Here is a 103876-nt window from a genome sequence, read left to right as displayed (position 1 = left end):
TCAAGATCAAGGGTTTAAATACATCAGCACCTCTCAGACCCCTGCAGTACCACCCGACCTGTATCATCTCTCTCTCTCAGCATAGGGAATTCCGTAGACATCCTGTAGAGCCCCACAACAGGGAGCTGTGCATTTTATACTACTCGAGGTATGGGGTCTGTTATCTGGAAACCTGTTATCCGAAAAGCTCAGAATTATGGGAAGGCCACCTCCCATAGACTCTACTTTAATAAAATTATTCAAATGTCCTTTTTCACTGTAGTTACAAAACAATACAATGTACTTGATCCCAACTAAGATATAATGAATCCTTATTGGTGAAAAAAACAATCCTAATGGGTTTCATTGATGTTTAAATTATTTTTTTAGTAGACTTAAGGTTCAGAGATCCAAATTACGGATCTAAGGATTCTGGATAACAGGTTCCATACCAGTAGTTGTTCTAATCCTTCAATTATGAAGCCATTGAGAAACTAAGGCTCAATGAATTGGTAATCCACCATGATGTGTAGTTTTACTATTGGGTGAAAATATAAAAACAGCACAAAAATTAGTACAAGAACAATATATTACAAATGGCTGCCACACAGTATTCAAAACATTCCTGATCATTTAGGGGCACATTTAATATTGGTCAAATATCAAGGGTTAATTAATCCTTGATATTTGACCATCGAAGTAAAATCCTTCTAAGGATTTAGCGCATTTCGTTTGATCGAAGGAAAAATCGTTCGATCGAACAATTAAATCCTTTGAATAGAACGATTCGAAGGATTTTAATCCATCGATCGAACGATTTTCCTTCAATCAGAAATTAGTCAATGGCTAACATTGGTGCTCGGTAGGTTTTAGGTGGCGAAGTAGGTGGTCAAAGTTTTTTTAAAGAGACAGTACTTCAACTATCGAATGGTTGAATATTCAAACGATTTTTAGTTCGAATCATTCGTCTCGAAGTCGTAGTCGAAGGTCGAAGTAGCCAATTCGATGGTTGAAGTAGCCAAAAAAAAACTTTGAAATCCAAAGTATTTTTCAATCTAATCCTTCACTCGAGCTAAGTAAATGTGCCCCTACATGTTAAAATGATTTGTTAGTAGACTTAAGGTTCAGAGACAGCAAACGTAAAGACCAAAATTATAATTAAAAATTCAAATAATTTATTAGGACATACAGATGACCGCCTAATGCTTTTCAGTCCTACTGGGGCACTTACTTAATGTTTGACTTAAGGTTCAGAGATCCAAATTACGGAAAGACCCCTTATACACAACACCCCAGGTCCCGAGCATTCTGTATAACAGGTTCCATACCTGTACAACAGTACAAAAATTAGTAGAATAAAATATTACAAATGGTTGCCACATAATATTCAAAGCATTCCATATCATTTAAAATGTATTTGGATTAGTTAATGTCAAAACAGAACATACATAAACAAACAAATGCTGGGCCAACATCTACCCCTGCTGGTCACTACCAGAAATAGAAATGTATTTTATTTAGCTTTTTCCAGCCATACCTGATTCCACAGATTGAAGAGAAACCGTAATAGTGTGTCTGTGTTCTTAGGGTTCGCCAAGTGTAATGCAAACATTCTCTTTTACCTTGTCCCACTGGGATGTGATGGATTAGGGAACATGAAAATATCTGCTTTTCAGAGAATCTGTGCACCACCCACTAGGGTTTTTGGAAGGGGTTTGTTACAGTGAGAGCTGTGAAGATGTGGAATTGTCTCCCTGAATCAGTGGTACAGGCTGATACATTAGATAGGTACAAGGAAGGGTCGGATGCTTTATTCACCAGTAGCTCCTCCCAGCAGACAGGAGGGAGCCAATGAGTTTAGAGGAGGGAAAGGGGTGTTACAGGGAGAGCTGGGAAGTGAATCAGTGGTACAGGCTGATACATTAGATAGGTACAAGGAAGGGTTGGATGCTTTATTCACCAGTAGCTCCTCCCAGCAGACAGGAGGGAGCCAATGAGATTAGAGGAGGGAAAGGGGTGTTACAGGGAGAGCTGGGAAGTGAATCAGTTGTACAGGCTGATACATTAGATAGGTATAAGAAGGGGTTGGATGGTGTTTAGCAAGTGAGGGAATACAGGGATATGGAAGATAGCAAAATACAATAGTTCAAAAGACAGCAGCTACTGTATCATGGCGCTGCTTAACTTGGTTCCAGTATTCCATATAGCATAAAAAGTCAGATGGCACTGACGAAAGCAGATTTGTTACAACCCAAAACAAGACAACCTCTCATATTCCTATTCCAGTCTCCTGTTCAAAACAATGCATGGTTGCTAGGGTCATTTGGTAGCAACCAGATGGCTTTAATTGTGAAGTGACAAACTGCTGAATAAAAAGCTAAATAACTCAAAAACAAGTAATAAAAAATGAAAACAGATTGCAAATTGTCTCAGAATATCACTTTCTATATAATACAAAAGGTGAACAACCCCTCTAATGAACATTCTCTTACAAGGCCCAACTGAACAAGCGTGTGAAAAAGGGGCTATTTTTTGACCTATCATTTGTTTAAAAAATCATTTTACATACTGTAAGTATGTCAACTTATGGGATGTTCAGTAGTCAAATACCCACGCCTGCTGGCACCCGCTTCCAGGGGTCCTTTTATAGACCCGCACCACCCCGCCGATGACATCACAATGACGTCATATAAGGGGCGGGGCGAGCAGACACGACACTATAAAACCAGAACCCGGAAGCTGACATTTGAAGGTGGCGGGCAGGGAGAGCAGAAGAAGAGCTCAACCTGCACCCGCCACCCACGAGGAGCACTGTGAGGTCGACCCGAACCTGCTCGACCCGCGGGTATCGGGTTGGCCCGCACATCACTAGTGTTCAGCTTTAAATGAACTGTTGTATGATGTAGAGAGGGATATTCTGAGAGAATTTGTAATTGGTTTTCATTTTTTTTTACTTGTTGTTTAATTACTAAAAGTTAATTTAAAGGTGAACCACCTATTTACCTGAGGAGTGTAACAGAAAAGTCAGCCCAAAAAGGCAGGATATATTAAAGAACAGATATGTTGTGTATATATGTAATGACTAATGCCATAGCGCAAGGGCACAATACAATAAAATATATATATTTCAACTATGGCATATGTACTGTATTAAAATTAATACCTCAGGCAGTATAAAGCCGCCACTATCAGCCACTCCCTTCAACCTAAGTAAAGAAAACGACCCTGCCTCCTTAATCTGGCGCCAAATTTACCCAATCGCAAGACACCTCGCGAAACACGTGATCAGACAGCTAATAAATACGCGAGGTCGCGCCCGTGCGGAGTTCTTTTGATTAGTCGGAGAGCACTGGCAGGTGAAAGAGACGCCACAAAATGCCGAATAAAAAGACCGGCCGCAACGCTTACTTCTTCTTTGCTCTGGATATGATCCCGGAGCTCCGCCGCCGCGGCCTGCAAGTGTCCGGGGTGAGGGAAGCCATCTCGCTGTGCTCCGAGGATTGGGCGGTATGTGGCGCAATGATCTGCCCTATGACTGCGCTTAGTCTCTGCTGTATAGAAGGGCCTATTTCTTTGGTTAAACTACAACTCCCAGGGCATCCCTCGGTTTAAAGTAATACTTCACCGTTAAGTTAACTTTTACTGTTACAATAGCTATAGTAACTTTTTACTTAATATTAAAGCGTTTTAATTATTTGCCTTCTGATTCTTTCCATCTTTCAGATAGGGGTCACTGACCCCATCTAAAAAGGCTACAAATGTATTACTACTACTTTTTATTATTTATCTTTCAATTCAGGCCTCTCCTGTTCATATCATATCCTCTTATTTAAAGAAATGCATGGTTGCTAGGGGAATTTGGACCCTAACAACCAGACTGCTGAAATTGCAAACTGGAGAGCTGCTGAATAAAAAAGCTAAATAACTCAAACTACAAATAAAAAAAAAAAAATAGAACCCGATTGCAAATTGTCTTGGAATAGAACTCTGTACATAATTCTAAGTTAACGTAAAGTTGAACCCCTTTAAGGCAGTAGGTTCTGGGAGTTGTAGGCCAATAACAGGAGCATAAAAGGAAATACTATACATGTTTACGCTCCATTAATTGCTTTTTAATTCAAGAAAATGGTTTTTTTTAGTATATTTCCTGTCAAATATCCGTGAAAAAGCTTAAACTGATTAAGTTCTGCCCCTTTCCGTTTTTTCCAGGCTACAGATTCCACTATTTCTCAGAGGAGCCGCTGGCAGATTGAGTGAGGACTGGGCAGGCAGGTGTGGGAGGCTCCTGATTTGATATTTATGGCGCACTCACACTCCCTGCTGAGTCCATCTCAAAAAATCTGTGCTCCATTTGCCTTGTTTAGTCATTTCTATGCAGAGGAATCAGCTATCACCTTTCCTCCCCACCACTACTGCCTGCTCCTCCTCCTGTCTCATTACCAACATTGCCCTCCCCCACCCTTCTCAGCCTCCTAGCCTTGCCTGTCCCCTCCGCCTCCCTCCTTGCCTGTCCCCTCCGCCTCCCTCCTTGCCTGCCCCTCCGCCTCCCTCCTTGCCTCTCCCCTCCGCCTCCCTCCTTGCCTCTCCCCTCCGCCTCCCTCCTTGCCTCTCCCCTCCCTCTCGCCTGTCCCCTCCCTCTCGCCTGTCCCCTCCCTCTCGCCTGTCCCCTCCCTCTCGCCTGTCCCCTCCCTCTCGCCTGTCCCCTCCCTCTCGCCTCTCCCTCCGCCTCCCTCTCGCCTCTCCCCTCCGCCTCCCTCTCGCCTCTCCCCTCCCTCTTCTCTCATTGGCACCTGCTTTCTGCAAACAATTATTACACTGTGTACATTGAGTCTAATGTTTTTAAATACAACTCCCTGCATCTGTTATTATAATAAATGATATACACATTCTGCGCATTAGAATGTATTGGAGATACTGACACCAGAAATTAAACCATTTTTACATCTCTCATAGTATTGGCTTTGTCTGCTACTTAATATAATTTTGCCATAAAGTATTTACTCAAACTTTTACATTACCCATCTGACTCCCTGTGTTTGTCTATGAGGGGGCTGCCATATTTGTGCAGCAGGAGTCCGTTAGTATTAGAAACTCTAACTGACAGGCTGAGATGGGACAGTCAGGTTGTAAACACAGTCAGGTTTAGGAACTTCAACTAACAATTACTTACATAAACTAACCTCTCGGCAAAAAACGATCAACATGACCTATAGGTAACTTTTAATGTACATTCATATTTTAAAAAGTAGTTTTTAGCGTCAGTATCACTTTAATATCTAATTACACAACTGTTATATATGCAGCATCTACTATAACAATTTAAGTACAGAAGTTGTTTATCATTTAGAATGTTAAAGTGAATGTGTCACCTACACATAAAAAACTGCATAATGAAAGTCCTTTCCAAATTAAATATGGAACCCCAAAAATTTTTTAAACATTAAAACATCCATACCTGTTATAAAGGTGTTTAAATATCTAAACTGTCAATCAAATATTACCTGCCCCGCCTCTATGCCCGTGGCATAGAGGAGGGGCAGTCAATTACTTTCACTTTCCATTCAGCACTTCCTACATGTCACTGCTCTTCCTCACATTCCCCCTTCCCTCCTCAGGCTCTATAATTGTGTAGGGCACGGCACATGGACATTAGGTCCCTCATTCTGGTTCATACACAAGATTTTGGGGTGATACACAATTTCCCTTAATAACCGTGTCCACAAAATGGCAGCTGCCTGCTTGCTGTGATTGTATAATTCCAAAACAGAAGGAAACAAAATTGAAATAATAAATACAGTGTAAGTAAAGTTTATTTTGCTCAACTAACATGATAGAAAAGAATTTGAAATTATTTCTTAGGGTGACAGGTCCCCTTTAATAGGTGCCGGGAGTTGCAGAAAAAACAAACCTGGGTAATGTTCTGTAACTGCATAATATATACAAATATGAGAAATTGTATTTAATTTATAATATTTGGTGCAGGGTCAGTGATGTGGAAGGCTCAGGCAATCGGGTGGATGAATGGGAGGCAATCGGTGTGTGTGAAATAAGAGAAAGGTTGACCAAAATGAGAGTGGTGGGCAACACTCCCACTCCTGATTTCAGTCTAGCCTTTGAAGAGAGAGGTTCTCTTTGCACCTCCTGAAATATGACAGTTTAGGAGGTAAAATGCTTTCAAAACTTTTTTTTTTTCCCTGCATCGTTAAATTTTTTAATGAAGGATGAATAATATATCTAAAGGAGACATTTTATATAATATTTATCTTCAAACATCTCCACACGTCTTCCAGATTTCAGCTTTCACTGGATTCAGGGAGTTGTACTTTATTGGTGGGGTGTCTTCTGATACTCCCAGTAGAAGGAAAGTATATGAGGTGTTGTTATGGGGCTTACATCATTTTAAAGGAGTTGTTCACCTTTAATTTTTAGTATCTTGTAGAATCACTAATGCTAAGCAACTTTTCAATTGGCCTTAATTTTTCTTATAGTTGAATGTAGTATTGTGCTTCCGACTTTCCTGATTTCTAAGTGGTCACTGACCCCACCAAAATCAACCCAAATGCTCTGTAAGGCTACACATTTTATTTTTTTCTAATTTCCTCTTATCTTTCTATGCAGCCCCTCTACTATTCATATTCCAGTCTCTTATTCAAATCAGTGCATGGTTGCTAGGGTAATGTGCACTCTAGTTACTGATTACTGAAATGGCAAACTGGAGAGCTGTTGAATACTAAACTCAAAGCACAAATAACACAAAATGAAATGCAATTGTAAACGGTCTCATGATATTGCTCTCCATGTCCGAATTACGTTAAATACCTTTAATTTAGCTCTGACTGGATCTTGTCATCACCAAATCTACTTGCAAAGGGACCATACACCAGCTGACCAATCTGTGGATTGGATTTTTTTTAAAGGGCATGCTAAACTTTTAAATGTGAATGTTGCTCCCAGGTAAAAAAGGTTGGAGACCCCCTGTGTTAAAGGAACAGTAACACCAAAAAAAAGTATTTTAAGGTAATGAAAATATAATTTACTGTTGTGCTGCACAGGGAAAACTGGCGTTTGCGTCAGAAACTCTAAAATAGTTTATATAAACAAGCTGCTGTGTGGCTTCCCCCATAGCTACCCAGCAGCTTGTTTATTTGAACTGTTAGGTCTGGACCTCGTGGGTGTCTTTTCCAATGATAGTCCAATGCCCTTTCAAAGTTTCAACAAAGAAGGAAGTTTATTCAAGCACAGAATACAAAAGCATTCAGTAGCTCGGGACAATTCTCAACCCCAACTGACTTGTAATATCTCATAAACGTAGAAAATATTAGTCATACATGATTGGTTAAATTACATCTGCATAAAGGCTTGATTATCTTTTTTCTAAATAATTTAAGTTCTTATTGGAAGTAACCTCGAAGCCCAAGGCTGTACTGTAACATAACCTATTGTTTATAATAAACATCTTCCATCTTATCTAACAGCTAGCCATGAGAATCCTTATGTGCCTGTGCAATCATTTTTCTTTCTGCATACATAAGCACATAATATGTTTTTGAAATAGAAAATGGAATAGAAATGAACCAGAGATCAGAGGTTATATAGGCCTCAGACTGATTAGGATTCAACAGAACTATAGTAGTATTGTCATTCTTTTAAAAGTTTTTTGATGTTACTGTTCCTTTAAACAAATGGCTAAGCATATTGTATGGGTGAAAGTGTGTACAAAACACCATGGTTTGACCTTCATTTTATTCTATATATCACATGCGAGTTTTATGTCAATTTTCAGATACATTTGCTGCTTTTGAGCTTAATGGGATACTGTCATGGGAAAAAAAATTTTCAAAATGAATCAGTTAATAGTGCTGCTCCAGCAGAATTCTGCATTGAAATCCATTTCTCAAAAGAGCAAACAGATTTTTTTTTATATTCAGTTTTGAAATCTGACATGGGGCTAGACATAGTCAATATCCCAGCTGCCCCAAGTCATGTGACTTGTGCTCTGATAAACTTCAATCACTCTTTACTGTTGTACTGCAAGTTGGAATATCACTCCCCCCCCCCAGCAGCCAAACAAAAGAACAATGGGAAGGTAACCAGATAACAGATCCCTAACACAAGATAACAGCTGCCTGGTAGATCTATGAACAACACTCAATAGTAAAAACCCATGTCTCACTGAGACACATTCAGTTACATTGAGAAGGAAAAACAGCAGCCTGCCAGAAAGCATTTCTCCCCTAAAGTGCAGGCACAAGTCACATGACCAGGGGCAGCTGGGAAATTGACAATGTCTAGACCCGTGTCAGAATATATGAATATAAAAACATCTGTTTGCTCTTTTGAGAAACGGATTTCAGTGCAGAATTCTGCTGGAGTAGCACTAATAACTGATGCGTTTTGAAAAAAACATGTTTTCCGATGACAGGATCCCTTTAACAGAACCCATTCAAGGTGGTACATTAATAGATCCTTCATTTGAACAGTCGGGCCTTGAGACTCTACCTAAAATGATGCCGTAACGTTTTGCATACGACAGCTGCAAACTTTATGCCAGAACAACGCACCAATTAAAACGTAATTATTTTTATCCATTGTCTTGGTTTATTAAGACGTGCAGTGCAAGGGCTGACTAATGGCAGACTGTATCACAACGTTGGATTCATTCCAGGCAATGCCAAAAAGTTACCCCACTTTCTTGTGGGCTGATTTTACTGATAATGGATCATCAGAATAACAGACGCTTGAATGAGACTGAATGTTACACCTCTCCCACCATGGCATATACAAATTCTGGGGAGTAATTGTAATTTGAATACGGAGTATGAAGGAAAACTTTACAGTACAGCAAATTATTGCTACTGTATTTTAAAAAGGGATAAAAAAGAATGTTAAAATATTATATTTGCTGAAGATTGCCCTTTTTTTTGTCCACAAAGCAACCAGTGCAACTGGCATCAGAATTTAATAATCAGCAAACCTGTAGCATCAGCTTATATTACAGGGAAAGCTCATTTTCTGCTGGATAATTAGTGACGAGCCCTAAGCTTAGCTTCTCAACAGCCAATCAGAGCCCACTGAGCATGTGAGTGTCACAGACACTTTCCAAGATGGTGACCCCCTGTGACAAGTTTGAAGTCCTGGATCATAAGAAGCTGAAACTTTTAGGCTGGTGCAATAAGTTAACTATATAAAATAAAGCATTTTTAGCCATATTTGATTTTAGGGTTTAGTTCTCCTTTAAAGAAGCGGGGGAAGATTTCAATATGGTGCTAAAAAATGGTGCTGAGCATTTGCGGTGGCTACAGTACAGTATGGCAAGTCTAACTTTCTCATCTTTGATAATGTGCTGTTTTGAATTGCAAATAGGGAAAAGTTATATGTGCAAACTTAATTCAGGATTATTTCTTCCACAGTTATTGACCGCTGAACAAAAGGAAGCATATGCTGAAAAGGCTCGGCTATTGAAAAATGACCCTGACTCAACTGGCCATGTTATTGAAGGGGTTTTGGGACCAAGGAAGATAAGAGAAGTAGGCTTTTTTTTTTTTTTTTTTTAGGCTCAGAATAACAACCCTTATACATCTTTAAAGCATAATACATATACATTGTATGTTTAGGGCCTGTTTTCTCCAGCAATATTACATTTTATTACAGTAGCATATGTGAATGTCTTTACCAATCTGTTACTTTGCACAGTTGCCTGCTCCCTTTCTGTACTGACTTGGCCATCAAATGCTTCTCTCCAACACTCCACTTTCATAAATAGATATTTTCTCTGTTATTGATGTGGATGTTTCCCCTAGCAATCGCTGGCTACATTAAACATTAAATAACACTAACTTTTTCTTTACACTTATTTGGTTCATGCTACAATTTGAGGCTGAATATTTGACTGATACACAAGGGGGGTTGTGGGAGCACCCGCATTGCTAAGTAAAAATATTTGACTGACCAGTATACTGTATGTAGTAGCATTAGTTCAGCAGTAAAATGCCATGCTATTAAATCCTACTCTTCATTGATTCATTGTAGTCACCGAAAATTGAAAATGGACTAAAAGGAGTAGAATACAGTAGAACCTTAATGTTACATTTTCCAGAGGACAGTGTCAAAGCATCACAAATTCCTGGAAACCATTAAATCCGGGAAAGGAAAAATACACTGCTTGCCTTGAAGTGTACCTGCACCCAGACACACAAAGCTGTATAGTAAAAGTCCTTTTCAAATTAAACATGAAATCCAAATTCTTTTTTTTATTAAAGTGTTCATAGCTGTTGTAAACTCAACTGTCAATCAAGTATTGCATGCCCCTCCTCTATGCCTTAGGGATAGAGGCGGGGCAAGAAAGTACTTCCTAGATGTCACTGCTCTCCCCACATTCCACTATTCTCTTAACCATTTCATTGTGTAGCCAGTACTTGGGGATGGACATCAGGTCCCACATTCTGGTGCACAAACAAGATTTTGAGATGATACAAGACTTGCCTTAATAAGTGTCCACAAAATGGCTCGTGCCTGCTTGTTATAATTATGAATTCCCAGACTGAAGGAAAAAAGATTCAAATTTATACAGTGTAATTAAAGTTAATTTTGCTTGACTTACATGATAAACTAGGATTTGGAATAATTTATTTGGGTGACGGGTCCCCTTTAATGGGATTGCAGCAAAACGGCATCCATTCTGGGAAACTATAAAATCCAGTGATGTAAATATTGCCTGGGTGGCGGATATATATATATATATATATATATATATATATATATATATATATATGTCTGTGTATCTGTGTAATATTGTATGTTAAGCTCAGACTAGAACCTGACTGCATTTTATGATTTCCAGAGAGATGCTTCAAAGTCCTCAGATTCTTCATCCATAGGCTTCTTTCAGTTACACGTGAGTAGTATTCTGGATATTTACGTTTTAAGTTAGTGAATAGGCATACACTAAATAAATAATTCTTGGATGTAGATGGGATTACTATATTCTTCTCAAAGGATTCCGTCAAATGTCAAAACAAACTCAAAACACTAGCTGCATATTCAGATATAAACAGAGTTGTCATTTGATTACTTTCATGATAGATCGGCGATTGGTGGGGGGTTTACTGGTCCTTTACTACAGCTCCCCCTGCCCTCTCAAGGGGCCAGCAGGGTTTGCTCCTTTTAATTATGCCACTGGTTTGTGCTGGGGTATGCAGGCGATCCCAAAGAAATTGCAGAATATCTGCTATATAAAAAGGCTGTTTGTATCAATGTTTGGAGAAATCCTGATCTATGCTAGTATGCAGTCTGGTTTTGCTGTCTTATCAGCAGCAATTTAACAGCTGAGCTTATTACCCATAATAATACTTCCTTTTGTTTGACTTGCTTGTTACAGGATCAGTACAATTCTGCTACACAGTGGACATTGCCTACCATGAACATAGACACTACAATCAACAAGAATAAAGGTGCTGTTCTTGAAAAATATAACAAAATTAACTTTTTTTTGTTGCTGCATAAATTACACTAATTTAATTTGGGATGTAAATTTTGTTCCCCTGACTGCAGATCCTGCAACCAGAATGAATGGTAAACTGGTTGGCTTGGGGTACTTTTCTCTTAGGGTGGTGGCACACGTGGCTACTGCCTCACATGGAAACGTCAGGCGACTTCTAAAAGCCGAATCGATCAGAGTGCCATCCCGCCGGCGACTTACATTCTAGCCAGTGGGAAGGCATTTAGGGGAGATTAGTTGCCTGAAGAAGGGTCGATGGGCGACTAATCTCCCCCAGTAGCCACGTCTGCCACCACCCTTAATGTTCACTGCTACTGGACAGTTTCCTAGAACTACTTTATAAACTCTTAACAAATTCAAAAACCTTTTGGTTGGCGCTTCCCTTCAATAAGGCCAAAATACTTGTCTGCTTCAGTGTGTGTAGTGGGGGAAGGAGATATATATGGCATTTTTTAAGCACTTGAATGGTACATTCCATCCTGATGTGTAATACAATAGGTTGTGTATATGCTGAGATGTTGAACAATTCGTTCATAAAATTGTTATTCTCCAATTAAAGATGGGTGTGTTTCTCCTTTATTATGAAGTCACTTGTAACAACCTTTACTCCATTTTGATATCTAAAAATTCTAATGAGTGTAGTACTATTATTCCTGTTTCATTTCAACACCAATATTGAATCCTAGGAGATGTAATTTTCTACCTCTGATCAAATGGCCTGTTTTTGTTTTTTTTGTTTCAGCTCTGGATCAACATGTCTTTTACTTTATAAACATTTTTAGTCATGGTGACATGCCAACCTTATGTGACCAACGCTATGTTCCTTGTGAGATTGCCTGCGTGAGATATTCTCTGCGTGAGGGCATATTGGGGAGTTTTCATGACTTTATAGATCCTGGTAAGTTACCATTGCAGTCAAAGCTCAGAAGATGCGTTTAGAATCAAGTGCAAAATGGATTATGCATTGATGGTGTTCCACAAAGGCACTTGGCATCCATATGTGCAAGTTGCAGCAGGGCCAGGGTGCCTACCCAGATTTTTTTTTTATTATTATTGTTATTCATTATATCATAATACATTTGGAGCTTGTCTTTGGTGGTTTGTAATAATGTTGCTTCCCTTCTAGGTGAACTTCCACATGGATTTCGATATCATTGCCAGTCAGGAAGTATGTATGATTCTTGTTTTGCCTTCTCTCCCCCCCCCCCCCATAGCACTTTTGCATGAATTTAACACTTAAAAGACCAATAACTTCTATTTTTTTTTTAAATTCGTTCGTATATAAAACGAAAAAAAAAAGACAAATTAAACTTTTTTAAATTGCTAAGTCTTTATCAAGAAATAACTTTCCGAAACTCTGCTTGCGCGCTTATTCAGAAAAGGTGATCCATTGTGCGGCGCTCTCTCCTTCCTGCCTTCTTTATAGGAGATAGCCAGGGAGGAGAAATCGAGCAGTGCATGGTGGATTGTCGCCCTGTCTTGAAGAGGAACGCAAGCAGAGTTTTGGTAAGTTATTTCTTAATAAAGACTTAGCGATTTAAAAGTTAAATTTGTCTGGGTTTCTTTTTTCCCGTTCTATACTAACGAATTTGAAAGAAAAAATCTACTGGTCCTTTAAAGGAGAACAGCCGAACTAAAGCCTAAACAAATGTTTATGGCTAGAAATGCTTTCTGCTGAACTTACTGTACAGCCGTTTAACAATACATGCATTCAAAGCTGTACACAAACTTACCACTGTGCTTATAAGTGCTATTAAAAAGTTAAGCTTAAAGGGATATAGTTCACCTGTCACTGGCTAGGGTTCTATTTGACCCTAGCAACCATTAAGTTTCTTCAATGACAGACTGGAATATGAATAGTGTAAATTCCTGAATAGAATAAAATTGTTGCCTCGTGTAACAATGGCTGTTTAGGTCAATAATCTAAAACCTCAAGGCAGAAGAGGGCAAATAATTCAGAAAACTAAAAATGACCATTTGAAAGTTTGCAAAAGAAAGGCCATTGTATAACATATTTCACAAAGGTAACTTAACGAACTATCACTTTTAAGGGTTGATTGAAATTAACATGAGCATAAAATGAAGTTACATCTTTAATGAAGCTGATAATACAGGGCCGATTTTCTAGGTAGAATGCACTCGTTTCTATGCTGTAATTCTTTGTTGTGCTTTTGTTTTCCTTTCTTTGCACAATACATGGGTTCCCAAACTTTGGGACTGACCACACTCCTTAGGATGCAGTGCATCTTGAACAGTGTTTATTTGGAATTACAAAAAGAGAAACTCCCTACCAACCCTTCCTTTAAATGGTCTCCCATCTCTACTTATCCCTATAGAAATTGTGCATTACACAATTCAAATAACATTTAGTGTGTCTGGTGTTTGTGTTTATCTCATTACACGTTCTGCAGGTGCATCGACCCATCACATCCCCATTTCTGGCTTTGAACTTGCCAACAGCGATTATCATAATATGTTTCGCAAATTTTGCTCCTTTGTTTGTCCAACTCCTTCAATTCGGGTACCAGTGTACACTAAGGTTTGTAAGGATTTTTTTACTGTAGATTTTTCAAATAGAAAAATATTGTGTCAAATAATTAGTATATGCCTGCTCTCTTGACATTGGTTTCATTCTGTTCCGACCATGTCCCCAGCAGACTTCCCCCACATATACTAGAAGCTAGACCATGACATTTCTACATGTATTTCTTAAGACAATGTACAATTGCCATACAGATGGGAACATTAATGGGTTTACTGACTTCAGAGGTCTGCTCATGCTTGTTCATAGATGAACTTCCAAGAGGGTATGGTCATGAGCTGTTATAAGCATACAATATCACTGCAGTGCAAGCTTTAGTTCTTTTTAACTTACATTTATGGTATTTGGGTTTTGTGCTGCTTCCTATGGCCAACAAAACGCTAAACCAAATGGAAAGGATACAAATTGCCTTGAATGGTGCTGCTATGGCATACAGTGCCAGTCTAAATTAGAGTACAATTTTATAATAAGAACTTGTCTTATGGCCTAGGGATGGTGGCTGTTAGCAGAGGTACTGCACCGCAATGTAACTTTTATAGGCTATTATGGGAGTCTAGTTTCACCTTTATTTCTAAAAGACAAAAAGGAATGCCATATAATGTACTTTTTAAAGGCAAAATCCTTGTCTTCAGTTTAACAGACTTTAGTACCATGTTCATAAAAGGAGATGCTCGCTTTAAAATTAACTTGGTATGATGAGTGATATTCTGAGCCAACTGCAATTGGCTTTTGGCTTTTTAGCAATCAACTTTTCAGTTCAACAATCTGGTTGCTTTGCTAGCTACCATTGACTTGAATAAGTGACTGGAATAAGAGAGAGCATGAAAAGAAAAACTAGTAATTGAGTATTTTTTTACTTACTGGAAAATACTTTTCTAGACCACCAGAATTGTCAGTGCAAACGCTATGGGTTAAGTATCTACCTTCGGAGGCAGGACAGAAAAAAGAAGAAACTTTGACTCCACCCTCCTCATAAGCACATGCTCCTCCTGCTCTCTTAAATTTGCATTTGTCAGCTTAGTAGGAAAGAGTAAGAGCAGATATGCCAAAATACAGGTTCAACTTTTCTAAATCTAGAACTATAACATTCTTAAACTATTGAAGGGTGGAGCTTACTGCACTGACAGTTCAGGCCGTATAGAAAAGGATTGCTAGGGTGTTTTGTACCCTTAGCAACCAGATTGTTATTGCTAACTGGAAAACCGATGAAAAAAAGCTGAGTAACTGTACTTTCCGGTAAGTAAAAACAAAAAAATCCTCATTCCTCTAGACTGGCCCTCCCTGTCAGCGCAGACACTATGGGGACATCCTAAAGAAGTCCCCCAATTTGGCCGGTGTAAATCTGTTACTTCTGACATACTGCAGCCTGTAGAACCTTCCTACTAAATGCAGGGGCAGAGTGGAACACATGTAGCCTATAAAATTTGGAGAAAGTGGAAAGTGAGGTCCAAGTGGCCGCTTTACATATTGGTTATGGGGTAGCTGAATTATGCAGAGCCCAAGATGTACTCGGTGGTGTGCTCTGACCTTGAATGCTCTAGGTTTGTTACTCCAGTCATATGCACAATTCACCGTGTCCACAAGCCACCGGGCTATTGTGTGTTTTGATGCAGGTGACACCTTATTTATGCCGTAAGTGACTAAGAAGGCATTTGAGAATGGTTAATGTTCCCTTCCTGTCTGATTGTGTGTATTATTCTCTGCAGAAGAGTGAGTGGGGGGGGAAGGCATAGACCGTTGAAAGTCCAAGGGCTGACTAAGTAGTCTACATACTCTGCCCACCGGTCCTGAGACCTGGCGCAGTATGTAGGTACCTTGAAATTGTGTCTAGACGCCAGTATGTCTGTCTGGTGTTCACCCGTCTGGACTCGTATCTCTCTGAAGACTTTGGTGTGAAGATGGTATTTCTTATTGCTCTGATTTCTAGGACGTTGATGGGCAACTTTGATTCCTCTGGTGACCAAATCCCTTGACGTGTGTGTTGGAAATGTCACCCCAAACTGTTAGACTGGATTCTATGGCCACTGGTATGAGACCCATGTCTTGCCCCAGGCCAGGTTGTGAAGTGTCCACCATCTCAGTGACCGTCGACTAACCTTGTTACCAGAATCAGTTGTGAGGTTAAAGAGATTCTTGTTCCAGTGGCCTAAGAAATGGTTTTGAAGCTCTCATGTGAAACCTTCCGAATGGCAGGTCCTCTATGGCTGTTACCATGTAGCCCAACAGTTGGAGACATAGTTCCGCTAATATCAAGGCCTGAAGATAAACCTGTTGTGCGGTCTGTAATGTTCTGCATTTTTTTCCGTTGTTAGTGCTATCGTTTGCAGGACAGAATCGAACCACATTCCTAAGAACTGGATGCGCTTTGGTGAATACTCTCGGCGCTGTACAGAGGCCAAAGGGTATAGCCTTGAATTGGTAATGTTGGTCTACTATTGTAAGTATTAAGTACTGTTGGGATTCCTCCATGATAGGTACTGTATGTACTTGAGTATAAGCTGAGGTACCTAATTTTACCTGCAAAAACTGGGAAAACTTACTGACTCGAGTATAAGCCTAGGGTGAGAAATGCAGCAGCTACTGTCCATTTTATAATAAAAGTTAACTTAAAGGCATAATATCACCTTGCAACTTTGTCTGTTCATCCCCACCATATTAACAGTGACACAGAACATTTTAAGGCATTTTTGATTTTTTTTAGTTACACAGTCTACCAGTGCGTGCCACTTTCTGTGATGCTGCAACAAAGGCTTCAGTAAAGTCCTCGGTTATGATCATGTGCCAGTGGACAGTTAGGACAGGGAGTGCCACTGCCAAGCTGATGCTGCCTGGCACCTGCTGAAATGATGCGAAGAAGAGAAGGTACCCACGATCCAGATCCAGAATGTGCTAGAAAGGAAGCCGCACCTAATAGAATGCGCATGTCAGGTCTACCTACGTTGGCTGCCTCCTGCCTGAAACATACAATTAACGTGCAGCCTGCAGGTAAAGTGAGTGCAGCCAATAGCACATGATGTCTGCGTCCTCAGCACACAGCCACAGGCAGCATCCTCAGGCAGTACACACCCTCTGAGCATCTGATTGGAGAAGGATTAGGGGATGCGCCTCCAAATTTTCATTGGCTACTCGAAATCAGGAAATCACTCAAATTAAGAAGTGCGCAAGCTGACGAGTGCCCTGCGGCACGCAGTATCCCACAGCTCACAAGCCCCATAGTTTTCACACGCCGAGCTATAGCCCCTGTGCATCCTTACTCTGGTCGGGTACTGTGTCTGGCATCCCGAACAGCAAGGAGTTCTAGCCACAGATGCAGGTCAAGCTATCTTCAGGGGCACGTTGCGTTGATCAGCTAGGTAATTTTTTTTTACTGACTCGAGTATAAGCCGATGTAGAATTTTTCATCTTATTTTGGGTGCTGAAAAACGCTGCTTATACTTGAGTATATATGGTATATGTAAGTATGCATCCTGGAGGTCTACCTGCCATGTAGCACTGTTGTAATTGACATTAATACTGGTCGACTCGATTACATATGAAATCATTGCTTGGATACAAATAGGTTTAGTTTCAAATTTAGAACTGGTCTGAGGGTGCCCTCTTTGATACCAGAAATAAATTTGAGTAGAACCCTTTGTAGTGCTCTTGTGGTGGAACTGCTGTTATGACTTTGTTGTCGTATAAGTCTATGGTCATAAGGGCTCGAAATTTTGTTAGACCCTTTTGGGGTAGATGACGTCTGAATGTCCGAGGGGGTAGTATTTTGAATGGAATTCTGAACCCGTAATTGATAATGGAGAGTACCCAACTGTCTTGAATGTGAGTTTGCCAGATTGGAAAATTCTTGAAGACATCCTCCTACCCTCCCGGATCTGGCCTGTGTGAGTCGGACAGAGGTGGACTTTGGAGGACCAGGCTTTCTGGTTTGTCTTGGCAGATTGGACCAGGAAGGTCTGCCTTTCTTGGAGTCAGAAGGGGCGAAACAAATGACCCAAGCAAATGACCCGGTGAGCTCCATTGCCGATTATATGGTCTATTTTGGGGTTCTGACCTAGGTTTTTTTGCCTGTTGGTAAAAAGGTGCTTTTGCCTCCTGTAACCTCTGTTATAATCTGCTTTAATTCGTGTCTGAAAATCGTGTCACCTGTAGAAGAGTAATTTGTTCTTGGATGCTGTCTCCTGACCAATGTTGTAACCACAGTGCCCTTTTGGCTACTATTGTATCAATACTGGTTTTGGCTGCCAGCCTTACTGTATCCATAGCCGAGTCCGACAAAAAGGCAAATGCTGAACTAATGTGCTGTAGTTCCTCCTGTAATTTTTCTGGTGATGTAGGTTTTTTTCAGTAACTTTTCACACCAGAATCCTGTGCGTGCCAACCCTGGCCGGTGATTGTTGTTGTGCCTTGTGTACCCCCTTCTTAACACTTAACATTTTTTTTATCCATCGACTCCTCTGAAGAAATTGACGCTAAACTTAAACGTGCGTTACATTGCTTAACCTGAGCCAGTGGTTAAGTGATCAATGATAAAATTGTGGATTTAATTGTCAAAGAATTCCTCCAACTGATGTGGTTTTGCTGATGTTGAAGGATTTTGGATTATTAATCTGGGGGTTACCCTCTATCTTGTGATGGGATAGGGTTGGTGCGGAATCTGGTGGTTCTGAACAGTCCGTGCATATCCCTTGTTCCCCTTTGCATAAGGTGTGTGTGCAATTTTTGCACTTTTTGATGTGGCTGACATCTCTGTTGCCTTTCTAGTTTTTGGTGTTGCATTGGCCATGTGCTTTCTAAGGCTGTCAGGTTCCATGGTGTGCTTCTGAAGTTAATTTATCTGTAAGGATAAATAACCGTGAAGATTAAGTGCCCAGTATGAAAGCCTACAGACTGTGATATCACTAATGCAGCTGCTAAATAACTGCTAATTCTGTATTTATACACTGTTTTCAGGTTATTTTAAATACCTTGATGTGGTTCGGGCTCTTATTAGAGCCTCTGACTGCTTTTGTGGGGCTTTTTTGTATTCTCCACTCCAGAACTGGAGCAAATGTGCACCTGATGAATCCAAAAATCGTCCACATACAGTGTACATGTTGCGCGACGTTTGGCGCCAAACTTCCCCGAAGCGTAACTGCTGTGTAAGCGCCTTTGCCCTTCACTGGGAAACACTGCAATATAGCCGTAAACTTTTGCGGTCCAATTTAAAGAGTTTCCTCTGAGTTGCGAATCAACCCACGGGCACTGGCTGTAAGTGTCCCAATCGGACCTACTGCTTGTGCACTGTTCCATAGTTAATAATGAAAAATAAAAATCAGAGAATCTGCTTGAAGAGAAAAAAAAAATGTACTGTCCTAACCTTCCAGCAGGACAGATGAAAAAACTGAAGAAAGCATGAGCTTATAGGAGGATGGAGTCAGTTTCTTTTGTCTTCTGTCCTGCCTCCGGAGGTGAATACTTAACCCATAGCGTCTGCACTGATAGGCAGGGCTGGTCTATAGAAAAAGTAGCAATACAGATATATTTGGAGCCTTTACAAAGCATTTATTTTTGTAATGGGGTCAACTTAAAGATGAACCGCTATTTTTCTTATACATGCTTTCAGTAATCTTTATTTTTATTTTTTTCTGTCTCAAGTTGCATTTAATCTCTTTATTTGTAGGCTAATGATATATACAGAGTTGACTGGTGTCTTCAGTGGCTCGCAAACAAAGCAGGTTAGCCTATTTCTCTTAGTCTTGCCTATGGTTTGTTTTTCTTTTCCCATTTGCTGGGCTTTGAAGTACCGTTGGCCACACCTATAAAGTGGCTGTTCATGGTTTATCGGCTTTGACCAGGAATTGATCTGTGAGGAAAAAATGGTTTGGTTACCCAATATGGCAGAGGTGTAAAGGTTTCATCAACTAGTCTAAGCACAGTTCCAACATGGTATGAACAATTATCCTGCATTTTGCTTTGCTACTGAATCCTATACCTTTTTTTTTTTTTTTTTAAAGGGGATCTCCGATGTCCAAACCAAAATTTTTGAGGCCCCACATAACCCAGAAACCCCTAATATATCCATCACAGTTACCGGTTTCTTCAAAAAGTATGAGTACATGGTATTTTCTATGCTGAAATCCAGCTGTTTAACAGTTCTCTTTCTGAATCATTTGGAATTTGAATTGTGGGGTTTGGAGGATGCAGGCTGAGGACAGATGGCTGTTAATACAAAGTAACAGTAGTCAGACAGATCAGCAGGAGAGCAGGGTGCTAGGCTTGGGTAACTGTCTCAAACTATTAAAAATCATAGTCTGCATATTTTTTAATTGATATAAAATGCAAAGTTGCTTGAAATTGTTTACTTTTCAAAAAGCTAAAGTTATGTTTTTGTGGAGTTCCCCTTTAAACTCTGTTCCCAAGGGTGTAATGTTATGACACAGCCTAATGGCAGTATTGGCACTTTTGCCATGCCTTGGGGAAACTAGTGTTTGTCCTTCAGAGTCTGACTGAGGTATATATTAGGGAGGTATATATGAGGGATGCACCTAATTCGGTATTTGACCGAATCCAAATTAGCATATGCAAATTAGGGGCGGGTGGGCAAATGCGTGACTTTTTGTAACAAAACAAGGATATAAAAAATGTTTTCCTTCCCACCCCTAATTTGCATATGCAATTTGAGTTCGGTATTCTTCTGAATCTTTCGCAAAGAATTTGGGTGTTTGGCCGAATCCAAAATTTCGGTGCATCCCTAGTATATATCATGTCTAGGAGCTGGTTTACTGAAGTGGTCTGTGGCCCCTGCTACATTTCGCCTCTTGATGCTTCTGCCCAGTGCTGTGAACTCGGGCTTCGGCACTATTACCACTAGAGCCCCATCCTACCAGAACTTCAAAGAACTTTATCCACTATACAGGCCTCGGTCCTCCTGTCGGTGCAAACGTGTGGGTTAAGCTGGCCATAGATGTAAAGATTTTTAAAAGATCCGATAGTCATCGTGAAACCACTATTATTTCGAAACGATCGTACGAATTGTCCAAAAAGACCATTTGCCAGGAAGACAAAGGGGAGCTGCCTGCTTGGCCCTGCAAATGTAGATAGATTGCACTGGGACCTATAAAATGTTTTTAACCTGGCCATACAATTGTAAGATGTACGATCGTTTGAATCCCACTAACTTCACGATAATTACGAAGGATTGGTGGGATTTAGCTAAAATCTGTCGTTCAGGCAAGAAAAATCTTTGCGTCTATGGAGAGCTTTAATGTCAATCTCTGGAGGCAGGACAGAAGAATAAGAATCTTGACCCCTCCCCTGGTATAAGTTGTAGCTCCACTTCCCATTGCCAGTTCTTTGTCCTGCCTCGGAGGTGAAGGACAGGTTTTATTAGTGTATTACATTCTTATTTTATTATCTGGATCACTTTAACTTTACAGAACAAAGGCAACACCTAGAGGACTCGCAGAGCTGTCCATCAGGTGTGCACAGCAGGCAAACAGCAGAATCTGCCCAGGAAGGGCACAGGTTAGGGTACGCAGAGCTACCCGCTGCATTCCAGAACCGCTGTTGCAGAGGCAATACTTAGCATGCAGAACGGTCATATGGCACAACCTGTAGGGTATGCAGAACTACCCGCTGCATTAAAGGGTTGATGCTGAGCCTCAGGACAATGAGTCCATCCCCTTTGCAGTGTGTTGTGCAGCAAGTGGGTTCACCTAAAGATATCAGCCCTGGATGGAACAGAGGGCATTCAGAGGTCCGTAATTCCGTCCCTGCTCATATTACATTAAGTGATATCGGTGCACACCATGCTGCTGGTAGGCACAATACCATTCAGCAGCACTTGTATTAGAGTAAGGGTAAGGCCACACTGGGCGTTTTGGGGAGATTTGGTCGCCTGCGAATAATCACCTCGTCTTTGCGGCGACCTATCTCCCCAAACTCCTTCCCTCTGCGCTGGCTAAAATGGAAAAAACTATGCGCTAATCACACGCAGTGGTTCGTTTTCCGAAATCGCCCGAACATCGGGGCGACCAAAACGCCCAGTGTGGCCTTATCCTAAATGGTATGCTGACCTACTTATTACTCCTTATGGCCAACACTGTCTGTGTATTAGAGTAAATGGTATGCTGCGCTACCTATTATTACTCCTTATGGCCAACGCTAATAAGGTGAGAGTAAAACGAACTACAGTTTCTTATAATTACTCCCGTAACCCTTAAGGCGACCAGGTTGATACCTGTGTTTTGGCGCCTTTTCTCATTAAGCTTTTGGCGCCATTGGCATCAATTCCGGACACGGGCGTCAAACCTTGGCGTGAGCAAAAGAACGTCGCAACGAAATGACACCACAAACTGCACGGACTTCTCAACACTGTCACACACACCACAGAGAAGTGCAGCAAAGGCGCATAGAGTATATTACACTCTGCACCACAAGACTCTACATCCAATGTGAGTTACTAGTGGCTATAGCACAGAAGCCTTATAACACGGCTCTACAGTGCTAAGTGAGTTACCATTGTGCCGTAGCAGCTCTGTAATGACCGCACTATGGAAAGCCAGATTTTATAATGGAACTTATGGTGGATGTTTAGCCAAATCCACAGAAAGGCAGAAAAAAGGGGTAAACTGCAAAAAGTTGCATACACACCCACTTTGGGAAAATCCGAACACAATTATTGTTCTGACAGTATTCCATCCAAGGCACCGATCTTATCACAGATCACTACTACAGAGAATAACTGTTTAATACCTGCGATGTACTACCAGCTCCCCTACAGGGTTAACTTAACGCTGCAGTCTAAATCTGAGGGAACAACTGTCCACCTCCCAAATGCTCCTGCATGAAGGGGACTTTCTGGAAGGGATAAAAAAAACACCTTCCAACCTCCACCTCAGCATACACACGTGCTAGGAAGAGGAGGGCCAAAGACACCATGTCAGATTCCTTTGAACCATAACCTTTTTCCCATGAGAGGATGTGGGAGTAGGCAATATTTCTGACTTGCTATTTACAATAGCGGTGTCTAAAGCAGATTGAATACTAAGAGTGCAACAGAAAGACGCTGTATTTTCTAGTATTTAGGGTAACTACTCTTAACTATAGACACTGAATGGTCACAGCCAGAGCGCAGCTCAGCCTTGACCAAGCGATTTTACAACACTTACCCTATTCCAGACGAACAGGGCAAAACAGGAGACAGATGCTCAGGTTGATCCTGCAGTTGCACCCATATCAAAACAAACTGCTCCCCCAGCAGCTTTTACAGACCCCGTGGTCATAAAGGTGGGATCAGCTCTCAAAACAGCCTATTCACAATCGGTAGCAATCCTCCGCCCAGTAACCGCAGCCGCGGGACAGGCAAGTACGGCCAAACTCTTGGCCCAGGAACTAATGTATCAACCACCTCAATCAGCACAACTTTTAGCTGCAGAGGTGAGGAATCTCCATGCTACACTCACTATTAGCAGATTCAGCTTTACACATAGCTACACTAATGGCAAAATCCACAGCCAGGACAATGGTTGCCAAAAGGGCTCTATGCCTACTGCACTGGTCAGGCAACACAGCTTTTCACCATACCAAACATAAATTCCAGTTTTCAAACTAGAACAAACTTAAAATTTTAAGAAACCCCCTGTTTGAACCAGATTTCAAATATAGCCTTACAAAAATGACAGGAGGTTATAGCACATGCCTTCCAATGGGAAAGAAGGGACGACTAGAGCAACATCAAGCGCTACTATAGTGTAGGGACTTTAAGCAATGCTTTGCAACACAAAGTTTTAAAAAAAACAAAACCATGGTCGTATCCACAGGGATCGCGGAGAATTAGACCACTATGGCAGAAACCAGAAGGCAAGCCAGGAAACTGGTAATCTCAGAATCCATATTCTGAGGAAGGTTGCCTAATAGTTACACCCTCTACTGGTAAACACATGTCATAGCAAGGGGTGCTGCACATCATCCAACTTGGATATAAAAAATCCCTTCCCAACCCCCCTCCAGAACAATTTGTTTTGGTTTTGCTCTCTCCACTAAGAGCCATTACATCAACAGTCTTTTCTCTGCTACGAGCAGAAGACATTGCTCCACTTCCAGAACTTAAAAAGTTTTGCGGGCTCTATTCTACCCTCCTTCTTGTGAGATAGAAGGTAGGCTCTTTCACACCAGTCCTCAACGTCCACAGATTAAACGGAATGTTTCCAATTACAAGTTCAGCATGGAGTCCGTATGCTCCACCGTAGCCTTCAGCTTCACAGAAGATGACACTCATGACTTCATACGACTGGGGATGCGTACCTGCACATCCCTATTCATACAAGATCACAGCCATGCATGCGATTCGATGTCCAAGACCAGCACGTCCAGTTTACAGCACTATCCTCTGCACGGCTCCAACGGTATTACAAAGGTCTTGGCACTGGTTAGTGCACATCTACGATGCTCAGAAATTCATTCTACCATAACTGGACAATTTACTCCTTGAGAGCTTAGTCTGTAACACAGGTGTCAGTCCACACAGAGACCTGTATACAGGTCCTACAATGGCAGTATTAATTTCCAGAGTCTTAAATTGGAAAGTGGATTTAGGCAGCAGACAAGACGGAGAATCAGCAGCAGATTACTACAACTACAAAGTTATACAGTGATAGCACTAGAAGTGAGACCTTATACAAGGTCCCACATGCGACTATACAACGCAACTACCCTCAATGCGGGCACAAAGATCAGCAGGTCATTTCCATACTTCCTACAACCATAGCGAAATTATCCTGGTGGACAGTGTGTACTCGTTTGTCCCAAGGCAGAAGCTGGGATCAACCACAGTGACAGATAGCTACAACGCCGGCAAGTTCGGATGGGAATAGGTTCCACACCTTCACAATACAAGGGTGTCGGGAAACCGAAAATCGCAGCTCCCTATAAACATCCTGAACTACGAGCAATAACCCTAGCTCTCCAGGGCTCGTCCGACAAACTCCAGAGCTGCCCACTACAAGTACAATGCCACAACGGTGGCTTATGTCAACAAACGGAGGCACGCGGAGCAGTCTAGCTATACAGATGCACTGGTTATTCCATAGACTTTCAATAGAATGGTTGCATTCCCTCTACTGGCGATTCTACCGAGGATAATTGCCAAGATCACAGGGGGTCGACCAGACTGCGTTACACTGACTTGGTCTACATGTCATAGTCCAAAACATGGCGACTACCTCTACCAAGAGAACTTCTCACAATCTGGGCATGCTCAAATTGATGGTCTGGTTCGGGAGGCCCAATTGTATCACAAAAAATGATGCTGTAGCTCAAGGGTTTCGTGCCCTTGCAGTGCAAAGGTTGTTTTCACCACAAAAGCATACCACAAGGTATGGTATACAATTCTTGCCTGGTGTTCAGTCAAACACTTACTGTGCACGGACAGTACACCACAGGTACTCACAGAATTCCATACAGATGGCCTAAGCTCTCAGTTTTCGGCCTTATCGGCACTCTCAACTATTCAGTGGGCACAAGACACCACTATATACCCAGTCCAGTCTGCCACGCTGCAAAGACCACCTTTCAAGACCATAGTTCATCTCTTGTGAGCTTAGATGGTTGTCACTCAAGGTTGCATTCCTCATAGCCATAACATCAGCTAAGAGGGTATTGGAAATGACAGTTCTCTCTGGTAAAGAACCATGATTGGTTACGCATCAGGATAAAGTCGTCCTCTGAACAGTAGCAGGTTTTCTACCAAAGGTAGTAACCAGTTTTCCCATTAATCAGGAGTTGCTATTACCATTCTTGTGCCCAAATCCAGCGAATGATAAAGAAAGCAGTTACACAAACTAGATGTAGTAGAAACAATTTGTGTCTATTTAAAACGGGCTGCAGTCTTAAGGAAATCAGACTCTGTTGCTATCTTATTCCGCAAATCACAAAGAGCAAGGATTTTCAAAAAGAACCATTGCTAGGTGGTTAGTAGAGACAATGAATTTTGCTTATGAAAGTAAAGGAAAAAAAAGCCCTTTCAAGTCAAGGTTCACTCTACTAGAGCACCAAGTACTTCATGGGCCTTACAAAACTTGGCTACACCTGAACAGATATGCAGGGCAGCCACTTTTTTCCCCAATACTTTTATAAAGTTTTATAAACCACGTTTTTGCTTAATCTTCGGCCGTGGTTGGCTACAAACTGTTGCAGACTGTGGTGGCACAGTTAAAAGACTACACATAACCGTATTCTTCAGTTTTATTGTTGCCATGATAATACTTGTTTTATTGCAATCCGTATTCTTCAATGTGTTATTGTTGGCTTCGTACTGTTGCATGTTTATTGCATTATACAGTAAACTACGAAAAGTTTCTATATTACCCACCCTAAATTACGGGACAGCTTTTGGACGTCCCCTTACGTTTGCACTGACAGGAGGGCCGACTTACTTACTGGAAAATCCTTTTCTAGTAGGCCCGAACTGTCCGTGCAATAAGTCCCATCCAGGCTGATTTTAGGAATGGGACACAATTTTCTGTTACTGTCTCTTGACCTTACTTCTTACTTTCCTAATACACTCCACCTCATCAAGCTTTACAAACGAACTGGCAATGGGAGATGGAGCCGCAACTTGTATACCAGGGGAGGGGTTCAGTCTTATTCTTCTGTCCTGCCTCCAGAGAGGAGATTGACATTAACCCACACGTTTGCATTGTAAGTATAAAATCCCTTTATTTGTCCTTGGCAGGTCAGAACTGAGATTCAAAATATGCATTTTAATAAAATAAGGCCCAAAAAGCCCACTGCCCACAAGCCCAATAAATAGTGACCATGGCATTTTTACAGAAGTACCTCTGGTATTTGCAAGATTGTAGCATGCCAGTCCAGATCTACAGGGCCTGTCATGTTTTGTGAAGCTTATGTGGAATTATTTGCATTTGGTTTCAAATTCCCAGGAATGGAAAACCATTTTCAAGTGCACGAGGTGGAAGGTTTGATTATAAAATTCTACCAAGACAAGCTGAAGGAAGAGCCCTCACGGCCTTCTGTGTCTCGTCTGCTTGATACTGTTCAGTGGGATTATTCAAGTAACACCAGGTAAGTGTGCTCCCTCCCACAAGTTGTTTTAAAACGATTGACAATCAAAGAATGTTAATGTATTCTAATGCATATCACTCAACAGGTGTAAATGGCATGAAGATAATGATATGTGGTGCTGTGTCCTTGCAAGCTGCAAAAAAATTGCGTAAGTAGATACATTTTTTTATTTATTTTTGTGCCAGCCAACTTTAAAATATACAGCATTGTTTTAAGTGTTTTTAAATCCTTATGTGGATTTGTGGGGGAAACCATTATGGGGCTAATTTTCAATGTATGTGTGTGCAGTCATTGGCAAAGGCACACTAGATGAGTGTATCTTTGGCCATATTGATTGTGACTTTGTTGCAAGGCGAATATTTTGGCAGCTGGTTTTTAAACAGTTATGAGTCACTACTTATTTTTACAACTGATGGCTTTTGCACGATTCAGCACAGGAGCTTAAATTGTCATAAAAATATTTATATAAAATTGCAGACTAAAATCAGGGCACCTGTTAAATGAAAATATTTTCCCCAACCAAAGGTGAAGGCTAATAGGTAGGGATGCACCGAATCCAGGATTCGGTTCGGCCAAAATTAGGCCTTTTTCAGCAGGATTCGGCCGAATCCTTGTGCCTGGCCGAATCGAATCCTAATTTGCATATGCAAATTGTGGGGAGGGTGGGATTTCACGTGACTGTTACAAAACAATGAAGTAAACAAATTTTTTCCATTTTTTCCTTTCCCGTCCCTAATTTGCATATGCAAATTAGGATTCTTCCAAGATGGATTCGGCCGATCAGAAATAGTGGATTCGTTGCATCCCTACTAATAGGAGAGAGGGAGCTTTTCAAAACAATTACCCCCAACCAGAGTGCAGGCTCTATTAGCCCGCACCTTTGGGGAAAATATTTGTGACAAACAGGTGCCCTTTAATTTAACCTGTTTTGTTTACCTAGATACTGCATTAGTAAGGCTTTGGCATCTGTGTATGGTGTTACTCTCACACCAGCTCATTTACCCAACCTGGAACTTTCAAGAAACCAAAACTCTGGGAATCCTAAAGTAGTGGTTCTTGATGCTAAACGGTTTCAGGTAAGCTTTGCTTCTTCTTCTGTCTGATTGAATGAGAGTGGACCTTTACAGAATACTTTGAGTAACTTACAGCTTATATATGTGTTTAAGGGCATGTAAAGGCAAAAACATGAAATCCCATTTTTACTTTTCTTTAATGAAAAAGAAACCTATCTCCAATATACTTAAATTAAAAAATGTGTACTGTTTTTATAAGAAACCTGACTGTATGCAGTGACATTCTCCCTTCATTTACTGCTGTGGATAGGAATTGTCAGATGGTCCCTAACTGCTGAGCAGGGAAACAATCATGTTTATGACCAGCAGAGGGAGCCCCCGCCTTACTTCCCAGCCATGCAGAACTCAAGCAGCTTTGTTTATGACGATCCCTAAGCAGCCCAGACCACACTGAGCATGTGCACAGTCTTAGTCTTGCAAAGATGTATAACAAGTTACAAGATGGTGACCCCCTGTAGCCAACTTTGAAAGCATAAATTATTTGTTTGATTAGGCTTGTGGTGCAGGGAAACAATCATGTTTATGACCAGCAGAGGGAGCCCCCACCTTACTTCCCAGCCATGCAGAACTCAAGCAGCTTTGTTTATGACGATCCCTAAGCAGCCCAGACCACACTGAGCATGTGCACAGTCTTAGTCTTGCAAAGATGTATAACAAAGTTACAAGATGGTGACCCCCTGTAGCCAACTTTGAAAGCATAAATTATTTGTTTGATTAGGCTTGTGGTGCAGTAAGTTCATGTTTATATTTAGTATATAAAATACAGCATTTCTAGCCTTATTCTATTTTAGACTTTACATGCCCTTTAAAGCATTGGTTTATTGTTCAATAAAGTGTAATGTTTTACTAGTTCTTGCAAAATAGTTTATGATCTAGCAGACCCAAAGACTTGAGACTGGTTATTGCCATGTAACAATAACAGTTGTGTTTTGTATCCAATATTTCTTTCCTTTGTGTTTTTTTTTTTTTAGAAAGTCTGCAGTTCAGATCCCAAATATTCCAGTGATAAATCTGGTAAGTAAGGAATAAGTATAAATATTCATAGGTCAGTGCTTCGGTTCTCAATGTTTCTAGCTGAATAGTGCTTGCATTATGTTGGTATGTTATCTGTCTGAACAAGGGCACATGGAATGTTGGCTCTGCTGCCCTGTCTGCGTTTGGTTTGCAGGTAAGAGAAACTGATCTTATCCATGCCCCAGCTCTGATGATTTCCACTGAAAATGCAGCTTGCATGCAGGTACATAGAGCTGAGGTCAACCCAAAACTGCTCCATGTGCCTAGCCCTTGGGCTAATGCAACACCAGGGCAGCAGTCATGCCCCAAACAGCCTCACTGGGTTTAATTTAAAAATGACTGTACCAGAATTGATGGGTAGTGGAGAAATGACCAAAACAATTAGTCTGTAATGGTCAACTCTTGATATCCAGAAGGCTATAAGGTGGTATCCTTGTCTGCTGAGACTAGATCATAGCTATAAGATGCACTGCTGAAATCTTATATGGAGACTGACACTGCAAAATATCAGTAAAAAGCATAAGGAAGTGTATTTATTTAAGTAGGCGTAGGATCCATGTCAATTGTGAACAGCTGTCAGTTTTTTGTAAAATTGGCCCTTTTAAGGTGACCTTTCACCCACACATAAATTGTAAAATAAAAGTCCTTTACAGTTGAACTATTTTATTTAAACATCCATACCGTTTACAAATAGTGTTAAAAATCTGAGCTCTCAATCCTATATTGCCTGTTCTGTCTCATGCATAGACGGGAAAGTCATTTACTTTCACTTTAAATTCAGCACTTTCTATATGTCACTGCACCCCTCCCTCATTCACAGTCTTCAGGGTAAGGGCAGATTAGTAGCCCGGCGACAAATTGCCTCCTCTTTGGGTCGACAATTTCCCCTTACTGCCTTCCGGCACGAGGAAACTTGGCTACTTCAAGTGCCATCCCGCTGGCGATTTTTCATTATAGTAGGGGAAGGCAGTTCAGTGAGATTGCCGCCCCGAAGAAGACTTTTCTCCAGGGCGACTAATCTCCCTGAATCTGCCTGTGTGCCCTGACCCTTGTAAAAGTGCATGTGAGCACTATCTCCATTCTGGTAAGATTTTGGGTTGTCCAAAAAATGCTGTCTGCCTTCTTGCTGTGATTGCAGGCTAAAGGAAACACTGTTTAAATGATCTATATCGTTTGTTTTGCTCAATTAACGTGATCCTGAATTGCCTCAACATTCCGTGACCTGTATAAAAGCACTATTGCTTTCAACTTCATATGTCTTGTGCAGTGGAAGCCAATGGTTAACCTTTACAGGTATAGGACCTGTTATCCATAATGCTTGGGACCTGGGGTTTTCCAGTTAATGGATCTTATATCATAAGTCTACTAGAAAAGCATATAAACATGAAATAAACCCAATAGGCTGATTTTTCCTCCAATAAGGATTAATTATATCTTATAAAATTAATAAGTACAAACCACTATTTTATTATTACAGAGAAAAAGGAAATAATTTTTAACAATTTGGATTATTAGGATAAAATGAAGTCTATGGTAAATGGACTTTCTGTAATTCAGCGGATCTTACACCTGTGCTAAATGTGTAATCTGGACAATTCATGAAAGCTGCCTGTTTGTAAACTGGGAAAGAACTTAAATGTCAGCCTTTTACTATAAAATGTTTATATAATTGCTTCTAATGGGTTATTTACCTCCCAAAATCAAGAGAGAAGCTCAGTGGAACCCAGAGGAGTGAAACGGTACCAGGGCCCATCTGGGGGTGGAAGAGGAATACTGAGATTGCTGGAAACCTTGGCTGCTTCCCAGAACAGCGGTGAATAAATGCACAAATACTGCACAAGATACAGTAAATAGTCCAGCCTTGCATGTTTGCAGTTTACATATTAAAATGAAAATCCTTCATTTTTGCATTTGGCGAAAGACTGAATGCTTCATTAAATGTTTGCCCAGAGATGTAGATCTTCTTTTGTGTGTACAGTTTTGTGCACAGTTGTATTGCTCTGTCCTTTCATCATCTTGCACAATGTTCTTATGTTGTCCAGGGCAGCCAACTCGCATGATTGCAAGTGTTTCAGTTTGATTTGGGGCAAACAAGTCTCTTTGGTGCACTTATTCAAAATTTTGTTAAAGTACCATAATCCATACATTTTCTTAATTCTGCTCAAATTTTTAGTGTCTTTTTTTTTTTTTTTTTTTGCTGTCCGCTTCAAAATGTATGCACGTGTTACACATATTGAGGTGCCACAGGGTACTGATCGCTCCAGGATTCCCATCAGTTATCCAAACAGATTAGGCAGGTGTTGCCAGTAGATATAATAGCAGGGAGCTTGTTTAGGTACGAGTGCCATTAAGGTGGCCATACACTGGCACATAAAAGCTGCCGACAGACCATGTCGGCAGCTTATTGGCCTGTGTATGGGCCCCCCCCGACGGGCTTCCCCGATCGAGAGCTGTCCGAAAGTCGGCCAGATCTCGATCGGATGGGACGAAAAATCCCGTCTGATCGCGGCCGCATCTGTTTGTTGATGCGGTCCCGCGATCCAACCCCCATTTCCCATGCGTTGGGATCCGATCGTTGGGCCCTAGGGCCCACGATCGGATCAGCCCGATATTGCCCATATATCTGAGAGCCGCTCATTTTGCGACAATGCCAAACGAGCGGATCTCTCCGTGCATGGCCACCTTTATTGTGTGACAGTCGTACATATGAGCCCTTATGTATAATTTAGGGATGCACCAAAACCACGATTTTGGATTCGGCCGAACCCCCGACTTCTTTGTGAAAGATTCGGCAGAATCCGGATGCAAATTAGGGGTGGGAAGGTGAAAATGTTTACTTGCTTGTTTTGTGACAAAACATGTGATATCCCTCCCCTAATGTGCATATGCAAATTAGGTTTTGGCCAGGCAGAAGGATTTGGCCGAATCCTGCTGAAAAAGGCAGAATCGTGGCCATCCTGAACCGAAAACTGGATTCAGTGCATCCCTAGTGTGTTTATATCAAAACCTTTTGGCTCCTTTTATTTTTATTTTTTTTAATCTGTGGAACAAAAGCTGCTGATTGAAAAAGTTTACTAAAGCTGAAATTTTCTGTGCCCTGTTATGAAAATATGAAAGGACAAGTAAACCTATTAAATAAGTGTAAAATTGAGTTATTCTAAGCACTTTTGTAATTTCCATTCATTTATTTTTATTTCAAGATATTAAGGAATACATGTACTGTTAATATGAATGAATTTTGTTACAACAGCGCCACCTGCTGGTCATTTTCCCACCAGTCTGACCAGCAAGTAGTCAAGGAAGTTGTCAGGAGAAAGAAAGAGGCTGATGTTCTTCTGCTTAGGAAAGATGTGAGAAAGGTTTCTAATTTTATTCCTAAGCAGAAGAACATCAGCCTCTTTCTTTCTCCTGACATTCGATAGTCTAAGTACTGTCTCTTTAAAAAAAAAAACTTCGACCACCTACTTCGCCACCTAAAAGCTACCGAGCACCAATGTTAGCCTATGGGGAAGGTCCCCATAGTCTTTCCTAGCAATTTGGGATCGAAGGAAAATCGTACCTTTCCTACGATCGTTTGAACGAATTGCAGTAAATCCTTCGACTTCGAATATCCGAGTTAATTAACACTCGATATTTGACCAATAGTAAATGTGCCCCTACAAGTATCCCTTAATATCTTGGGAATAAAAAGAAAATAAATAATCAATGTAAATTACAAAAGTGCTTAGAATAGCCCCCCCCCCGCCAATTTTTACTTTCAATTATTTTAAAGGTTTACTTATCCTAATGTTCTGTAGGTTAAGGAAACCTACCTTATGTGTTGCTTCTAATGATGGCTTGTGTTTAATGTTTTTTACATGTCATGCTTGGCGTGTTCTTCTTTTCATGTTACCTGGTTGGCAATAAATTATTTAGCTTAAGTCAATTAAGTATTTAAGTTTTTTGCTTCGCTGTAAATGTTTTGCAATACTAAAAAATATTTAAAAAAGAACTAAGGGGCAGATTTTATAAACATGATATAAATGTGGAGAAAAGCTGCAAGAAAACCAGTAAAAGCTGGCAAGCTTTTTTTTCTTTTTTTTTTTTTTTTAAATAAAAGGCAATGGAATGTCAAACTAGTTAAAATATTCAAGCTTTTCAGCCTGACCTGTTTATTTTCAGTGTGAATTTTGCTGGTCTGCCACTTTCTGCAATAAAACTATTTAAAAAAAGAGAGAAAAAAAAAGTGCAACAATGCGCTCAGCTTTCTGTCCTCTGCTTCCCTGTGTTTTGATATTGACGGAATTAAGCATTTAAAAGCCAGCAGAATTGCACATTTCATTTGCAATTGATTTTTTTTTTTTTTTTAACATTGCTCTCAATTTATGGACATTTCCTGGGCAGATTTTTAGTTTACATAGGAAAAATTATTTATTTCCCCCCCAGGAGAACCTACCTTTCTTAAAGGACCAGTAACATCAAAAAAAAAATATTTAAAAATTCGTTTGTGCATAATGAAAAATAAACACCAAGACAAATGAAACTTTTAAAAAGCAAAGCCTTTATTAAGAAATAACTTACAGAAAATCCACTTCCTGTCCTCTTCAGAAAAGCCGACCATCCACACTGCATCGATCGATTTCTCCTCCTTGGCTCCTCACTGACAGGCATCCTCCTCCCGGCGTCCAGCAGCAGCTGTGCATCAGGCTCTTCACTCCTTTCCCGTGGATCGGCTTCCCTGTTCCGCTCACCTCCCTCTCTGTCTTCCCTCCGCCCCTGCTCCACTACTCAGAGAGACATGCGACGCCTCCGCCCCTGCTCCACTACTCTAAGAGAGACATGCGACGCCGGGAGGAGGATGCCAGCCAGGGAGGAGAAATCGATCGATGCAGTGTGGATGGTCGCCTTTTCGCCGTTTCTGAAGAGGACAGGAAGTGGATTTTCTGTAAGTTATTTCTTAATAAAGGCTTTGCTTTTTAAGTTTCATTTGTCTTGGTATTTATTTTTCATTGTGCACAAACGAATTTTTAAATATTTTTTTTTTGATGTTACTGGTCCTTTAATCTGCCTGAGTTTGTGTATTTACACTTCCGGAACAAGATTTAGGATTCTTAAGGGTAAGGGCACACCTGGAGATTCAAGGAGATTTAGTCGCCTGGTGACTAATCACCTCTTCTTTGGGGCGACTAATCTCCCCGAACTGCTTCCCGCCTGCTTCAATGAAAAACCGCCTGCACCAATGCACTTGCGGCGCTTCGATTTCCGAAGTTTCCTCACGAGTAAACTTCGGGCGACTTAAGAAATCAAAGCACCGGGAGTGCATCGGCGCATGCGTTTTTTCATTGAAGCAGGCGAAAGACATGGGGAAGCAGTTCGGGGAGATTAGTTGCTGGGCGACAATCTCCCTGAATCTCAAGGTATTGCCCTTACCCTAAATTCGAAAAAAAGAAAAATTGCTATTTTTAATGATAGGTACTTGTACCAGAAGAATATTTTTGCACAAAAAAATCAGATGTGAAAAGCCCTTGTCTCTGGAACACGCCAGATCTGTATAGTTTCAAGGATATTTTTGACTTCTGTAGATCAAAAACTTCAGTAGTGCATTAACAATTTTTCAAAGCACTAAACCTGCATATGGTACTTAAGATTCCAAACAAAAATCTGGAACAGCAGCTTTACCCCAGGAAACCATATTTTTGAAGTTACACTTTATATGCCAAATCCAAAATGGGTAACCATGTCTTTCTACTCCTTATCGAAGCCTTTCCGAACATTTTTTGAATTTCACAAGTTTGTATCTCACATGTACATGCTGATTCACTGCACATGCTCTGTGCTGCTGTCACTTACTGATCTTAGGGAGCCACTCACAATATACAGTACACATAGAATAGAAATGTCACAATATAAGGCTGATTAGTAATTAATACACATAATTACTACATGGCAGCACAGAAACCAGTGCAATTAGCATCAGAATTTAATAATCGGCAAACCTGTAGCATCAGCTTATATTACAGCCAGGGAAGCTCATTTTCTGCTGGATAATTATTGACGAGCCCTAAGCTTAGCTTCTCAACAGCCAATCAGAGCCCACTGCGCATGTGAGAGTCAGACACTTTCCAAGATGGTGACCCCCTGTGACAAGTTTGAAGTCCTGGATCATTGCTGCTATTGACAAGCTCAAACTTTAGCCTTGTGCAATAAGTTCACTGTATAAAACATTTCAGTTTTAGCCATATTCATTTTTTGCCTTTAAGGGGCATAAATATATAAGGGGATCATATAATAATCTCTCTAATGATTTATTTACCAGTAGGTCTTTCCAGCTGACACAAGGTCACCCATTCCGATTAGAAGAAAAGAGGTTCCAGCTAAATATTGGGAAGGGGTTTGTTACAGTGAGAGCTGTGAAGATGTGGAATTGTCTCCCTGAATCAGTGGTACAGGCTGATACATTAGATAGGTATAAGGAAGGGTCGGATGCTTTATTCACCAGTAGCTCCTCCCAGCAGACAGGAGGGAGCCAATGAGATTAGAGGAGGGAAAGGGGTGTTACAGGGAGAGCTGGGAAGTGAATCAGTGGTACAGGCTGATACATTAGATAGGTATAAGAAGGGGTTGGATGGTGTTTAGCAAGTGAGGGAATACAGGGATATGGGAGATAGCTCATAGTACAAGTTGATCCAGGGACTGGTCCCATTGCATCTTGGAGTCAGGAAGAATTTCCCCCTCTGAGGCAAATTGGAGAGGCTTCAAATGGGGATTTGTCTTCCTCTGGATCAACTGACGGTCAGGCAGGTTATTTATTGTATAGACTTAAAAGGTTGAACGTGATACACGTGTCTGATTTTCAACCAAACTTACTATGTGAATTCTGAGCTTTCTGGATAACGGATCCCATACCTGTATCTCCCCCTAAATCTCTATCCATTCTCTCTCCATAGGTGTCAACAGAAGGGTGGGGGTTGCACAGCCAATAGAAATACAAAGACTACAATATATTTGGATATAAACTTTACTTTTCCATTTCTTCCTCCCCCCCAAAAAAAAAAAAATCCTTTAAACCAAAAGTTCCATTGTATACACTTTTTACAGTAAATATTCAACAAATATACGGAGAAACTAACAATGCAAAGAAAATTCCGAATGACTAACGTAGGGATACGGTATAAAGCTGGTCAGTGGGAGTCGCAGAGATGTATTTAAGGAAGGTCGCGCGGGGTTAGGACTTGTGATTGTTTAGATTTAGCTCCTACCTGGAACCAGACGAGTAGGTCTGGGTCCCTCAGTATTAACCCCCCCCCCTATAACTGGATATTAATTAAACACCAACAAATACAACACCACCGCCTGATTCATTAACCGCGTCTCCACTGCTCACTTAACCCTTTTGTGTGACATTTACAAACAATACAAAAAAAAAAATCCATTTGATGCATATAAATCTTAACAGCTAAAAAAAAAATCATTTTTGAAAGTTTTTGATACTTTAAAAATAAAATCTCCGGTCAGATTTGTTACTTTTGTGCATTAAGCATCAGCAGAATCAGTAACTATGCGAGGTTTGCTGTTCGCTGGTGGCACCGGAGGGCCTGTGCCCCGTTTGCTGTCCTGGTAGCCCTCGTCATCATCATCATCATAATATTCCTCCGTCTGATTTCTCTGCATCTTCTGCCTGTTCTGTTGTCGAGGCTCTACTTCTTCCTCTTCTTCTCTGTCGCTGCAGTAGTGAAACAGAAGATGCATTAAGGGAAAATATGAAAATATTGCCCAGCTTTCATTGAGACTGATTATAATATAAGATTTGGGGGTTCACTAAATGCAGCCTTACATGGGCCATGCTTGAGTAATCCTTGGGCCTGATACTGTGAGATATGAGGTGTCCTTGCTCACTACAATAGACACACTCGCCCTGCCCAGATCAGTAACTGGTCATAGATGGTTGTTAGGCTTTATGGCAAAATCTGACTGGGCATGTGTGTCATCTTGGGGGTTTGTAAGACGTGTAAGGTCTGTAGGGCGAGAAGTAAGACGTGTAAGGTCTGTAGGGCGAGAAGTAGGGCAGACGTGTAAGGTCTGTAGGGCGAGAAGTAGGACAGACGTAAGGTTTGTAGGGCGAGAAGTAGGACAGACGTGTAAGGTCTGTAGGGCGAGAAGTAGGACAGACGTGTAAGGTTTGAGGGTGAGACGTAGGACGAACTTGCCGCACATTATATTTGACTTACGCCATCTCATAATCCTCTTTTTCTCCAGAATCGCGGCAGCAGCAACAGTAGGCGATGATGCCAATCACTATGACCGCGGCTACACCTCCTCCGATGATTCCAGCGTAGAGCCCAATGTTCATTGAAGCTGTTCCAAAACAAGAACAATAGATACATTAAATGCTGTGCAACAAAATACAAGTATCACACAAATGGGCCAATCACAGATGAGTCTGGCCCCACATTTACATGAGATTTCTAGGGGGTTTAAACTGTAACATATTTATAAATGGCGTTTTCCGTTTCATAACCAGAGCGATATAAAATAATATACCAGTAAGAGATTGACCCCGATACAAGGAACGGTCAAAACCTACAGAGAGTTGAAAGATCAGTAAACTGGGTTTATCATAGATTTACATATATTATTAAATCTATGGCCAGTTATTGTGACTATGCAATTTTGTAATGAATTGGAACCAGCAGTGGAGCAAAAAGGACAATTAGAGTAGGAGGAGCCAGTGTCGTCAATGAACTTTGGTTTTTACCATTTATGATGAGCCTGGCCCTGTAGATTCTGAAAGAATATTGTTTATCTGAGGTTCTAAATCACATTTAGAGTCTGATTTGGCACTACTGATTGGTACGGGTCACTTAAAGGAAGTCTGTCGTGATTTTTATGATGTCATTTTTATTTCTAAACTACACTGTTTACACTGCAAATAATTCACTCTACAATATAACGTTTCATTCCCGAACCAGCAAGTGTATTTTTTTTCTAGTTCAGAAAGAGCCAGCACTATAGGATGGAACTGCTTTCTGGCAGGCTGTTGTTTCTCCTACTCAATGTAACTGAATGTGTCTCAGTGAGACCTGGATTTTACTATTGAGTGTTGTTCTTATATCTACCAGGGAGCTGTTATCTTGTGTTAGTGAGCTGCTATCTGGTTACCTTCCCATTGTTCTTTTGTTTGGCTGCTGGGGGGGAAAAGGGAGGGGGGTGATATCACTCCAACTTGCAGTACAGCAGTAAAGAGTGATTGAAGTTTATCAGAGCACAAGTCACATGACTGGGGGCAGCTGGGAAACTGACAATATGTCTAGCCCCATGTCGGATTTCAAAATTGAATATAAAAAAAATCTGTTTGCTCTTTTGAGAAATGGATTTCAGTGCAGAATTCTGCTGAGCAGCACTATTAACTGATGTATTTTGAAGAAGGATAAGCCCAAAATCTGTGTTGGGGGGGGGGAGGTTCCAAAGCTTTTCAGCCGTGAAGCCTACAGAGCTTGCACAATGGCACCATTCACATGAGGAATTCCTTACGGGGCATCACTGCTACTGTGATATTACAGGACTCTTCGCCGACTTTGTTCTTGGACACACAGATATAGAAGCCAGAGGTGTCGGCCGAGATGTTCTTCAGCGTCAGATCACTGCCGTCTACACGGGGGAAAAGAGGAAACAGAAGAAGTTTCATAGGGATCAGTTTGCGGATACATTGTCCATACACAGCGTAGAATGGCGAGTTCTTATTTCAGAGACAAAAACCCTCATTGCACTGAACTTCTGGGTAATAAATAATTATTATTACTATTGTTAATACTTTCAATCCAGTCCCCCCAGGTTCATAAAACATCTACATTTGCAGTATCAGTATGAAACTACCGGTGACCTCTCTGGATGGGAGATTACATTTTAGACTTAAAAGGTTATTATACCCCTGAACATTGGTGAACTCTATAAAACTACTTTTAAATAAATATATTTTTTGTGTGTGTCATTTGCTAATCCCCTACTGCAAAATGCCGACATTTAAAAGGAATTGTTCAGGGTAAAAATAAAAACTAGGTAAATAAATAGGCTGTGCAAAATAAAAAATGTTTCTGATATAGTTAGTTAGGCAAAAATGTAATGTATAAAGGCTGGAGTGAGTGGATGTGTAACATAATAGCCAGAACACTACTTCCTGCTTTTCAGCTCTCTTGCTTTCCACTGATTGGTTACCAGGCAATAACCAATCAGTGACTTGAGGGGGAATCTGAGCGAATGCAGAGTATTAGTGATGGGCAAATAAATCTGCCAGGCGATAATTCCTTGCAAATTTTTTGCGATTCGCCACCGGGAAATAAATTTGCAAAAATTCACCAGTCAAAAATTTTTGGACGTGCGTCAGAGAAGTCACTTGCATTAAAACCATCGTACGTCAACATTATTCGGACTCCAGTTGACTTTAACACTGGTGTCAAAATCGATGCGGGCGTCAAAATTCGCATTTTTCACCATTTCTCAAATTTCTGGGGAAATTCGCTAATTTTCCGGCAAAGCGAAATGGGGGAAATTCGCCCATCACTACTGAGGATCAATTGCAAACTAACTGAATAGTTATGGCTAGGGATGCACCGAATCTAGGATTCGGCCTTTTTTAGCAGGATTCGGACGAACCCTTCTGCCCGGCCGAACCGAATCCCAATTACCATATGCAAATTAGAGGCGTGGAGGGAAATCACGTGACTTTTTGTCACAAAACAAGGAAGTAAAAAATGTTTTCCCCTTCCCACCCCTTATTTAAAAATGCAAATTAGGATTTGGTTTGGTATTTGGCCAAATCTTTTGCATAGGATTCGGGGGTTTGGCCGAATCCAAAATAGTGGCCTAGTTATGTCCCATGTGGCTCCTCTTATAGTCACTGACTAACTCAGAGTTAGAGAGCTGAAAAGCAGGAAGTAGTGTTCTGGCTATTATGTTACACATCCAGTCACTCCAGCCTTTATACATTACATTTTTGCCTAACTAACTATATCAGAAACATTTTTTATTTTGCACAGCCTATTTACCCAGTTTTTATACTGAACTGTTACTTTAAGTATTAACTGATAATGTCAGTGAGGGAGTGAGCACAGAAGTAGAGATTTTAGCCAATGCACCTTTGTGCCAAATTCATGAACAGACCCCCCTTCCGCTGCAAGAACTTACCCCTCACTGATGTTAGTGGTAGTTGCCTTTGTGTATTCTGGGGGGTGTAACTTGTCCATTGATAATCCGGGACTGGAGATCCCTCCACTGAGTTGCATTTCAGTTTGATGTCTTGCCCAAATTCAGAGGTCCCTTCAATGCCACAAATGGGTTTGGTAGGGGCCACTGCAAAAATAGAAAACTATTAGAGGCTTGAAATACATAAGTCTAAAGAAAAAGCACTCTCCAGTGAAACAATAAAAAGTATGTTTTTCAGCAGTAAATTACCATTTTATGCCTTGACATAACATTATTTTAAATAGTAATGTGCATATAAAGCTTATAGGGGAAGTAAAGTGTAAAATAGAATAAGGCTAGAAATGCTGTATTTTGTATACTAAACATAAACATGAACTTACTGCACCACAAGCCTAATCAAACAAATGATTTATGCTTTCAAAGTTGGCCACAGGGGGTCACCATCTTGTAACTTTGTTAAACATCTTTGTAAGACCAAGACTGTGCACATGCTCAGTGTGATCTGGGCTGCTTAGGGATCGTCATAAATGATCAAAACAGCACAAGTCAAATAATATCTGCCAGAAGCCGATACAGCAAGACTGATTAATAATCAGAATATGCAGACTGCACTGGGTCCTGTGTTGTCATGTAATCTAATGTGGATTTTATAGTTTTTGTATTGTTTAATACAAACTTTCTCCAACTCTGCAGAACCAGTGGCTGCAGCAAAATAATCCTCCAAATAGAATCCCAGTTTATCTGTTTAAATCTGGCTCCATGATCTTTGTCCCTGCAGCTGGAGTTGGAAACAGTAAAGGGGATGTAAAGGCAAAAATAAAATCCAATACAAATCTCTACACAGTCGCCGACTGCTCTACAGGGAAACAAACAAAGATGCTTGAGTTCTACATGGCTGAGAAGTAAGGCGGGGGCTCCCCCTGCTGTACATAAGTATGATTGTTTCCCTGCAGAGCAGTTAGGGACCATCTGACAATTCCTATCCACAGCAGTAAATGAAGGGAGAATTTCACTGCATACAGTCAGGTTTCTTATAAAAACGGTACAAATTTTTTAATTAAAGTATATTGGAGATAGGTTTCTTTTTCATTAAAGAAAGTAAAAATGGGATTTTTTTGACTTTAACATCCCACTAGTTCTTTTCACTACTGTGAGTCCTTGTAAATAATAAAAATCCTTCCTATCACACCCACCACCTCCATTCCTTGTATAACCCCAGGGTCCTGCTGCTACAGATCAGCTTGTGTTCATTGTCTTAAAGGTACAGGGCACATCATTACCTAATACAATAAGATCCATTTTGGCAATTGGGGTTCCTTTGCGATCTTTGGGTATGATGACTTCACACTGGTACGTGCCGTTGTCCTGCATATTAAGCTGAGTAATGGTGATGCCAACGTTATTAGCACCCGGGTCACCAGTAAACGCCACCCGTCCATTGTAAGCGTCTCCATAGGAGGTTTCAGAACCTAAATAGTAGGTGATAACCTCATCCTATAAACAGAAAAAAACTGAATAAGTCTTTAATTCTGATCCAAATGAACTGGGCATTTCAACCAGAATGAACAGTGGTCAGTGGATAATATACCAGGTTATGGCAGTTGTTTAGCCTGTTAACTATTATTTAATACAAATCGTATTTCAACCATGGGCTTATCTTTTTGCAGATGAATTTAAAGGACAAGGAAAATTGATGTGTGCCAAGTTGTTAGGCACCCTCTGTGATTATAGTCGCTTACCCGTTACCCTGGTTGGTGCATATCTTCTATAAAGAAGCTCCTGCCCAGAGTAATTCTAAAGAGCGTTGATCCTTGGTATTCTTCCTATTCTCTTTAGTTAAGCTGGAAGTCTGCTTAGTAAAGAATTTTTACTGATTTCTTTTCTGCACATGAGCTTTAGAGAATCACCAAAGAGAAGAAGAAAGATGGCAGCAAAATCAATCTGCAATTAGTACCTTGATTTATTGTAAGAAGAGGAGGAGCACCCGCCCAGGGTAACAGGTAAACGACTAAAATCCCCCAATGATTTAACCTTTTCTTCTCCTTAAAATAAATGTTAAGGAGCAGATTTATTAAAGGATAAGTAAACCTTTAAAATAACGGAATTAAAATTGATGAGGGGGCTATTGTAAGCACTTTGGTCCTTTACATTATTTATTTTCTTTTAATTCCAAGATATTAAGGGATACATGTGCTGTTAATATGAATGAATTTTGTTACAACAGCGCCACCTGCTGGTCATTTTCCCACCAGTCTGACCAGCAAGTAGTCAAGGAAGTTGTCAGGAGAAAGAAAGAGGCTGATGTTCTTCTGCTTAGGAATAAAATTAGAAACCTTTCTCACATCTTTCCTAAGCAGAAGAACATCAGCCTCTTTCTTTCTCCTGACAACTTCCTTGACTACTTGCTGGTCAGACTGCTGGGAAACTGACCAGCAGGTGGCTTCCTGACATTTGAGTTTGGAGAAATAACTCTATTCTAGTTTAGTCTAATTCGATTCGGGTTTTTGGGTCGGTCGGTAATACTCATGCAAGTTTTAGATATTTAGAGTTAAAAAAAAAAAAAAAAGTCACAGGTATTCAAAATTCGCCCTTTGATAAATGGGCCTTTAACTATTTTATAGATTAGGTCAGTGGCTGCCTGACAAAAAACAGAAGGCAAAGGGGCCCACTCTATTTAATAACAAGGTTACAGATATATAGAAATATTGGGGTAACAGTCACCCTGCTATAGTTCCAGGGGTACCCAGGGCACAAATAAGCACTCACCCCAAATCTCCCCCTAACTGACCTTCAGACTGGGCCCCCTTAGCTCATAATAAGGTTACAGATATATAGAAACATTGGGGTGTCACCCTGCTATAGTTCCAGGGGTACCCAGGGTACAAATAAGCACTCACCCCAAATCTCCCCCTAACTGACCTTCAGACTGGGCCCCCTTAGCTCATAACAAGGTTACAGATATATAGAAACATTGGGGTAACAGTCACCCTGATATAGTTCCAGGGGTACCCAGGGTACAAATAAGCACTCACCCCAAATCACCCCCTAACTGACCTTCAGACTGGGCCCCCTTAGCTCATAACAAGGTTACAGATATATAGAAACATTGGGGTAACAGTCACCCTGCTATAGTTCCAGGGGTACCCAGGGCACAAATAAACACTCACCCAAATCTCCCCCTAACTGACCTTCAGACTGGGCCCCTTAGCTGATAACAAGGTTACAGATATATATAAACATTGGGGTGTCACCCTGCTATAGTTCCAGGGGTACCCAGGGTATAAATAAACACTCACCCCAAATCTCCCCCTAACTGGCCTTCAGACTGGGCCCCCTTAGCTCATAACAAGGTTACAGATATATAGAAACATTGGGGTAACAGTCATCCTGCTATAGTTCCAGGGGTACCCAGGGCACAAATAAGCACTCACCCCAAATCTCCCCCTAACTGACCTTCAGACTGGGCCCCCTTAGCTCATAACAAGGTTACAGATATATAGAAACATTGGGGTGTCACCCTGCTATAGTTCCAGGGGTACCCAGGGCACAAATAAGCACTCACCCCAAATCACCCCCTAACTGACCTTCAGACTGGGCCCCCTTAGCTCATAACAAGGTTACAGATATATAGAAACATTGGGGTAACATTTTGCCCCAGGGCCTTTAGTTCTGCCACTGATAAGGGTAAATATCAGATAGGGTAACAAAGCAACGTATAAATAGAGACTGAGGGAAAGTCAATAATATTTACCTGGGTCTCAAATTTTTTCCAGCCAGCAATGCTGCCAGTTTTATCTGCAGTGGTTTGGTAGGTGCAGGGCAATGTTGCGTTTTTCCCTCTAGCGGCTTCAAATTTTTTGGTTGGTGTGTCTACAGTAATGGCAGAGACTGTTGCGAGAACTGGAAAATAAACAAACAGGAGCTTTAATTAATGATCTGCAGAAAGTGAGGCTTATATTCTGATATAGAAGTGGTGCTTAGTGATGTCATCAATTATAATTGAAGCTTAGTGATGTCATTTCGGTCACATGACTCACTGAAACTTGTGTATTATAATAAATAAAGTACCTACTATTGCAAAATATGAGGATATTAGAAGTTACCTCGGAGTTCCATGACCTGTATAATAACACTCTGCCTTTGGCCTCGTACTTTTATATGGTCATGAAACTCCCACAGCAATGACTCAGCACTCACAGGACTTGCTTAAAAAATGAAAAAGTCCTTTTTATTGTGTAGTAGAAAAAGCAACTGGTTATGTCAATTCCACAGGCCAGAGATACCCTCAGAAATCATTCCCCCCCCTCCTTTCTACATAAAGGGGAAGTAAAGTGTAAAATAGAATAAGGCTAGAAATGCTGTATTTTGTATACTAAACATAAACATGAACTTACTGCACCACAAGCCTAATCAAACAAATGATTTATGCTTTCAAAGTTGGCCACAGGGGGTCACCATCTTGTAACTTTGTTATACATCTTTGCAAGACCAAGACTGTGCACATGCTCGGTGTGATCTGTGCTGCTTAGGGATCGTCATGAAATAAAACAGCACAAGTCAAATAATATCTGCCAGAAGCCGATACAGCAAGACTGATTAATAATCAGAATATACAGACTGCACTGGGTCCTGTGTTGTCATGTAATCTAATGTGGATTTTATAGTTTTTGTATTGTTTAATACAAACTTTCTCCAACTCTGCAGAACCAGTGGCTGCAGCAAAATAATCCTCCAAATAGAATCCCAGTTTATCTGTTTAACTCTGGCTCCATGATCTTTGTCCCTGCAGCTAGAAACAGTAAGGGTTGGGACACACTGGGCGATTTGGGGAGATTTAGTCGCCTGGCGACTAATCGCCGCGACTTTCCGCGACCGATCTTCCCCGAATGCCTCCCCTCGCTCTGCGCCTGGCTAAAATGAAAAATCGCCTGCGCTAATCACACGCGGCGATTCGTTTTCCGAAGTCGCCCGAAGTTTCCTCGTGAGGCAACTTCGGGCGACTTCGGAAAACGAATCGCCGCGTGTGATTAGCGCAGGTGATTTTTCATTTTAGCCAGGCGCAGAGCGAGGGGAGGCATTCGCGGAGAAAAGTCGCGGCGATTAGTCGCCAGGCGACTAAATCTCCCCAAATCGCCCAGTGTGTCCCAGCCCTAAAGGGGATGTAAAGGCAAAAATAAAATCTAATACAAATCTCTACACAGTCGCCGTCTGCTCTACAGGGAAACAAACAAAGCTGCTTGAGTTCTGCATGGCTGGGAAGTAAGGTGGGGGCTCCCCCTGCTGTTCATAAGTATGATTGTTTCCCTGCAGAGCAGTTAGGGACCGTCTGACAATTCCTATCCACAGCAGTAAATGAAGGGAGAATTTCACTGCATACAGTCAAAACAGTATAAAAACGGTACACATCTTTTAATTAAAGTATATTGGAGATAGGTTTCTTTTTTATTAAAGAAAGTAAAAATGGGATTTTATTTTTTTACCTTTACATGCCCTTTAATTATCCAATTATTTCAACAAAGTTCGATAGGACCACAATTGTGCCCAAAACCCTCACTCCCCTGCCTGTTTATAGCCCACTAAATAGACCTTCATATCTCTGTGGGGCCCCTGACTTAGTGGGGACACAGCACTCCTGTCCCTATAGTATATGTTGTACATGAAAAGCCTTTGTGTCTCACTCTTGTGCTGCTCAATAACAGGAGGAAGAGTCATGAAAATGAAACTATGTGTGTGACACCGGGATAGTGATACTTTGAGTCACAACCCAACATAAAGTGTGGGCTCAGTTCTGCTGGACTCAATCCTGGGACTGGATTGGGCAACTTCAGGCTCTGTTATTCACTGTATTACTCACTGTATTATTCACTGTATTATTCACTGTATTATTCACTGTATTATTCACTGTATGCCCGAGAACCCTGTTTAGTGCCAAGAGCAGATGGAATTTCATGAGTGGAATCAATTCCCAGAAAGCAATGTTACCTTTAAATGGGTTGTTCACCTTTGAGCTAACTGTTAGTATGATGTAGAGAGGAATATTCTGAGACAATTTGCAATTGGTTTTAATTTTTTATGGTTTTTGAGTTATTTAGCTTTTTATTCAGCAGCTCTCCCGTTTGCAATTTCAGCAATTTGGTTGCTAGGGGGCAAATTCCCCTAGCAACCATACACTATTTTTAATAGGAGACGGGAATATGAATAGGAGAGGCCTGAATAGAAAGAGGAGTCATAAAAATGTAGCACTTGTAATAAATGTGTAGCCTTACAGAGCATTTGTTTTTAGATGGGGTCAGTGACCCCCATTTCAAAGCTGCAAAGAGTCAAAAGAAGAAGGAAAATAATTCAAAAACTATATAAAAAAAAAAATACATAGACAAATTAAAAAGTTGCTTAGGATTGGCCATTCGATCATATACTAAAAATGTACTTAAAGGAAAACTATACCCCCCAAACAATGTAGGTCTCTATTAAAAGATACTGAATAAAACAGCTCATGTGTAAAACCCTGCTTCATGTAAATAAACCATTTTCATAATAATACACTTTTTTAGTAGTATGTGCCATTGGGTAATCATAAATAGAAAATTGACATTTTAAAAAATAAGGGCCGCCCCCTGAGATCATAAGATTCACTGTGCACACATACAAACCACATGTTAGGTCACATGAGCCAATTAACAGACAGGGTTCTGCCTTTTGCTTCCTCACTTCTTCCTGTTACAGTTAGTGTTGTAGTATTTCTGGTCAGGTGATCTCTGAGGCAGCACAGATAGAGTCACGAAATGGTGGTTCAAGGCAAGAGATGTAAAAGGGCAATATTTATGTAAATATATATTCCAATTTGGTAAGATTCTTTAATATGTCATTCAATTTGATATAAACTATCTGTTGCTTAAGTATTCATTTTGAGGGTATAGTTTTCCTTTAAAGGTGAACCACCCCTTAAATATCATTATAATTAGACTGTCGAAACAACCGCCAGAGTTGCCTTTAGGGGCGCCAGGGTGGAAAACTCCCCCACAATTGACTAAAGCTGGCCATAGATGTTGAGATTTTTAAAAGATCAGATCCTGATCGTGAGACCACGATCTTCTCAGAACGATCGTACGAATTTACCATCAACTAAAAAGACCAATTTGGCAGGAAAACAAAGGGGAGCTGCTTGGCCCTGCAAACATAGAGAGATTGCACTGGGACCGACAAAGATTTTTTGACCTGGCCGATCAATTTCCTGACAGATGTCGGCCGAAAAATCGTAAGATGTACGATCGTTGGAATCCCACTAACCGCACGATAATTTCGAAGGATTGGTCGGGCTTCCTTAAAATCGGTCGCTCGGCAAGAAGAATCGTCGCGTCTATGGGGAGCTTTAGACTCTCAGATACATTAGGGAAGATTTTATATACAACGTTTCTAGTGAAACAAATGTTCGGTGCCATTTCTCTGTGTGGCATTCCTCATGGAAAGCAATGGAATGAATCCTCAGGCCACACACACCGGTTACACAGAATCATTGCAGGTCCTGCTGAGAGAAGGGGAGGGGTGCGGCACACTGGGAATGTAGATATTTACTGGAAATAATCCGGTTTTTCCGGTTGGTGCCCCTCACCTGCCCCTTTAGGCCGTGGAATCCACCAGGGATTGTGATCAGTGAGACAATATCACACAGAGATCAGGATGTCCTGCAGCTGCTACAAGTGTACAAAGTCATGGCCCGGGTTACTGGGGTCTCAGGTCAGGGAAAAATTCAGGTTGGGTCCCTCACTACTGTCCATCAGCGTTGCACAAGCCTCGTCACATCTGTAACCTCCAAAACACAGTCACAAGTACAGGCTTAGTATCCGCTGACCCACTTGGCTCAGTCCAACCCTGAATAAGTCATAAGACCCCGATAAGTCAGACCTGGGCAGTGGGGCAACGAGAGGGAGAGAACCCGGGGGTCAGGGCCCTGCTGCTTCAGGAATTCGGGGTCGGCCATGGCAGGGTGCGGCTTATTAACGGGGTTGAGGGCTCTAAAGCTGGGGTAGTGGGGTCTTAAAGGGGAACTATTGCGAAAATGAAAATTGAATATAAGCTTCCTTATACTGAAATAAGCAACTTTCTATATACAATCAATTAAATATTCTGCATTGTTTCTGAAATAATCAAGTTTATGTTCACTATTCCTCTCTCAGCATCTGTTTCTCTTCATTCTCTCTTCATGGAGCAGTTGGGTGTCAGATATTCACTGACAGTTAGATCCAATATATCTTATAGGGAGGCTCCTTTCCTAGCAGATGTATTAGAGCTCACTCTATTAAACTCACCAGACATCATGTCTCTCTACATGCAGAATTTGTGCAAAAGGCAGTTATTTTGTTACATTTTGTTTGTACTGGAATCAGTTAAAACTTTCTAAATACAATCAATTAGAAATTCTATACCATTTCTGAACTAATCAAGTTTATCTTCACTATTCCTCTCTACAAATTCTGCATGTAGATTAAATTTTCATTTTTGCGATAGTTCCCCTTTAAGGTGGTGGCCCCCAGACAAACCAGTGCAGCACCAACCGGCTTTATAGGAATGAACACAGGATCTGAGTCCAGGGACTTTTCATTAACTAAGTAATTGCACCCCACTGTGCCCATAGTAACATACCTCCCAACTGTTCCGTTTGACTTTTGACTGCTCAACCCGCAGTCCCTCGTTTGTACTGGAAAGTCCCTCTTTTCTCTGCACTGAACAGCCAGAAAAAGAAACAAAGTTTCTCACTTAATTGGCTTTTGGCAGAGAGCCCAGAACAGCCACAACAGAAGATAAGATACTTTTGTAACAATTTTGAGATAAGCAAATAAGTAATTGTAACAACTCACAGTTTAAAGGGCAATTCATCTTAATTAGCAAAACTGTAATAACTGAAAAAAAACCACAGAAATATGTTCAAACTTTCATAGTCTGCCACATTTTGTAAACTGAACATGGTAATTAGGGGGTGTGGCCACACAAAGGGCGTGGTCACAAAAAATGTATTTTTATTTCCAAAATGTTGGGAGGTGTGTAGTAACCAGGCTGATCCCTTACTGCCCATTAATGTCCCCCAGTCTCTAACACTTATTTACAGGGGGTTCTAAATCCCCAGTCCTTGGGTGCAGAATTCCGTGTGAGCCCTATTGGTGATCAGGCAACCGAAAAAAAAAAAAAAAAAGGCAAACGTAGACATTACTGGGCTTCACAATAAAGTCATTTTAACTCTTTCATAGCTTCCTGTTTTTATTTAAACAAATATAATTCAGAACCGTTGGTACAGGGCCCTCTACAATCTTTGGGGCTCCAGAGCAGTTGTGTGCCCCGTGAAAGCTTTGCCCATCTCCTGGGCTGGAACTGGTTAATCAAACCAGACAGTTTCTCAAATACAAAAAAAACTTTTTTCCCCTTCTCAAACTGAAGCGTGGGAGAACTTTTTTTTTCTCTTTGTACAACAGGAGTTCCCTATAGACCAATCACTGACTCCTGGATTATTATTCACTGGCAGCTTCACTCACGGTGACACCGGTACCCTCTGAACTGGCCACACAGAAAAGCTCCAAAAGCGTCACCCCCCCTCCAAAAAAATAAACAAAAACACCCAGTAGCTGAATGTTTAAAAGAGAAGGAAAGCTACTGAAGCAGATTAGAGCCAATAGATTAGCCACAATAGTGCAAATTGTAACACTATATTTATTCTGCTAAATGCTTTACTAGAAACTCTCTGTTTGTTTAGGATAGCAGCTGCCATATTAGCTTGGTGTGACATCACTTCCTGCCTGAGTTTCTCCCTGCTCACTCATAGCTCTGGGCTCAGATTACAGCAGGAAGGGGGAGAGAAGCAAACTGAGCATGCTCAAGCCCAAGCCCTGGAGGTTTATGCTGAAAACAGGAAGTCCGATACAGAAGCCCATGAGTACATAATCAGACTAATTATTCGCAGCACTTTTATATTATAAGGAAATGTTTTTCATTTTGTATATTGGAAGGATATAGGTAGTTTGGGACAACATAATGGGATGAGACCCTGAGACTTTTTTTTTTATTTTTATAGAATTCAGAGGATCAGGAGCCGATTTCCAGTAGAAAGTTATTAAGATGTATCAATATCATCATAAACTTAATCCAGTTATAGCCTTAAAGGGGTGGTTCACTTTTAGTATGTTACAGAATGGCTAATTCTAAGCAACTTTTCAATTGGTCTTCATTTTTTTTTTTTTTTTTTTTAATTATTTGCCTTCTTCTGACTTTTTCCAGCTTTCAAACGACCCCATGTAAAAAAACAAAACGAATACTCTGTAAGGCTACAAATGTATTGTTATTGCTACTTTTTATTCCTAATCATTCTATTCAGGCCTCTCCTATTCATATTCCAGTCTTTTATTCACATCAGTACATGGTTGCTAGGGAAATTTGGGCCCAAGCAACCAGATGGCTGAAATTGCAAACTGAAGAGCTGCTGAATAAAAAGCTAAATAACTCAAAAACCACAAATAATAAAAAATGAAAACCAATTACATATTGTCTCAGAATATCCCTCTCTATATCATACTAACAGTTAATTCAAAGGTGAACAACCCCATTAAACTAATAGACATTATCACATATAACTGATCCCTTCCCATCCTGGAATTCCAGCTTTCTGTACTTCCCCACGGCACACAGGCAATCACTATGGCAGCTCCGCTCTCATATTACAGAGACTGGGGGTGGAAATGAAATAACGGCAGCCGGAAGCCACAGCCCGAGGGAATCATTTTGCTTTGGGGGAAGATCTATAAGGATTTAACAGAGCAGCTGTGGCAGAGGCAAAACCCGGTGGCCATTTTCTTGCACCAGATTTACCCCTCGTGTTGTTGTTGTGCATTTCTGCATTCTCTGCTTGTGGTATTTCCACTAAACTGTGTGTGTGACAGACTTGTGTTGATTTCCTTATTCTATGTTTCCTGGAGCTTTTGACTTCATTTATTATTATTGGACCTACATTTTTAAAGGCAAACTAAAGATTTAACCCCTAGATAGGGGCCTGTTACAGAGGGAAGTCTTGTCCAGGTCTCTGGGAGTTGCAGCCAGCTGGAGCCCAATACAGGGAGTCCATTTTGTAAAACTTTAACCTGTTATTATTATTATTATTATTATTAACCACAAATGCAGGTGGTTGCGTCCAACTCCCGGTGACCTATGATATGTTTTTTCACTCTAATGTGCAGGTGCCTCCCTGGACTTGGATAAAAGTAAACAAAAAAAGAAAACAGGGAACTCTGAGTATCACTCATGTATTATAAGGGATAATGTACCCCCTACTGTAAATGATAAGGATATTAGAAGTCACTGAGGGGTTGTTCTGTGACCATATAAAGGCACAAGGCTGCAGGCTGAGTTATACAGGGAACTCTGAGTATCACTCATGTATTATAAGGGATAATGTACCCCCTACTGTAAATGATAAGGATATTAGAAGTCACTGAGGGGTTGTTCTGTGACCATATAAAGGCACAAGGCTGCAGGCTGAGTTATACAGGGAACTCTGAGTATCACTCATGTATTATAAGGGATAATGTACCCCCTACTGTAAATGATAAGGATATTAGAAGTCACTGGGGTTCTGTGACCATATAAAGGCACAAGGCTGCAGGCTGAGTTATACAGGGAACTCTAAGTATCACTCGTGTATTATAAGGGATAATGTACCCCCTACTGTAAATGATAAGGATATTAGAAGTCAATGAGGGGATCTGTGACCTAAGGTGGCCATACAGGGGCCGATGAAAGCTGCCGACAGACCGAGTTCGGGCTTCCCCGATCGATATCTGACCGAAAGTCGTCCAGATGTCGATCTGACGGGACTAAAAAGCCCATCGGATCGCGGCAACATCTGTTTGTTGATGCAGACCCGCAATCCGACCGCCCATTACCCATCGTTAGGATCCGATTGTTGGGCCCTAGGGCCCACAATCGGATCAGCCCAATATTACACACCTCAAGGTGGGCACATCGGGGAGAGATCCGCTCGTTTGGCGACCGTGTATGGCCACCTCTAAATAACTTGGCTTGGGGCACAACTTTGACAACAGGGGGTACATTATTCCCTATAGATAACATTAGCTCATATATGATGTTTATATAATCTGTACTGTAAATTATAGGAGAATCAATAGCCACAGAGCATTTATGAAGGATTATGGAATTCCAGGCTGCGTTACACAGTCTCATTGGGGGTAAAGAAATTCCTTATAATAAATGAGTGACAGGGCCGTAGGTACAGAGGTGTATTTAGGGGGTAGAAGGGCCCAAGGCAAAGTAGACAAGTAAAGCCCAATTTATTTACACAATGACAGTCCAGACCGGTCCTTCAGCAACTCCCAACACCCCTTTCATAGCTTTTAGCTGTTGGTGGGGGCTGGAAGCTTTCAGGCAGTAAGAAATACTGTATATTATATTATTGCTATTGCCCCACTTACCTGCTACTCACAAGACAACATATAAATAAGCTTCATAGAAATTCTGCCCTGCCCCCCCCCCTTGCCTCAAGCTAAAACCACCTCATGGGAAAAAAATCTCTCAGCAAAACACTCCTTATTCAGCTAATGGGCCCCAGATCCTGTCCATAAAACACAAGGGGCCCGAGATCCTGTCCATAAAACACAAGGGGCCCGAGATCCTGTCCATAAAACACAAGGGGCCCCAGATCCTGCCCATAAAACACAAGGGGCCCCGAGATCCTGCCCATAAAACACAAGGGGCCCCAGATCCTGCCCATAAAACACAAGGGGCCCCAGATCCTGCCCATAAAACACAAGGGGCCCCAGATCCTGCCCATAAAACACAAGGGGCCCCAGATCCTGCCCATAAAACACAAGGGGCCCGAGATCCTGTCCATAAAACACAAGGGGCCCCAGATCCTGCCCATAAAACACAAGGGGCCCCGAGATCCTGCCCATAAAACACAAGGGGCCCCAGATCCTGCCCATAAAACACAAGGGGCCCGAGATCCTGCCCATAAAACACAAGGGGCCCGAGATCCTGCCCATAAAACACAAGGGGCCCGAGATCCTGTCCATAAAACACAAGGGGCCCCAGATCCTGCCCATAAAACACAAGGGGCCCGAGATCCTGTCCATAAAACACAAGGGGCCCGAGATCCTGCCCATAAAACACAAGGGGCCCGAGATCCTGCCCATAAAACACAAGGGGCCCCAGATCCTGCCCATAAAACACAAGGGGCCCGAGATCCTGTCCATAAAACACAAGGGGCCCCGAGATCCTGCCCATAAAACACAAGGGGCCCGAGATCCTGCCCATAAAACACAGGGGCCCCGGATCCTGTCCATAAAACACAAGGGGCCCCAGATCCTGCCCATAAAACACAAGGGGCCCCGGATCCTGTCCATACACAGCAGTTGATAAGAGTGTCAGCAGCAGGAGCTTTGCTTACACTTTGGGGCACAATTATATGAGATTTATTGCCCAAACAACAGTCTCACTGGCCCAGTGGAATGGGATAATCAGGGGCATTGGCCGGTTCTTACGACTGGTACTTAAAGGAACAAGAAAATGGGAATGAAATTAACTCAGATAAACTTCCGCCCCTGTATCACAGGGCTCAGCTCTAATCACTAGTTATTCACTGATAAGCACCGATATTATTAGACTCAGGGCTAAAAACACTGACCTCTGCTCTCCAACTGTACATTAGGGTCACACATTCTATTACTGTATCAACACTCAACTCCCAGCATGCTCAGCAAGCTCTTACTCAACAACTCCCAGCATGCTCTTACTCACTCAACTCCCAGCATGCTCTTACTCACTCAACTCCCAGCATGCTCAGTGAGCTCTTATTCAGTCAACAACTCCCAGCATGCTCAGAGAGCTCTTATTCAGTCAACAACTCCCAGCATGCTCAGAGAGCTCTTATTCAGTCAACAACTCCCAGCATGCTCAGCGAGCTCTTCCTAAAGCAGTGGCTCCAAGCTGCTCCCAAACCCCAGTGTTAATGAGCCGTGTCGGAGCACAAAACAAGCAGGAATAAAGGAGAAACAGGGTGGGACAAGGAACACCCCAATAACCCTACTGACCCCACTCACCTGCACATAGGAAATAAGTGACTAATCTGTGGCCCTGTGTCCCCATCTCGGCTGTTTCACGTCTGTAGGTTCCCAGGGTGAGAAATGGAGGCACAAACCAAACTTGCTGTTGTCTCTCTCCCACACCCACTGCTGCTGTGTGAATACCTGCAGGGCTCAGCCAATAGCAGCACAGGGATTCCTGCCCATACCTGTTGGACTCAGACAGGGCTATTAGCATTTACTAAACCCCTCCTCTGGATTCTCTTCCCTCACTGGCTGCATTTGTAAATTGCCTCTGAGCAAATAGAAAGGGGACGTGTGAATAGAGTGCAAGCCTATGGGACAGCACTCCCATTTAAAGAGATATACTCTGGGCATGGCTGGGAGGTGCAATTAGAATTTCATAAACCTGCAAAGGATATTGTAAGTGAAGGGGTTATTTACTAAAGGAGTGCAAACAATTGGTATAATTAGGCATGTTTCTTTTTTTTTTTTTTGGAATGCACCATTTCTTCTCAAACTAACAGCACCCGATGCACAAGTTCACTTCCACTGGGAACCAAATAATGTCCTAAATCCAGTGTGGGGGGGGGGCGATTATACACTTCCAGGTGCATTGAGAGGCAGGAATAGATCTGCCCCAAACCCTGGGGTGAAATACCCTCCCCATCTGCCTAATAATTCCCTGTGCCTCTGCCCCGGGCTGTCAATCAATTGTGAGCAATTAGCCCATAGATGCCCCCAGCCCCTCCTTATGCTCCACAATAGAGGATATGCCATTTATACTGGGGGGGAGTCATTATCTCTACAAAGGGCAATATAATGAAATGACTCTGATTCATGGGACACCCCCTTCTCCCTAAATCTGTTCTAAATCTGCCCATTAGTATAATACAGTGGGTGGGGCTCACTATGCCCCATTTAGTAGCGAGTCTCACGGGAATTATGTGTTTCACTTCCTGCTGTCAACTCACATATTCAAAAATGAACAGAACACGGGAGGGTTTGTTTGCCCTTTATAAAACTAAATCCAGAGGTTTCCAAAGTGTCACACTTATAAAGCCTGGACTTGGTACTGGAGAGTCTTACACTGGGTCTGGTACCTGCAGAAAAGTGGTTATCATGTGGCTTGTATGGGGTTCAGAATAGGAAGTGAATAGGAAATGAATAAAGTGAATAGGAAATGAATAATAAGTAAAAAGGAAATGAATAGGAAGTAAATAGCAAATGAATAGGAAGTGAATAGGAAGTGAATAGACAATGAATAGGAAGTGAATCGCAAATGAATAGGAAATGAATAAAAAGTGAATAAGAAATGAATAGGAAGTGAATAGGAAATGAATAATAAGTAAATAGGAAGTGAATAGGAAGTAAATAGCAAATGAATAGGAAGTGAATAGGATATGAATAGGAAGTGAATAGACAATGAATAAGAAGTGAATAGGAAATGAATAAAAAGTGAATAAGAAATGAATAGGAAGTGAATAGGAAATGAATAAAAAGTGAATAAGAAATGAATAGGAAGTGAATAGGAAATGAATAATAAGTAAATAGGAAATGAATAGGAAGTGAATAGGAAATGAATAAAAAGTGAATAAGAAATGAATAGGAAGTGAATAGGAAATGAATAATAAGTAAATAGGAAGTGAATAGGAAGTAAATAGCAAATGAATAGGAAGTGAATAGGAAGTGAATAGACAATGAATAAGAAGTGAATTGCAAATGAATAGGAAATGAATAAAAAGTGAATAAGAAATTAATAGGAAGTGAATAGGAAATGAATAAAAAGTGAATAAGAAATGAATAGGAAGTGAATAGGAAATGAATAATAAGTAAATAGGAAATGAATAGGAAGTGAATAGGAAATGAATAGGAAGTGAATCGCAAATGAATAGGAAATGAATTGGAAGTGGTTGGGGCAAAGAATTCAGATCAGTGGGTCTGGGTCGGGTCAAGGTGGGCCCAGCTAAACCCAGACTTGGTTCTATTGGAGAAATCCAAACAGGACTGGGTTTTGTCTCTGAGCTGTTTGTTTATATAGGTATAGGGTTGGCACCTTTTCTGGAAAAAAATACAGGCCTTCCTATATATTTATCTTTTTTCTCTATTAATAACATTGGGATCAACCATGATTTTTTACCGGACAGGCCTGTAAATTACCAGCCAGGTGGCAAACCTATAAATAGGTATCAGGTATAAAGGTATCAGGCCCTGCGGCATAAAGATCTTATTTGCATTATCCCTCCCATAATTCCTTGCTCCACTGCTTTGGTGTCTCTGTTGTGGGAACCAGCTGTGACTGTGTCAATATCCTCCTGTGCGTAACCCGGGGCCGTTCCTTGGTTCTGTACAGAAGAGGCCGCTGAAACGTAAAGGGGAACCACACCCACAAAATGTCATTCCGAGCAACTTTCCAATATACATCTACCATTTCAATGGTTTTAAAGGAAGGTGTAAATGTAATTGCATTGAAACCAGTTTCTGTCTGTCCCGTCCTCTTTGATGGTTCTGACTCATTAAACAAAGTAGCAGAAGCAGCGAAACTTGCCCTTTATGTTTATGAAAAAACTGAAAAAACAAAACTGGAAAAAAAATCCTATTGTAGATTTAGCGTCTCACTGTGACACCTGCTGGCGGATACTGGTATTACATCTGAATGTCTTTACTCACAGTCCCGGGTTATTACTGCCCTGGGGGTTCTAATGGGAGAGATTTGGCCACTTGTAATCTCCCATTATCCAGACTTTTACACTGTAGGTCGTCCCATTGTGGTTGGACTGGGCCATTAGAAAGTGCACAGAATATTATTTATGCCTTTTAGTCGCTGGCTAATCCCACGGAATTAGGTGGGATAAGGATCCTCATTTCATGTTCCCATTAAAGGCAGAGACACATAGTCAGATTCAGGGAGATTCAGTCTCTTCTTCGGGCGACTAATCTCCCCGAACTGCCCTCCCGCCGGCTACAATCTAAATCACCGGCCGGGTTGGCACTCGGAGCGAATTGTTTTCCCGAAGTCGCCCAAAGTTGCCTCACGAGGAAATTTTGGGCAACTTCGGGAAAACGAATTGCTCTGAGTGCCATCCCGCCGGCGACTTAGATTCTAGCTGGTGGGAAGGCATTGCGGGGATATCCTTATATTTTGCAACAGGGGGTCATTTATTTATTATACTACACAAGTTTCAGTGAGTCATGTGACAGCAATGACATCACTTAGCTCCGATTTTAACTGATGACATCACCAAGCACCGTTTATAAGGATAGAACCATGGCAAAATATACATCTGGTTATTTTATTAAACCTCTTTATTTCACATAGAGGTAAAAAAGCAGTTTTGGGAACATCGGGACAAAATGTGGATGTAAAATCTGGGAAAACATGACTTAAAATCAGGGAAATGCACCCACTGAAATGCATTATAAATTGGTGGGACCACAAATAAAAAATGTAAAATGCAGGAAAACTTAAAATTGAGGTGTCGCTGTATCACTTTTATTCTTATACAGCACTTCTCTAGTAATTTACAGATACACCCAGAATTACTGTAACTCACTCTGTTAATTATTTGTTAATCTACAGTTTTACTGTGCACCATCTGTTCCTACAATTAACACATTATACCTCATTACTAATATATACAGTGACAATTAAATGGATTTGTAATAAACACTAAAAGGTAAAAGATTTAACAGAAGTCACTCAGCCTGCAGCCTTGTGCCTTTATATGGTCACAGAACAACCCCTCAGTGACTTCTAATATCCTTATCATTTACAGTAGGGGGTACATTATCCCTTATAATACATGAGTGATACTCAGAGTTCTCTGTATAACTCAGCCTGCAGCCTTGTGTCTTTATATGGTCACAGAACAACCCCTCAGTGACTTCTAATATCCTTATCATTTACAGTAGGGGGTACATTATCCCTTATAATACATGAGTGATACTCAGAGTTCCCTGTATAACTCAGCCTGCAGCCTTGTGTCTTTATATGGTCACAGAACAACCCCTCAGTGACTTCTAATATCCTTATCATTTACAGTAGGGGGTACATTATCCCTTATAATACATGAGTGATACTCAGAGTTCCCTGTATAACTCAGCCTGCAGCCTTGTGCCTTTCTATGGTCTTCAGTGACTTGTAATATTCTATCACATTATCATGTTTCCCTGTAATTACAATAAACATGTGAATGTGATACAGTCATTCTATTAAATGCTGGAGCTTTATTGCTTTGTTTCTGTCCTGCCATTTAAACTCTTGCCAGTGTTACTATGGTAAGTGGACCCCTAGCAACCACATTTGAGTTGCATCTTTAAGCTGGACACTCAGAGGGCAAGAAGATGAATAACCTCATGGAAACGTCTCCACCAATAGGGCTGCAGCGCTGGCAGGGTGAATAGGTTCCCGCTCATTGGGGTTGGAGGGGTACAGGGGGAGGGGCGAGGATTCCAGATATGAAATAAAATCTCTGTACATATAAACGTTCCCATGATGCAGTAGAAGCGCTGATATCAGATTCCTCTCATGGGAAAAGACTTCCCTGCGTGTGTCACCCCCTCCCCCACCCCCGGCAGCTGCTCAGTAACATGAGCCAATGGGCAGGTCCCGACAGCATCCGATTGTGTTACCCGAGGGCCGTCCCTGACGTGGAAGAACCAGTTCCACAGGGCCCAATGTGTGGCAGATCCCTGGGATCTTTCCTTTCTCCCAATTCTCTTAATCCAATTGCTTCTGTTTGATTTTTGTTTTGTGAGTCAGAACCAGCAGTGCAGAGAATAGAAACAGCCAGACAACAGTTACAGAGTCCCGCAGACTTGCTGGTGCAGCACTAATGTGGGGGGTTCTCATTCAGGGGCCCCTGGACAGGGTAGGGGGAGGGGTGAATGAGGGGGAAGTGTCTGATTGGCTGAGCAAGAGAAGAGTTAATGGACAGGGTTAAAAGATAACACAATTAATACACATGGTTTTTTTTACATTGCATTTAGCCATCATTTGCATTCCTATTATTTCTATAACAAACCACAATTACTATTGTCCGTAGGGAAAATCCCAGAACCAGTAAGAAAATATTTTATGACGTTGCCACAAATGAACACCTGCAGCTTCAGTTATGGAAATGAGCTTCTATTTACCCCGAAGATGTGAGAATACTATTAGACATATTCCCGTGGGCATCCAGGAAAAATCTAGAATCTCTCGTGGGATTAAAATGATGGAATTTCTCTTCTATTTAAAACTTTTTATAACATTTCATTCCCTCTTCCCTGTGTACAATTATTTGTCATTCACACCGTCGGCCACTAGATGTCAGCAAAGTGTCACTAATATGAGGATTCTGTTTTGCAGCAGATTAAAGAGATTATTATTATTATTATTATTATTACTGATAACATACAGTTTGGTGTTTCACTATGCTGCCATAGTTTTATGGGATCTCTCTGTACAGGCTATGAGCAAATTTAGGGGACTGTTCCTGCTGAATTGTGCTTAGTACAGGGAATACCTATGCTGCCATAGTTTTATGGGATCTCTCTGTACAGACTATGAACAAACTTAGGGGCTGTTCCTGCTGAATTGTGCTTAGTACAGGGGAATACCTATGCTGCCATAGTTTTATGGGATCTCTCTGTACAGACTATGAGCAAACTTAGGGACTGTTCCTGCTGAATTGTGCTTAGTACAGGGGAATACCTATGCTGCCATAGATTTATGGGATCTCTCTGTACAGACTATGAACAAACTTAGGGGCTGTTCCTGCTGAATTGTGCTTAGTACAGGGGAATACCTATGCTGCCATAGTTTTATGGGATCTCTCTGTACAGACTATGAGCAAACTTAGGGACTGTTCCTGCTGAATTGTGCTTAGTACAGGGGAATACCTATGCTGCCATAGATTTATGGGATCTCTCTGTACAGACTATGAACAAACTTAGGGGCTGTTCCTGCTGAATTGTGCTTAGTACAGGGGAATACCTATGCTGCCATAGTTTTATGGGATCTCTCTGTACAGACTATGAGCAAACTTAGGGACTGTTCCTGCTGAATTGTGCTTAGTACAGGGAATACCTATGCTGCCATAGTTTTATGGGATCTCTCTGTACAGACTATGAACAAACTTAGGGGCTGTTCCTGCTGAATTGTGCTTAGTACAGGGAATACCTATGCTGCCATAGTTTTATGGGATCTCTCTGTACAGACTATGAGCAAACTTAGGGACTGTTCCTGCTGAATTGTGCTTAGTACAGAGGAATACCTATGCTGCCATAGTTTTATGGGATCTCTCTGTACAGACTATGAGCAAACTTAGGGGCTGCAGACTCCAGACATTTATATTTCCACATATGATTAGTAGCCCCCACTGAATAATTTCCATGGCCAGTGGGCAGTTTATAGAGTCACAAATAAGTGGAGGCATCACACTGACAGAACTACCAGGGGGTCACAGTTGGGTCTCACTCTCAGGGGTCACTAGTTATAGTGTTCTGAGTAGAAACCCAGGAGGAGGTGACAGGGAAACAGGTAGGAGTTAAAGGGGTTGTTAGAAGCTGCTCTGATGTTCTTCTGCTTAGGAAAGATGTGAGAAAGTTTCTAATTTTATTCCTAAGCAGAAGAACATCAGCCTCTTTCTTTCTCCTGACAACTTCCTTGACTACTTGCTGGTCAGACTGGTGGGAAAATGACCAGCAGGTGGCGCTGTTGTAACACAATTCATTCATATTAACAGTATATGTATCCCTTAAAGGGCACCAATCATGACCAAAATCATTTACTAAGTAAATACACTATGTGAAAGTTCAAGAAATCCGATTTTTAAAACAGTTAGAATTGTTTGTATAATGTAAATGATCAGCTCACTATTCCTTCTGCAAGATCTCCCCTATCTCCCCTGCAGTTCTAGCTGAGGCAGCCATATTGGATTTCACTGGCTCCTCCTACCTATATCTTCCCAGCCAACTGCAGCTCTGAAATCTCGCACATGCTCAGTTCAAATTCCTTGTTGCTTATCAACCCATCTAAGCTATTTTCAAATCAGCCAAACCTGTGTGTTAGCTGCTGTTCAGTAGTGCTGCCACCTGCTGGAAGTTAGCAGGTGGCAGCACTTCTAGTGGATACTTCTAGTGGAGGAGTTTACTAAAACAAGGCATTCTGGGTAGAATACTCAAAGCAGTGTTACAATCTGAGCATGCTCCTGAAATTTGCACATTAGAGTCTCTGTTATAGTCACAATATGGCCTCCCTCAGTGAAAGAACCCATTTGACAAAGTAAGGGATTTTTTTTAAAACCTGCAGTTTTTTCAAAAAACTATATATGTAGTTTGATTAAACGTGTTTAGCTTGTACTGGTCAGATTGTTAATATGTGTTTGATTTTGGCTGTGATAGGTGCCCTTTAATATCTTGGAACTAAACATAAATAAATAATGAATGTACATTACAAAAGTGCTTAAAATAGTCCCCTCATCAATTTTACATTCACTTATTTTTAAGGTTTACTTATCCTTTAATGTTATCAAAAAATATAGGGAACAGATCTGTAAAATGCTTTGATTTGAAATGTACCTATTGTAGATTATAATTTTTGTACTGGAAACAATGTTCCTCTCTCTTTTCTGTTATTTTATTTATGTATTTGGGGTTTTTCTCTTTATTTCTCTATTTTGTCCACTGGGCGGAGTTTTGTTTATTTACTTCTCTCTCTGTCGCGACTTTGTATTGGGCAGGATGGTGGTTACTGAGTATTGATCTCAAATCAGCATTTTATTTGCAATCAGTAAGTTTACAGTAAATTCAGTAAAATCCTTTACAACCCAAAATCCCAGGATCACAAATTGCACCAAATCTTTTTTTTTTGCTCTGCCCACACCTTTATTGTATAATGTTTCCCCATCTCTTGGTTTCTCCCTTTCATCTGCCCAACGATGCACTTCGGCTTGTGCCATTGTTTTTCTCCTGCAGTATAAGAATAGCAAAGTGTAGCAGCTGCACTCTATAGGCCACATAGTAATGGGGATAGTGGCTATTGTTGTTGTTATACATTACAGTATAAGAACAGCAAAGTGTAGCAGCTGCACTCTATAGGCCACACAGTTGTGGGGTTAGAGGGGTGGAGGTAGAGGGATAAATATACTCATTATGGCAAAACAAAGAGATTCTGATCAGAAAAGTCCATTGGTTCTGGGGAATGAGATTCAGATGACAGTTTCATTGTGCCAATATTCATTCCCCTCTATCCCAGTGGAATTACAGGTGTTTCTATGTATCACTATGTATATATATATATATATATCTCTGTCTAACCATAGAGTTCCGTCCCAATCACACTGTGTATCACCCCCACCCTCGGCTTCACTCTCCGCTCCTGGTAATGGGGCCCAGTGACTCCCTGACCCTCTGATTGGTGTTTGTTTTGGGATCATTATTCTGAAATGGATTTATTCTGAGAATCCAGCATTTGTACAAACACATTCATCTTTCTCCTACTAGAGGGGGTCATTCTGTGCCCCATAGATGCACCACGGGCATTGTGCCATCAATCTTTGACCAAACTACAATTCCCAGCATCCTCAGCCAAACCTGAAACATGATATAAATTGCAGAAATTCTCCCAGCAGCCTCAGTGTCCAGCGTGACACAGTGATACCCTATACTGCGCTGTGATTGGACAGTTGGGATAAGGAGGAGTCTAAGCAGTCACAGGGTGGTACATATATGGCTGGTTTGGGGAGAAGATGATGTTGGGTTCTGCACAACAGGGGCCTTTGCAATGTATATTTGATTATTTCGGAAATTCCACACAAGTAGTCCCTGTGCCTTTAATTAGGGCCCAGAGTTTACAGCACCCGGCCTGATAAACCCACATCCACACCCAACAAATTGTCAAGGGGAAGCTGTTTGGCTGGGGTGGGGGTGGGGGGTTGTTTATCTGCTGACGGGAGCCTGGGACAGAGCAGGGGCATAACAGGCTGCATGGCAGGGACTATACGGACCTCACTGTCTGTTTAATGAGGGGGGGTAGGGACGTACAGTACATAGGGGGTTGGGTAGTACAGTACATAGGGGAAGGGTGGGGGTTGGGAAGTACAGTACATTGGGGGATGATAGGGGTTGGGAAGTACAGTACATAGGGGGATGGTGGGGGTTGGGAAGTACAGTACATAGGGGGATGGGTGGAGGTTGGGAAGTACAGTACATAGGGGGATGGGTGGGGGTTGGGAAGTATAGTACATAGGGGGATGGGTGGGGGTTGGGAAGTATAGTACATAGGGGGATGGGTGGGGGTTGGGAAGTATAGTACATAGGGGGATGGGTGGGGGTTGGGAAGTACAGTACATAGGGGGATAGGTGGGGGTTGGGAATTACAGTACATAGGGGAGGGGTGGGGGTTGGGAAGTACAGTACATAGGGGAGGAGGTTGGGGAGTACAGTACATAGGGGATGGGTGGGGGTTGGATAGTACAGTACATAGGGGAAGGGTGGGGGTTGGGAAGTACAGTATGTGGGGGGGTAGGGACATATAGTAAATGGGGACTGAGTGAAGGAATGTTTAGTACATAGGAGGCTATTTATAACTAATAATACTCCCTGTGCTGTTAGTGTCTGGGGCACAGAGGACATGGAGGGCTGACAAACACAAACAAATCTGTGACGTGTCACTTATTGGTACATACAGACTGTATTGTGTTACCAAGAGGTGGAATTGATCCCTATTATCATTTGTGCCCATGTTTCTCTCCCTTATTGGTGCTCCAACTGCAGGGGGGCTACACAGCAGTGCAGATACTCACGTTACGTTATTACACTTTATACAGTGTTAGTTGCACTCTGAACTCCGATGTTCTTGACACCCAGGTTTTAATGCATTTGAGCCCATGTAGAAGCATTTGTCTGGATCTGGCTGGTTCTGACTCCTGAAACAATGTAGCCACAGCTGGCTGATTAACATTCCTGGCGGAGAACTGATATTTGCTACAGTAGATCAGCTCAGGAGTCAGAGCAGCAGTGCAGAGAATATAAACAGCCAGACAGATACATGTGCAAATAATGCACAAATAGGCCTATAGAATCATTCCTAGTGATGTTCAGCCTCTCCACTGGGACTACACTTCCCAGGATTCCCTATTTCTACTTCAGCAACAGGTGAAGGGACGGGGGGGGGGGCTGGCACAGTGGATCATTCCAAGCCCTGACATTCCTTTCTGGGACACATTATCAGTCACAGGGGTGAGACTGCTGCTAAATTTAGAAAGGAGATATTGTGAGACCTCCCCTGCCAGTGTGAGTGTGTGAGACAGCACCGAGACGCTCTCCATTCCCTCCCCAGGTAACTCAGTTTCTCTCTTATTATTTTTATTATTATATTTTGCCTATAGCAAAGCTGCAGCTACTGAGTGTAAGTGTGAGTGTGAGTATGAGTGAGTGTTGGGGGAGGGGGGAATGATGTATTTTATAAGGATTTGGGGGAACAGGGCCCTGACATACAACACCGTCTGTCTCCTGGAATCACAGGACTGTCCCTGGATCAGTAAACTGACATTTCCTTTTTACCTCTAATACTGCTTTAAACTACAGACTGGAGATTAAAGGGTAACTTGTCCCTGTTTGCCTTTTAAGCAAATGAGAAAATCCGAGGCAGGGAGCAGAGATCTCATTCCCATTGGTCTGTGCATGTACCTTATGTATATACCCTGCTCCTATTCTACAGCGCTGGGGAATATTTATAAATACTTGTTATTGCTAATAATAGAACATTGCAGGGCCAGCGACCAAAAACGTGGCTATTCTGGAGACAGGAAGGGGTTTTAGTAGCCCCCATCTCCTTCAGGGTCAGGGCATACGCTCAGATTCGGGGAGATTAGTCACCTCTTCTTTGGGGCGACTAATCTCCCAGAACTGCCTCCCACCGGCTAGAATGTAAATTTCCGGATGGCAATCAGTGCGATTCGTTTTCCAAAGTCGCCCGAAGTTGCCCCAGAAGTAGGCTTGGATGAATTTGACCCCTTTCGTTTCACCAAAATTTTTCTGCCGGCAAAATGTTGCTCACGCCCATTAAAGTCTATGGGCGTCAAAAATTTTTGATGAGCATTTTTTTTTTTACACGCAACGCCATACATCCCTCTGGGCGTCATTTCCGTGGCGAAACAAGGCAAAAAAAATCGCCCATCCCTACTCACGAGGAAACCTCTTCTTCGGGACGACTAATCTCCCCGTACTGCCTCCCGCCGGCTACAATGTAAATCGCCGGCAGGATGGCATTCGGATCAATTCATTTTTCCAAAGTCGCCCAAAGCTCCAAGTGCCAACCCGCGGGCGATTTACATTCTAGCCGGCAGGAGGCTGTTCGGGGGAGATTAGTCGCCCCGAAGAAGAGGAGACTTGTCACCGGGCGAATAATCTCCCCGAATCTGAGCGTGTGCCCTGACCTTTAGAGGAGCTGGAAATATATCCGCAGAGGCAGAGGAATCATCTGGGATTTTTAAAACCAAATTTCCCTTTACTCTACATGGGAAGATGAAATAAGGTCTCACAACTGCCAGGAGTAAATCACTGGATCCCCTAGATTTGCTGATTAACCCTCTCAGTGCCAGTGTGATACATTGGGGTAAGACACAGCTGAACCCCCATTGAGAGAAACTTCTATGTGCCCCGACATGGGCTGATTAAAGCCGCTGACCCCTCCAGACTTTTGTCCTTCCATGTACCATGTGACTCCTGACAAACTGCCCAACACATCAATGGCTGCTTTTCTGATGGGCACGTTAATAAATCCCATTATGGGTCTCCCAAGGCCCTCGCCAAACATCTTATAGTCTATGCACAACTTACAGCTTTAAGATAACTTTTAGTATGTCATAGAATGGCCCATTCTAAGCAACTTTTCAATTGGTCTTCATTATTTATTTTTGATCGTTTTAAATTATTAGCCTTTTTTTCTCACTTCCCCAATTTCAAATGGGGGTCACTGACCCCATCTAAAAACAAATGTTCTGTAAAGCTACACATTCATAGTTATTACTACTTTTTATTACTCGTCTTTCTATTCAGGCCTCTCCTATTCATATCCCAGTCTCTAATCAAATACATGGTTGTTAGGGTCATTTGGACCTTAGCAACCAGACTGTTACAACTGCAAACTGGAGAGCTGCTGAATAAAAAGCTCAATAAGTCAAAAACCACAAATAATAAAAAATGAAAACCAATTGCAAATGGTCTCAGAATATCCCTCTCTGCATCATACTAACAGTTAATTTAAAGCTGAACAACCCCTTTAAGTCAATTTGCCCTAAATTCATAGAGTTTTCCTTTAAACTGCAGCTCTTGTTTTTAGAGAGGAAACTCTCTGCACTTCTTCATTCAACTGTTTTCTCACAGCGCAAATAGTTTCTTATGTCTCCTTCCTTTAAATTAAACACCCAGGGGGCAGATCAGAGCCTTATCCTACACTGGTGGGGGTTAAGCTTTGGGTTAATCTCAGTGAAGTCAGTGTATGTTCAGCAGAGACTGTGCAGTGTGGGCTGAGACTGTTGCCTGTTCTGCTGATTTGGGCTCCGAGTGCTGAAAGCTGAGAGAGAGAGAGAGAGAGAGAGGGGGGGGGGGCGCAGGGGGTCTCTGGGGTAGGAGATGGGGGTATTTTGCTGACAGTTGTACAAATGATATTGGCTCAGCAGCTCCTGGCAAGTTACTGAGGGCCTGATTATTCTATTATTCACACTAAGCTTTCTGTAACTTCCAATGGGGACAATTCCTGATGCATCTGCTGCTGTTATTCTGCTCATGGCACAGAGTTACATACCTCCCAACTGTCCCGTTTTCATCAGGACAGTCCCGCTTTTGACAGCTCAACCGACAGTCCCTCATTTGTACTGAAAAGTCCAGACTTTCTCTGCACTGAACAGCCAGAAAAACAAACAAAGTTTCTAACTTAATTGGCTTTTGGCAGAGAGCCCAGAACAGCTAACAGGTGCCAATAAGTAATTGTAACAATTTAGATAAGGCCGTGCCATGGGGAAAAGTTAGACTCACAGTTTAGGGTAGGACTACACGGTCATTTTCAGCGCGATCCGACGTATGCAACGGAAATAAGGTATGAGATAGAAATGTCGGATGAAGTCGCAGCGTTGATTTGACGTGACACGACTGTCGGATGCAGACGCTGCACGATGTTCATCCGACATTTCTATCTCTTACCTTATTTCCATCGATTGCGTTTTGTCGCAGCGCGTCGGATCACGCCAAAAACATCCGTGTAGTCCTAACCTTATGGGCAATTCTCCTTCATTAGCAAAACTGTAATATATGAAAAAAACACAGAAATATGTTCAAACTTTCATAACCTGCGAAACTCTGCAAAATGAACATGGTAATTAGGGGGTGTGGCCACAAAAATGGGTGTGGTCAAAAATTATGCGTTGCAAATTTTTTTTGTCCCTCTTTTTATTTCCAAAATGTTGGGAGGTATAACAGAGGAGACACATATATGATGCACCTTCCTGTGGCCCCTGAGGGACCCTGGGTGCTGGTGGCCCTGAATGTGAAGGAAAAGCTTGCGTCCCAATCCCTTCTGTCTTTATAACTGGGCCGATAATAATGGCAGGGTCGGCGACCCCTTTCTCTAGCTTTCCTGTGGCTCGAGAGACATTAGTAGCACCGAGCGCAGGATCATGAGACATGAGGAAGGTTCATTGTTGAGTAGAATTATTTTTAGAAAGCCATTTTTCTCAGATCTGTGCCGACTGGTCTACAGTAAGGAGATTACCGCAGAAAAATTGCTGGACGATGATTTTGATAATAATCATTTCAGTATGATGAGGTCGTCCTCTTGGTCATTTCGCTGACAAATTCTGAGCCCGTCTTTTTTTTTTTTTTTTTTTACAGCTGCAACGCTCGCATCCATCGAAAGCAGATCACCATGGCAACGGGTCCAGATCAGGAGGGTGAACAAGTGGTTCCTGATGAAGGTGCAGAGGATGACGTCAGAGCAGTGCAGGCTCACTACCTACGCAGCCCGTCTCCCAGCAGGTAATTCAGATTTCCCACTGCCGCCCCCTCACTGACAACTTTATAATGATTTGAAATATTTTATTTGGTTTTCACAATAACTGACAACTTTATAACTGTGTCACATCAGGGACTTAAAAACAATCGCCCTAACTTGTCTGTGCCGAGTAGCTATAACGTTGCCTTTTAAGGAGTGGTTCACCTTTAAGTTAACTTGTAGTATGTTATAGAATGGCTAATTCCAAGCAACTTTTCAATTGGTCTTCCTTATTTATTTTGTAAAGTTTTTGAATTATTGACCTTCTGATTCTTTCCAGCTTTCAGATGGGGGTCACTGACCCCATCTAAAAAAAAACAAAAGCTCTGTAAGGCTACAAATGTATTGTTATTGCTACTTTTTAATCCTCATCTTTCTATTCAGGCCTCTCCTATTCATATCCCAGTCTCTTATTCAAATCGTGCATGGTTGCTAGGGGAATTTGGACCCCAGCAACCATAGCTGCTGAATAAAAAGCTAAATAACTCAAAAACCACAAATAATAAAAAATGAAAACCAATTGCAAATTATGTTAGAATATAACTCTCTACATCATACTAACAGTTAACTTAAATGGTGAACGACCCCTTTAATACTTTCCCTTCAATTGCAAAAGTGCAACAGGTTGGATGGAGTTATAACCAGTTAGTTATGGAAGGCCAGAGGCTGATTGGCTCCTAGAGGTTAGTGGAAAGGGACATATATTTGCCGTCCAGTAGGGTAATGTAATTACAATTACTCAGGTCTAGTAACCCATAGCAACCAATCAGATCCTTCCTTTCAGTAGCCGCAATGGCTTGCTGGACCCAGATCACTCCGTTTGACAGCCTCACTGGAATAAAAGAATAATACCACTTGTTTTATATATATATATATATATATATATATATATATATATATATATATATATATATATATATATATATAGGCTGTTATACAGGTCAAGGAACTCCGAAGTGACCTCTAATATCCTCATATTTTCCAACAGGGGGTACTTTATTTATTATAATACACAAGTTTCAGTGAGTCATGTGACAGAAATGACATCACTACTCACCATTTATATCTGATGACATCACTAGTCACCATTTATATCTGATGATATATACATATAATAATCAAAAAGAAACCGCAGTCTTAGGACTTTTGTGAAAAAGTTCTTAAATTTATTGCAACGTTTTGGCTCCTAAACTTGAGCCGTCATGATAATATATAATGGATAATATATATATAGATAGATAGATATATGAACCCGCTATTCCTTCCTCTAACTCTGGTCCCAGACCCAGAGGCTGCACCTTGTTATGTCATTAAAGACAAAGTGTGCGCAGAATAATAAGCGAATACTGTGTCTGTGCAGTACAGTTAAAGGATGGGGCTGAATTACACCAAAATCCCTTTATTATATATTAAAACTAATGATACTTTTCAAGGGCCAAGTTGCAGGTCAGACGGAAGCCATTGACACAGCAAAAGAATGTACTAATAATACGGGGCCCACAGCTCGGACACATACTAAAGGGAGAGAAATAAATAGGGAAGATTTCCCCTTGACCTCGGGAATAAAGGGAATGGCTTGAAAGCTTATGTTGTGAATGTATCGGAGGCTACAACAGTCGCACAGCATGAGACTGAGATATAACACTGGCTAATGATGTGTATTGAGCTAATGTGGGATTTCTCATGTAATTCAGCAACACCTCTGCTTCTATTATACAATATTACACAACACACTACACAATATTACACATTTCTAAACCTTTTTCATTTTCATGGCGATATCCCTTTAACACGTGTGGTCTTAAAATATGTAATTACCTTATAGCAGCAAACGAGTATTTGTTAGTGGGATGGATTGGGGGCAGAGGGGAGGAATTGCACATAAATACTTATTAACCCAGAGAGAGAGGCGCTTCATTGGTGCCCAGGTGTTGGCCAGTGATAGTCATTATTGCCTATGACTAAGTGCTAGGTAAGCATGAAACGCGTTAGGCCATATGGGAACATTTTTTGATACTTTTTAATATGTATTAATAAACTATACTTTTTACTACAAAATACATGCTTTTGGGATTTTTTTCAGAAACGTTGATAGTCATTATGGTGCCTTTGTGTCGGGTGCAGTTCTGATGCATCATGTGCCGACTCCTGTCCTTGGGAGGTTGGAGCTGCCATTGTTGCAGGAAATATAAACTATAGTTTATATAAACAAGCTGCTGTAGATAACAGATAAGTACTACTATAGTTTATATAAACAAGCTGCTGTGTAGCCATGGGGGCAGCCATTCAAGCACAGGATACACAGTAGATAACAGATAAGTACTACTATAGTTTATATAAACAAGCTACTGTGTAGCCATGGGGGCAGCCATTCAAGCACAGGATACACAGTAGATAACAGATAAGTACTACTATAGTTTATATAAACAAGCTACTGTGTAGCCATGGGGGCAGCCATTCAAAGCAGAAAAGGCCCAGATTACACAGCAGATAACAGATAAGCTCTGTAGAACATAATGGTGTGATCTTTTATCCACTATTTAACCTGTGCCATATAGTATTTTTTCAATTCCCACCATTGCTACACAGCAGCTTGTTTATATAAACTATAGTAGTACTTATCTGTTATCTACTGTGTATCCTGTGCTTGAATGGCTTCCCCCATGGCTACACAGCAGCTTGTTTATATAAACTATAGTAGTACTTATCTGTTATCTACTGTGTATCCTGTGCTTGAATGGCTGCCCCCATGGCTACACAGCAGCTTGTTTATATAAACTATAGTAGTACGTATCTGTTATCTACTGTGTATCCTGTGCTTGAATGGCTGCCCCCATGGCTACACAGCAGCTTGTTTATATAAACTATAGTAGTACTTATCTGTTATCTACTGTGTATCCTGTGCTTGAATGGCTGCCCCCATTGCTACACAGCAGCTTGTTTATATAAACTATAGTAGTACTTATCTGTTATCTACTGTGTATCCTGTGCTTGAATGGCTGCCCCCATGGCCACACAGCAGCTTGTTTATATAAACTATAGTAGTACTTATCTGTTATCTACTGTGTATCCTGTGCTTGAATGGCTGCCCCCATGGCTACACAGCAGCTTGTTTATATAAACTATAGTAGTACTTATCTGTTATCTACTTTGTATCCTGTGCTTGAATGGCTGCCCCCATGGCTACACAGCAGCTTGTTTATATCAACTATAGTAGTACTTATCTGTTATCTACTGTGTATCCTGTGCTTGAATGGCTGCCCCCATGGCTACACAGCAGCTTGTTTATATAAACTATAGTAGTACTTATCTGTTATCTACTGTGTATCCTGTGCTTGAATGGCTGCCCCCATGGCTACACAGCAGCTTGTTTATATAAACTATAGTAGTACTTATCTGTTATCTACTGTGTATCCTGTGCTTGAATGGCTGCCCCCATGGCTACACAGCAGCTTGTTTAAATAAACTATAGTAGTGTTTCTGAAGCAAACACACCAGTTTTACCAGTGCAGGGCAACAGTTCATGATATTTTCATTACTTTAAAACAGTTTAAACGCTGGTGTTACTGTTCCTTTAAGGCTTTATCCGATTGATCCCAGGCGCAAACTACAGCTCCTCTAGGCTGCTGATCTTGCTCCTATAGGGAAAGAAGCTAATTATTATTATTATGCTTTATTTATATGCGGCTGACATATTCTGCAGTCCCTGTCACACCGGAGCTTACAATCTAAGCTCCCTATAAAGTCACTCAGCACTTAACCCTGCAACTTGCCCCCGAGTCCCAGTTAATCGGTGCAAAAAGCAACACTGACTCAGGCTCTGAGCAGCTAATTACATATGCAGATTGGGACAGGAATATGCAAGAATTATACAGATTCACACGGGGACATATTTGCATAAATAATTCCAATCTGACTTTGCTAATGGTGGAGCGGGTGTAAGCAGAGAGCAGGATAATCGTATTTAACACTGTTTCTTCTGTTCATGCCCTGGGCCACAGGGACTTTATACTCATTTGCATGACTCCGCCCATAACTCCTAAAGTCACAGTAAAAGACTTTTTTTCTAGTTTAAGGCAGTGCTATAGGTGTAGTGTGAGGCATGTGACTTCCTTTCCATATCCATTGAATGTCCTTCATCGTGAGGGACTTATTGGATCCTTTTAGCGCTTCTCTCCCTAACCCTGATAGTTTCTCAGCCTTTTGTTCATGAGTCACAACAACCAAATCGATACAACTCCCTGGGACCTGATGGGAGCGTTGTCCAACGTATTAGTCACTGTACAACACTGACGCAACATTCGGAGAGGTTTTTATGATTAAATGGCTGATGCTTAGGCAGCAGAATCTCTAACATCTAATCCATTTAAAAAAAAAAAAGTCTCCTTTAAGGGAACCCACCTGACTGCTGTCATATTGAAATTAAAGGGACACTGAGAATTTCGATTTAAATAAAGGGACTGGGCCAATGTCACTCAAAAGAAAGCAGAGCTGTTCATTTTTTAGTGACGATGGTCTTCGCTAAAAAAAAGGGTCAGTGTCACTTTAAATTTGGTTATCTGATCTATTCTGAGTATTCCTGTTGTGAAACTGGCGGAATGAGTAAAGCTGCAGGCAGAGTTTCACAGTCAGACTCGTCCCAGTGAGGCTAACAATCTAAATTTGGTGCGTGACTTGCACTTAATGTAGGAGTCATCACTGAAACTGAATCCACTGGCTTAAAGGACCAGTAATATCAATTTATTTTTTTTAAATCGCTATGTCTTTATTAAGAAATAACTTACTGAAACTCAGCTCAGAATGAAAATCTTCATAGTCATCTTCAGAAAAGGCAATCCGTCAATCCATCGTGCGACGCTCGATTGCACCTCCCTGCCTTCCTTATAGGCGCTAGACAGGGAGGAGAAGTCGAGCGCCGCACGATGGATTGTCGCCCTGTCGCCTTTTCTAAAGAGGAGCGTAAGCGGAGTTTCGGTAAGTTATTTTTTAATAAAGACTTATCGATTTAATTTGATTTGATTTAATTTGCCTTTGTGGTTTTTTTTTCGTTCTATACTAATGAATTAAAAAAAAAAATTTGATGTTACTTAATTCATATTAACAGTACATGTATCCCTTAATATCTTGGAATTAAAAAGAAATAAATAATGAATGTAAATTACAAAAGTGCTTAGAATATTCCCCTCGCTTATGTTTAAGGTTTACTTATCCTTTAATGGAACTTTGTGAACTGAGTGAGTATATGGATTTTTTTTAACTAATTGTTTTTTAACGTATGAAGTGAACACACACGCGTTGCGAGCTGATTTGATTCTATAACACCGTATTCATGTGTGGTTCTCTGGGATGAACCCCTCTCAGTAATGTGTATATCAGTTATATTACTGGATTTGGGATGATTTATTTTATCTGTGTGCAAATTCGCCCTCTAGTGGCTGCACATGGATGTGTATGAAAACAAATGTGATGGCAGTTGGTGTGCTGTCTGTCTGTCTGTCTGTCCAACAATGGAATCAAGTGGCTCGTTCCTATCTGTCTGCTTCCAGTACCAAGTCTGATATTATTAATTTGATGATCTGAAAATAACAGATATATTCCTATAATAAGTAATAGTGACTTATTATTTACTCATATATTCATTAATACAGCTGCAACTGTCTGTTTTGTCCTGTTCAGCATAATGAGCTCCCCGTACATGGTCCTCTTACTAGCGATCTGATCTGTGGGATCTCTCTGTACAGTCTATCAGCAAACTTAGGGGCTGTTCCTGCTGAATTGTGCTTATTACAGGGAATACCTATGCTGCCATAGTTTTATGGGATCTCTCTGTACAGACTATGAGCAAACTTAGGGACTGTTCCTGCTGAATTGTGCTTAGTACAGGGAATACCTATGCTGCCATAGTTTTATGGGATCTCTCTGTACAGACTATGAGCAAACTTAGGGGACTGTTCCTGCTGAATTGTGCTTAGTACAGGGGAATAGATATGCTGCCATAGTTTTATGGGATCTCTCTGTACAGACTATGAGCAAACTTAGGGGCTGTTCCTGCTGAATTGTGCTTAGTACAGGGAATACCTATGCTGCCATAGTTTTATGGGATCTCTCTGTACAGACTATGAGCAAACTTAGGGACTGTTCCTGCTGAATTGTGCTTAGTACAGGGAATACCTATGCTGCCATAGTTTTATGGGATCTCTCTGTACAGACTATGAGCAAACTTAGGGACTGTTCCTGCTGAATTGTGCTTAGTACAGGGAATACCTATGCTGCCATAGTTTTATGGGATCTCTCTGTACAGACTATGAGGAAACATTGTGGCTGTTCCTGCTGAATTGTGCTTAGTACAGGGAATACCTATGGGATCTCTCTGTACAGACTGTGAATTTTTTCAGCTGAGCCCTTTGTGTGATAGAACAGTCCAAGGGCAGGAGAAGTTAGTACAGAGAGAAGGTCTATTAAATGTACATTGAGCTTGGAGAGAAAAGATTCATTTACAAATATATTTTAAACTGAAATCACTATTAAAGTGTAAACCATAAACGAAACAAAATTAACTCTTGGTATCCCTTAACATCAAAACTGTGACATCGTGTTTAACCCACAACACCCTGAATAGCTTTGGGCTGCTGGAGGAGTTTTCATTTTGGCTTTTATTAACCCATGAATAACCACAATGTACAGGTCCCTGCACTAAGTGAGAAACCGGAATTACATATGCAAACGTTTGCTACTTGTGAATGTAAAAATATACCATAATTACCCAATCTAATTCCCTTTCAGTTGCACAGCAAATATTATTCATGAATATCAATTGCAGCTCAGAAATTTCCATATTTATTTGCATTTACTTAAATATGTAAACAGCTTCATTTTTTGCATTTATAATTCTTACTGCAAAAAAACTGAATTTCTTGCCTCCTCACCTTCCCATTGATTTATTGTTATAGAAATATCTTATGTCAGACTTTATGTAGTGGCCCAGGGGCAAATTAACCCATGAACTACAAATTCAACACCTTCTGCTCACTACTACAAGTTTCACTTTATCAATAACTAATAGTGGAGGAAACAACATCTCCCCTGATATACCACAGTCACACTCCCTTCCCAGAGACTATTATCCCACTGTTACTATAGGCACCATCTCTCCCTACTATACCTGCTATCCCACAGTCACACTCCCTTCCCAGAGACTATTATCCACTGTTACTATAGACACCATCTCTCTCTACTATACCTGCTATCCCACAGTCACACTCCCTTCCCAGAGACTATTATCCCACTGTTACTATAGGCACCATCTCTCCCTACTATACCTGCTATCCCACAGTCACACTCCCTTCCCAGAGACTATTATCCACTGTTACTATAGACACCATCTCTCCCTACTATACCTGCTATCCCACAGTCACACTCCCTTCCCAGAGACTATTATCCCACTGTTACTATAGGCACCATCTCTCCCTACCAGGACCGCCATCAGAAATCGCAGGGCCCCATACAACCAAATTTCCTGGGCCCCCTGGGCTGCACCCACCGCAAGCCCCACCTACAGGTCTGCCCTCCCCACCCCACAGGTCTGCCCCCCCACCACACAGTAAAAAAACAAAAAAAATATTGGTGGCTAGGGTTCCCACATGTTAATAAAAAGATATTGGTGGACAGGGCCCCCCATAAAAAAAAATTTGTGGCCAGGGCCCCCCCATTAAAAAATCTTGGTGGCCAAAATTGGTGGCCAGGCCCCCCCCCACATTATGAGAATATTGGTAGCCAGGGCCCCTTAAACGTCCATGCCTTCCCGAAGTCAGCAGCTCTCAGAAAGAAGGGGGGCCCGGCTAATCAAGTAAGTGTGGCGTGGCTGGGCCCCCTTACCCTCGGGGCCCCCTACAACTCTCCCCCCTGTCCCCCCCTGATGGCTGCCCTGCTCCCTACTATACCTGCTATCCCACAGTCACACTCCCTTCCCAGAGACAATTATCCCACTGTTACTATAGGTACCATCTCTCCCTACTATACCTGCTATCCCACAGTCACACTCCCTTCCCAGAGACTATTATCCACTGTTACTATAGGCACCATCTCTCCCTACTATACCTGCTATCCACAGTCACACTCCCTTCCCAGAGACTATTATCCACTGTTACTATAGGCACCATCTCTCCCTACTATACCTGCTATCCCACAGTCACACTCCCTTCCCAGGCACTATTATCCCACTGTTACTATAGGCACCATCTCTCCCTACTATACCTGCTATCCCACAGTCACACTCCCTTCCCAGAGACTATTATCCACTGTTACTATAGACACCATCTCTCCCTACTATACCTGCTATCCCACAGTCACACTCCCTTCCCAGAGACTATTATCCACTGTTACTATAGGCACCATCTCTCCCTACTATACCTGCTATCCCACAGTCACACTCCCTTCCCAGAGACTATTATCCACTGTTACTATAGACACCATCTCTCCCTACTATACCTGTTATCCCACAGTCACACTCCCTTCCCAGAGACTATTATCCCACTGTTACTATAGACACCATCTCTCCCTACTATACCTGCTATCCCACAGTCACACTCCCTTCCCAGAGACTATTATCCACTGTTACTATAGACACCATCTCTCCCTACTATACCTGCTATCCCACAGTCACACTCCCTTCCCAGAGACTATTATCCACTGTTACTATAGACACCATCTCTCCCTACTATACCTGTTATCCCACAGTCACACTCCCTTCCCAGAGACTATTATCCACTGTTACTATAGACACTATCTGTCCCTACTATACCTGCTATCCCACAGTCACACTCCCTTCCCAGAGACTATTATCCACTGTTACTATAGACACCATCTCTCCCTACTATACCTGCTATCCCACAGTCACACTCCCTTCCCAGAGACTATTATCCACTGTTACTATAGGCACCATCTCTCCCTACTATACCTGCTATCCCACAGTCACACTCCCTTCCCAGAGACTATTATCCACTGTTACTATAGACACCATCTCTCCCTACTATACCTGCTATCCCACAGTCACACTCCCTTCCCAGAGACTATTATCCACTGTTACTATAGACACATCTCTCCCTACTATACCTGCTATCTCACAGCACATTCTCAGTAAGACAAGTCTGTAGCTATTAGATGTCTGGTACATTTCATGACATGACGCTGACAGTGAATTGATTCTATTTACAGAATAAGAAGTCAGTATGGAAGTAAAGCTGTTAGAAGCATTTGGAATATTCCAGCCGGTCTGAGTGGTTTCCTATTAAAGTCTGATAAATGATAATATTAGTGGAACAGACAGACACAAAGGTTTGGCAAGTACAGAGAAATATATAAAGATAAATTGTCAATAGTAGAAAGTACATCCCTATACAGTTGTATTTATGAATATGATCTGATATAGAGTTAGTTTTACATATTACAGTGGGTGTCAGTGAAGGCAGTTTAAGGGTTAATCATGCTCACAGAACTACATTATCTCTCTCTATGTGGCACTTGTGCCTGATGGGAAGGGGTTAAACAAGAAGCCCCATTATCTCTGGGTACAAGTGTTGACTGGAGTCTCGCTATTATCTTGTCCCTTGTGCCCATTATCTTGATGATACAAAAATCGTCCGTGTGAAATCTCCACTAGTTAGGGGTCAGCCTGGGATAAAGTGATTATACCTCAGGAAACAATGTTCCCAATGTAGAGATAGTTTTCTCAGCTATATTAAAAGGCCATTTTACCTTTATTTTGTCATTTTCCATAGTTGTCACTGAATAGAAATACTAAAATATGATGTATTATAAATTTAAAGGGATTACCAAGAATTTTAAGTTTTATTAATATCTGTAGAAAGCATAGAAATTCCCCTGTACTAAGCACAATTCAGCAGTAGTGATGGGCGAATTTGGGGCATTTCGCTTTATATTTGTGAATTTCCCGCAAAATTTGCGAAACGGCGAAATATTAGGGAAATGACGCTGGCATCTTGTTTTTGACACCGTGAATTTGCAGCTGGCGAATAAATTTGCCCATCACTATTCAGCAGGAACAGCCCCCTAAGTTTGCTCATAGTCTGTACAGAGAGATCCCATAAAACTATGGCAGCATAGGTATTCCTCTGTACTAAGCACAATTCAGCAGGAACAGCCCCTAAGTTTGTTCATAGTCTGTACAGAGAGATCCCATAAAACTATGACAGCATAGGTATTCCCCTGTACTAAGCACAATTCAGCAGGAACAGTCCCCTAAATTTGCTCATAGTCTGTACAGAGAGATCCCATAAAATTATGACAGCATAGGTATTCCCCTGTACTAAGCACAATTCAGCAGGAACAGTCCCTAAGTTTGCTCATAGTCTGTACAGAGAGATCCCATAAAACTATGGCAGCATAGGTATTCCCTGTACTAAGCACAATTCAGCAGGAACAATCCCCTAATTTTGCTCATAGTCTGTACAGAGAGATCCCATAAAACTATGGCAGCATAGGTATTCCCTGTACTAAGCACAATTCAGCAGGAACAGTCCCTAAGTTTGCTCATAGTCTGTACAGAGAGATCCCATAAAACTATGGCAGCATAGGTATTCCCTGTACTAAGCACAATTCAGCAGGAACAGTCCCCTAAGTTTTTATCATAGTCTGTACAGAGAGATCCCATAAAACTATAGCAGCATAGGTATTCCCTGTACTAAGCACAATTCAGCAGGAACAGTCCCCTAAGTTTGCTCATAGTCTGTACAGAGAGATCCCATAAAACTATGGCAGCATAGGTATTCCCTGTACTAAGCACAATTCAGCAGGAACAGTCCCCTAAGTTTGCTCATAGTCTGTACAGAGAGATCCCATAAAACTATGGCAGTATAGGTATTCCTCTGTACTAAGCACAATTCAGCAGGAACAGTCCCCTAAGTTTGCTCATAGTCTGTACAGAGAGATCCCATAAAACTATGGCAGCATAGGTATTCCCTGTACTAAGCACAATTCAGCAGGAACAGTCCCCTAAGTTTTTATCATAGTCTGTACAGAGAGATCCCATAAAACTATAGCAGCATAGGTATTCCCTGTACTAAGCACAATTCAGCAGGAACAGTCCCCTAAGTTTGCTCATAGTCTGTACAGAGAGATCCCATAAAACTATGGCAGCATAGGTATTCCCTGTACTAAGCACAATTCAGCAGGAACAGTCCCTAAGTTTGCTCATAGTCTGTACAGAGAGATCCCATAAAACTATGGCAGCATAGGTATTCCCTGTACTAAGCACAATTCAGCAGGAACAGTCCCCTAAGTTTTTATCATAGTCTGTACAGAGAGATCCCATAAAACTATAGCAGCATAGGTATTCCCTGTACTAAGCACAATTCAGCAGGAACAGTCCCCTAAGTTTGCTCATAGTCTGTACAGAGAGATCCCATAAAACTATGGCAGCATAGGTATTCCCTGTACTAAGCACAATTCAGCAGGAACAGTCCCTAAGTTTGCTCATAGTCTGTACAGAGAGATCCCATAAAACTATGGCAGTATAGGTATTCCTCTGTACTAAGCACAATTCAGCAGGAACAGTCCCCTAAGTTTGCTCATAGTCTGTACAGAGAGATCCCATAAAACTATGGCAGCATAGGTATTCCCTGTACTAAGCACAATTCAGCAGGAACAGTCCCCTAAGTTTGCTCATAGTCTGTACAGAGAGATCCCATAAAACTATGGCAGTATAGGTATTCCTCTGTACTAAGCACAATTCAGCAGGAACAGTCCCCTAAGTTTGCTCATAGTCTGTACAGAGAGATCCCATAAAACTATGGCAGCATAGGTATTCCCTGTACTAAGCACAATTCAGCAGGAACAGTCCCCTAAGTTTTTATCATAGTCTGTACAGAGAGATCCCATAAAACTATAGCAGCATAGGTATTCCCTGTACTAAGCACAATTCAGCAGGAGCAGTCCCCTAAGTTTGCTCATAGTCTGTACAGAGAGATCCCATAAAACTATGGCAGCATAGGTATTCCCTGTACTAAGCACAATTCAGCAGGAACAGTCCCCTAAGTTTGCTCATAGTCTGTACAGAGAGATCCCATAAAACTATGGCAGTATAGGTATTCCTCTGTACTAAGCACAATTCAGCAGGAACAGTCCCCTAAGTTTGCTCATAGTCTGTACAGAGAGATCCCATAAAACTATGGCAGCATAGGTATTCCTGTACTAAGCACAATTCAGCAGGAACAGTCCCCTAAGTTTTTATCATAGTCTGTACAGAGAGATCCCATAAAACTATAGCAGCATAGGTATTCCCTGTACTAAGCACAATTCAGCAGGAACAGTCCCCTAAGTTTGCTCATAGTCTGTACAGAGAGATCCCATAAAACTATGGCAGCATAGGTATTCCCTGTACTAAGCACAATTCAGCAGGAACAGTCCCTAAGTTTGCTCATAGTCTGTACAGAGAGATCCCATAAAACTATGGCAGTATAGGTATTCCTCTGTACTAAGCACAATTCAGCAGGAACAGTCCCCTAAGTTTGCTCATAGTCTGTAAAGAGAGATCCCATAAAACTATGGCAGCATAGGTATTCCCTGTACTAAGCACAATTCAGCAGGAACAGTCCCCTAAGTTTTTATCATAGTCTGTACAGAGAGATCCCATAAAACTATAGCAGCATAGGTATTCCCTGTACTAAGCACAATTCAGCAGGAACAGTCCCCTAAGTTTGCTCATAGTCTGTACAGAGAGATCCCATAAAACTATGGCAGCATAGGTATTCCCTGTACTAAGCACAATTCAGCAGGAACAGTCCCCTAAGTTTGCTCATAGTCTGTACAGAGAGATCCCATAAAACTATGGCAGTATAGGTATTCCTCTGTACTAAGCACAATTCAGCAGGAACAGTCCCCTAAGTTTGCTCATAGTCTGTACAGAGAGATCCCATAAAACTATGGCAGCATAGGTATTCCCCTGTACCTCAAGCTGACTCCAAAAACAATGGCTGCATCCTTTGCAGAAATAGACACTATTCACTCACACCCCAGGGACAGCTCCCAATTGGTCCGATTTCTATTCACAATAGAAGGTATTTAATCTGTAATTAAAGGGATTCTGTCATGATTTTTATGATGTAGTTTTCATTTCTAAATGACACTGTTTACACTGCAAATAATTCACTCTACAATATAAAACGTCATTCCTGAACCTGTATTTTAGTTGTAATATTGGTGTGTAGGTGCATCTCAGGTCATTTTGCCTGGTCATGTGATTTCAGAAAGAGCCAGCACTTTAGGATGGAACTGCTTTCTGGCAGGTTGTTGTTTCTCCTACTCAATGTAACTGAATGTGTCTCAGTGGGACCTGGATTTTACTATTGAGTGCTGTTCTTAGATCTACCAGGCAGCTGTTATCTTGTGTTAGGGAGCTGCTATCTGGTTACCTTCCCATTGTTGTGCTGATATCACTCCAACTCGCAGTATAGCAGTAAAGAGTGACTAAGTAAGGTTTATCAGAACACGTCACATGACTGAGGGGCACCTGGGAAACTGACAAAATGTCTAGCCCTATATCAGATTTCAAAATTAAATATAAAAAATCCATTTGCTCTTCTTAAAAATGGATTTCAGTGGATAAGGCTGCTAGAGCAGCACCATTAAATGATGCATTTTGAACACAACATGTTTTCATTTGAAAGTATTCCTTTAACAATTGTTTGGATTATATATATATATATATATATATAAATATTTATATATAAAATCACCCCCAGGGAGTGTGATTTAAACCGAGGGTTAATCTTGATAATATACATTGGCTGACTTCACTTTAATTTCATGGAATTTTTAAAAAACACGACAAAAAAAAAACCCTCTGGAATTTATCGGTCTCCATCCATGTTTCCCTATGATTTTGTTATCCCTACGGAGCAGGCGTCGGTGAATGTGAAGCACCCGTCCCGAGCACCCGTCCATGTTGATGTCGTTAAAAGACAATAAAACCGCGTCACCTTCACTTGCCCTTGGCTAAAGCTTCTCCGTTGATTTTTTTTCATCAAAAAGGTTTTTTGTTTTTTTTTTACTAAAAACTGCATTTTGTTTTAAATCGGTGGTTTATAGCGACGTCTTTTATTGTCGATACATAGAGATAAATATAGATATAGCGGCATTTGATGCCCTTTTATTCTCTACTGAGTAAAATCAGGATAAAGAAGCGCCATCTCTTCGTTTCCCAGAATGCCCCGGGAAGCAGATGAAAAACGCACGGCTTGATGATCCTTCGCTCTCGACCTGTATCCAGATGGCTCGGCTGCTATCGATCCGTCGCTAATATATAACATGATGAATGTGGATGCTTATTTCTGTCACCTTGGATACAAAAACCAGTGGTCCTCACTGATTCAATCCCTCGCTATTATTTCCACCGCAGAAACAGGAATTTTTTTTTTATTTCTCCTTGTGATGTGTTTTCATAGCGAGGTTGTGTTCTTCGCTGATCGCTTTTCGGCGTGCGCATAATTGGAAGTTGGAATGGAACCAGGAATCAGATAGAGGAGGACAAGGAGATAGGGACGGGGCTTTTGTAGGCAAAGGCATTAAATAGGAAAATGGAGCGGATTGAGTGATAGAATCAGCTAACATTAAAATTAAGTGCCAGGAATGAATAGAAGCCCCCCGATAATGGTTTTTTTTTTATTTCTATGTAACGAGACATGAGGGGCCCCAGCGCTTAACCCCTTGTGAACAAAAGGGCCTTGATGTAGAGCTGAGCCGACTGCCGCATTGTAATTCTGTAATCGCTGACAGTTGCGGTTTATAACAGCAGAATGCAGTAAAAAGACTCTTTTTTTCCCCTTTTTTGGTGTTTTTTTAGACAAATGATAATGGATATGCTCCTGCTGAACACGGGCAGCCAAAATTCCCTGAGAAATCAAATTACCGGCAGAATTTGCGGCAGGGCCACAAAGGCAATAAAATAATGTTATTTATTAGGGTTGCTCCGAATCCACCATTTGGGATTCAGCCAAATCCCTGAATCCTTCATAAATGATTTGGTTGAATACCGAACCGAATCCTAATTTGAATATGTCAATTTAGGACAGGAAGGGAAAAAGTGGAAAAACGTTTTTTTACTTCCTTATTTTGTGAGAAAAAGTTACGTGATTTCCCTTCCCGCCCCTAATTTGCATATGCAAATTAAGTAGGGATGCACAGAATCCAGGATTCGGTTCGGGATTCGGCCTTTTTCAGCAGGAATCCTTCTGCCCGGCTGAACCGAATCCGAATTCTAATTTGCATATGCAAATTAGGGGTGGGGAGGAAAATCATGTGACTTTTTTTCACAAAACAAGGAAGTTAAAAATGTTTCCCCCTTCCAACCCCTAATTTGCATATGCAAATTCGGATTTGGTTTGGTATTCGGCCAAATCTTTTGTGAAGGATTCGGGGGTTCGGCCGAATCCAAAATTGTGTATTTGATGCATCCCTAAAATTAAGATTCAAATTCCGTTCGTCCGGCACAAGGATTTGGCAGAATCTGAATCCTGCTGAAAAAGTCCGAATCCCAAACCAAATCCTGGATTCAGTGCATCACTAATATATATATATTATACAGTATATATATCTATAAGTCAATAAATTTGTGTTGTTGTGGAACAAATCCAGGGCAGCAAACTTGACTGCAGTTTTCTTTATTGGGGAATAGAGTTACACAACATGTTTCGGGCTATGCCCATTATCAAGTGTCTATAGACAGGTGGAAGGAGGTGACACAGACCTGGGGATAATGAGCCAGACTGACGGGACCAGAGACAATTGGGGGCTGCTGCACAGAAGGGACATCATCAATAAATGTTTTATTCCATCAACATTTCAGTCCTTTATTACAGACCTTTATCACAACCATAAACATCCCAACAGAGGCCTGAGACATTGATGCAATGTAATAGTATCAGTAGAGCCCCCTGTGTCCTTCAGCCTCTGTCTCTGCCCTGGAGATAATCTGACAGTGTTGCACCACAGCCCCAGTCTCCCCTAGAAAGTGGGGTAACAATAGAGGGAGCAGACCCTGTGGGCGGTGTGGGGCCCAAGAGGGTCTATGAGGATCTATGATTCCTCCACACAACTGCACTTCCAGATGTCTATCATCTATCTATCTATCTATCTATCTATCTATCATCTATCTATCTATCTATCTATCTATCTATCTATCATCTATCTATCTATCTATCTATCTATCTATCTATCTATCTATCTATCATCTATCTATCTATCTATCTATCTATCTATCTATCTATCTACAATAACAAACAAGGGAAAGTTGTGCTCACCACTATTTTTTAAAACCATTAGGCGGGGGTGCAATGAGGGTGTGACCACAAAATACATATAGTCAAATACAAGAGTCCTCTGCACTCAACCCATTATCAATATATTTAAGACAGCGACATTTTGTGCTACTGCTACTGAAAAATGCCTTACCCTTTAAACAACACAGGGATTGTTTGTCCATATATTGCAATATATTTAAGCTGAACAACTACGTCACAGTCATCCCATATCTGGCCAGTCCTATGCTCAATTTTATCTGATTCATTAAGAATTCAATTGCTTAATTATACATTTTACAAAGGGACTAAGTTTTACCTGCAACTTACTTGCTGCTTTCAAAGTAAAACTCCCAAACTTGGCTGCCCTTTTATTAGACACCAGTGGGATCTATCCATCTATGTATCTATCTATCTATTCTATCTCTCTCTCTCTCTCCCTCCATCCATCTATCAATCTATCTATCTATCTATGTATCTATCTATCTATCTATGTATCTATCTATCTATCTATCTATGTATATATCTATCTATCGTCTATCTGTCTGTCTGTCTGTCTGTCTATCTATTGCGGGCCATTAACGCAGTCCCCTACTCACGTGGGTGGCAATTTTGGTCAAAGATCCAGCCTCACCAGATCTATTAGTATATACATAATAACATAGTAAGTTTGGTTGAAAAAAGACACACGTCCATCAAGTCGAACCTTTTAACTCTATGTTATGCCCAACTGCCAGTTGATATGACCATCTTGGAGAAGTTGCTTGGAGAGATTTCAGTGCAATGGATGGAATAATCTGCCCATTTGTTGACGGGTGTAATCCTCTGTCCCCTTTGTCTTAACAAACCCAAAAAGAAGTCTCCCCACCTGGACAGCAGCAACTATATATGGGGCAGCTTAATGCTCATCCTCTTTCATGAGGAAACGAAGGAAGGGTTTGCTTTGCCTTTGTACAACTGGGCATAGAGATGGGGCCAATGATATCAATATTGGGCCAAATGCATCTCCCTGGTCACTGTATAAAGCAGCTGCCCCACTGTTCTGAGCTCAGTCCACTGTGAGTACGTGAGGAGCATAGAGTTCTAAAACTTAGCCCATAATTGGATTACACTGAACTTGTGCTCAGTAATGAAATGATATTTTGCTGCCTCAGGCCCATACACTGAGCCAACCTAATGGCACAATATCCCTTATTCCAGCATATTACTTATTCTCCATTTATATCCCCTTTAATGACACACAGGCCATGGATTATTCCTCTCTATATATCTGTATTTACACACACGAGTAGGAGCTGCCATAATGCTTCAGATAAGGAGTACAGTATTAGGGTATTGTGGGCATGAAATGTTCTTCCCGTCTATTAGTATTTATATATATATATATATATATATATATATATATATATATATATATATATAGGTGGGAGCCGCCATTGCGGTATGAGAGGGGGCACACACCTTCTTCCCATGTCTTTCTCTGTACATACAATGGGAGCTGCTAAACTATAATTGAGTGTTTGTAACATGAAAAGCGTAAGGAAGAGGTCACAATAAATCTTTTTACTTCATTTCAATTATTTGATGGAAGATTGACTTTATTTGAGTGTCTGCTCAAGATTTATTTATTTGTGGAGCTGCTATACTGCTTGACTTTACTGAGCTGTTTTCAAAAGCTAATACCAGCATACCTTCCAACTGTCACGTTTTTCACGGGACAGTCCCGATTTTGACAGCTCAACCCCCAGTCCTGTATTGTGACTGAAATGTCCCGACTCTCTCTTTGATCTCTTGCACTGAACAGCCAGAACAAGATACAATGTTTATAACTAAATTGGCTTCTGGCAGAGAACCCAGATTACCCGGTAGGTGCACTTAGATACATTTGTAACAATTTAAGATAAGCAAAGAAACAATTGTAACAACGTAAGATAAAGGAAAACTGACCTGCAACTTAAAGGGCAATTCACCTTCACAGCAAAACTGTAATAACGCATGAAAACCACAGAAATGTGTTCAAACTTTCATAACCTGCCACGTTTTGTAAAAGGAACATTGTAATTAGGGGGGTGTGGCCACAAGATGGGCGTGGGAAAATCTTTTTGACCCTCTTTTTATTTCTATAATGTCGGAAGGTATTTACCAGAACAAAGTCCCTCAGATGTCAACGTTTCCAATGTTCCAGTAGCCTCCAGCAAATTAGTTCTGATCAGTCTGGGGGCAAATAGAATTCTCAAAGCAATTGCTATGGGTTAATGGGCCAGAACAAACCTCACCCATATTAGTAAATAAGTCGTAAGGATCTTCAGTAGGTGTAAGACGTATGACATTTGCTCTTTGTCCCCCCAGCTTCTCCATGTTGTCCGACGCCTACACCGAGAGCATCTTCCTGGAACCCATCCATCTTTCATCCTTCGTGGCCGCAAAGCAGATCATAAATGAAGGTAAAGAGGGTCTCACGTGGACACTCACAGCTGAGCAGCACTTAAGGGTAGCTGGGAGTTATACAGTTACATGCCATTGCTACTAAAAGCACTAACTGTCCCTTTATGTTTTCTGCACTGCTGGTTGCGACTTTGTACCACGGAAGCAATGTAGCAGAGAAGTCAGTCGGCTCACCTTCAGCCAAGACTCTCCGTGTCCCACAATGCCTTGCACGTTCTGTAATTCACTAGAAGAGTGCGGAAGTCAAACAGTAGTCAGGACCAGCAGTGAGGAGAATAAAAAGAGAAGGGAATGTCCATAGATAATCCAGAGGTGAAAGCAGTAAAAATAAGGAAGAGGTTAACATTCAGGCGAGGCAGTTCAAATATTTAGATGTAAATATTTCTATTTTAGCATCCAGAATAGGTTTTTTTAGGGTAAATTGTATCCTTTCCTCATCATTATAAACAATATGATAAATAAGCACAGATCTAGGAATTAAGAACACAGCAGGGGAATAAAAGAAGAAGAAGATACATTTTACAGACGACTTGTGTTAATAAAACAGTATAAAACCAAATCCAGCAGACTGGAACAGATGCTTAAAGGGACACTGTCACCACATAAGTCCCCACTTATCAAATAATAATATTTTATACCATCTGCAATACTATTCTGTCCCGTTAGTATATATCATACAATAAGTTCATTTGCTTTGCCTCAGCTAAAGGTGGCCATACACGGAAAGAGACGCTCGTTTGGCGATGTCACCAAACGAGCAGATCTCTCCCCGACCTTGAGGTGGGCAATATCGGGCTGATCCGATCGGATCCTAACAGTGGCTTCGCGGGACTGCATCAACGAACAGATGCGGCCGCAATCCGACGGGATTTTTAGTCCCATCCAATCCAGATCTGGCTGACTTTCGGCTAGATCTCAATCGGGAAAGCCCGTCGGGGGCCCCATACACCAATAAGCTGCCGACTCGGTCTGTCGGCAGGTTTTATCGGCCCGTGTATGGCCACCTTAAGCCTCCTTATCTCAAGCAGCAGAATAATTAATCGTTGAGATGAAGGGCTATGAGGGACACGGCCTCAACCAAAAGTTGAATGTGATTTCCATTCAAGTGAATTGGAACCTCAAGAGGAGCTTTTAGGGCAGAGACAGACGAGAAGATTAGTCGTCCGGGGGAGAAATCCCCTCTTCTTCGGGCGACTAATCTCCATGAACTGCCTCCCCACTAGCTAGAATCGAAATCGCCGGTGGGATGGCACTCGGATCGCTCTGTTTTCCGAAGTCACCTGAAGTTGTCTCACGAGGAAACTTTGGGCGACTTCGGAAAATAGAAAATAAATCTGTCTTTATTGTTTTGCTCGTTTTGCTTGTATCCCTCAGCCTAACTTTATTATTTCTGCAACGCACTCATGCTGGGAGTCTGAGACCCTTTAAAGGAGATATAAACCCAAAAATAAAGTGCTACCCGGTTGAAAGAAAATATTGTTCTAAGCAACTTCCCATTATACAATCTTTGCATATTTTCAGTGGTTTTAAAATGATTCATAAATGTAATTGAAATTGAAATAAGCGTCTGTGTGTCCCTTTCTGTTCTGTTTTGTGAAATCTAGGGATGCACCGAATCCACTATTTTGGATTCGGCCGAGCCCCCGAATCCTTTGTGAAAGATTCGGCCAAATACCGAACCGAATCCGAACCCTAATTTGCATAATCCTTCTGCCTGGCCGAACCGAATACGAATCCTAATTTGCATATGCAAATTAGGGGTGGGAAGGGGAAAAATATTTTTACTTCCTTGTTTTGTGACGAAAAATCACGCGATTTCCCTCGCATTATTTGCATATGCAAATTAGGATTCGTATTCGGTTCGGCCAGGCAGAAGGATTGGTCTGAATCCAAATCCTGCTGAAAAAGCCCGAATCCTGGATTCGGTGCATCCCTAGTGAAATCACAGCTCTGTTAATTGGCTAAAGGGGCAGACAATGAATGCTTTTATTTGCTACAAATAACTATAATATCCCTAAAGATGTGGAATGAAGGTATATTAGAAAATTGCCCCATATTAGGGTCAGCCCACACAAGCAGATTTGGGAAGATTAGTCGCCCCAGCGAAAAATCGCCTCTTCTTCAGGGGCGACAATTTTCCGGAACTGCCTTCCCCGTGCCCTCCGCCGTCTAAAATGAAAATCAATGCAATTCACACGCGGCGCTTAGTTTTCAGAAGTCTATGGAAGTTTCCGAGTGAGGCAACTTTCAGTACCTATAACTCTATGTTTGGGTTTACATCTACTTTAAGTGGTGGAACTAATAGTGGGATAGGAAAGTTCCAGAGTCTGGAGAAGTCGAGAACTAGAGACGATATTAAAGGAGGGGATTGTAGGGGTGAATGGGAGTCTGGAATCTCAGAATTAAGATCATAATTGAGGCTTATACAGTTAACAGATCCCTTCTGAGGACAAACATTACTGTTACTGAGCATCTAAATGATTTATTTGTTATACTGGTGATTTATAAATAATATATATATAGTACAGGTATAAGATTTATTATCTGGATACCCATTTACCAGAAAGATTTGGAGTCCAGGGTATGGTTTATACAGAACCCTGTGGGGAAATGACAAAACTAAGTGTGTTACAAAGTATCGTCACGCTGCAGAAACGCGCATTTTCGGCTACGGTTTCTATTCCGTGGCGTTTGTTGTCCGGCAGCGGAGCTCAGGTAATTATAAGACAGTAACCTTGACAGCAAGACTGTTCTGTGTAATAAATGTCAGAGTTATAAACGGGGCTCGCTGGGAAGGACGACTCTTACTGTGAATGTTGGAAGCAAATTAACGGTAGAAGGAGGACGGTTAGTCTTAAAGGGACGATGTTCCCATTTGGATGAGCTAAACTACAGTGGCGAGTGCATTTGGATTAAGAAAGGTGTTTTATGTATATGTGCAGGGGAGTTGTGAGCAGCAGTCCTGTCCTGCTTTATGGCAGCTGAGATTCTAGCTATCTGTATAACAGAACATTCTGTCCCAGTGGCTGCACAGATCCTATCTGATCCCCATTGTAAGCAGCAGTCCTGTCCTGCTTTATGGCAGCTGAGATTCTAGCTATCTGTATAACAGAACATTCTGTCCCAGTGGCTGCACATATCCTATCTGATCCCCATTGTAAGCAACAGTCCTGTCCTGCTTTATGGCTGAGATTCTAGCTATCTGTATAACAGAACATTCTGTCCCAGTGGCTGCACAGATCCTATCTGATCCCCATTGTAAGCAGCAGTCCTGTCCTGCTTTATGGCAGCTGAGATTCTAGCTATCTGTATAACAGAACATTCTGTCCCAGTGGCTGTACAGATCCTATCTGATCCCCATTGTAAGCAGCAGTCCTGTCCTGCTTTATGGCAGCTGAGATTCTAGCTATCTGTATAACAGAACATTCTGTCCCAGTGGCTGCACAGATCCTATCTGATCCCCATTGTAAGCAGCAGTCCTGTCCTGCTTTATGGCAGCTGAGATTCTAGCTATCTGTATAACAGAACATTCTGTCCCAGTGGCTGCACAGATCTATCTGATCCCCATTGTAAGCAGCAGTCCTGTCCTGCTTTATGGCAGCTGAGATTCTAGCTATCTGTATAACAGAACATTCTGTCCCAGTGGCTGCACAGATCCTATCTGATCCCCATTGTAAGCAGCAGTCCTGGCCTGCTTTATGGCAGCTGAGATTCTAGCTATCTGTATAACAGAACATTCTGTCCCAGTGGCTGCACAGATCCTATCTGATCCCCATTGTAAGCAGCAGTCCTGTCCTGCTTTATGGCTGAGATTCTAGCTATCTGTATAACAGAACATTCTGTCCCAGTGGCTGCACAGATGTGAATGAAACTAGGAATAGTTTACTTTATGTTAAAACCATGAACATGTGGTTATACAAAGGCAGTAATTCAATGATATTCCTAGATGGATTCACATTACTGTAATATAATTCTACTCTATTTCTACTCTACTCTAATTCTACTCTATATATTTGATATGTTCTATAGGCAGAGAGCAGGGTTTTACTGTTACTGCTATTTACCAACCCTGTTCCCAGGGAAATCTCTGATGAAAAGGATGGAGGGTTAGGAAGACATACAAGACTAAATGCCATCTTTCTCCCCTTTCTCTAATGGATTTGGATCTGAACTTTTAGTACTAGAGATGCTGGCCTTGTGTATACAGTGGAGTAATTACTGGGGATTGGGCCTCAGGCTTATTTGGTTCAGGCCCCCCTTTACTATGAGATGATGTAGAATTTTTATTTAAGGACTCACTTGCTTGACGTATCTAGATGAGCCCAGAGATTATTTTGATATTCTGAAATGTATGAGGTTCATATTTGTTCTTAGATCCGCATTTTTCTGGGGAAATGTACTGCACCATAGTAACACACAAGGACATTAGAAGACCCTGAGAAGTCACATTAATATATAAACCCACTAGATCAAAGGTCAAGGAATACGATCATCATGCCCAGAAAACTAGAAATACTGCACTGTAAGGTCTCGATCCACAGCAATAATGGGCAGCCCTTCAATGTTGTGCTCCGTGATAAAGTCTTTCACTTGCAAATCCCACAAAACATGGAGAGTTCTTCATCCATTTGAGGATGCAGTTTGCTCATAAAATGATCTTGCTGCAAATATTCCATCAGTAGTTGTGCAATGGTTACATGGTGAATTTGGGCAATGGCACCATACACTTATAAACCTGATCAGAAGTAGCTACTAGAGCAGACAGCTATTTCATAGACTTGCATGGACCTCTCATTGACCATCTCACTGACCATCCCTTGTTTTCTAGAGCTGAAGCCCAAAGAGGTGAAGGTTGACACAGTGAGCCCTGGGATGCTGGAGACGGCAGAGCAACTGATGGTTGAGGATCTTTACAACCGAGTGAAGGAGAAGATTGACGATAGAAGCCTGTTCAACACTCCCTGCGTCCTGGACTTGCAGAGAGAGCTGATAAAAGACCGCCTGGAATCCCCTTTGAACGCTGTGGATGAGGTCTGGCCCAATGTCTTCATTGCCGAAAAGTGAGTTGTGATCAAGGAAATACTGTGGAACTTTGTAACAAGTTGCTATGTAAGATCTGTTAGAAAAAAACCACCAGTTTCTTCTTCTTGACTTGAACCCTTTAGTAAAGTGTCTGGAATTTCTGAAATATAGAGGCATTGATCAGAATTTTTGCTCAGTAGGCTTTACTGAAATGTCACAATACATGGCAATGAAGGCTTTACCCAACATTATTTTTGATAATATTTGCCACAGCTTTTGGTGGAATCTGCTGTTGCTCGATAAACTCTAATAAAATCCAATAATAATAATGAAAAGGCATTTCCACCTGGCATCACTAGTGGTCAAACCCCTAAACCGTTGGCTCTTCCAAAATGTTGAGTTGTACTTGTTTTATTGCACTTCCAAAGATGAAAGAGAGGTATTGTATATCTGAAGGGAGTATTATTCTTTGTTTAGGAGTGTGGCTGTTAACAAAGGGCGACTGAAGAGAATGGGCATTACCCACATCTTAAATGCAGGTCATGGCACCACTGTATTCACCGGGCCTGACTTCTACTCTGGCATGAACATTCAGTACATGGGAGTTGAAGTCGATGATTTTCAGGATTCCGACATCTCGAAGTTCCTGCGACCTGCTGCTGAATTCCTGGATGAGGCTCTTCTCACATACAGGGGTAACGTAACTACACATGTATCTAATCCATAAGGAAGATTTTGTTTGGTAGTTTAATGATAAGTGGGGCAGGTGATGAGATGGCAGGGCTGGAGTCTATAGACCATCCCATGTTGGATTCCATTCCTACCCACATATTCCTTTCTTACATCCAACGTGGAACCTGCCCTCACTTACATTAACAAGAGGTTTTATGGAAGAGCCGGAGATGAATGGCACAGAAGTACATTTTTGGTTATACTACAGTCGAGATTCCATAGAAGTCAAGACAAGGTTATAATTTTGGTGGGACCCAGATCCGCACATGTCTATGGCCCGCTCTGGCCCGTGATCTCACAACTGAGGCAGAGGGCCTGAAGGGGGGTTGCGGCAGAGTCAGAAACAGAAAAATTCAAGTGTTTTTTTAACCGAAAATTCGAGTTTTTCACTACCCTTGAAAAACTCAAATTTTTTAGGAAAACACAACTCGCCCGTTGATAAATCTGCCCTGGAAGTCAACGCGAGCTGCGCTGTTCCTATTTTTTTTAGCCATTCAGGCATTTTCTGATGGTTTCAAAAACTTTTTCAAGGTTTTTGTATATTTTAGTGCATCATCCGCTTTTTTTCATTCATACTTTTTATATGCAGTCCTTTTAATAAATTACATGGCATTCGTGATTTTAGAGAAAATAAATTTAGTTGAGGTTTTAAAAACCTCTAAAACCACTAAAATGAGAATGTTAATAAGTGGGCCTCCGTGACTCCCTGTGCCCCCAAAATAAAATAAAATGTTATGGTGCCAACGTACAGGCTACTATGTGCACCGGACAAATGAAAAGGTAGAATAAAATATATAGATATAGTGGCCCTTTATCTGTTACTCTGTGTATCCTTGTGTTACTGTGGGTGAGTAATGATAGTTTTTTAATCGTAAAATAAATGTAATGTGATTTATTATGTATCCAGACTAAATACTTAGACTGATATATATGAGGTTCATTGGATCATATCAGGTCCTAATGCTCAGTGGTAAATAGCCCAAACATATTGATCGTTTTTGCTTTGTTGGGTTAAAAAAACCTGTCTGGACAAAGCCGTTATCTAGAGACTATAATGAAAAAAAGCGAAAGGTCAGAGAAACCGCGCAGCTCATGAAACCCTTTAGTGTAAACGGGACTCGCCAAAATACACTTTATAAATCAGAGCATCTCTGGCCGAGAAGAATTCCCTCCGGCAGGGGCAGGGTTATCTGCAAAGGCCTATTTGTACTTAAAGGGATACTGTCATGGGAAAAAACATTTTTTTTCAAAAGGAATCAGTTAATAGTGCTGCTCCAGCAGAATTCTGCACTGAAATCCATTTCTCAAAAGAGCAAACAGATTTTTTTATATTCAATTTTGAAATCTGACATGGGGCTAGACATATTGTCAATTTCCCAGCTGCCCCAAGTCATGTGACTTGTGCTCTGATAAACTTCAATCACTCTTTACTGCTGTACTGCAAGTTGGAGTGATATCACCCCCCTCCCTTTTCCCCCCCAGCAGCCAAACAAAAGAACAATGGCAGTGGCGTAACTAGATATTACTGGGCCCCACAGCAAATTATTTTTCAGGCCCCCAAAATGTTTAGAGGTTGACTTGTTTCTCCAATATTTATTGAAATTGTATATGAATTAGGGCCTCATGGGGCTCCTATACCTCCTGGGCCCCCCTGCAGCCGCAGGGTCTGCTTCCTCTATAGTTACGCCCCTGAACAATGGGAAGGTAACCAGATAGCAGCTCCCTAACACAAGATAACAGCTGCCTGGTAGATCTAAGAACAACACTCAATAGTAAAAACCCATGTCCCACTGAGACACATTCAGTTACATTGAGAAGGAAAAACAGCAGCCTGCCAGAAAGCATTTCTCTCCTAAAGTGCAGGCACAAGTCACATGACCAGGGGCAGCTGGGAAATTGACAAAATATCTAGCCCCATGCAGGGGCGCTCCACCAATGAGGCGAGTTGAGACACTCTCCTCAGGCGGCAGCACCCCCTTGGTTACCAGGGGCGGCAAAAATGCCGCTCCTGGTAGCTAAGAGCCGAATTTCCGGTTTTCAACCCAGAAATTCGGCTCTTCTAGTGCAGAGAGCGCAATTGCGCTCTCTGCACTAGTGTCGTGCAGCGCCCCGACCCCCTCCTGCGCAGAAAATGTGAGCGCCGTGAGGAGGGGTCGGGGCGGCAACAGAAGGCTGCCTCAGGTGGCATAAAGGCGCGGATCGTCGCTGGCCCCATGTCAGATTTCAAAATGTAATATAAAAAAATCTGTTTGCTCTTTTGAGAAATGGATTTCAGTGCAGAATTCTGCTGGAGCAGCACTATTAACTGATGTTTTTGAAAAAAAATGTTTTTTCCCATGACAGTATCCCTTTAACGTAACGCCACTGATGTGGAAATTTATTCCAAATATAAAAATGGCCACCAGCCATAACCCTGGTAACAGTCGTTTGGGAAGGAGGTGCACACACGGAGCTTTTACTTCCGAAGGAAAATACAAAATGGACATGAGTCCCATCCCTGACAGCGGGGCCTCTCGGGCAGGACATTGGTCTAAAATAAACCGCCGGTGTCTGACAGACTTGTGTATTTCTGATGAATCATCAGTGTTTGCGCGGTATTTTCAGCTTCAATAACAACGGATATAAATACAGTGGAGGGTAATGATACGATAGAGGAGAGGCTGGCTTTGGGTTTCACAAATACTTAGAATTAATGGTTGCGTTATAAAAACACGCAAATACGTCTGTAGCACGGACTTTGTGTAATTGCTTTGTGTTGTGCCGCCGCTCTTCTGCTAACAAGCCATTTACTGTAGAATAATATCAGGGCTTTCTGATAGGTGGTCAAATTTCACATTTTTCCATGAATCTCTAAAAATTTGTGGTTTACTCATTTTTTTAAAAAAAAAATTCGATATTTATTTAGATTTTAATAAATAAAAACTCACCCACTTTCTATTCATTCCTATGGGAGCTATAGAAGTGTATTTATGACTGGGTGAAAGTTAGAACTCACCGTTTGATAAATACGATTTATTATTTGTAATATATATTAATTAAAATCTAAACTAACAGTTTGATAAGTCTGCCTCTAAGTGTAAAAACCACAAAAAAAACTCCAATTCAAAACTTTTGCCAGGTTAAAGTTGCAGAGGTCCTATGGAAGCCAATAGGAGCTGCGCTGATCTTTTTGAACTGCTCTATATCAATTCAGACTTTCAGAGGTTTTCGGATATTTATTTTTGCTAGGAATTGTCTAAAAAATTAAGTTTTCATATTTTTTAGGCCATCATTCATCGTAACAAATCTCATGACATTCATAGTTTTAGACAGCGGCACTTCAGAGGCTACAACATTTAGCGTTGGGTCCAGGGTGGGAGCGCATTGCTAGTGTAGTGAGAGCTATTGTATATAGCAGAGCCGAATACCTGTCTTATACAATGGAAATTTTTGGCTTTTTGCCACCCCTGGTAACTGGCTGCTCCATGCCACCTGAGGCAAGGTTCTCCCCTTAGTTTTAGAGTTTGTGAGTTTAGTCGTGGTTTCAAAAAACACTAAACTCTGACCTTTAATAATCTATCTCTTCATCTATCTATCTATCCATCCATCTATTATCTAATGATCTATCCATCCATTATCTATCGATCTATCCATCTATTAGCTATCCATCCATCATCCATCCATCATCTATCTATCTATCATCACCCATCATCTAAATATCCATCCACTATCTATCTATCTATCCATCCATCTATTATCTAACGATCTATCCATCCATTATCTATCAATCTATCCATCAAATTAGCTATCCATCCATCCATCATCTATCTATCATCCACCCATCATCTAAATATCCATCCACTATCTATCTATCTATCTTCTGTCTATCTATCCATCCATCTATTATCTAACGATCTATCCATCCATTATCTATCAATCTATCCATCAAATTAGCTATCCATCCATCCATCCATCAATCATCCAAATATCCATCCACTATCTATCTATCATCTATCTATCTATCTATCCATCCATCCATCCATCCATCCATCCATCATATCTATCTATCCATCCATCTATTATCTAACGATCTATCCATCCATTATTTATCGATCTATCCATCCATTATCTATCGATCTATCCATCTATTAGCTATCCATCCATCATCTATCTATCATCCACCCATCATCTAAATATCCATCCACTATCTATCCATCTATCTATCTAAATATCTATCTATCTATCTATCTATCATCTCTCTCTCTCTCTCTCTCTCTCTATCCATCTCTATCTATTATCTATCTATCTATCTAAATATCATCTATCTATCTATCATCTATCTATTATCTATCTATTTATCTATCTATCTATCTATCTATCTATCTATCCATCCATCATCTATGCATCCATTCATTGTCTGAATTTATAAGCACCGAGCACTCTGCAAAACCAGACTGGATTGACTGCCTTTGTTATTTTCCACTTTTCTTTCTTTTTTCATTGTCTTTATTCAATTCATACTCGTATTCTTGTTCCTCGTTCTTATTTCTAAAGCAATGACAGGAAATAGGAAGCCGAAAATGATACAAGAAACATGGAACTTGGCCTCCCCCCCCCCCGTTAATTAGTTGTATCATGAACACGCAGACGATTTGTGGGGCCTCTTTATCCAAGGCTGGAAACTCTACTCTCAGAAAAAGGGATTATTAGAAATATCGGCTCACACAGAGAACTCTTTGCTGAATGCCTCAGTTCTCGATGGGGGACATTTATCAAAGTTTTACAGCCGTAAAGCCAGAAAACAGCGAGTGGAAAAGCACTGCGGCGGATTTATCAGGCTAAGAGACACCACTGTGCACAATACAAAATGTTTTCCCTTCAATAAACCTGTTTGGAGACATTTTTCCCACCCAGGATCCCAGAATATTTCTTATTGTACCAAATAGAAAATGTAAGGGGAGCTGGGTCCCTGTTTTGTTATGGGGGATAGAGCTGCAGAAAAGAGCCTTAAGTTGTTGTTTAAAAATAACAATTATATAATGAAAAAAATGCTATAAAATATATCCATTGTGATTGTATCTGCATTTGGGAGGGGGTTTAACATTCTCTATGCCGTACCCTATATCCAATATCACCCTAATCACCTTAAACCTCCTACCAATACTCATGCTAGCTGGTCCATTGGGCACTTGTGATGGCAACACTATAACTACTCTATTTATATATACAAACAATGTATGTAGAGAAGATCTTGGAATAGTTCAACCTATAATTACGCCATTGTAGTCAAAACAGCCAAGCCAAAGTCATCTTTCCCTCCCAAACACACACTATAGGAAGGAACTAGGAAGCAAACAGGACTGCAAACCATTATTCTGGTTCCCAAAGAGGCAAGACACACAATATTCTTATACAGTTGTTGTATAATACAAGAGAAACACTTGAGTGTTGAGTTGAGCATGGCAATGACAGTCTCTTGGTCATGGCATACTTTACACACTGTTTTGGTATTTAAGTTAAAGGGGTGGTTCACCTTAAAGTTAACTTTTAGTATATTATAGAATGGCTAATTTTAAGCAACTTTTCAATTGGTCTTCATAATTTATTTTTTATAGGTTTTTAATTATTTGCCTTCTTCTTCTAACTCTTTCCAGCTATCAAATGGGGGTCACTGACCCCATCGAAAACATATGCTCTGTAAGGCTACACATTTTTTGTTATTGCTACTTTTTATTACTCGTCTTTTTATTCAGATCATCTCCTATTTATATTCCTGTCTCTTATTCAAATCAATGCATGGTTTCTAGGGTAATTTGCACCCTAGCAATGAGACTGCTGAAAATGCAAACTGGAGTGCTGATCATTAAAAGCTTAATAACCACAAATAATAAAACATTAAATCTTATTGCAAATTGTCTCAAAACATCACTCTCTACAGCATACTAAGGGGCAGATTCACTAAGGGTCAAATTTCGAAGTTAAAATACTTCGAAATTCGACCCTCGAATTGAAATCCTTCGACTTCGAATATCGAAGTCGAAGGATTTAGCGCTAAACGTTCGATGGAACGATCGAAGGATTTTTCGTTCGATCGAACGATTAAATCCTTCGAATCGAACGATTCGAAGGATTTTAATCAAACGATCGAATGAATATCCTTCGATCAAAAAAAGTTTAGCAAGCCTATGGGGACCTTCCCCATAGGCTAACATTGACTTCGGTAGGTTTTATCTGCCGAAGTAGGGGGTCGAAGTTTTTTTTAAAGGGAAAGTACTTCGACTATCGAATGGTCGAATAGTCGAACGATTTTTACTTCAAATCGTTCGATTTCGTTCGAATTCGAACGAATTTAACCAATTCGATGGTCGAAGTACCCAAAAAATACTTCGAAATTCGAATTTTTTTCATTCGAATCCTTCACTCGAAGTTAGTGAATCTGCCCCTAAAAGTTAACTCAAAGGTGAACAAACCCTTCAACTTTCCCAAAACTACAATAATTTGGCATGGGAAATAAAAAAAAGGTATAACTGATGTTTTACAATCTCTTAATTAGGCAGATGATTGTATTCCTCTCCTGACAGATTTGTTTTATATGCACTCATGATATATGTTATGAAAACTCTCACTATGAATCTTCTTTTCTTATAGGTAAAGTTTTAGTGAACAGTGAAATGGGAGTCAGCAGATCCGCAGTCCTGGTCGCTGCTTATTTAATGATCTTCCACCATATGACAATCCTAGAAGCCCTGATGACGATGCGCAAAAAAAGAGCTATTTACCCCAATGATGCGTTTATAATGCAACTGCGTGATCTTAATGAGAAGTTACTGGAGGACCGGGAATATTCAGACCAAGATGATGATACCAATAGTCAAGGCTCTGTCGTTGAAGCTAAAGCTTCCTCCATAAGGGTGGAAGAAGAGGATGTTGAGAGCATCATGGGAGCCAAAGTTCATTCTATTACTGTTGAGGAAGAGGATACCACCAGTGTTATGGGTAGTGTAATGAGCATAATGGAAAAAGCAAGCATGGTCTCCAAACAGCCAACACTTATTGATGAAGATGAAGAAGAAAAGATATACGAGGAATGGAGAAGAAAGCAAGGTCTTCCACCAAAGGATATATCAAAAAAGCCAGAGAAGCCAGACCTTCCAGAAGAAGGTGAAGTTTGTGAGGATTATGTGAAGCAGATGATACATGAATGGCAGAGTCAAAACGAGAAATACCAGTCACACAAGCTTGATGATGATGATGATGGAAGTTCTCTGATGGGAGGAAGACCATACTCTCCAAGTGAATTTAGTGATGTATCAAGTGTGACTTCCCAGCAAATACAGGCACTAAAAAGAAAGCTTGAAGCAAGTGGAATAAATAGGATGAGCAGAGGCCGTAGCGACTCCGTATCAACCGACAGCACATGGGACATGTGGAACGAGAGGTTACAGGAAATCGAAAAAGAGGCAAGAGCCATGGCTGATAAAGGCGATAAGAAAAAAGAGAGAGATGTGGATGAGGAAAGTGTTTTCTCAGACACCAGCTCTTTATTTAATTTTTGCAAAAAGAACAAAGATAAATTGACTCCATTGCAAAGGTGGCAAATCAAAAGAATCCAGTTTGGATACCACAAAAAAGATTCAGAGGCATCAGATGCTCAGAGTAAGCAAGAAGGTGCCGGGGCAAAACAGGATGATGAAACGAGCCAGTCGGATGTAAACGTAACTGCCTACCAGGAATGGAAGATGAAGCATCAACAGAAGCTGGGCAGTGAAAATAAGGATGAAATTGTGGAAATTGGAAAGGTTGAAGACACGGCTACAGTTAAAAGGAGACAAAGGAGAGCTGAGATCATTGAACGTTCCAAGCAAAATTTGGAAGAAAGCCAGTCAATTTGTGGCTGGGACACTGCGAGCTCAATTAGTGGAAGCATCCCGTTAACTGCCTTTTTCCCCGTTGCGCCATCTGCAAGTGGTGTTAATGATGCGGCTTCAGTATTGAGCATGCAGAGCAACAGGTCTGGATTGTCCCAGGCCAGAAGTTTAGCAGGTCAACCCTCAGTTCCGATGGTACCTACAAATATGACACCAGGAGCACCAGATGCCATTTCCATGGCCAGTATCCAGAACTGGATAGCAAACGTTGTCAGTGAAACCATAGCCCAAAAACAAAATGAAATCATGATGATGTCACGTGCACCTTCTGTTTTAAGCATGGCCTCAGGAGATGTTGGCAAGAAAGTGGACGATGACAAGTCCTCTTTATTTGGAGCTGCAGGTGGTTCCTGTCTATCTAACTCAGCATTGCAGCATCGTGATTTAAAAAGCACCGACTCTGTACTGTCCTGCAACACATCCACTAGTACAGATATATCTTCTTCCAAGAGGAAGATTACTCAAACTAGTAAACCCTACTATGGACTTTTTCTTGATGATGTCGATTTAAAAAAGCTAAATCAGAAAGAGAACGAGATAAGGGAGGAGATAAGTGGGAAAATGTCTAAGTATCAAAAAGAAAGAATTGTTAGTAGTAATAAGCGTAGTACCGCATATAAAAAGAAAAAGGCAAAAGATACAGAGGCAGATGACGAGACAGAAAGTTTTCTGAGTACTAATCTGCCCAGCTATAAACCTTCATCAGGACGAGACTATAGCAAGCTTGATGCAAGTCCGTACAGCAGTTATTGTGGAAGAGCTAGTACAGCTTCCTCGGAGTTAGAAAAGAATGTCAGCAAATGGCTCACTGGAGTCAAAACAGAAGAACGAACAGTAGTAGAGAACGAAAGTCGTTCTGAGAGATATTCCTCAAGATCAGAATACCAAAGAGAGAGAGAATCTAACATGAATGGTTATGAATATTCCAAAAAGATAACAGAAGAAGATAAGAACACGAGAACTCATATGGAAAGTACCCGGGATTCACGTAGATATTCCAATGTATCAGAAGAAGAGGAGGAAGAGGAGAGTCACAGTTTTAGGACATCTAAAATGAATCGAAATTATAGAGAAGACAGCCCAGACTTAGGAGAAACGTCGTACGACAGTAGCAACACTGACTTGGCGAACACCAGACCACGAACATATCAGCGGGAAGATGCTGGGGATTCGGATAACTCGGATACATCAGATATTGCCACAAAAAGAAAATACAACCACAGCATGGAAAGGAATGACGAGGGGGGGAATGAAGAAGGCAGCAGTCTAACGGAAAGCAGATATTCGACTGGACGGCGGTCTCAGTTCAGGAAACGCAAAGAGGAGGCTGAAGGCGCGGACGACGATGACATCATTGCAGCATGGCGGAACCGCCAGGAAGAAACCAAGACAAGACTACGTAGATACAAAGAAGAAAATTAGCTGTCAACAACATGAAAAAATTCATTTTAATAAGGCTTTGTTCATAAATAACGTGCAACTTGTCATGTAGGTATATTCCAACAGCAGCCCCTCAATCAATCACACAGTGTCCCACTTCAGATGGTTTTGGCTGTTACAAACGTATTTAGGAATTAATAATCTCAGAGACTTTGCAGCTGGTCTCAATCTTTTTTTGTGGTTTTTGAATTATTTAAATTAAATTAACAGCCAGACCGTGGTTTCGGATCCCAGAAGAAAGGGGAAGAAGACAAGGACAGAACGGGGAAAACGATTTTTAAATAACATCCATGCTGAAAAAATACTAACTTGCCCATAAAAAAAACATTCTAATTACTATGGTGAGAGTGTCGAGACATGTAGCGGTCTATGGCTATGAGTCAAAATAAAAGGTTAATATAAAAACATTCAAAATACAAATAAAAAACTGCAAATGTTTCTATCCGACACCCAACTCCTGAATGAAGACAGAATTAAGAAAAACAGATGTTGAGAGAGGAATAGTGAAGATAAATTTGATTACGGTACAGAATTTTTTATTGATTGTATTTAGAGAGTTTCTTATTTCAGTATGCTGAAGCCTATATTACATTTTCCTTTTTTCGATAGTTCCCCTTTAAAGAGCTTACCCAGGATTCAATGCACCCTAAGCCTTCCTCCATTGTTTGTCCATAAACCCTTCAAACCCACTCATGTGCATAAGCTCAGGGGTGCGACAGTTTTACCATGAAATGTACTTGACTTTCTACACAACTGTTTTTTTGGAAATTGAACTTAGATAACCTGAATGTATTTTTGTTTTAAAGGTGAAAATATCCTTATAGAGGATTACGTTTAGCGACAGCAATTCTTCTGCTATGCAAATAAATCTTTTGCCAAAGATCTTTATCTTCCTGGATGTTTTTTGCTTTGTGTGTTTGGGTTTTAAGCTAATTCAGACAATACGTTGGTACGCGGGAATTGGGAGGACATAGGAGGCACACACATGCTGTGTCACAGATATATTGTATTTTTCAAAGGTTTTTAATATGTTATGACATTTTTTTTCATTAAAGAGGAAGTTCACCTTTAAGGTAATTGCTAGTATGTTATAGAATGGCTAATTCTAAGCAACTTTACAATTGCCCTTTAATTTCTTTTTTTTTTATATAGTTTTTGAATTATTTGCCTTCTTCTTCTTTCCAGCTTTCAAATAGGGGGTATACAAAATAAAGATAGAAGGCGCACACCCTTAAGTTAAACTACAGGGTGCTAATCCATAGGTGACTCCCCATAAGGGTCTCCATATGAATTACAAATATAGAAATAATGGATAGCACTACCGATTTGAAAAGCAATGAATTTATTACAAAAAAGAAAAAATGATGCATAAATAATATACAAAAAAATCAAATAACAGGATGAGCCCAATTCGAAAAGCAATGAATTTATTACAAAAAAGAAAAAATTATGCAAAAATAATATACAAAAAAAACAAATAGGGTGAGCCCAATAATGGGCTCACCCTATTATTTGATTTTTTTGTATATTATTTTTGCATAATTTTTTCTTTTTTTGTAATAAATTCA

At 41.2% G+C, this 103876-nt stretch overlaps 3 protein-coding genes across 4 annotated transcripts; 2 read left to right on the top strand and 1 right to left on the bottom strand.

Annotated features, from left to right (window-relative positions):
• Window positions 1–3296: 3296 nt before the first annotated feature.
• Window positions 3297–31115, top strand: mael.L (maelstrom spermatogenic transposon silencer L homeolog). Of its 2 annotated transcripts, XM_018245846.2 has the most exons (13): window positions 3298–3486; window positions 9390–9506; window positions 10820–10873; window positions 11357–11429; window positions 12219–12374; window positions 12603–12644; window positions 13888–14015; window positions 19675–19729; window positions 26936–27077; window positions 27163–27225; window positions 28018–28153; window positions 29122–29164; window positions 30870–31115. In XM_018245846.2, exons 1-13 carry the CDS (start codon window positions 3355–3357, stop codon window positions 30983–30985), a joined length of 1257 nt encoding a protein of 418 aa, XP_018101335.1. In that variant the 5' UTR covers window positions 3298–3354; the 3' UTR covers window positions 30986–31115. The 2 variants fall into 2 exon arrangements, with proteins under 2 accessions (XP_018101336.1, XP_018101335.1); XM_018245847.2 differs by lacking the exon at window positions 10820–10873 and having other exon boundaries at window positions 3297–3486.
• Window positions 31116–36145: 5030 nt separating this feature from the next.
• Window positions 36146–54677, bottom strand: gpa33.L (glycoprotein A33 (transmembrane) L homeolog; the record flags this gene model as incomplete). The annotated part of the gene is given in 7 exon segments (NM_001095857.1): window positions 36146–36866; window positions 37372–37498; window positions 38675–38791; window positions 40325–40489; window positions 41623–41836; window positions 44094–44242; window positions 54436–54677. Coding segments are annotated over 7 exon segments (1008 nt in total). The 3' UTR covers window positions 36146–36676.
• A 9914-nt stretch (window positions 54678–64591) lies between these two features.
• Window positions 64592–103190, top strand: styxl2.L (serine/threonine/tyrosine interacting like 2 L homeolog). The gene is made up of 6 exons (XM_018245844.2): window positions 64592–64741; window positions 68293–68436; window positions 87112–87206; window positions 92036–92267; window positions 92707–92924; window positions 99589–103190. The coding sequence occupies exons 2-6, from the start codon at window positions 68327–68329 to the stop codon at window positions 102288–102290; spliced, it is 3357 nt and encodes a 1118-aa protein (XP_018101333.1). The 5' UTR covers window positions 64592–64741; window positions 68293–68326; the 3' UTR covers window positions 102291–103190.
• Window positions 103191–103876: the final 686 nt, after the last annotated feature.

This window comes from Xenopus laevis, chromosome 2L (genome assembly GCF_017654675.1).
Source record: "Xenopus laevis strain J_2021 chromosome 2L, Xenopus_laevis_v10.1, whole genome shotgun sequence".
Classification (NCBI taxonomy): Eukaryota; Metazoa; Chordata; class Amphibia; order Anura; family Pipidae; genus Xenopus; species Xenopus laevis.
The sequence above is the reverse complement of the archived record's forward strand: the minus strand, read 5'-3'. Positions and strand labels throughout refer to the sequence as shown.

What these genes read in the sequence shown, in the direction of transcription:
- mael.L (XM_018245846.2), top strand. Translation starts at nt 3,355, where the DNA reads ATGCCGAATAAAAAGACCGGCCGCAACGCTTACTTCTTCTTTGCTCTG. An exon ending in TGTGCTCCGAGGATTGGGCG is followed by an intron (nt 3,487 to 9,389) that starts GTATGTGGCGCA and finishes TTTCTTCCACAG; the next exon opens with TTATTGACCGCTGAACAAAA. An exon ending in GTGGCTCGCAAACAAAGCAG is followed by an intron (nt 19,730 to 26,935) that starts GTTAGCCTATTT and finishes TCAAATTCCCAG; the next exon opens with GAATGGAAAACCATTTTCAA.
- styxl2.L (XM_018245844.2), top strand. Translation starts at nt 68,327, where the DNA reads ATGGCAACGGGTCCAGATCAGGAGGGTGAACAAGTGGTTCCTGATGAA. An exon ending in AAAGCAGATCATAAATGAAG is followed by an intron (nt 87,207 to 92,035) that starts GTAAAGAGGGTC and finishes CTTGTTTTCTAG; the next exon opens with AGCTGAAGCCCAAAGAGGTG. An exon ending in GGCTCTTCTCACATACAGGG is followed by an intron (nt 92,925 to 99,588) that starts GTAACGTAACTA and finishes CTTTTCTTATAG; the next exon opens with GTAAAGTTTTAGTGAACAGT.